Genomic DNA, 144179 nt, shown 5'->3' with positions numbered 1-144179 from the left:
GGAGCAGAGAACATCCACATTAGAAGGTCAATTAAGAGGAGCTGAGAGGTGGATCTATAGCCGTTAAGGTTTCTGAATTGGAGAAATGCATAAGAAATTAGAAAATCTAATAAAAAGTCTCTGCAAAGGAATTAATGAAGGTTGCTGGGAAAGCTCAATCGCAGCTATTGGAATTGGAAACCTTGGGGGTCGATCCGATAAAAATCGTCGCCCGCAAAAGCCGGCGACGCCAATAATTGCGCGGATTTGGTATCCTATATACGGCGTAAGCTAGAAGTTACGCGCGTATATTTCTGCCGTCGCCCGCAGTTTTTTGGGCCATAGGCAGGTATACCAAACCCGCGCAGTTTGGTATCCAATATGCAGCGTAAGGACTTACGTGGCGAAAATGGAGAAAACTTACTCCATTTTCACCTCGCCACAAAAAGCAGCCGTAAGAAGCCTTACGCTGACTATTGGAGCCCCGTAACTCCCTAAACTAACTAGAAAATAAACCTAACACCTAACGCATGCGCAATGTCTATCTCCCTGTCAACCGCGATCTGCTAAAATAAACCTAACACCTAACGCATGCGCAATGTCTATCTTCCTGTCAACCGCGATCCCCCCCCCCCCCCCCGAAATCCCTAATAAAGTTATTACCCCCTAAACCGCCGCTCCCGGACCCCGCCGCCATCTACATAAACTAACCCCCTACTGTGAGCCTCTAAAACCGCCGCCATCTACCTTATCTATCCCCTAATCTGACCCCTTACACCGCCGCCACCTATATAAAAATTATTAACCCCTAATCTAATCCCCCTATACCGCCGCCAGCTATATTAATATTATTAACCCCTAATGTAAGCCCCTTACACCGCCGCCATCTCTATTAAAATGATTAACCCCTAATTTAATCTACCTACCCCGCCGCCAGCTATATTATCTATATTAACCCTAAGTATATTATAGTTAATATAGTTATTACATTATATATATTAACTATATTAACCCTAATTATATTAGGGTTAATATAGTTACTATAGTATTTATATTAACTATATTAACTCTATCTAACACTAACACCCCTAACTATATTTATATTAAATTAATCTAATTAATTTATAAACTAAAATATTCCTATTTAAATCTAAATACTTACCTATAAAATAAACCCTAAGATAGCTACAATATAATTAATAATTACATTGTAGCTATGTTAGGGTTAATATTTATTTTACAGGTAAATTGTTAATTATTTTAACTAGGTATAATAGATATTAAATAGTTATTAACTATTTAATATCTACCTAGTTAAAATAATTACCCAATTACCTGTAAAATAAATCCTAACCTAAGTTATAAATACACCTACACTATCAATAAATTAAATAAAGTACAAACATCTATCTAAAAATACAATTAAATTAACTAAACTAAATTACAAAAAAAAACAAACACTAAATTACAAAAAATAAAAAAAAGATTACAAGATTTTTAAGCTAATTACACCTATTCTAAGCCCCCTAATAAAATAATAAACCCCCAAAATAAAAAAAATTCCCTGCCCTATTCTAAATTAAACATATTTCAAAGCTCTTTACCTTACCAGCCCTTAAAAGGGCCTTTTGTGGGGCATGCCCCAAAGAATACAGCTCTTTTGCATTCAACAAATACAATCCCCCCCCCCATTACAACCCACCACCCACATACCCCTATTCTAAACCCACCCAAACCCCCCTTAAAAAAGCCTAACACTACCCCCCTGAAGATCTCCCTACCTTGTCTTCACCACACCGGGCCGAACTCCTTATCCGATCCGGGCGATGTCGTCCTCCAAGCGGCAAAGAAGAATTCTTCCTCCGGCGATGTCATCCTCCAAGCGGCAAAGAAGAATTCTTCCTCCGGCGACGTCTTCCTCCAAGCGGCAGCAAAGTCTTCATTCTTCCGGCGGCATCTTCAATCTTCTTTCTTCGCTCCGCCGCCGCGGAGCATCCATCCCGGCCGACTGCTAAACTTGGAATGAGGTACCTTTAAATGATGTCATCCAAGATGGCGTCCGCCGAATTCCGATTGGCTGATAGGATTCTATCAGCCAATCGGAATTAAGTTAAAAAAATCTGATTGGCTGATTGAATCAGCCAATTAGATTCAAGTTCAATCCGATTGGCTGATCTAATCAGCCAATCAGATTGAGCTTGCATTCTATTGGCTGATCGGAACAGAGTAATCTTTTTTTTATTTTTTGTAATTTAGTGTTTGTTTTTTTTTGTAATTTAGTTTAGTTAATTTAATTGTATTTTTAGATAGATGTTTGTACTTTATTTAATTTATTGATAGTGTAGGTGTATTTATAACTTAGGTTAGGATTTATTTTACAGGTAATTGGGTAATTATTTTAACTAGGTAGATATTAAATAGTTAATAACTATTTAATATCTATTATACCTAGTTAAAATAATTAACAATTTACCTGTAAAATAAATATTAACCCTAACATAGCTACAATGTAATTATTAATTATATTGTAGCTATCTTAGGGTTTATTTTATAGGTAAGTATTTAGATTTAAATAGGAATATTTTAGTTTATAAATTAATTAGATTAATTTAATATAAATTTAGTTAGGGTTAGATAGAGTTAATATAGTTAATATAAATACTATAGTAACTATATTAACCCTAATATAATTAGGGTTAATATAGTTAATATATATAATGTAATACCTATATTAACTATAATATACTTAGGGTTAATATAGATAATATAGCTGGCGGCGGGGTAGGTAGATTAAATTAGGGGTTAATCATTTTAATAGAGATGGCGGCGGTGTAAGGGGCTTACATTAGGGGTTAATAATTTTAATATAGATGGCGGCGGTGTTAGGGGCTCACTTTAGGGGGTTATAGATATAATATAGCTGGCGGCGGGGTACGGGAGCGGCGGTTTAGGGGTTAATAACTTTATTAGGTTGCGGCGGGGTAAAGGAGCGGCGGTTTAGGGGTTAATAGCTTTTTTATTGTTAGGCTAGTGAGGGGGGATAGCGGATAGAGGGTTAGACTTGTCGGGCTATGTTAGGGAGGCGTGTTAGACAGTGCGGGCTATGTTAGGGAGGCGTGTTAGACTTGTCGGGCTATGTTAGGGAGGCGTGTTAGACAGTGCGGGCTATGTTAGGGAGGCGTGTTAGACAGTGCGGGTGTTTTAGACTTTAGTCAGGTTTTATAGGCGCCGGCAGATTCTAACGTGGCGCAAGTCACTGGCGACGCCAGAAATTTGTACTTACGCAGATTTCTGGACATCGCTGGTTTGTGAGACTTACGGCACGTTAGCATCTGACGGCGACCTATATGGGATGGCTCGAGTTGCGAGCTGAAACTGCGGGCGACGCCGGTTCCCTCGCTTGCGCCGCAAACTGCGATCGATATCGGATCGCGCCCCTTAACTTAATTTTAGAATACATTTTTAAGCAGGTTCAATTGAGAAAAGGAGCAATGGTGTCTTCACGATAGTTATATATGTATCGACCCAGTGTCTGTTGTGCAAATTGTGCAAAAATCTAAATCCAGGTGTAGATGTCAACAGAGTAATTTAAACTGCAGAAAATTATCCCAGCTCTGTTAATGAAAGTTACTCAAGCAAATGTAATTAAAAAGAACAGTAATGTATTTACAGTGCAAGTATATTAGATTTTTAGGCTACTTAAAGTCAGCCATGTGTGATACTTTAATGCAAAATGGGCATATCAGTAACAATAGGGCTGAAGTCGACTTCCAGTGGGCAGGACGACTGGATAGCAGCAACGAAATGGAGCTCTGCATCTCAGAGCCAATTTCAGCTAAAAGGACTGCTGTCCCGGTCGCCCCTGTACTTCCTTCTTGCAGGACAAGGCTGAATAGCGTTATGCAGGACCACACAATCAGTCCTGGTCCATGGAGGGCAAACGGCAGAGGCGTGAAAAGACGCCATCTTGGATGAGACCTTGACAGGCTCCCACACAGCCTGTGTCTTAACCGAAGCTGCAAAGTGACACAGTGCTACTGCTAGGTAAGGGGGAAGGAGGTGCTGCGGGTCCTCTCATACTGCACGGGTTAAAAAAAAAACAAAGAAACGATAAGCCTGCAACATTAGGCAGCTTAAGAAGAGACAGGCATTCTCTGAGAGCATTTTGCTGTGAAGGATAAGTTAGGGGTAAGAGAACTTCATTACTGAATGAATGGACACTGCTCCCACTTGTATTAGTTAACTCTCCCCTTATAACAGAACTCTCATGAACTGGGCATTATTATTATAACGTATGCAAGTGTCTTTATCTAACTAACAGTAATATGCCTGGGTGTATGACAACATCTGCATCTGCATACATAACCTTGCACTGCATTGGAGACAGGCAACTACGGGAGAACACATACAGTTTGCATTAGACATAGATTGAGGCTGTTTAAAGTGAAAAAAAGTGTGTCCAACTTTCCTTTTTTCAAAGCCTGTTAAGTTGCCTGTTCATTCCATGTGCTCCTGCTGAGTTCATTACTATAAACAAGTTTTCAAATGTACTTTCAGCACAACCTAGTGATCTAACAGCAACACAGCAGCCAAAGTGAAAGTTAATAATCTAAAGAGAATCCTTCCCTTCCCTAAAACAGACGCCATGACTCACAGAGCCAGGGCACAAGATAAGAAGGTAAAACTTAATGCTGAAATAAACATTGGAAAATTCCTCACAAATGGAGGATGGAGACAGCTCCTCTGGAGATCACAGTGCTTTACTCAAAGATCTGAAGGCCTTTTTCTAACAAAAGATGGACTCCCTGCAGGCTGGTGTTGACACTTTAACCAGTGAAATAAGATCTTTTTCCACACGTCTCACGGTGGCAGAGCAAAGAATTTCAGGAGTGGAGGATAGACAGCAGGAATTAGATGTCTCTCTAAAAAATCTACTGAAACAAAATCAATACTTGCAGGACAAAGTGGAGGATCTGGAGAATCGTAGCTGACGCAACAAACTATGTATAGTAGGAGTACCTGAGACCGTCAGAGATAAAGACCTTCTAGAATTTGCGGCATCCACCCTCCCCAAACTGCTTGGCATGTCCCAGGAGTATCTGCCGATTGACATAGAGAGATCACACCGTATAGGACCGGATAGATATCTGGGCAACTCTAAGGAAAAGCCACGACAACTCATCTTCAAATGCCTGAACTATCAGGATAAGCTGCCCCTGCTAAGAGCATATAGAGCTGCCAAAGAGATCAAGTATGAGGACCTTCTCCTGTTCCAGGATTTTTCTGTTGAGGTAACCCGATGACGCAAAGACTTTGCTCCTCTTTGTTCTCAACTCCATGAACAGGGTCGCCGGGTCATCCTCCTATATCCAGCCAAGCTAACACTCCAGACTGCTTCAGGTCCTAAAATGTTCCACTCCCCAGCAGCGGTACAGGCTTATTTAGCTTCAGAAAATAAGGACAAGGGGTGATACCCCAACATTGAGTGATGGTAACTGTATCATTTGCCTAAGCTTTGCCATGCAATGTATATTGTTTTTTATTTACAGGTGGTGACTTTACTAATTCCCCTTATACTAAGGGGTGCACAAAATTTGCAGTTTTATGAATAATATTGTGTTCAGGAGTTTTTTATCTGTTTAAGTTATATGTTTATGTTTATGGTTCCTAACTTGTTTAATGGTGCACACACAATGCAGGTATTCCAATACATGGATACTATAGCCTACTGCCCGTCAGGGATAGAGCTTTTTCATGTGCTACTAGTGGCGCTAGGCCTCATAAGATATATAAGTCTCTATTCCTCTACACCTTCATTACCTTATCAAGAAAGTCCCAGGTATTACAGTTGCAGGGCTCCACAACTGTGCAGTTTGCATTATTTTGCGGTCCAATTCTCTATAACATCTAATTTCTACACAAGATGTGGACCAGGGCCCTTGCTGCTTGGAACACTGATCACCCTCTCTGGAAGCAGATTTATATGGATGTTTATTTTATTGTCCTCCTTTAACCTAGATAGGGACTCTCACTACCTGTCCAGCTACATGCTACTAATTCCCCTCTTACTAAGGAGTGCACAGAGTTTGCAGTCTTATGAATATTGCTGTGATCAGGAGATTTTTATCTGTTTGAGTTATATGCTAATGTTTATGGTTATTAATCTGTTTAATGATGCACACAAAATGCGGACAATCCAATATCTAGATAATATAGACCACTGCCTGTCAGGGACAGAGCTTTCTCAGGTGCTACTAGCAGCGCTAGATCTTCACTATCTTCACACCTTCACTATTTTTACAAGAGGGTCCCAGGTATTGCATTTGCAGGGGTCCACAACTATGTAGTTTGCATTATTTTTCGGCCCAACTCTCAACATTGTCTAATTTATACACAAGGGGTGGACTAGGGACTTTGCAATATGAAACACTGATAGACCTCTCTGGAATTAGATTTATATGAATTCTTATTTCACTGTCCTCCTTTAGCCTAGATAGGGGTTCTCTCCTACAGAAGGCAGAAAGAGAGGGGTTGCCATTTTGGCAAGGAAGGGTATCTTTTTCCCGGATGGAGGTGGATCAAAGGGGTAGATTCATCATAGCCCTTTTGAATGTTAATACGCACATATATACTATTTGTAATGTATATGGCCCTAATGAATACTGCCCTACGTTTTGGGCTACACTACTGGCAAAACTACTCACCTACACTGCTCCCATAATTATGGGAGGAAACTGCAACCTAGCACAGGCGTTGCCTTTGGACAGGTTTAAGGACCCGACTGCTTCAGGCACTGGTAAAAAACACATGACTAGATATGCTAGAGGGGTGACTTTAATCCAGTCATTTAAAGAATCGTTGAGCCTGGTAAACGTTTGGAGGGAATTGAAGCCGGTAGCGAGGGACTACAGGTGCCTCTCCAAAACACCCTGACAAGAATTGACTACTTTCTGACCTCCACTGCAGTAACGCTGCAGATACCCCTCCCATCCATAGGGCAAATAACCATCTCAGACCATGCCCCAATTCATCTACTACTTCAACCCTTCCCTTCTAAGGCCTTCGAGAAGACATGGAAATTTCCAACACACCTATACAACAACATAAACTTCCGCCAATCTTTTTTTTTATTTTTTTATTTTTTTATTGAGGTAAAACAAGTCATACATATATACATATTGCATGGTCAAGTTCCATGATACATAGGTATGATTCTTCAGAATAGAACAGGTACTAATTAATTGACCATTATTAATAGCCAAAACCTCATCTTATTTTGACTTTAGAAAGAAAAGAATTAAGAGAAAAAAAAGAGAGAAGAAAAAAGAAAGGTTGTCAACTGTGGCGTGAATCCCGTATTACAAGTTTCATCTAGATACACATCCATGAAAATCACGAAGCTGGGAGGGGATGTTGTCTCATGACAGCAGATCATTTACTGTGTTTGTTGTGTATATAGTCTTCCCAAATAAAGAGTATCTCATGGAAGAAGTATTTGCGTGATGTTTTAATATAGTGGTATTCCTCTAATTGTATAGTCTTATGTATAGTATTAACCCATTGTGCTACAGTAGGAGATTGGGTTTGTTTCCATAATTGAGCAATTAATATTTTAGCACTATTACATGCAATTTGGAGTATGGCTAAGTGTGTTGCTGGGATTTTTTTAGGAGGTTTATTTAAGAGCCAGACTAGCGGATCCTGGGGTATATTGATTCCCAACAGCTTCTCTCTTTGGGATATAACATCCTTCCAAAAAGGGATAAGGTTAGTGCACTTCCACCATATGTGTCCCATGTTTCCCACCTCACTTTTGCAACACCAGCATATATCAGATCTTTGTGGGTATAAGGTCTTTAAGTATGTAGAAGTATAATACCAGCGATGTAATACTTTGAAGTTAATTTCTAGGATCCTGGCTGATGTAGAGGCTTTCATTGTTCTTTTAAATATTTTGTGCCTATCCTCTGGAGTTATATTAATGTTCAATTCTGTTTCCCAATTTTTTATGTATTGGTGTTCTGTACCTATTGGAACCTGCTGTAACATGGTATATATAATAGATAAGGTATGCATAGTTGGCTGATTTGTCATGCACAGTTTTTCAAAGTTAGTTGGGGAATGCAACAGATTGTTTTTCCCTTTGTGATTTTGTAGAAATGAATGGGCTTGCAGATAGAAAAATCATTTATTAAATATATGTAAATCATTTTCTAAGAGTTCCGATCTCGCTTGCATTATTCCTGCTTCTGATAAGACAAATAAGGGAAGATTGCCCCGCCTATCCAATGGGTTTAATTGAACTATTTCCTTTCCCGGTGGGAACTCTGGATTGCGGTGTTAGGGGGGAGGGGTTAAAGGAAAGTATGGGATATTTAACTAGCAGTCTATTCCACATTTTGTACGTTTCGTCAATGATGTAAATATCTGTTAATGTTGTCTGCCTCTTGGAGTCATCTAGCCAGCACAATGAGCCTAGATAATGACACTGACACATTTGGTGTTCTATCTTGACCAAGATCTTTTCAAGGTAGTTAGTGTTCCAATCTACCACTCGCTGTAAGAATAGTGTTTGTCTATATTTTTCTAAGACTGGAACTCCCAATCCCCCTAATATTTTAGGAAGATTCATTAATTTTTTATTAATCCTGGGATGTTTTCTATCCCAGATATAGTCGTTAATTAGTCTCTGTAGGGAAGCTATATATGAGGAGGGGAGGGGAATTGGGATAGTCTGGAAAATATTCAAAAGTCTAGGTAATATATTCATGGTTATTGTCCCCATTCTTCCTAGCCAACTAAGATGTTTAGATCTCCAAGAACTGAGGTCTGCTATTATGTTCTTTTTAAGAGTGTCATAATTAAGAGCTATTAGTTCTGTATGTTTGTGAGTCAGTGAAATCCCTAGATATTTAATAGATTTAGGTTGCCATCTAAAAGGACATATTTGTTTTGTAAGGTGTAATTCTTCTTGGTTTAAGTTAAGGTTCATCATTTCAGATTTTGAGTAATTTATTAAGAAATTGGAGATCCTTCTAAAATCGTGTAATTCTCTCATTAATTCTGGGATTGACAGGCTAGGTTTAGATAAAGTAAGGAGCATATCATCCGCAAAAAGTGAAAGCTTATATATGTGAAAGGAAAAGAAAGAGGGCGACTCCTAGTGCAGACCGGTAAGATGTATGAACCCCCTTAGATGGATCCCAAGTAGGTGGGTACTCACAATATATAGCGCACACGATAGTGCAAGTAACACTTACTGGGAATATTATGTTGTCCCAGTACACATATCAACCAGTCAAAAGGTTCTTTTTCCCCGGTGAATGATGCAGGCAGCAGATCCAAAAGTAGGAGACTCCAGATATGTTTTTTTTTAAAAGGCTTTATATAAAAATAACAATAACATGTAGTAGTAATTACAAGTGTTACAAGTAAAATCAGTAAAAACTCGCTAGTGATGTTGCGAACCTAAAATTTTGCATTCGCGAACGGTGGACGCGAACTTCCACAACTGTTCGCGAACGGGCGAACCGGGCGAACCGCCATAGACTTCAATAGGCAGGCGAATTTTAAAACCCACAGGGACTCTTTCTGGCCACAATAGTGATGGAAAAGTTGTTTCAAGGGGACTAACACCTGGACTGTGGCATGCCGGAGGGGGATCCATGGCAAAACTCCCATGGAAAATTACATAGTTGATGCAGAGTCTGGTTTTAATCCATAAAGGGCATAAATCACCTAACATTCCTAAATTGTTTGGAATAACGTGCTTTAAAACATCAGGTATGTACACTACTGTTACACCAGATATGAGTTGCACTGGGGTGACACTGGGCCCTGGCAGGCAGGCACTGAAACGCACACGTGTGAAGGAAACTGACTGCTATTATTTAACACAGTCAAAAAAGTGTTGTTGTTTTTTAAATCTACACTACTGTTACACCACATATGAGTTGCACTGGGGTGACACTGTGCCCTGGCAGGCACTTAAACGCACACGTGTGAAGGAAACTGACTGCTATTATTTAACACAGTCAAAAAAGTGTTGTTTTTTTTAAATCTACACTACTGTTACACCAGATATGAGTTGCACTGGGGTGACACTGTGCCCTGGCAGGCAGGCACTTAAACGCACACGTGTGAAGGAAACTGACTGCTATTATTTAACACAGTCAAAAAAAAATTTTTTATTTTTTTTTACATCTACACTACTGTTACACCAGATATGAGTTGCACTGGAGTGACACTGTGCCCTGGCAGGCAGGCACTTAAACGCACACGTGTGAAGGAAACTGACTGCTATTATTTAACACAGTCAAAAAAGTGTTGTTTTTTTAAATCTACACTACTGTTACACCACATATGAGTTGCACTGGGGTGACACTGTGCCCTGGCAGGCAGGCACTTAAACGCACACATGTGAAGGAAACTGACTGCTATTATTTAACACAGTCAAAAAAGTGTTGTTTTTTTTAAATCACTACTGTTACAACACATATGAGTTGCACTGGGGTGACACTGTGCCCTGGCAGGCAGGCACTTAAACGCACACATGTGAAGGAAACTGACTGCTATTATTTAACACAGTCAAAAAGTGTTGTTTTTTTTTAAATCTACACTACTGTTACACCAGATATTAGTGGTGGCACTGGGCAAGTGGGCACAGTATACGCTGTGAGCCTGACACACATGCTGGCAGGCAGGCAACTGCAATTAGATTACACAGGGAAAAAAAAAGCAGCCCTAAAAAGGGCTTTTTGGGGTGCTGTCCTTACAGCAGAGATCAGATGAGTCCTTCAGGACTGTAGTGGACACTGAATACACTAGCCTAGCTATAGATTTCCCTACTAAATCAGCAGCAGCTACACTGTCCCTCCTCTCACTAACAATGCAGCTTCTGAATGAATCTAAAATGGATGCTGTCCAGGAGGTAGGAGGGTCTGGGAGGGAGGGTCTGCTGCTGATTGGCTGGAATGTGCCTGCTGACTGTGAGGTACAGGGTCAAAGTATTACTCAATGATGATGAATAGGGGGCGGATCGAACATCGCATATGTTCGCCCGCCGCGGCGAACGCAAACATGCTATGTTCGCCGGCGAACAATTCGCGACATCACTATGCTACGCGTTTCTCAGCGTTAACCACGCCGTTTCCTCAGGCTAGTGATACTGATTACAAGCTGGAGACTCCTTTTTAAACTGCAAACTCACAGACTACCGAATCTACTACTGATTTCAGGAGGAGCTTCCCTCGTTGGTGCACAGTTTACTGGGACACTGCTGAGTTCCCAGACCGCTATCCTTGGCATTACCTTTGCCATTATACTCTGTGAGTATTATTCTATTATTAGTGGATATTAAGTAACACATGTATTGGCTATACTAGGAGGCGCCCTTTCTGTTCTTTTGTTTTTCGAAAGCTTATATATAGCTTATATATATATATAGCTTATAACGCTTTTATGAGCTTCCCAGATAATTCTGTTATCCATTTGTGGTGAGTTATTAAGTTCAAAATATTCAGCTATGGATTTCCCCAGCCTCTCAGCTATCAAAGGGTCCTCTAATAAGTATGGATCAAATTTCCAATTAAAGGTGTTTTTAAGGGCATTAGGCCACTTTAAGTTGCAGCTCATGATAGATTGATCTGACCAAGTACATGGTAGGATCTTGTTTTTAATTACATATGAGAAACTTTGATGTCCATAAATATATGATCTATTCTGGAGAATAATTTGTGTGTGGCGGAGTAATAGGTGTAGTCTTTTATTGAGGGATTAAGTGTTCTCCAAACATCATGTATAGCTAGGTCTCGCATATTCTGCTTAATCGCTATTATCCTCTTTGATGGACTAGACAATGAATCTGTAGAAGAAACAATGGTAGGTTCAAGTGGTACATTAAGGTCTCCCCCTATTATTAAAGAGCCCTTTGTTATCTTGAGCAGTCTATTAGACATTGCTTTGAAATAAAGGTGTTAGTGTGTGTTTGGAGCATACATAAAAACTAATGTTACCAGCTTACCGTATAATTTGCCTATGACCGCTAGGAATCTTCCCTCCTTGTCTTTGTGGATCGCAATCTCCTGAAAAGGTACATTATTTTTAATCAAAATCCGAACTCCATTTGTCTTTGTCAGATTGGAAGAATAAAAACATTGGCCAAATTTAAATTTAAAGGTTTGTGGTTCTCTGCCCCTTTTAAAATGTGTTTCTTGAAGCATAACTATGTCAATTTTGTTCTGCTTAAAATCAAAAAGGGCCAAGTTTCTCTTCAAGGGAGAGTTTAGGCCTTTGGCATTAATAGAGATTATATTAAAGGGACACTGAACCCAAATGTTTTCTTTCGTGATTCAGATAGAGCATGCAATTTTAAGCAACTTTCTAATTTACTGCTATTATCGAATTTTCTTCATTCTCTTGCTATCTTTATTTGAAAAAGAAGGCATCTAAGTTTTTTGGTTCAGTACTCTGGACAGCACTTTTTATTGGTGGATGAATTTATCCACCAATCAGCAAGAACAACCCAGGTTGTTCACCAAAAATGGGCCGGCATCTAAACTTACATTCTTTCATTTCAAATAAAGATACCAAGAGAATGAAGAAAATTTGATAATAGGAGTGAATTAGAAAGTTGCTTAAAATTTCATATTCTGTCTGAATCACGAAAGAAAACATTTGGGTTCAGTGTTCCTTTAACTTGGTTGTTTTGTTTATCTGTCATGAGATGGATGGGTAAGTGGTGATATCTTATTTTTATAAGTGTAGATGAAGTGTTTGGGAGTTTGTTTGGGCTGATGTGATCTGTCAAGAATTGACAATCATAGAAAAAAGAAAAGGTAAAGAATAAAAAAGATTTGACAAAGTGAAAGAAAGAGAACATAAGCAAATTGTAGAGACAGGGGTTGGGTACCAGAGATTCCTCTTTAGGGATGGGAAAAAAGAAAAGGCTTAGGGGAGCTTTGTATAGGCTTAGGCTGGTGTTAAATTAAGGTCACTTATGGTGGGTATCAACAACAATAATTAAGCTATATAAGATTGATTAAACCGTATAAACTAGATGTCTTGGCTCAAAGATTAAAAACTTATGCCTTATTACCTAGAGGGGTAGTTATCAAGCCGTCTACTTTACCTGCCTTCGCCGGTCCAATAGGCCTGCCTAAGCTTGCCTACCATCGCCGCAGCGGACCTGAATACGTTCGCCTAAGTTATCAAAAAAGCTGTCAAAAAGCTGCGCACCAAGTACGGGGCGATGAGCAGTGGACTGTGATAGTTATCACACATCCGATCTCGCTGCTCTTCGGCTTTTTGACAGCTTTATTGACAAGCTGTCACTAAACACCCACACTAACTATACTGTTCTACCCCCAATACCGGCGCCCCCGGAGCCCCCCGCAACTAAATAAAATTATTAACCCCTAAACCACTGCTCCTAGACCCCGCCGCAACTCTTATAAATGTATTAACCCCTAAACTGCCGCTCCTGGACCCCGCCGCCACCTACATTATACCTAGTAACTCCTATCCTGCCCCCCCCTATACCGCCGCCCTCTATAATAAAGTTATTAACCCCTATTCTGCTGATCCCGGACCTCACGGCAACTAAATAAATAGTTTAACCCCTAAACCGCCGCTCTCGGACCCCACTGCAATCTATATTAAACTTATTAACCCCTAATCTGCCCCCCCTACACCGTCGACACCTATAATAAGTTTATTAACCCCTATCCTGCCCCCCCTACACCGTCGCCACCTATAATAAATTTATTAACCCCTATCCTGCCCCCCACTACACCGCCGCCACTGTAATAAAATTATTAACCCCTAAACCTAAGTCTAACACTAACCCTAACACCCCCCTAACTTAAATATTAATTAAATAAATCTAAATAATATTTCTCTTATTAAATAAATTAATCCTATTTAAAACTAAATACTTACCTTTAAAATAAACCCTAAGATAGCTACAATATAATTAATAATTACATTGTAGCTATTTTAGGATTTATATTTATTTTACAGGTAACTTTGTATTTATTTTAGCTAGTTAGAATAGTTATTAAATAGTTATTAACTATTTAATAACTACCTAGCTAAACGAAATACAAAATTACCTGTAAAATAAATCCTAACCTAAGTTACAATTAAACCTAACACTACACTATCATTAAATTAATTAAATAAATTACCTACAAATAACTACAATTAAATAAACTAACTAAAGTACAAAAAATAAAAAAAGCTAAGTTACAAAAAATAAAAAAAATAAGTTACAAACATTTAAAAAATATTACAACAATTTTAAGCTACTTACACCTGATCTAAGCCCCCTAATAAAATAACAAAGCCCCCCAAAATAAAAAAAATTCCCTACCCTATTCTAAATTAAAAAGTTCAAAGCTCTTTTACCTTACCAGGGCCTTTTGCGGGGCATGCCCCAAAGAATTCTGCTCTTTTGCCTGTAAAAGAAAAATACAACCCACCCAACATTAAAACCCACCACCCACATACCCCTAATCTAACCCAAACCCCCCTTAAAAAAAACTAACACTACCCCCCTGAAGATCATCCTACCTTGAGTCGTCTTCAGCCAGCCGACCATCGATGGAACCAAAGAGGAGATCCGGAGCGGCAGAAGTCATCATCCAAGGGGCGCTGAAGAAATCTTCCATCCAATGAAGTCATCATCCAGGCGGCGCTGAAGAAGTCTTCCATCCGGGCGATGTCATCTTCCAAGCGGCGTCTTCAATCTTCATCCATCCGGAGCGGAGTGTAGCCATCTTCAGACGAGCCGACGCGGAGCCATCCTCTTCTTCCCGACGACTACCGACGAATGGATATTCCTTTAAGGGACGTCATCCAAGATCGAAACAGCCAATAGAATGCAAGCTCAATCTGATTGGCTGATTGGATCAGCCAATCGGATTGAACTTCAATCTGATTGGCTGATTGAATCAGCCAATCAGATTTTTCCTACCTTAATTCCGATTGGCTGATAGAATCCTATCAGCCAATCAGAATTGAAGGGACGCCATCTTGGATGACGTCCCTTAAAGGAATATCCATTCGTCGGTAGTCGTCGGGAAGAAGAGGATGGCTCTGCGTCGGCTCGTTTGAAGATGGCTCCGCTCCGGATGGATGAAGATTGAAGATGCCGCTTGGAAGATGACATCGCCCGGATGGAAGACTTCTTCAGCGCCGCCTGGATGATGACTTCATCGGATGGAAGATTTCTTCAGTGCCCCTTGGATGATGACTTCTGCCGCTCCGGATCTCCTCTTCGGTTCCATCGATGGTCGGCTGGCTGAAGACGACTCAAGGTAGGATGATCTTCAGGGGGGTAGTGTTAGTTTTTTTAAGGGGGGTTTGGGTTAGATTAGGGGTATGTGGGTGGTGGGTTTTAATGTTGGGGGGGGTTGTATTTTTCTTTTACAGGCAAAAGAGCAGAATTCTTTGGAGCATGCCCCGCATAAGGCCCTTTTAACCCCTTAATGACCGCAACACTTTTCCATTTTATGTCCGTTTGGGACCAAGGCTATTTTTACCTTTCTGCGGTGTTTGTGTTTAGATGTAATTTTCCTCTTACTCATTTACTGTACCCACACATATTATATACTGTTTTTCTCGCCATTAAATGGACTTTCTAAAGATACCATTATTTTCATCATATCTTATAATTTACTATAAAAATTTTTATAAAATATGAGGAAAAAATTGAAAAAAACACACTTTTTCTAACTTTGACCCTCAAAATCTCCTACACTTCAACAACTACCAAAAAACTCCCATGCTAAATAGTTTCTAAATTTTGTCCTGAGTTTAGAAATACTCAATGTTTACATGTTCTTTGCTTTTTTTGCAAGTTATAGGGCAATAAGTACAAGTAGCACTTTGCTATTTCCAAATTTTTTTTAAAAAAATTAGCGATAGTTACATTGGAACACTGATATCTGTCAGGAATCCCTGATTAACCCTTCACATATATATATTTTTTAAAAGAACACAACCTAAGGTATTAAACATGGGGTATTTTTACTCTTTCCATGCAACTATTTTACCACCAATCTATGCCAAAATTTGAAAAAAAAAAAAAAAAGTGGTGATTTTTTGACAAAATAGCAATTCAAGAATACATTTACTGAGAACGTTAAGGGTTACTGCCAAATAACACCCCAATATGTCTTCAACAGCATCTCCTGAGTACAGTGATACCACCCATGTATAGGTCTGTTGGGTTCTCTGGGGGCTAAAAGGCCTTATTTTTAGGGGGCGCATTCCAGTTTTTTAATTTGGAATTTTCACATCTGTCGTCATGCACCCATGTCCTATTTGGGACATTTCTGAAGCCGGACAATGCAAATTACCCCCATCAAACCATATATTTTTAAAAAGTAGACACCCTAGGGTATTTCAAATGCTGGTATTTTAACACTTTGCATGCACTAATTCAACCACCAGTCTTTGTCAAACTTTTGGGTAGTCATTTTGGTGTGTTATTTTTCACACGCATTGTACTTTAGGCATGGATTCTCAGTTCCTGTTATATGTTACTGACCAAAAACACCTCAATATGTGTTCAACAACAACTTCTGAGTACAGTGATACCCCCCATGTATAGGTGTGTCGGGTTCTCTGGGGGCTAAAAGGCCTTAATTTTAGGGGGCGCATTCCAGTTTTTCAACTTGGAATTTTCACATCTGTCATCATGCACCCATGTCCTATTTGGGACATTTCTGAAGCCGGCCAATGTAAATTACCCCCATCAAACCATATATTTTTGAAAAGTAGACACCCTAGGGTATTTCAAATGCTGGTATTTTAACACTTTCCATGCACTAATTCAACCACTAGTCTTTGTCAAACTTTTAGGTAGTAATTTTTTTTGCATTATTTTTCACACACATTGTACTTTAGGCATATATTCTCAGTCCCTGTTATGTGTTACTGCCAAAAAATACCTCAATATGTATTCAACAACATCTCCTAAGTACAGTGATACCCCCCATGTATAGGTGTGTCGAGTTTTCTGGGGGCTAAAAGGCCTTAATTTTAGGGGGCGCATTCCAGTTTTTCAACTTGAAATTTTCACATCTGTCATCATGCACCCATGTCCTATTTGGGACATTTCTGAAGCCGGCCAATGTAAATTACCCCCATCAAACCATATATTTTTGAAAAGTAGACACCCTAGGGTATTTCAAATGCTGGTATTTTAACACTTTCCATGCACTAATTCAACCACTAGTCTTTGTCAAACTTTTAGGTAGTCATTTTTTTGCATTATTTTTCACACACATTGTACTTTAGGCATATATTCTCAGTCCCTGTTATGTGTTACTGCCAAAAAAAAACTCAATATGTATTCAACAACATCTCCTGAGTACAGTGATACCCCCCATGTATAGGTGTGTCGGGTTCTCTGGGGGCTAAAAGGCCTTAATTTTAGGGGGCGCATTCCAGTTTTTCAACTTGGAATTTTCACATCTGTCATCATGCACCCATGTCCTATTTGGGACATTTCTGAAGCCGGCCAATGTAAATTACCCCCATCAAACCATATATTTTTGAAAAGTAGACACCCTAGGGTATTTCAAATGCTGGTATTTTAACACTTTCCATGCACTAATTCAACCACTAGTCTTTGTCAAACTTTTAGGTAGTCATTTTTTTGCATTATTTTTCACACACATTGTACTTTAGGCATATATTCTCAGTCCCTGTTATGTGTTACTGCCCAAAAAAAACCTCAATATGTATTCAACAACATCTCCTGAGTACAGTGATACCCCCCATGTATAGGTGTGTCGGGTTCTCTGGGGGCTAAAAGGCCTTAATTTTAGGGGGCGCATTCCAGTTTTTCAACTTGGAATTTTCACATCTGTCATCATGCACCCATGTCCTATTTGGGACATTTCTGAAGCCGGCCAATGTAAATTACCCCCATCAAACCATATATTTTTGAAAAGTAGACACCCTAGGGTATTTCAAATGCTGGTATTTTAACACTTTCCATGCACTAATTCAACCACTAGTCTTTGTCAAACTTTTAGGTAGTCATTTTTTTGCATTATTTTTCACACACATTGTACTTTAGGCATATATTCTCAGTCCCTGTTATGTGTTACTGCCAAAAAAAAAACTCAATATGTATTCAACAACATCTCCTGAGTACAGTGATACCCCCCATGTATAGGTGTGTCGGGTTCTCTGGGGGCTAAAAGGCCTTAATTTTAGGGGGCGCATTCCAGTTTTTCAACTTGGAATTTTCACATCTGTCATCATGCACCCATGTCCTATTTGGGACATTTCTGAAGCCGGCCAATGTAAATTACCCCCATCAAACCATATATTTTTGAAAAGTAGACACCCTAGGGTATTTCAAATGCTGGTATTTTAACACTTTCCATGCACTAATTCAACCACTAGTCTTTGTCAAACTTTTAGGTAGTCATTTTTTTGCATTATTTTTCACACACATTGTACTTTAGGCATATATTCTCAGTCCCTGTTATGTGTTACTGCCAAAAAAAACCTCAATATGTATTCAACAACATCTCCTGAGTACAGTGATACCCCCCATGTATAGGTGTGTCGGGTTCTCTGGGGGCTAAAAGGCCTTAATTTTAGGGGGCGCATTCCAGTTTTTCAACTTGGAATTTTCACATCTGTCATCATGCACCCATGTCCTATTTGGGACATTTCTGAAGCCGGCCAATGTAAATTACCCCCATCAAACCATATATTTTTGAAAAGTAGACACCCTAGGGTATTTCAAATGCTGGTATTTTAACACTTTCCATGCACTAATTCAACCACTAGTCTTGGTCAAACTTTTAGGTAGTCATTTTTTTGCATTATTTTTCACACACATTGTACTTTAGGCATATATTCTCAGTCCCTGTTATGTGTTACTGCCAAAAAAAACCTCAATATGTATTCAACAACATCTCCTGAGTACAGTGATACCCCCCATGTATAGGTGTGTCGGGTTCTCTGGGGGCTAAAAGGCCTTAATTTTAGGGGGCGCATTCCAGTTTTTCAACTTGGAATTTTCACATCTGTCATCATGCACCCATGTCCTATTTGGGACATTTCTGAAGCCGGCCAATGTAAATTACCCCCATCAAACCATATATTTTTGAAAAGTAGACACCCTAGGGTATTTCAAATGCTGGTATTTTAACACTTTCCATGCACTAATTCAACCACTAGTCTTTGTCAAACTTTTAGGTAGTCATTTTTTTGCATTATTTTTCACACACATTGTACTTTAGGCATATATTCTCAGTCCCTGTTATGTGTTACTGCCAAAAAAAAACTCAATATGTATTCAACAACATCTCCTGAGTACAGTGATACCCCCCATGTATAGGTGTGTCGGGTTCTCTGGGGGCTAAAAGGCCTTAATTTTAGGGGGCGCATTCCAGTTTTTCAACTTGGAATTTTCACATCTGTCATCATGCACCCATGTCCTATTTGGGACATTTCTGAAGCCAGCCAATGTAAATTACCCCCATCAAACCATATATTTTTGAAAAGTAGACACCCTAGGGTATTTCAAATGCTGGTATTTTAACACTTTCCATGCACTAATTCTTTGTCAAACTATTAGGCAGTCATTTTTTGTGTGTTATTTTTCACACACATTGTACTTTAGACATGAATTCTCAGCTCCTGTTATGTGTTACTGCCAAAGAAGACCCCAATATGTGTTCACCAACATCTCCTGAGTACAGTGATACCACCTATGCATAAGTTTCTTGGCTTGTTCGGGGCGTGTAATGCCAAATGTCCAACATGCGTTTGTGATTTTTTTTTCACATTTAACATATTTTCTTTGCCTATTGTCTTTTTGGGGGTATTTTAACATACCCCAATTTATTTTTTTCCATGAATGTGCATATTTTTGAAATGTTGACACCCCAAGGTATTGTATATGGTGTGCTTTGATGCATTTGAAGTAACTGTTTTAGCTAAAAAAAATTGGAGAAAGTGTATGGTGGCATTTTTTCAATTTTCATTTTTACACACACATTGCATTTTGACTATGATTTAGGAGAGACTGTTGTAAGTTAGTGCAAAAAAATACTTCAGGTTGTTTTCTGCTAGGCACCCTGAGTACACCTATGCCCCCCATGCATAGGTTTGCCAGGATTTTGGGAAGGTTATGTTACAATTTTATGACTTGTGATTTTAGTTATTAAGTGAGAGTATTTCTTCTGATAGGCCTATCTTTAGTTTGGGGCCTATTGTAAACCCCACTTTTATTTATTGCCATGAATGTGCATATTTTTGAAATGTTGACACCCCAAGGTATTGTATATGGTGTGCTTTGATGCATTTGAAGTAACTGTTTTAGCTAAAAAAATTGGAGAAAGTGTATGGTGGCATTTTTTCAATTTTCATTTTTACACACACATTGCTTTTTGACTATGATTTAGGAGAGACTGTTGTAAGTTAGTGCAAAAAAAATACTACAGGTTGTTTTCTGCAAGGCACCTTGAGAACACCTATGTCCCCCATGCATAGGTTTGACAGGGGTTTTTGTAAAAAAAAAAAAAAAGAACAGCCCCATTTTAGAAAAAAAAATATATTAGTGAAATGTAAAAATCTGGCACATTAAAAGTAAAAAAATAACAACAAAAAATTTAACAGTAAACATAACAAAAAAAAAAATAACAGCAAATGTATTTATTTTTTAAAAATTGACCATTGTATGGTACCGCTTGAAGCAGTCCCCAATGCAGAGTCCAGGCTGTCCAGGGCAATCAGGACAGTGATATACAGTGTCCCTTCTCTGCCCCCTCTTGGTACAGACTCTGCATTTTTTTTGTGGTCTCTGCTTTGCGGCTGTTGTCGCTGAAGTGCATGAAATGAAGAATCATTTCATATCTCTGCCTCGACATACTCTGGGAGAAAATGGGGGTAGAGCAGATGGGGCTACTGCTCCAGTAGGAGCGAACGGAGGGTTTCTTTATGATGCCCATCAGCATAGTCAATGCCCAGAATTTTTTAAATTCTGGCACATTGATGGGGGCCCATTGCTGCTTTGCCAAATATGTTTCAGGCTTTGCAGCACGGTACTGATGGGCATATAAATTAGTTTGGGCGACAATGTTCCCCAATACATCATCACCCAGAAACACCTCCAGAAACTGTTGGGGGCTAAAACCTGCCACATCTATATTTATGCCAGCATTTGCTGTGAAGGGTGGGATATCTGGCCTCTGGAGATGAGGCGTTACCCACTCTTCAGCGGCAATGGCAGCAACACGCCTCCTTCTAGCAGGGGGGCTGGCAGGGGGGCTAGCAGGGGGGCTGGCAGGGGGGCTAGCAGCCACAGATACATCACTATCAGTTGAGACTGCATCTAATGATGTATCTGAGCATATGGCAGGGTCAAAATTGGGGTCTGAGTCAGACATAGAGGCATCTGACTCTGACGCAAGGATGGCATACGCCTCCTCAGCACTATATCTTTTCTGTGACCTTTTTGTATCTGTCACAGAAAACCAAAATTAATTAATTAACTAAATGGCCTTTGTTTTTTGTTTTTAAAAAGTACAGCTATGCTAATGCCAGTGATTTATAGCGATCACTGGCAAGCTAGGGGTTAAATACTCTTTAAATTAAATTAAATTAACTAAATGGCCTTTGGGTTTTTTTAAAAAAAAAGTACAGCTATGCTAATGCCAGTGATTTATAGCAATCACTGGCAAGCTAGGGGTTAAATACTCTTTAAATTAAATTAAATTAGCTAAATGGCTCTGAAAGGAGCATTTGGGTTTTTAAAAAATTACAACAACAAAAATGAACCCCTAAAAAAATGCACAGACAGCAAAAAAGTACAGCTATGCTAATGCCAGTGATTTATAGCGATCACTGGCAAGCTAGGGGTTAAATACTCTTTAAATTAAATTAGCTAAATGGCTCTGAAAGGAGCCTTTGGGTTTTTAAAAAATTACAACAACAAAAATTAACCCCTAAAAAAATGCACAGACAGCAAAAAAGTACAGCTATGCTAATGCCAGTGATTTATAGCGATCACTGGCAAGCTAGGGGTTAAATACTCTTTAAATTAAATTAAATTAACTAAATGGCCTTTGGGTTTTTTTTAAAAAAAGTACAGCTATGCTAATGCCAGTGATTTATAGCGATCAATGGCAAGCTAGGGGTTAAATACTCTTTAAATTAAATTAGCTAAATGGCTCTGAAAGGAGCCTTTGGGTTTTTAAAAAATTACAACAACAAAAATTAACCCCTAAAAAAATGCACAGACAGCAAAAAAGTACAGCTATGCTAATGCCAGTGATTTATAGCGATCACTGGCAAGCTAGGGGTTAAATACTCTTTAAATTAAATTAAATTAGCTAAATGGCTCTGAAAGGAGCCTTTGGGTTTTTAAAAAATTACAACAACAAAAATTAACCCCTAAAAAAATGCACAGACAGCAAAAAAGTACAGCTATGCTAATGCCAGTGATTTATAGCGATCACTGGCAAGCTAGGGGTTAAATACTATTTAAATTAAATTAAATTAGCTAAATAGCTCTGAAAGGAGAGTTTAGGTTTTTAAAAAATTACAACAACAAAAATTAACCCCTAAAAAATGCACAGACAGCAAAAAAGTACAGCTATGCTAATGCCAGTGATGTATAGCGATCACTGGCAAGCTAGGGGTTAAATAGTCTTTAAATTAAATTAAATTAGCTAAATGGCTCTGAAAGGAGCCTTTGGGTTTTTAAAAAAAAATACAACAACAAAAATTAACCCCTAAAAAAATGCACAGACAGCAAAAAAAAGTGCAGCTGTGCTACTGCCAGTGATTTATAGTGATCACTGGCAAGCTAGGGGTTAATGGCTCTGAAAAGAGTCTTTGGATTTTAAATTTTTTAACAAATAAAAGAAATAAATCTCTCTCTGCTGAAATACAGGTCTCTCTCTCTCTCCAACAAAATAGCAAGTGAGGAGAGGGAGGGAGATCCACACTGATCAGAGTCAATATTTACAAATATTGACCTGATCAGACAAATGGGAGATTTTATTATTATTTTTTTTTTTTTCTAAGAAGGCTCAGATTGGGTGACCCTAGCTTGCCCCTATGGTGAGAAAGGCTAGGGACACCCCCAGAGGCCCCATGATGCACCGGGCATCGCCATTTTGGAAGCCTCATGGGGGAGGGGGGGGGCTATATGTGGGGGCTTTTTATTTTATTACCGTTTTTTTTAAAAAACATTTTTTATTTAATTTATTTACTAACTAAGTGCCTCGACCCACCGAGGCACTTAGCACACTAGCAGAGCATCGGAAGCGTGTCCGATCGCTTCCGATGCTCTGCTGCACTGCCGGGCTCCACGTGGAGCAAAACCGGAAGTGATCACTCAAGGGGGAGTGATCGCTCCGGTCCCGGCACTCCGTAACAGCACTGCAGGGATGCCCAGACATCGAGGCATCCCTGCAGTACTGTAATAGTGCCTGGAAGCGATCTTGATCGCTTCCAGCACTCACTTTAGCCGAGGACGTGCAGGGTACGTCGTCAGGCGTTAACTGCCTTTTTTTTTCAGACGTACCCTGCACGTCCTCGGTCACTAAGGGGTTAAGGGCTGGTAAGGTAAAAGAGCTTTGAACTTTTTAATTTAGAATAGGGTAGGGATTTTTTTTATTTTGGGGGGCTTTGTTATTTTATTAGGAGGCTTAGATTAGGTGTAAGTAGTTTAAAATTGTTGTAATATTTTTTAAATGTTTGTAACTTATTTTTTTTATATTTTGTAACTTAGCTTTTTTTATTTTTTGTACTTTAGTTAGTTTATTTAATTGTATTTAATTGTAGTTATTTGTAGGTAATTTATTTAATTAATTTAATGATAGCGTAGTGTTAGGTTTAATTGTAACTTAGGTTAGGATTTATTTTACAGGTAATTTTGTATTTCTTTTAGCTAGGTAGTTATTAAATAGTTAATAACTATTTCATAACTATTCTAACTAGCTAAAATAAATACAAAGTTACCTGTAAAATAAATATAAATCCTAAAATAGCTACAATGTAATTATTAATTATATTGTAGCTATCTTAGGGTTTATTTTACAGGTAAGTATTTAGTTTTAAATAGAAATAATTTATTAAAGTATAGTGTAGTGTTAGGTGTAATTGTAACTTAGGTTAGTTTTTATTTTACAGGTAAATTTCTCTTTATTTTAGCTAGGTAGCTATTAAATAGTTAATAAATATTTAATAGCTATTGTACCTAGTTAAAATAAATTGAAAGTTACCTGTAAAATAAATATAAATCCTAAAATAGCTACAATATAATTATTATTTATATTGTAGCTATATTCGGGTTTATTTTAAAGATAAGTATTTAATTTTAAATAGGATTAATTTAGTTAATAAGAGAAATATTATTTAGATGTATTTAATTAATATTTAAGTTAGGGGGGGTGTTAGGGTTAGTGTTAGACTTAGGTTTAGGGGTTAATCATTTTATTACAGTGGCGGCGGTGTAGGGGGGGCAGGATAGGGGTTAATAAATGTATTATAGGTGGCGACGGTGTAGGGGGGGCAGGATAGGGGTTAATAAGTTTAATATAGGTTGCGGCGGGGTCCGGGAGCGGCGGTTTAGGGGTTAAACTATTTATTTAGTTGTGGCGAGGTCCGGGATCGGCAGGATAGGGTTTAATAACTTTATTATAGGTGGTGACGGTATAGGGGGGCAGGATAGGGGTTAATAGGTATCATGTAGGTGGCGGCGGGGTCTGGGAGCGGCGGTTTAGGGGTGAATACATATATTATAGTTGCGGCGGGGACCGAGAGCGGCGGGTTTAGGGGTTAACATATTTATTATAGCTTGCGGTGGGCTCCGGGAGCTGCGGTTTAGGAGTTAATTAGTTTATTAGAGTGGCGGTGGGCTCCGGGAGCGACGGTTTAGGGGGTAATAACTTTATTTAGTTGCGGCGGTGTAGGGGGGGGCAGATTAGGGGTGTTTAGACTCGGGGTACATGTTAGGGTGTTAGGTGCAGACATCTCCCATAGGAATCAATGGGATGTCTGGCAGCAGCGAACATGAACTTTCGCTATGGTCAGACTCCCATTGATTCCTATGGGATCCGCTGCCTCCAGGGTGGCGGCTTGAAAACCAGGTACGCTGGGCCGGAAAAGTGCAGAGCGTACCTGCTAGTTTTTTTATAACTAGCAGAAGTAGTCAGATAGTGCCGCACTTGTGTGTGGAACATCTGGAGTGACGTAAGAATCGATCTGTGTCGGACTGAGTCCGGCGGATCAAAGCTTACGTCACAAAATTCTTCTTTTGCCGGTATCTAGGGCTTGATAACTAAGGCGAATCAGCCTTGCCTCAAATACGCTGCGGAATTCCAGCGTATTTGAGGTAGACACGTTGATAACTACCCCTCCTAGTGTCCATATCAAGTCTGTTTTCATAGAATTTCCAGCCATATAGTACACAAGTACATCTTTTAAGGATAAGAAAAATTAACAAGAGCAACACAACTATTTTGTCCCAATTTATGTAAATAGGCTTCAGGATTAAGATCCTCTCGCACCTCTGCTAACAACTACTTTTGTGATATTCAACATACACCTGAAAGAAAATAAATAACAAACGTAGCAAGGTACAACATATAAAATAAATAAAAATTACAATTCAGCTGAGTTTCAAATAAAGGATATAGGCTGCCCAGTTAAGAGGAGCTAAACTGTGTAAATGCCATCTTTAGTCTCTCTGAAGCTTCATGTGATGGATTCAGTGTTAAAATGTGTTTGATGGTTCACCTGTCTGGGGTTTCTTCACCGGTGTTGCACTGTGGCCCATTCTGGGCATCTCTCTTGCAGTCGAGAAGTTGCCCCATATGTAGCCAATGTGTTGTCTTGGGCTGATGGGATAGGAAATGTTAGGTTGAGACCTTTGGAAAAAGAGTCCAAGTCACTTAAGGTTCTGTATATCCAGGTTTTGCCATCAAGGAATACGATAAGACTGAATAGGTAACCCCATCGGTATTTTATGTTGTTTTTTTGCAAAACAGAAGTGATAAATTTAGCTTCCTTTCTTTTTTGAAGTGTGAGAGGGCTCAGATCCAAGTATGCTTGTAGATTGTGTTCTTGGAATTTAAGATTAGGATTGTCTCTGAAAATGTTGCCATATGTTGTCCTTGTCCTTAAAGTTAAGGAACTTTATGATCACATCACGGGGAGGGGCTTGACTCGAAGGTTTCGTTTTTAGAGCTCTATGAGCTCTCTCTAGTAGAAAAGAGGCTGTAAAATCCGAAGATCCTGAGAGATGTTGGAAGAGTGACTGTAAATAATTTTCCAGATCAGTAGGGCCGATAGTCTCAGGTATCCCTCTAATTATTAAATTATTTCTTCATCCTCTATTGTCTAAATCTTCAATTTTGGTATTTAAGTCCTGTATCTGGAGGGATCGCTGTTCTTGGTGGTCTGTGATGTCTTTCATGTCTTGTATTGTTATGTCTTGTGCGGTTACTAGGGTATCCACTCTATTGCCTATATCTGTTATGTCTTTTCTGAGTTCTGAGATCTCTGTTTTAATCAGGTCTTTTAGAGAATCTATGTTTGTTTTAGAGGGTAATGCACTCATCTTGGATAGGATTTGTGATAGTTGATCCTGTTGCGTTCCTGTCATTGTGGTTTCAGGAGATGATGTCTTGTCCGTGATTTTTGAATGTGGTGATTCTTGATTTAAGCTCTCTTAGTCCTGAGAATGGAAGAAAGCTGAAACTGACATAGGTGCAGCATTTTGTGGTTTTAGAAATGTATCCTGTTTTGTTTGCCTTCTTGAGGACATTATTGTATTTAAAAGGATTAAAACATGCACCTCAGGGGGCGGAGCTAGCCAGCCATGGAGCAAGACGTGTTTAGATGAAGCTCCTGACTCTATATTCTTTCTAACAGAAGTTATCCCTGAAAATCATCACCAAAGCTATGAGATTTAGCGTCTCAGAAGGAATAACAGCAGTTATTAAAATAAAGAAGGGCTGGAAGACATACAGTTTAAGGGGGATCCTACTTTCTTGCCGAGGATCAGCCATGCGACAATGCTTATTACAGAATGGAGAGTTACTGAATAATATGGCTCATCTATTGCAGTATACTTGTCGATAAGAATGTATATGGTTAGATGCGACAACAATACTTGACATTCTAGCCCACAGAGATAACTTTGCAAGGGACCTATTAAGCTATAACAGAGCTGAACCTTTCTCAAGATGGCGATCGTCATTCTCTTATTGCAACAGCTGGAAACAGAGCTGGATTTATACTCCCTCGGGCTGCAAGAAGTACTTACTACAGAAGGGGGTATAAACGGAGAGATAGTCAGACCCCACGCTAGGAAGCTACAATATGTGGCTAACTCATCAGCCGTTTCTTCCTCCCCCCCACCGCAAATGGAAAATGGCGCTTGCCATTCATACATAGCCGATCATCAACCTAATACTTCAGCGGATATTGCACGGTCTCCACAGAGGGCACGGATCCGCACGGTGAACCCGATCTTCAGCATCCACACTGACAGACATTTTTCAGAGAGAGAGAGGGAGACTGCCGACCTGCTGATTCAAGATGGTGACGGGAATGCTTTGACCGTTCCCTCAGCTGTCGGAGATAGAGCCTTAAAGGTCAGGTTGAATTCGGTGGGGAACATTGCTACCGGAGACCATTGGTTCATTAGCCCAACTAAACCACGGAGCAATCTCCAGTCGAGGGGTAAGCTTCTACTCTTACTGATGGTTGTACGGATGGTATTGCAGTCCGAGGGAGATGGCCATGGCTTTATGGAGGACTCAGGTATAGAACCGCTGACAGAGATGCCTCATAGACTGGGAATTGGATAAGTGACTTTTGCGTCCTTAAGGTTGGGGGGCATCTACCTCTCAGAAGACCTAGAGACCCAAGATTTGTCTCCATATAAACTGAATACTGTTTCAGGACCTGGTACATAACTTGTTCCTGCATATTCCCATATATACACAGCCAATTTCTAGATGGAACTATTCCTTACACTGTAATTATGCATGTTATTAGTGTATATGTCATTATTCTAGATGTTGCTTATGACCTAATGCTCTCCTTTATTTTCAGTGTATTCTAGTGACGAGTGTGTTCTGTGCTCAGAGTTGCTACCTAAAAGATGTTTGTTTTCTCTAGGTCAACGTAGTGATGTAAAAGTTATTCTAGTTAATATATTACTCTGCACTGATATGTTTCTGTTATAGGTGAAATATGTCCTTTACTTGTTTACAATTTACTCTAGATCCTGATCAATTATAAAAAGTGGCATTTTGTGATGGGTATTGCAGTGGTACGATTGCTTAGTTTTATTGTTTTAACACTCCAGGGTATTATCGTTATTATGGGAGGAATGGCGATGTTAGAGGGAAGTGAAATATCAGTCACATTGCAATAGCCTGTTTTAGGTTTCCCATAAAACTATCAAATAGCACTAGATTATTTGTACCCTACTAAATCTGTTATAATCAGAAAACCTTAAGGATCAGGGTTATATAGGTACACCTTCATAGTTATTTGTCAGAGTATATGTGTGGTTGCCATCTTTAGTTTCCCTATGCCCACATTTAGCCTATACAGAGGTGCCTCTGTAATCTTCATGCACAGATTTTGCTCCTTTATCTTATATTTTAGGAGATAGAACTTTAATATTTCCCTCCTGGACCCAACTAACAATGCCCAATTCATGGTAATGTTCTTCCTATTTCCCACCTCTTTAGTTTGTCAGAGGTGCTATAATAGTCCAAGATAGTGCTACAATCTGTTTAGAGTTCAACATACCTGATAACCCAGATATGCTGCTTAGACCTATGTTTCATGTCTATATATAAATACTTGTGCAGGGGTATTGAAGACTGAGTTAGTCTTTTATTAAGTTGGGGTTTTTTATGGATTGATTCTTATTTCTATGAAAATGCCGGTGTTGTAGACCCTTGATCATATAACCTATATCTAGATCTTTTCTAAGAACTCCCTAGCTATATAGATGCAATTCTGGTTTATACTTTCAAATCATTCTAAGTTAGAAAGTTCACTATAGACACACTAATTGTATGTCAGGTTGTTACAGTGTATATGGATAATGTATGTTTACTTAGAGGGGTTCTGTATACTAATCTAAGCTTGTCCTGCTGGTTGCGGCCGGGCCAGTGGAATTGGCTTTATACATAAAAAACGCAGAAGGGACTCCTCTCTTCCCTTTCCCGCCGGTACTGGTTGCCTGCGGGTCATATCCCTACTCCCTTTTCCCTTGTCGCCGGTAGATGGCATCTCCCCTGGAGAGGAGCTCCTCTAGAAGCCCTCTATATCTCGTTCTATACCATGTATCATATTATTTATCTTATATCTCATATTACATATATCCTGATACTCTGCTATGAGAATAATTGTTCCAGAATGTAATCTGATCCATATTATACATAAAAGCCCAGGGTCTCCGGCCAGGTTTCTGCTTAAGTATATGTATAGAGTTCAGCTATAATGATGACAGCCTGGAAAGTTTGTAAACTTCAATAGAATCTATAGTTCCATCCCCCGCCCTCATAGCTATTGTCCACTCTTATTTTAGGTGGACAAATAAGCAGTATTAACCCGACACAGATATCGCCTTGTCATAAGTTGCTCTTAGTCTTCTGTTTATCAAGAAAATGAGGCACTTTGCCCCCCGTTCACGTATATCTAATAGTAGCAACTTGTTATGACTCCCTATAATTTGTCAATCTTCAAATAATTAATACACCTATTTTATAATTAATATACCATTCTATAGGAAGTATAATTATCTCGGGATGTTTAAAATCTATCATTTTATTATGTATCTACATAGGAAACAAAAGGAAAAAAGAGGTAATACTTGATTTTATGTATTTGATTTCGTATATGCATACAATGTTTTCTGGGGTTTTTTTTTTATGTTCGATTGGTGAGATACATATATAATACTTGAATTAAGATCTCTTTATTCTCTTATATGTAAAGGTTTCAGTATCCAATGGATAAACAATGTTTGTATGCAAAAATTACCAAAGTAATGCAAAATGTACATTGTGTTCATGTTCTTTCTTTCTCTTGTATTGCCTCAATAAAAATCTTTGATATAAAAAAAACATGCACCTCAGTGTAATATTCATCTAGGAACACTAGATGGAGCCCTTGCAATATGTATGCAATAATTCTGGAAAAAATGTTGTACTGCACAGAGGAGGAAGCAGTATTATTTATTCATATTAGAACATGCTGTAGTATAGTACTTTCTCCAGAGCATATAACTATAATTGAAATCTGAGAGATGTTGATACATTAAGGCATAACCACTGTTTAGTTAGGCTTCACTATTTATGGACAGTTTAGACCGCAAAAAAACTTGCATTTTTAGATCTTTTCCATATTCTATTAAAGATGCAAAATAATTTTCCTATGTAGTTATAGCAGATTCTAGTAGTTTATAAATTGTCTTTTATGTGCTTTAGGGGTTAAAAAGATGAGTCCCCATGAATGAGGTATAAACAGCAACTGTGTATTGTTGTGGACAGGGATTATATGAATCTATATTGCCTGTTATAAGCCTCAATTTGCAGATAAGTGATAGTCTGTAGGATAGGTAGAAATTTAGAGGCTGAAGAGCACAGGTGTAGTGTATTTTCACATTAGAGATACCTGTTCCTGTTGTTATGAATTAATGCGGCGATCCGGTGGCCGCATGGAGCAGGCAAGATGGCGTTGGCTGTCTTATCAATGCGCCACTGTTCTGTGTAATTACGGATGATCAGGGGCAAACTGGAGCTAGGAATTGTAGCGTGCACTTTCCCTAACTATTCCGACACCGGTAGATGCCTTTCCCTTGTTCCCAGCTTTGGCTGATGCTGTGGTAGGAGCTCCGGTCCCTCAGAGCAACCTCACTGAGTGGCCATGTCCCAGTGTGGCCAGACTTCACCCCCAAACTTCCACCAATCTTCAAGATCCTTGTGGATGCAGTTTAAATCAGACAATAACATACACAAAAGCAATCCCGACTTGTTCTGGCATGCCTCAAAAGTGATAATGATAGGGCATATCACGTCCTTTGTAGCACACCATAATAAACAATTAAAAAGGGTTGATAAGGACTTCCTTGCCCGATAGACAGAGGCGTACAATACATATCTCTCTGACCCCACACCAGCAACTAAACAGAGATATTATGATCTCAAACCGACCAGAGACACCTTTCTAGCTCAGCAAGACCATCAATTTAATATACACAGGCAAGGTCATTACTACCGACGTGGCAACAAATCAGGCAAACTATTAGCGAATCTTGTCAGGATGTACAGCCCTAAATCATACATAACAGCCATCAACACTCAGGCCCACATCACCTCTGACACAAGGGAAATTATGGCAGAATTTGTAAAGTATTATACATCACTATTTTCCAGTCAAACTGTTAATCATGAAGAGAAACAACATTTCTGAGAATCCATATGACTCCCTACACTAACAGAGGACCAAACTTCACTTTTTAAATCACAGATTAGCCCACAGGAGGTGATACGGAGTGTTAAATTAGGGAAAGCTGCTGGCCCCGATAGATTACAGACGGAGTATTATAAACTTCTAATTAACAAACTAGCCCCCACTCTATCCTCATTGTACACAGCCTACTTGGAGGGAATCACACAAATGGATAGCAGATTTTCGGAAGCCAATATATGCCTTGTTCTTAAACCCGACAGAGACCCCACTAACACATCCTCATATCGCCCAATCTCTCTACTTACCAGGGATTATAAAATTTTAACCAAAATCTTAGCGGATAGACTAGCGCAGGCTCTGCCTGCCATTGTGCACTCTGAACAGATGGGATTTGTTAGAGGACGATCCTCTGTAGGAAAACATTAGCGATCACCTCACAGTATTGGTATAACACCTCTTCTCCAAATAGTTCTAAACTACAAGATGCTTGTATTTTAGCATTAGATGTGGAAAAGGCATTTGATAGGATAGAATGGGACCATCTTCATTTCTCGTTAAGCAAGTTTGGCATCACGGGGTAATTTCTCTAACTTTCTCTACACACTTTATAATGTTCCCAAAGCATCCTTGATAATCAATGGAGGGCTCTCTCCTTCCTTTGAGATTCAAAGGGGTGCGCGGCAGGGATGTCCCCTTTCTCCTCTACTATTTGATTTGGCCATAGAACCTCTGGCATGTTACATCAGGCAAAATTGTGAAGGCTTGGACCTGCTTGGCACCACACAACATCTGTCACTATATGCGGATGATTTGTTGCTGTTCGTGGGTAACCCTAGTACTCAGCTAAAAAAACCTTTACACATCATTGATAAATTTGGCACATTCTCAGGCTACAAAATTAACATAGGTAAGTCTGAAGTTACCTGGCTACAAAGCTCTCAGAATACTGCACTGACGGACATGGGGCTTAAAGTTCTTGATGGTTCTTTCAAATATTTAGGTATCCGCTTGCACAACAACCCTAACAAATTATATTGTCTTAATATTACAGACACTATTGCCAATATTAAAACGTTACTCTCTAGTTGGGAAAACTTACCTCTTTCCCTCTCTGGCAGAATCCACCTCTTTAAAATGATTGCATTACCCAAACTCTTATACCCTTTACAGATGCTGCCCCTTCTTCTTACCCAACAAGATGCAAACTCACTACAAAGCTCTCTAGGGAATTTCATTTGGAGAGGGAAAAAACATAGGATAGGGAAGACCGCCCTAGCAATGCCAATGTCTAAAGAGGGACTACGCCTCCCGAACATATTATGGTATAATTGGACCACGCTCACCAAATTAGTTATTGACTGGCTGGTGGGCAGCGATCCCTTCACCGTCCTGACCCTAGAAAGAGGGTTTATCAAACCAATTAATCTAGCATTTCTTCCTCACGCTAACTTTGCTTCTCTTTCTCTACATATACGGAATCAATACAGGGCAACTTACAATTCATACCCGGATATACATCAGAAATATTCAGAAACTGGCAACTGCGACAGCTCACTACACTCAATAAACTTATAAATCATTTGACTATGGATATCATTACATTCCAGGAATTACCTAATTCACATATATTTGCATACTTTCAGAGTAGGCACTACATAAATAATCTAAAAGCAGAGGGCCTTCTAACCATAGAACCTACTAACATTCAGCTGGATGACGAGTTTTGCGTTATGAGTGAAAAAGCATTGTTATGCTTCATAACGATGCTTTTTCCCTAACGCCACTATTACACGTCTTGTAGGTATAGGTAGGTATTGGTGTACCACACACCTTTTTGGCCGTCACGCAACGTCAGTACCTATTTTAATGGGACTTTCATAGCGCCAGTATTACAAGTTTGCCTAGGAGGCCAAAAAGTGAGTGGTACACTCTATACCCACAAGATTCGTACCGCCATCTAAACTCAGTAGTTATGAGTTTTATGTTACAAAGCTGTAGCATAAAACCTCATAACTAAAGTGTTAAAAAGTACACTAACACCCATAAACTACCTATTAACCCCTAAACCGAGGCCCTCCCGCATCGTAAACACTAAAAAAAATGATTAACCCCTAATATTCCGCTCCGGACATCGCCGCCACTTAAAAAATGTATTAACCCCTATTCCGAAACTCCCCGACATTGTTGCCACTATAATAAACTTATTAACCCCTAAACCGCCGCCCTCCCACATCGCAAACACTATTTAAATATTATTAACCCCTAATCTGCCGTCTCCCCACACTGCCGCTATAATAAACCTATTAACTCCTAAACCGCCGCCCTCCCGCATCACTACATAAATATATTAACCCCTAAATCTAACCCTAACGTAACCCTAAGCCTAAGTCTAACCCTAACCCAAATGTAACCCTAACACCCCCTAACTTAAATATAATTAAAATAAATCTAAATAAAACTTACAATTATTACCTAAATAACCTATTTAAAAATAAATACATACTTACCTGTAAAATAAAACCTAAGCTAGCTACAATATAACTAATAGTTACATTGTAGCTAGCTTACGTTTTATTTTTATTTCACAGGTAAGTTTGTATTTATTTTAACTAGGTAGACTAGTTAGTAAATAGTTATTAACTATTTACTAACTATCTAGTTAAAATAAATACAAAGTTACCTGTAAAATAAAACCTAACCTGCCTTACAAAAAAACCTAACATTACAATAAAATAAAAAAATGAAATTAATCAAATACAATTATCTAAATTACAAAAAAAATAAACACTAAATTACACAAAATAAAAAATGAAATTATCAAAAATAAAAACAAATTACTCCTAATCTAATAGCCCTATCAAAATAAAAAAAAAAACCTAGCCTACAATAAACTACCAATAGCCCTTAAAAGGGCCTTTTACGTGGGCATTGCCCCAAAGAAATCAGCTCTTTGCCTGTAAACAAAATACAAACAACCCCCCAACAGCAAAACCCACCACCCACACAACCAAACCCCCCAAATAAAATTCTATCTAAATAAACCTAAGCTAAAAATTTCCCTGAAAAGGGGATTTGGATGGGCATTGCTCTTAAAAGGGCATTTAGCTCTTTTACATTGCCCAAAACCCTACTCTAAAAATAAAACCCACCCTATAAACCCTTAAAAAAAACTAACACTAACCCCCGACAGTTTTCGAAGACCGGATATCCATCCTCATCCAGGCGGCAGAAGCCTTCATCCAAGCCAGCAGAAGTATTCATCCAAGCGGGCAGAAGTCTTCATCCAAGCGGGCAGAAGTCTTCATCCAGACGGCATCTTCTATCTTCATCCATCCGGCGTGGAGAGGGTTACATCTTCAAGACATCCAGCGCGGAGCATCCTCTTCTTCCGATGGTCGCTATCAGCCAATAGGAATTAAAGGTGAAAAAATCCTATTAGCTGTTGCAATCAACCAATAGGATTGAGATCACATTCTATTGGCTATTCCAATCAGCCAATAGAATGCGAGCTCAATCCTATTTGCTGATTGGATCAGCCAATAGGATAAAAGCTCAATCCTATTGGCTGATTGCAACAGCCAATAGGATTTTTTCACCTTTAATTCCTATTGGCTGATGTCGGATGTCTTGAAGATAGACACGCTCCGCACCGGATGGATGAAGATATAAGATGCCGTCTGGATGAAGACTTCTGCCTGCTTGGATGAAGACTTCTGCCCGCTTGGTTGAAGACTTCTGCCGGCTTTGATGAGGACTTCTGCCCACTTGGATGAAGAATTCTGCCGCCTGGATGAGGATGGATGTCCGGTCTTCGAAAACTGTAAGTGAATCGTCGGGTGTTAGTTTTTTTTAAGGGTTTATTGGGTGGGTTTTATTTTTAGAGTAGGGTTTTAGGCAATGGCAATGCGCATCCAAATGCCCTTTTCAGGGCTATTGTTAGCTTAGGTTTATTTAGATAGAGTTTTATGTGGGGGTTTGGTTGGGTGGATGCTGGGTTTTACTGTTGGGGGGTTGTTTGTATTTTTCTCTTGTTAAGTGTAGTCAGTCCACGGGTCATCCATTACTTATGGGATTATATCTCTTCCCCAACAGGAAGTTGCAGAGCTGCTATATAACTCCTCCCCTCACATGTCATATCCAGTCATTCTCTTGCAACCTAACTAAAGATAGGTCGTTGTGAGAGGTCTGTGGTGTTTTTAAACTTAGTTTATTTCTTCAATCAAAAGTTTGTTATTTTAAATGTTTGTTTCTCAGGCAGCATTAGAAGAAGAATCTGCCTGCGTTTTCTATGATCTTAGCAGACGTAACTAAGATCCACTGGCTGTTCTCGTACATTCTGAGGAGTGAGGTAACTTCAGAAAAGGGGAATAGCATGCAGGGCCCCCCTGCAAACGAGGTATGTGCAGTAAATTATTTTTCTAAGCAATGGAATTGACTGAGAAATTACTGCTGATACAAATGTAATGTAAGTTCAGCCTTAAATGCAGTGGTAGCGACTGGTATTAGGCTGAGGAGTGTGTGTACACTGAAGTATTTTTCTAGGGAATTGAATTTGACTCAGAAAATACTGTTAATACTGAAGTAATGTGTGAGCCTTAGCTGCAGTAAAAGCGACTGGTAGCAGGCTTATTAATAACACTTCATAACTTTTAAAATGTATGTTCAAAACGTTTACTGGCATGTTAATCGTTTTTTGTGAGGTACTTGGTGATAAAACTTATTGGGGCATGATTTTTACCACATGGCTAACTTTTGTTTCTGCATAGAAACAGTTAACTGAGCTTCCCCACTGTTGTAATATGAGTGGGAGGGGCCTATTTTAGCGCTTTTTTGCGCAGTAAAAATTCAGTCACAATCTTCCTACTTCATCCTCCATGATCCAGGACGTCTCTAGAGAGCTCAGGGGTCTTCAAAATTCATTTTGACAGTGTGTTTGACTGTGATAAAAACGTTAATTATTAAATTGTTATCCGTTTTTGGGTATTAAGGGGTTAATCATCCATTTGCTGGTGGGTGCAATCCTTTGCAAACTTAATACATTTACTGTGAAAATTTGGTTGCTATACCTAATTTGGTTCATTGTTATTTCAACTGTGACAGCTTTTTGTGCTTCTTAAAGGCACAGTAGCGTTTTTTATATTGCTTGTCAATTTATTTGAAAAGTATTTTCCAAGCTTGCTAGTCTCATTGCTAGTCTGTTTAAACATGTCTGAAACAGATGAATCTGTTTGTTCACTATGTATGAAGGCCAATGTGGAGCCCCATAGAAGGTTGTGTACTAAATGCATTGATGTAACTTTAAATAAAAGTCAGTCTTTACATGCAAAGAAATTATCACCAGACAACGAGGGGGAAGTTATGCCGACTAACTCTCCTCACGTGTCAGTACCTTCGCCTCCCGCTCAGGAGGTGCTTGATTTTGTGGCGCCAAGTACATCAGGGATGCCCTTACAAATCACTTTGCAAGACATGGCTACTGTTATGACAGAAGTATTATCTAAATTGCCAGAATTAAGAGGCAAGCGTGATAGCTCTGGGTTAAGGACAGAGCGCGCTGATGATGTGAGAGCCATGTCCGATACTGCGTCATAATTTGCAGAACATGAAGACGGAGAGCTTCATTCTGTGGGTGACGGATCTGATCCAGGGAGACTGGATTCAGAGATTTCTAATTTTAAATTTAAGCTTGAGAACCTCCGAATATTGCTAGGGGAGGTATTAGCGGCTCTGAATGATTGTAACACGGTTGCAATTCCAGAAAAATTATGTAGGTTGGATAGATACTATGCGGTACCGGTGTGTACTGACGTGTTTCCTATACCTAAAAGGCTTACAGAGATTATTAGCAAGGAGTGGGATTGACCCGGTGTGCCTTTTTCCCCTCCTCCCATATTTAGGAAAATGTTTCCTATAGACCCCACCACACGAGACTTATGGCAGACGGTCCCTAAGGTGGAGGGAGCGGTTTCTACTTTAGCTAAGCGTACCACTATCCCGGTGGAGGATAGTTGTGCCTTTTCAGATCCAATGGATAAAAAATTAGAAGGTTACCTTAAGAAAATGTTTGTTCAACAAGGTTTTATCTTACAGCCCCTTGCATGCATTGCGCCTGTCACTGCTGCGGCGGCATTCTGGTTTGAGTCTCTGGAAGAGGCCATTCGCACAGCTCCATTGGATGAAATTATGAACAAGCTTAAAGCACTTTAGCTAGCTAACGCATTTGTTTCTGATGCCGTCGTACATTTAACCAAACTTACGGCTAAGAACTCTGGATTCGCCATTCAAGCGCGCAGAGCGCTATGGCTTAAATCCTGGTCAGCTGACGTGACTTCTAAATCTATATTGCTTAATATTCCTTTCAAAGGGCAGACCTTATTCGGGCCCGGCTTGAAAGAAATTATCGCTGACATTACGGGAGGTAAGGGCCATGCTCTACCTCAGGACAGGGCCAAATCAAAGGCCAAACAGTCTAATTTTTGTGCCTTTCGTAACCTCAAGGCAGGAGCAGCATCAACTTCCTCCGCTCCAAAACAGTAAGGAGCTGTTGCTCGTTACAGACAGGGCTGGAAAACTAACCAGTCCTGGAACAAGGGCAAGCAGGCCAGAAAACCTGCTGCTGCCCCTAAGACAGCATGAAGAGAGGGCCCCCTATCCGGAAACGGATCTAGTGGGGGGCAGACTTTCTCTCTTCGCCCAGGCTTGGGCAAGAGATGTCCAGGATCCCTGGGCATTGGAGATCATATCTCAGGGATATCTTCTGGACTTCAAAGCTTCTCCTCCACAAGGGAGATTTCATCTTTCAAGGTTATCAGCAAACCAAATAAAGAAAGAGGCATTTCTACGCTGTGTACAAGACCTCTTACTAATGGGGGTGATCCACCCAGTTCCGCGGACGGAACACGGGCAGGGATTCTATTCAAATCTGTTTGTGGTTCCCAAGAAAGAGGGAACCTTCAGACCAATCTTGGACTTAAAAATCCTAAACAAATTCCTAAGAGTTCCATCATTCAAAATGGAAACTATTCGAACCATCCTACCCATTATCCAAGAGGGTCAGTACATGACCACTGTGGACTTAAAGGATGCCTACCTTCACATACCGATTCACAAGGATCATTATCGGTACCTAAGATTTGCCTTCCTAGACAGGCATTACCAGTTTGTAGCTCTTCCCTTCGGTTTAGCTATGGCTCCAAGAATCTTTACAAAAGTTCTGGGCTCACTTCTGGCGGTACTAAGACCGCGAGGCATAGCGGTGGCTCCGTACCTAGACGACATTCTGATACAAGCGTCAAGTTTTCAAACTGCCAAGTCTCATACAGAGATAGTTCTGGCATTTCTGAGGTTGCATGGGTGGAAGGTGAACATGGAAAAGAGTTCTCTATTACCACTCACAAGGGTTCCCTTCCTAGGGACTCTTATAGATTCTGTAGAGATGAAAATTTACCTGACAGAGGCCAAGTTATCAAAACTTCTAAATGCTTGCCGTGCCCTTCATTCCATTCCACACCCGTCAGTAGCTCAGTGCATGGAAGTAATCGGCTTAATGGACATAGTACCATCTGCGCGACTGCATCTCAGACCACTGCAATTGTGTATGCTAAGTCAGTGGAATGGAGATTATTCAGATTTGTCCCCTCTACTAAATCTGGACCAAGAGACCAGAGATTCTCTTCTATGGTGGCTTTCTCGGCCCCACCTGTCCAAGGGGATGACCTTTCACAGGCCAGATTGGACGATTGTAACAACAGACGCCAGCCTTCTAGGTTGGGGCGCAGTCTGGAATTCCCTGAAGGCTCAGGGATCATGGACTCAGGAGGAGAAACTCCTCCCAATAAATATTCTGGAATTAAGAGCAATATTCAATGCTCTTCTAGCTTGGCCTCAGTTAGCAACTCTGAGGTTTATCAGATTTCAGTCGGACAACATCACGACTGTGGCTTACATCAATCATCAAGGGGGAACCAGGAGTTCCCTAGCGATGTTGGAAGTCTCAAAGATAATTCACTCTTGCCACCTGTCAGCAATCTACATCCCAGGCATGGAGAACTGGGAGGCGGATTTTCTAAGTCGCCAGACTTTTCATCCGGGGGAGTGGGAACTTCAAAAAAGTTAGGAAGTTTTTCCACAAGTGGGAGGCCTATCTTCTCTACTTACCAGATATGGTTAGGGATAGGGTCATTTACCCGTTTAGACATAGCCCAGGCTCTTTATCCTGGACAAAAATCTTAAAGGTAGCTGGTGCCTTTCTACCTCACAGCTGTAACATTACTGCACTTCATACCTAACTGACTGGGCCTCTCCCCCCCCCACCACCTTTTTTCTTGAGGATGCGGTTCCGTGGAGGGTGAGCTGGAGATACTCGGGGTAAGTAGATATCTACATAATTGTTATAGTTCTTTTTTTTTTATTTTTTTTTATTTTTTATTATTGTTCTAGTTTATTGTCATTCTTCTTTTTTGTTTTTTGTTTTTGGTTTGTGGTTTTCAAAAATATGAAAATAGATCCTGTTTGCTACATGACACTTGCATTAATCTGATCCCATGCATAATATTCTTCTCTTCATCTCTGGCCCGGGATCTCAACAGTACAAAAAGTCTTAAAGAATTGATAACATTGCTTGTATCTCGTATGATGTATATTGATTTTGATTCATGTGAGACTATCGAAGTACTTGTAACCTGGTTCTTGGTTATCTTGGTTATCATGCTTGCAACAGATCTTTTATTAAAAAAAAAACAACAACAATAGGGCTGAAGTCATATTAGACAGGAGGACATAACTGCTGTAGTTTTACAATTAAGAATGGAATAAAGTTATGCAGTAAAGGTTTCTTGCTATACAGTTCATAAGTAAAATACAAAAGTATGACAACTGTTTGAAATGGCTTATGCTATAAATGTTAATTGTGCTAGAAGTCAACTTTTTGCGTGCGTCGGGTTGCGCTCATTTTAAGATTTGAAAGTAAACTGAACTTACAATATCGTGTGCGCGTTCACATATTCCCCCACAGAAGTCAATGGCAAAAAAGTTGGAAAAAAAACAACTTGCGCAAACCTATTCACATATTCTCATGTGCGATAACCCGACATGAAAATTTGATTTTTCATATTCCAATGTCCTTCACATAGAAGAATATGTTTTATTTTTTCATAAAAAAATAAAAAAATATTTCTACATACATCTGATGTTTTTTTTGGTACAATATATATATATATATATATAGTCCAAGAGATGCACTCGCCGTGTTACAAAAGTTTACTCACTTTGAATAAACTTTTGTAACACGGCGAGTGTATCTCTTGGACTTTATTCTAAATATTATCTGGATTGCACCCCGCATTTGATTTATGGAACAATGAGTGCTGATACTTGGGAATTTTATTTTATATATAGATAGATAGATAGATAGATAGATAGATAGATAGATAGATAGATAGATACAGATATATATAAGAATATCTATTTAGAAATAATTAGAACATATTCTGCTATGTGAAGATTATTGGAATGTGAATTATTTACAGTAAATACACACGATTACACTTGATTAAATATAAATATTGCATAAATATGCTTTATTATGTTTTCATCTACTTAACTGCAAAGGACTCCAACGCACTTATATATATGTACATATGTATTAATGTCTTTATATGTGTATATCTATATGTCTGTAAATACATATAAACACATATAAATACATAAATACATATGTATACATAGACATATATTTATGTGTATATATATATATTATTAAAGCTTTAATGAAACAAAGAGAACAATGAGAAAAGTTTACTAAGTTTTGATATTGTCTGAATTATACAATAGGTGTAAACAGCTTATAAACAGGATTATAAAATAGTGTAGCAGCTGAGTTAGTGTATCATCTAAAAGTATTGGTGTGTCTGCCAGTTGATCAGTTAAAAATATAAGGAAAACTGGAATTTAGTCAAGTACTGGTTTTATGATTGCAAAGTAGTGTTCTAGATAGGTCAGTAGGCATTTTGCCAGCAGCTTAAGTGTCAGAGAAACAAAAACATCATATAATTCTGCCACAACAAAAAAGGATATTTATTTAAGAAGTGCTTTAAGAATGCAAAGGTTACACATGCCAGCTCAGGTCAGCATATCAGAATTAGCCATAAGCATGAAGTCTGGAAGGAAATAAAGATACAATTGTTTATGGTTTAAGCATTAAACTGAGTTTATTGGCTGTTTCAAATAAACATTTCATAAAGGAAATACCATGGAAACCAAGGTTGGCATAGAATCTCCATATAATTCAATAAGTTAGATATACATTTAATAATACAAAAGCTTTTTTTAACAAAAGCTTTAATTATTAGGATATTCCCAATAGAACAAAATAACTTTCGGCTAGATTATGAGTTTTGCGTTATGAGAGGTGCGGTGCTAACTTGCACGTTATTGTCACCGCTCACTTACCTACAGCGCTGGTATTACAGGTTTTCATAAACCTGGCGTTAACAGGCAAGAAGTGAGCGTAGAGCAAAATTGTGCTCCATACCACACTCCAATACCAGCGCTGCTTAAGACAGCGGTGAGCTGGTTTTACGTGCTCATGCACGATTTCCCCATAGACATCAATGGGGAGAGCTGGCTGAAAAAAGCCTAACACCTGCAAAAAAGCAGCGTTATGCTCCGTAACGCAGTCCCATTAATTCCTATGGGGAAACTAAATTTATGTTTACACCTAACACCCTAACATGAACCCCGAGTCTAAACACCCCTAATCTTACACTTATTAACCCCTAATCTGCCGCCCCCAACATCACCAACACCTACATTATACTTATTAACCCCTAATCTGCCGCCCCCAACATCACCAACACCTACATTATACTTATTAACAACTAATCTGCCGCCCCCGACATAGCCGAAACCTACATTATACTTATTAACCCCTAATCTCCCACCCCCAATGTCGCCGCAACCTACCTACACTTATTAACCCCTAATCTGCCTCTCCGGACATCGCCGCCACTTTAATAAACATATTAACCCCTAAACCGCCGCACTATCGCCTCACAAAAACTAAATATTATTAGCCCTTAATCTGCCGCCCCTAACATCGCCACCACCTACCTACATTTATTAACCTCTAATCTGCCGCCCCCAACGTCGCCGCCACTATACTAAAGTTATAAACCCCTAAAACCAAGTCTAACCCTAACACCCCCTAACTTAAATATAATTAAAATAAATCTAAATAAAACCTACTATCATTACCTTAATAATTCCTATTTAAAACTAAATACTTACCTGTAAAATAAACCCTAAGCTAGCTACAATATAACTAATAGTTACATATCTAGCTTAGGGTTTATTTTTATTTTACAGGCAAGTTTGTATTTATTTTAACTAGCTAGAATAGTTACTAAATAGTTATAAACTATTTACTAATGACCTAGTTAAAATAAATACAAATTTACCTGTAAAATAAAACCTAACCTGAGTTACACTAACACCTAACCTTACACTACAATTAAATAAATTAAATTAATTAAATACAATTACCTAAATTACACAAAATAAAAAAGAAATTATCAGATATTTAAACTAATTACACCTAATCTAATAACCCTATCAAAATAAAAAACGCCCCCCCAAAATAAAAAAAAAAACCCTAGCCTAAACTAAACTACCAATAGCCCTTAAAAGGGCCTTTTGCGGGGCATTGCCCCAAAGAAATCAGCTCTTTTACCTGTAAAAAAAAATACAAACACCCCCCCAACAGTAAAACCCACCACCCACACAACCAACCCCAAATAAAATCCTAACTAAAAAAAACTAAGCTCCCCATTGCCCTGAAAATTGCATTTGGATGGGCATTGTCCTTAAAATGGCATTTAGCTCTTTTTCAAGTGCCCAAACCCCAAATCTAAAAATAAAACCCAGCCAATAAACACTTAAAAAATCCTATTGGCTGATGCAATCAGCCAATAGGATTGAGCTTCAATCCTATTGACTGACCCGATCAGCCAATAGGATTGAGGTCGCATTCTATTGGCTGATTGGAACAGCCAATAGAATGCGAGCTCAATCCTATTAGCTGATTGGATTTTTTTCACCTTTAATTCCGATTGGCTGATAGAATTCCTTCAGCTAATCAGAATTAAAGGGACGCCATCTTGGATGATGTCATTTAAAGGAACCTTCAATCGTCTTTAGTCGTCGGAAGAAGAGGATGCTCTGCACCAGATGTCTTGAAGATGGAGCCGCTCTGCGCCGGATGGATGAAGATAGAAGATGACGTCTGGATGAAGACTTCTGCCCGTCTGGAGGGCCACGTCTGCTGGCTTGGATGAAGACTTCTCCCGGCTTAGTTGAGGACTTCTTGCTGCTTCACTGAGGACTTCTGCCGGCTTCGTTGAGGATGGATGTCGGGTCTTCAACAACTGTAAGTGGATCTCTGGAGGTTAGTGTTAGGCTTTTTTAAGGGTTTATTGGGTGGGTTTTATTTTTAGATTAGGGGTTTGGGCACTTAAAAAAGAGCTAAATGCCCTTTTCAGGGCAATGGGGAGCTTAGTTTTTTTTAGTTAGGTTTTTATTTGGGGGGTTTGGTTGTGTGAGTGGTGGGTTTTACTGTTAGGGGGGTGTTTGTATTTTTTATACAGGTAAAAGAGCTGATTTCTTTGGGGCAATGCCCTGCAAAAGGCCCTTTTAAGGGCTATTGGTAGTTTATTGTAGGCTGGCGTTTGATTTTTTTTGAGGGGGGCCTTTTTATTTTGATAGGGCTATTCGATTAGGTGTAATTAGTTTAAATATCTGATAATTTCTTTTTTTATTTTGTGTAATTTAGTGGGGGGGGGTTGTAATTTAGGTAATTGTATTTAATTTAGGTAATTTATTTAATTGTAGTGTACGGTTAGGTGTTAGTGTAAGACAGGTTAGGTTTTATTTTACAGGTAAATGTGTATTTATTTTAGCTAGGTCGTTAGTAAATAGTTAATAACTATTTACTAACTAGTCTACCTAGTTAAAATAAATACAAACTTGCCTGTAAAATAAAAGCAAAACCTAAGCTAGATACAATGTAACTATTAGTTATATTGTAGCTAGCTTAGGGTTTATTTTACAGGTAAGTATTTAGTTTTAAAGAGGAATTATTTAGTTATTAATAGTAGGTTTTATTTAGATTTATTTTAATTATATTTAAGTTAGGGGGTGTTAGGGTTAGGGTTAGATTTAGGTTTAGGGGTAAATAACTTTAGTATAGTGGCGGCGACGTTGGGGACGGCAGATTAGGGGTTAATAACTGCAATGTAGGTTGCAGTGATGTTAGGGGCGGCAGATTAGGGGTTAATAATATTTAACAAGTGTTTGCGATGCGGGAGTACAGAGGTTTAGGGGTTAATATGTTTATTATAGTTGTGGCGATGTCGGGAGCGGCAGATTAGGGGTTAACAATTTTATTTTAGTGTTTGCGATGCGGGAGGGCCTCGGTTTAGGGGTTAATAGGTAGTTTATGGGTGTTAGTGTACTTTTTAGCACTTTAGTTATGAGTTTTATGCTACAGTTTTGTAGCGTAAAACTCATAACTACTGACTTTAGATTGCGTTACGAATCTTGCGGGATAGGCTGTACCGCTCACTTTTTGGCCTCCCAGAAAAAGCTTGTAATATCGGCGCTATAGAAGTCCCATTGAAAAAAAACTTTACGCAAATTGCGTAAGTTAATTTGCGTTAAGGCCAAAAAAGTTTGAGGTACAGCTGTACCTACAAGACTCGAAATAGCAGCGGTAGTGAAAAAGCAGCGTTATAACCCATAATGCTGCTTTTTTACTCATAACGCAAAACACGTAATCTAGCCGAAAGTTAATTGTACCTGTTTAGGTTCGTATCGTTAACAGTATAAAGAATGGGAATCACTGACTAATACCCATCACATTTTTGAAGTGTAATGCACAAGTTTAAAGGGATATGAAACCCATTTTTTTTTTCCTGATTCAGACAGAGCATGCAATTTTAAGCAGTTTTCTAAATTTTTTTATTCCTACTATCAATTTTCTTCGTTCTCTTGGTATCTCTATTTGAAAAGCATGTATGTAAGCTTAGGAGCCGGACCATTTTTGGTTCAGCACCTGGGTAGAGCTTGCTGATTGGTGGCACTGGCTAACCACCAATCAGCAAGCACTACCCAGGGTGTCATGTATTTTTGGCAGGAAGAGTCTCCAGGGCGAGCCTTGTTCCTTTTCTCACCCTTACCTTAAAGTGAAGGTTAAGTTTTAGTTATTACACTTCTTTCCCTGTAAATAGTATCCAAATAAATGTGAGTTTAATTCATCAAAATGCTTGTTTCGCTATATTAATGTATTTATTACCTCTTCTTTATCCTATTCATCAGACAGTTTAAACAACCTGTTTTTTGTTTTTTTTTCCCTTATCCTGGTCACGTTTTTTTCAAGCCAATAGAGACACTGGCCGTTAGGCGGCCGTCAAATTACGTCACCGCAAAACTCTAACAAATGCGCATGCGTTGTATTTACTTCCTATGTGTCTTCCTATTAGTCTCAACGCGTGTTCTAGTTTTGCGCATGTGCTTTCCTCGATTCCTCCGGCTACGTCTTGTGTTTTGTCAAAGTTGCAACAGTATCTTGGGCTGCAGTCGTGTTGGATACAAATTCTGATCGTCAAAAAAAAAAAGCTGTTGCATTTATATTCTATTCTAACAACATAGTAATGAATGAATAGCTATTCATTGAATACTATGTTGCAACTGTGAGTCACGCCTGCGCTTTAGCTCTAACAAATGTTTAGGTCACGCAGGCGCAAATACAACTTACGGCGAGTGGTGCGCATGCGCAATTGCTCATGAAAATGTGAACTCGCTTTTGAACAACGTACAGAGCGGGTGGGACTGCTCTGTACGTAATGTAATGAATAATCCGGAAATCAATGGAGGGAGGAGCAACAAACGGCCGGGAGAGTAAATATAATATGTTTATAACACTATAATCTATATACTAATGTTAAAAAAAAAAAAATAGCGATCATGGTATTTAGGACTTAGATAATATATTACAGGCAACAATACCGCTAAACTTAACCTTCACTTTAAGTACATTTTGATAATGATTTGCCATTTTTATATAATTCACATAAAACATTGAAGGCCATATTACCCCCTTTAAAAAAATCTAATGATCTTTCTAGTGAGGGTTTTCATCTCCCTGTTTGTTCATAGGGTCTATCTTTTGCAACCCATGCCAAGTATCAGCCATATGTACACACCACTAGGTACCAACTGCTCATCCCCCCCCCTCCCTTTGAACAACTAAATAAATAATAAGACAGACCAGGCAGTCATATAGCTGTTGTTCTCAAAGCCTTTAGCCAATCTAAACCCTGCTGTGAGAACTCTAATAGGCCACTCATTTGCTTCAATCACTACTGCAGCAACATCCATTTTATTAGTAATAATTTTAGCATAATCCAGAAATATAACTAATTATTTTAAGTCAGCTCAGTATTATTGGTGTTACTTTGGCTCAGTGTATTACAGTAGTTACAACAAAGCATATTGTATACTACACAGTGTTCTAAGAAAAACTGTGAATGCATCATTTTTTGTAACAGGAAAACAGTGCTCTTTATTGAACCCATGCGACTGTGTTATACAATACTTATTTTAACAAGCAGTTCCTGTATATAGTTTTCCACTCTGCATTTGCCTCATGTAAGCCCAATTACTGCAGTCTGCCAAATAGATCCTGTATGTATAATGAGAGAATCACATTATAATTGTACCAACTTCTCAAAATGCCAGTAAATGTTTTTAAAAAAAAAAAAAAAACAGTATTGTGCAATGTGTGCACATTTAATATGTTTTGTTAGAGAAACTCACCTTTTTAAGCACAATGCTTCCCTATATTGTGTCCCCCAAAATAGCCTCTGCTTTACTTTTCAGAGCCTGTCGCATCACAGGGTTGTTGTTAATCAAACCCCTGTTCATCTCAACAGAGGCCATATTTGGGGGAAACATATAGGGAAGCATTTTGTTTAGAAGGTTAAGTGACAAATAAATTAATTGTAAACATAACTGCACAATACTGTTTAAAAAACAAAAAACAAAAAAAAAAACATTGACTGGCCCTTTTAGTAACTGACATTTTTTTTTCTGAAGTGTTTTTTTTTTTTTACCACCAGGTGGTAGCATTGCAAGTTATGATTTAACAGCATGGGTGTGTCTTTTAGTAAGAATGTTGCTCAAACAAGTTTAGATCTGAAAGATTTTTATAATTTGAAGTATGTGAACTTTCAAGATATATAAATATACAAACCAACAGTAGTTTGCAAATCTTTTTTTCAGCTTAAGAACTATTGGAATGTTAACAAAAAAACATTCTACAGTCAATGTAGCAAAGTTTTTGTCATGTTTAAAATGTATTGAGTTCACATATAAAAGCTTCCATGACTATCCAAATGCAAAATTGCTAATTGTGGGTTTAGCCATGGGTTGGGGCTGAGCAATTAAATTTGATAACAATGAAAAAGAAAAAAGTCTGGATGACTTATTTATTTGCAGTTTCTTTTAAATTGGCCGTTTGCATCTTGTGCACTGAACATGCTTTTAAACTTATGTATGCATGAGAACTAAAGGGGCATACAAATCTAAATTAAAAGCAAATCTAAATTAAAAGCATATACTTTCTTGAGCACTGTATGGAAGTATTTGCAACAATGTTTGTAGCAATGCTATACATTTAGGGCGAGATTACATATGCGAGATAAGTTCACCTCTTACATCGGGGTGAATCACATATACAGCGCCAGCAGATCATATACTGCTGTAAGTCGGATAAACTGGAAAGGTCCAAAAATGTGCCTAAGTAAAAAACAAAAAAAGTTAAAATCGCCTGTAAAAATCCAACCCATCTCCCAAAAATTCCCCCACATCGCAATCCACCTAATAAAGTTATGAACCCCTAATCCGCCAACCTCCCACATTGCAATCTACCTAAATAAAGCTATTAACCACTAATCCACTAGACCCCACAATGCAAACTACCTAATTGATCTATTAACCCCTAAACTGACAACCCCACAACGCAAACTAGCAATCTAATTACTAAGCTCCCTAACCTAACACCCACTAAGTTAACCCCAATTAAACTGCAATTGCATAAAATAAAATAATATACCAAACATTTACCAAACTTATAAAAAACTAAATTACCCTATCATTACTGAAAATAAAAAAAACCTTCCCTTACTCAAAATAAAAAAATAAAAAATAAGATTACATTAAAAAAAAACTAAGATTACAAAAAATAACAAAATCTAAGATTACAGAAAATAATAAACTAAATTATCCAAAATAAAAAATTAACCCTAATCTAATACCCCTGTTAGGGGTTAATATTTAATTAGGTACTTTGTGTTGTGGGGGGGTTGGCGGTTTAGGGGTTGATAGTGTTAATAGGTAGTTTGCTATGTGGGGTGTTGGCGGATTTGGGGTTAATCACTTTATTAGGTACTTTGTTATGTGGGGGTTGGCAGATTAGGATTTAATAAATTGTATTAGTTATTGCGGTGGGGTGATGGCGGTTGAGAGGTACATATTGCACATGAGTTAGGTGTTTGTTAAGGCTTCTAAGGAGTTATGGTACTTATATATTCAGCGCAAGGCTTGCTGCGCCTGCCTATGTATGGCGAGGTGAAAATGGAGAAACATTTTTCCATTCTCGCCAAGTAAGTTCTTGCGCTAAATATATGATACCGACTTGCGACGCTGGTTCTATGTTAATTTATGGGAGTAAAAACAGCGGACAATGGGTAAGATATATATGTAGGCGGCGCCGTATATGTCATCGCAAGATATACAAAAATATTGTTGAGGCTGGCATTTGCGCCCGATGCAGCATATGTGATCGGGTCCGGTACACTGAGTATACCAAGGTACTGTCTAAACCAGTGATTGGCATCTTCTAAGCACACAGGGGATGCAGATCAATATTTTGTCACTCCCGTGCCCAGAATTGAACCTGGGTTTCCTGTTTTTTTTTATCTTTGAGCCACTGGAGGGCTCTTGCTGACACTGAGCAACTTTTGTGACTACGTATCTACACTACTGTGCTCTTTTGCTCCACCTACATGCCAGCTGAAGGTAGTTCTCTAATTAGCCTGCTAAAAAAAAGGAAGCTTTACATTTTCTTCCCTGCCCTGACATTGTGGCTCATCCTCTTTGTGCCTCTGACCGGTATCCTGCAATATGCTGTATTGTTGATTTCCTGGTTCCTGAACCTAGCAAGTCTTCTGACCTTTCTTCTGGAATATCCTTGTGTTTTTCATGAAATGGCACTGGTTCCTGGTTTTCTGACTCCTGACTTGAATTTGGACTTTCGTCTTGTATTTAATGACTTTTGCCTGTGTACTCCCGACCTTGTCCTCTCATAGGGGCTGATTTAAGAAAGTGTGAGGGGACTTGATACAATGTAGCATATAATGTCCGCCGCCCATCAATAAATGCCGTCAGCATATGCTGTTGGCATTTATCATTCCACAAGTAGTTCTTGTGGACTGCTTGTGCAATGCCGCCCCCTGCAGATTCAAATTAATCAGGCAGATTGATGTCCGCAGTCTCAGAGCAAGCAGACAAGTTATGGAGCAGCTGTCTTTAGGCGGCTGCTTCATAACTGCTGTTTCCGGCGAGCCTGAAGGCTCGCGCGGAAGCAGGGGCATCAAGCTCCATTCGGATAAATCTTTTGTGTCACAGACTTTTGTGTCACAGACTTTCCAGCCTAAATCAAAGTTTCAATGATCGAAAAAACTTTATGTATCAAAACTAGGCGTTCAACCTCCATGCCAATAAATTTAGAGATTTGAGATACTAATGGAAAAGAGACACTTGAGACAACAGGTCTTGTCTCAGAAATAGAAGCCATGGAGGAGATGAGGACATTTGCACTAGATCCACATAATATGTTCTGCGGGGCCAGGCTAGAGCAATTACTATTACTGAAGCTGACTCCTGTTTTATCTGAGCAATGACTCTTAATGGAAAGGAAACAAAGAAAACATGTATGCTAGATGGAATTCCCATGGACATACCAAGGCATTTATTATGTGAACTCTTGAATCTCTTGATCTTGCAAAATACCTTGGAAGCTTAATTTAAGTGAGAGGCCTCAGATCTATGTCTGGTGAACCCCATTTGCCTGAAAGACTAGCTTGCGTCAACACAAACGCCCTAGATGAGTTAAGGAAGAAATCCCAAGGTTGTATTCACCAAGAGATAGATTGTCTGACCGACAAATCCAGAATAAACTGCTGTTCCGATTGCAGATATCCTTTGACCACTGATTGTGCCTAAACAGATGAAGAGGTCAGAAGTAGAGTTAGTTCAAGTAAACAGTGTCCAAAGCCACAACCATAAAATCCGCTCCCTCCATGCAGTAAGCTACTGATAGAAATGAAGCAGGTTTCAGGGACAGACACACCTTAAATTATATTCTGCATGATTCGGTCAATAATAGATGCATTAGGATAGAATATATGATCTCTCATAGAAAGGACATCCTTTTAGGTGGATATAAAGAATTCTTTGGAACATTGATCCTCCAGCCATGATTTTGGAGGAAAAACAGAAACCTTTGGATGTGAGCAATAGCTTGAGGATGTGAAGAAGCCTGCAAAAAGATATCATCCTGATAAGGGACAAATGAGATCCCCTGAGTTCTGATAACCGCCATAATACTAACCGTCGTAATACTCCTAGCACCTTATTAAGATGTGTGGATTTGCATTCAGACCAAATAGAAAGATGATAATTAATACTATATGTCTAGAAATGCAAACCGTAATAATCAATGGTAATCCCTGTGGATAGAGATGCGCAGGTACGATTCTTAAGGTCTGTGAATTAACCCTGTTACATCAAGGGTAAAAATGTGCTTCCATTTTGAGATTAAGTACCCTTAGAGATTTTTTGGGGGGGTTCTTAAGTATATTACACAATACAGTTACACTCATAATAACAATATCTAAAAAAATGATTTTAAAAAAATTGCACAAAAAAGTTATAAGGGCTCAACAGATATGAGATCTCAGGTGTTAGAAAATAAAGGCAGGCAAAAAGATTTAACATTGACATACATATATATACATGTCAAAAGATGGATATGTATGCATATAAATACGTCTATATATGTATACATATTCATGTATTTATATGTGTGTATATATGTCTGTAAATACATAAATAGACATTTAAATATATAAATACATATATACATATATAAATACATATATACATGTAAAAGCATATTTATGCAATATTCATATTTAACAAAGTGTTATACTATATATATTATATAGCGCCCCAATTAACAGTACATCAGATGTAAACAAAAGGATATGCTACTTATAGTAGATGAGCAGGACCAAATAGTTAGTGTTGCTGCCTCTTACATGTCACGGCACTGGAGACCGGGTAATAAATAAAATAGAAAATGATAAAAAACAAAGCGCAAATCTAAGCGCAGTAGGTCAAATCACACAAGTAATTTATTAACATTCACGAATAAAAACTCACAAATTTCAACCTCAAACAAGTATATAGTACTATATCTAGATATATATTTCAGAAATCTGCTGTTAAATGAACTCTATGCTCGTATAGCTTCTCAGAAAGACTAAGTACTCAAGAAAATCAAACAGGATCTGTTACCAACACAACACTAAACAATTAAAATCATAGGAGTGAAACTAACAGATTGTCTCAGATTAATACTGCGATAGAAACGGAGATTGAAACTATCAGATAGTCACTGACAGAATACCGTAATCACATAAAACATAGTACACCTTTATGTCTGTGTCCCTTAGAATTATTAGAATACAGAAAGACCCTCCCATTGAGAGATTTACACAATTAGCATATGTGAACTATTGATGTTAATCTTTACAAACGGCGCACACAGAATATAGGGACCGTCTCCCTATCAGTACTAACCTAGTTAAGGAATAGTTGCACGGATGTACAACTGATAAACCTGTATACATAAACAGGACAACATTATATGATTGAAGAGTCTAGTAAATGTCCAATCGAATCAACTCTAGGTAATAAAGATAAAAATTCATAACCTGTGTATATAAACAGGAATATACCATTTGATTGGTACAAAACATATACCGCAATTCTGGTAAGGGACGAAATAATTTATTACCAAGTACCATTTATTGAGAAGGTACAATTGATACAAAAATTGTTCAGACTGTCTTTATCATATAACACCAGATATTACAGTAACTTGGCCTGGACACACGTTTGGAGCATAAGATTCACTTCTGACTGAACAGCACAGTCGCTAATATAAGCAATTTTTATTGAAGGTGTCTAATGGCTAGGTATTCATAGACTCCCAGAATTATCAATCATGATTTGTAGCTTATTATAAGAACAAATATCGGTTTCTTTATAAAACCCACTGTGCAAGACAATGTGTACACCATAAACACGAACTGACAGATATATGTAAGGGAAGGAGAATTGAGACTGAGCATTAACTTAATAGACATAGGATTTACGCAATATTAGCAAGTCAACCCTGTCTCCCCACATTACATTTATTTGATTACAGGTGACGAGAATAAATTCCCCAATTTACTAAATCTTATTTATTAAACATATTTCCATAGGTGATGGCCTCCAATACCTCAGGCCTATATTAAAAATATTTAGCCATCACCTTTATTTAGAAATACCCAACAGAGTGGTTATTTTAATATATGTATGTTTGTGTGTGCGTATTTTAATCAATAAACTAATAAAAGTTATGTTTTAATAACACCCGGATCACACGCCTCTTCAGCCTAGGCATAGAGTGCTAGCTGCATTCTGTCAGTGGATCCTCTATCCACTTCTTTCTTGCTATAGTTCTAATCAATGCAGAGCACCAACCCACAGTTTATAAACATAATCCATTCCACTTGTGGCAAAATTTAAATGCAACAAGTAGGACGCTAATTGACTTATTATTTGTGGGGACTGCCACAGTAGTGCCATTGTAAACCTTTGTAGTTTAGAAGTATGAGGTATGATATGGGCACTAGAAACCGTAGTGGTCTCTCACTTGTGGCAAAATTTAAATGCAACAAGTAGGACGCTAATTGACTTATTATTTGTGGGGACTGCCACAGTAGTGCCATTGTAAACCTTTGTAGTTTAGAATAAGTCTAATACTCTGGTGAATCCAGAGTTTCTCTACAATTGAGCACACAGGCGAATTTGACAACATGGAATCCACTTGGGACAGAGACAGGCAGGCACGACATACCAAAAGAGAGGCAGATTTAAATGAAATTTTCGAAGAAGGTCCGAATCAGGGTAATAGTCAAATACCAAATACTCTAGATGGATTACTAAAAGATGCTCATAAAACCATGTTGAAGCAAGATAGAGTTTGGTGGAACAAACATTTTTTCGATAAATATCTAGAAAAGAAACTTATACCAAGAGGGCTACGTATACAGCTCTTTCCAGCATTTGAATTCAGGAATCAAACACATGCACAAGAATGGGAGGAAGCGCTCTCCGAATGTTCAGCCAAATTGATGAAAATTCTGATAAAGCATGATAAGGCAGAATATGATTTATTAGAAACCAAAATCAAAGAATATAATGATGCATTAAAAAAATACGAACTAAATCCTGAGTTTGACAGACTATATAAAACTTATCAAAAAGAACTGGATAAGTATGAAGATGAACTAAAATCCACCAAACAGGGAAAGCTAAATAGAGATATACAAGACTACACTAACAACAGAGTCTATAGATGGAGGAACAGAGGCTTCTTCAGAAATCCAACAAGATATCCGAAAGTAACAATAGTGCAAAGCGATATATCGGATACAGATGGAGATGAAGGCAGCTCGACAGATGGTAGTTCAACCAACATTACTCCTACTACCCTTACATCAAGAGCCTCCAGTCGTAATAAACGGAAAGATTTTTTAGACTCAAATGGAAAAGACGAAGGACCCGCAGAGGGAGGGGCAAAAAACAAAAGACCCGCAAGAAACCGGAATCGGAACCAAATGGAACAGCAGAGCAACTGGAGACAACAAAGGAGGGCTCCGAGCCCCTTCTCCCAAATTCGATTAAATCATTAAATGTAATAAATCTGTCTCAAATACCATTAACCAAAGATCATATATCGGTATTATCGAAGGGCCTGTCATTCTGCCCCACAACTAACATAGACAAATTTGAAACCATTAAGGATGTACAACTGTATATACGTAAACTAGCTCTTAATAAATTCTTCTCTAATACAGAAAGTGAATTGGAATGGAATGCTGATGAACTGGAATGCATCAATAACATGGAAAACTTGCTGGAAGAATCAGATGCCCAGACACCAAATTCATGGAGGAAAAATATCAAAAACAAGTCTACTTTTATGCCAAGAAATGTCAATACCCCTCAGCTAGATGTATTCAACGAGATGGTCTGTAATGACATCACGGCCTTGTCAATAACACCAACATGTAAAAATCTAACATTCAAGGAGAGACAAGCATTACAAGATCTGAAACAAAGAGATGAAATCGTGATACGCAATGCAGATAAAGGAGGAAACATCGTAATCTGGCCCTTAGAAATGTATCTCAAAGAAGTACACAAACAACTTAGAAATCAGAGCTGCTACACGAAATTACTATTGAATCCGACAAACGGATACCAAAAAATATATGATAATATGATCAATCAGGCCTTCCTGAGAGGAACAATCTCTGATAAAGAAAAGAAATTCCTTACGGTACCTAATCCGAAAATAGCAACCTTCTATATAATACCCAAGATCCACAAAGATCAAGAGAATCCGCCAGGAAGACCCATCGTCTCAGGGATAGGCTGCTTGACGGAAAAAGCCAGCCAGTATGTAGATTATAGGTTGCGTAAATTTGTCCATGAGTTACCATCATATATACGAGATACGACACAGATACTCCAAAGACTTGAAGGCATTAATCTAAACAAAGAGACGTGGCTTGTCACAACGGATGTGGAATCCCTTTATACATCAATAGAACACAGGGATGGAATCAAGGCAGTGGAATATTTCCTAGAAAGATGCTCTGAGGAAGACAAGGAACATGATAGTTTTGTAATCCAACTATTAGGATTTATATTAAACTATAATTTCTTTATATTTGACAATAAATTTTATTTGCAAACCAGAGGAACAGCCATGGGGACGGCATGTGCCCCCACCTACGCCAATCTCTTTCTGGGCTGGTGGGAGGCTGAATACGTATTTACAGATGCCAACAGAAAATACACCGACATGGTCCCCATTTGGCTAAGATATATAGACGATATCATCTTCATCTGGGAAGGATCTCATGAGTTGCTACTAGAATTCCTGAACATCCTTAATAATAATAATCTGAACATAAAATTAACTCATGAGGCAAGTAAAAATGCAATTAACTTTCTGGATATAACCATTTACAAGGACGAGCAAGGAGATGTCAAAACTGACCTGTACAGGAAAAAGACAGCCACAAACAGCCTATTATACAGCACCAGTGCTCATGCACCAGGAACAATTAGGGGTTTACCAACAGGTGAATTCCTCAGAATAAGGAGAAACTGCACGGACAAAGAAACATTCAACATCAGAGCCCAAGAACTGGAGGAAAGACTATTGGATCGTGGCTACAGCAAAAGAAAAATAAAAAAAGCAAAATATAAAGCTTCACAAACGAACAGAGATCAATTACTAAGAAAAAAAGTTAAAGTCAATGAAAACATTCCACGACTAATCCTCACACATAATAGCCAAACGCCTGAGGTGATCAATATTATCAAAAAACATTGGAATATACTTATGACGGACCCTGTCTTAAAACGCAAATTAGGAGAGAGACCAACCATAGGGTACAGACGTGTCAAAAATTTAAAAGACATGGTCAGTAGCAGCCATTTCAATGTGAAAAGGACCAAATCGGCTTTCAATCCAGGATCATTTCAATGTGGCAATTGTAGCACATGCCACCATATTGTTAAAACCTCCAATATCAAAGATAGATTTGGAATAATACACCAAATCAAAAGATACATCAGCTGTAACACAGAAGGAGTAATTTACATTTTAAGGTGTAGATGTAAATTATTATATGTTGGTATGACGACACGCAAGCTCAGAACAAGACTGATGGAGCATTTGAGGAATATTCACAATGCAGTCAAAGATCAGGAAAAGGGGAAAACACTGACTAGTGTAGCGCTACACTTCCTCAAAAAACATAACTCCAACAAAGAGGAACTTGAGTGTTGGGGGATTGAAAAAGTCTCCCTAGGTATCAGAGGAGGTGACTTGGAAACAGCTCTCCTCCGGGCAGAGAGCAGGTGGATTTACCTACTAAATACAGTACACCCAAATGGAATGAATGAACAGAACAGTTACCATATCTTCCTCTAATCTTTGCATAAATACCAACTATTAGATACACCAAATAAGAACAAAGGAAGTAAAATCTATACATATTAATACAGACACAGCAAAAGACTTAAGGAATAAGGGGATCTTAATATACCCCATAAGCAGAGCGCTTGATATTGATCAATGAGTAACAATAAAAGGTTATTCAACCAGTTCACTAAAAAATAGGGTCTGAATTTTAATCAAGGTCAACTTACAAAATATTGATTCCGAAAGAAGTCACAAATTTGAATGATAAATAAAGACTAAGTTGTTATTTAACAACTAACATGATTAACTTCACATTATTAAAAGAATTCACAGTTATGTCACTAACACATTATCATGTTTTCCTTCACATATCAGTTGTTTTAAGTTCACATCAAGTTTTGATTGAATTACTTTTCATCACTCATAAATTACTTCAACATTAGGAATATGAGCCAGATTGGCTTACTGACACTTTATCATATTATCAAAATCAACATTCACTTCTAACCATCACTATTAACTAAATTTTGATACACAATAACACATCAGTTAAGACACTTTAGATGTTCACCTACCACACAAGGAGATACTTCCATGGTACTAGTACACTAACCACACAAATCACCACATCTCTATTAGCTATACTCATCCACAGAACACTTATTGTTATTTTAGCGACTATTCTAGCTCACAATTGGTGAATAGGTTTATATTTACACATATATATTGTTCACAGTCTTAAATAATTATGAAACAATGAATTGACAAGCCAGAAATCATATCCACGATTGGACCTAAGGAACAAACCTCTTCCAAAAACGCTTATTAATGTAACTATATCCAAAATAAAAAAAGTAATGGATCCTAACCAAAGAACGAGGATATGTAATCTCTAATAGAATGGTGAATCCCACATAAACAATTGAGGTAGCAATATTGGTTGGAAACACATGATAAGAGGCAGTGGTATTTATATTATGACAAAAATACAGGGATCAATATTTACCATCTGCAGTTCTAACAAAACAATATGCAAAGCTTCTCACAATTATCTCTCATAAACTCATCTGTAAAAAAATTACTTAAAACCCGGTGTTACACATATACAGCAGATCAGTAACCCCTAGATGATTAACAACACCAATAATAAAGTTACAACCTGTAATAATGCTTCAAACTAATCACATATGAATCTACAAAATTATCCAGAACAATAACAGTATAAGAATAGATTAAAAAATCAAAAAAACATTAAAAAAAGAAAAACTTATAGAGAACAATGCATACAAAGCACTATTTGGATTGTATTTAGAGCTCAGTGAATAAGAATACACATAGAATACAAAATATTCACATATTATCGGTGAGAATCCCTCACCGTTATTAATCTGAGTATATACCACCTTAACGAAGGATTCGTTAAGATTGACAAGTGGATAACCAATAGAATGTACGAGGAGGCGGAACTTCCGGTTCACGCCGCCTTAAATAGGGTCATTGTCGGGGGCTCGCTGCCTTTGAAAAAGCCCAGTTATGGGCGAAACGCGTCAGCAGTAAGACGCTCTTTAGCACCACTCTGTTAAAATTTAGTAAACTCAACAAACATTAGAATCTAAAATGTATTAGTTTAAAATTACATTCTGGGGTAATCTCGTCAAGGTACTCGGTCACGATAGCCGGCTAAGCATAACGCTAAATTACATCTAGCTGTTATTACAGCCTGTCACTTATAACGCTGAATCGTAATCAGCAGTGACAAAGTATATAGCTAGGCAGAGATACCTGATAATCTATATACTTAAGTTGATACTCTACACGGTATACGATATGACTAAGAAACAATATTGTTAACAAACGCAGTATACCTAAAAGTATTAGAACTCATCAATAGAGTAATATCAGGATAAAAGAAACATTTTATTTAAGGGGAGAACCTCCATCCTTTAAGTTACATAGACAAAGAAAAGACATTGTTAGTAAACGTAGTATCCCTAACACACTGGAACGTATCACTGTGTTAATATCAGGAGAGAATATTTTACTTATGGGGAGAACTGCTAATTCTATAGGCATATAGAAATAAATTCTACAGCTTACTTAACAGATATAATAGTGATTAATATCAGATATATCCACTTCGATACACCAGCACTCCCTAAAGCGTAAGCACAATATAACATGAAGGTGTAACACTTCAACTATCGCAACTATAGTACTATATCTAGATATATATTTCAGAAATCTGCTGTTAAATGAACTCTATGCTCGTATAGCTTCTCAGAAAGACTAAGTACTCAAGAAAATCAAACAGGATCTGTTACCAACACAACACTAAACAATTAAAATCATAGGAGTGAAACTAACAGATTGTCTCAGATTAATACTGCGATAGAAACGGAGATTGAAACTATCAGATAGTCACTGACAGAATACCGTAATCACATAAAACATAGTACACCTTTATGTCTGTGTCCCTTAGAATTATTAGAATACAGAAAGACCCTCCCATTGAGAGATTTACACAATTAGCATATGTGAACTATTGATGTTAATCTTTACAAACGGCGCACACAGAATATAGGGACCGTCTCCCTATCAGTACTAACCTAGTTAAGGAATAGTTGCACGGATGTACAACTGATAAACCTGTATACATAAACAGGACAACATTATATGATTGAAGAGTCTAGTAAATGTCCAATCGAATCAACTCTAGGTAATAAAGATAAAAATTCATAACCTGTGTATATAAACAGGAATATACCATTTGATTGGTACAAAACATATACCGCAATTCTGGTAAGGGACGAAATAATTTATTACCAAGTACCATTTATTGAGAAGGTACAATTGATACAAAAATTGTTCAGACTGTCTTTATCATATAACACCAGATATTACAGTAACTTGGCCTGGACACACGTTTGGAGCATAAGATTCACTTCTGACTGAACAGCACAGTCGCTAATATAAGCAATTTTTATTGAAGGTGTCTAATGGCTAGGTATTCATAGACTCCCAGAATTATCAATCATGATTTGTAGCTTATTATAAGAACAAATATCGGTTTCTTTATAAAACCCACTGTGCAAGACAATGTGTACACCATAAACACGAACTGACAGATATATGTAAGGGAAGGAGAATTGAGACTGAGCATTAACTTAATAGACATAGGATTTACGCAATATTAGCAAGTCAACCCTGTCTCCCCACATTACATTTATTTGATTACAGGTGACGAGAATAAATTCCCCAATTTACTAAATCTTATTTATTAAACATATTTCCATAGGTGATGGCCTCCAATACCTCAGGCCTATATTAAAAATATTTAGCCATCACCTTTATTTAGAAATACCCAACAGAGTGGTTATTTTAATATATGTATGTTTGTGTGTGCGTATTTTAATCAATAAACTAATAAAAGTTATGTTTTAATAACACCCGGATCACACGCCTCTTCAGCCTAGGCATAGAGTGCTAGCTGCATTCTGTCAGTGGATCCTCTATCCACTTCTTTCTTGCTATAGTTCTAATCAATGCAGAGCACCAACCCACAGTTTATAAACATAATCCATTCCACTTGTGGCAAAATTTAAATGCAACAAGTAGGACGCTAATTGACTTATTATTTGTGGGGACTGCCACAGTAGTGCCATTGTAAACCTTTGTAGTTTAGAAGTATGAGGTATGATATGGGCACTAGAAACCGTAGCGGTCTCTCAAATGATATCCCTCAGAGCACTATCTAACTAACTAAAGCTACTGTAGTGCTCTGAGGGATATTGTTTGAGAGACCTCTACGGTTTTCCAGTGCCCATATCATACCTCATACTTGTTTTAGGTTGAAATTTGTGAGTTTTTATTTGTGAATGTTAATAAATTACTTGTGTGATTTGACCTACTGTGCTTAGAGTTGCACTTTGTTTTTTTATAATTTTCTATAATTTTAATGGTAAGTTTATTTGAACAGGATAACAACAACAAAAATCCAGAAAAATGCATTTCAAAAACGTTATAAATTGATTTGCATTTTAATGAGTGAAATAAGTATTTGTTTGCTTTGCATGACTTAGTACTTGGTGGCAAAACCCTTGTTGGCAATAACGTAGGTCAGACGATTCTTGTAGTTGGCCACCAGGTTTGCACAAATCTCAGTAGGGATTTTGCCCCACTCCTCTTTGCAGATCCTCTCCAAGTCATTAAGGTTTCGAGGCTGACATTTGGCAACTCGAACCTTGAGCTTCCTCCACAGATTTTCTATGTGATTAAGGTCTGGAGACTGGCTAGGCCACTCCAGGACCTTAATGTGCTTCTTTATGAGCCACTCCTTTGTTGCCTTGACCGTGTTTTTTGGGTTATTGTCATGCTGGAATACCCATTTACGACCCATTTTCAATGCCCTGGCTGAGAGAAGGAGGTTCTCACCCAAGATTTGACGGTACATGGCCCCCATCCATCATCCCTTTTATGAAATGAAGTTTTCCTGTCTCCTTAGCAGAAAAACACCCCCAAAGCATAATGTTTCCACCTCCATGTTTGACTGTGCGGATGGTGTTCTTGGCGAGTTGATTTAATGTCAAAGAGCTCAATTTTGGTCTCATCTGACCACAACACTTTCACCCAGTTCTCCTCTGAACCATTCAGATGTTTATTGGCAAACTTCAGACAGTCCTGTACATGTGCTTTCTTGAGCAGGGGGATTTCAGTCCTTCCCGGAGTAGTGTGTTACCAATTGTTTTCTTGATGACTATTGTCCCAGCTGCCTTGAGATAATTGACAAGATCCTCCCGTGTAGTTCTGGGCTGATTCCTCACCGTTGTCATGATCATTGAAACTCCACGAGGTGAGATCTTGCATGGAGCTCCAGACCGAGGGAGATTGACAGTTATTTTGTGTTTCTTCCATTTGCGAATAATTGCACCAAACTGTTGTCACCTTCTCACCAAGCTGCTTGGCAATGGTCTTGTAGCCCATTCCAGCCTTGTGTATGTCTACAATCTTGTCCCTGACATCCTTGGACAGCTTTTTGGTCTTGGCCGTGGTGGAGAGTTTGGAATCTGATTGATTGATTGCTTCTGTGGACAGCTGTCTTTTATATAGGTAACAAGCTAAGATTAGGAGATCAAATACGATCGGGTTGATTGACACCCCCTGCTAGCTGCTGATTGGCCGCAAATCTGCAGGGGGCGGCATTGCACAAGCAGTTCAAAAGAACTGCTTGTGTAATGATAAATGCTGACAGCGTATGCTGTCGGCATTTATCGATGAGCAGCATACATGATATGCTACATTGTATCATGTCCGCTCGCACTATGATAAATCTACCCCAATGTTTGTAGTGTCAATGAGATCCCTAATAGGACTCAATAAAATGACTAAATTTTAGGTACAAGCTATGACAGCGTTGGTTCACCTGGCATACAGGAACAAAGTTGCAAAATACACACAATAATGTAGGGAGAGGGTTATCATTAGCTGATTCCTCTACAGTGTTAATACTGATATCAGTAGGGGCAGAGTCAGTTTGTTCCATAATATGTATAAAGTTAGAATATACAATGACACCAAACATACACTAAAATGAAAACAGGTAGAGAGCCTTCTACACTAAACTCATAACCCCTCTGATGTCTTTATTTTCAATTTAGTGATTGTACACTAAAGCCCTTATAAAGATTAGACCACCTGGCAGCTCAAGCATGAGTTTTCTCACCCTCTTCCTATAACAGGACCAAGGATTGTGTTAGGGCCTATTAAACCAATCCTGGCCAGTAGTCTTGTTATCCCAGCATCAAGTGGAGTGATAAAGAAATATCTTTGGGGCAATAGCATTAGAACACAAAAGATAGATGACTAAAAGATTAATACTAGAAGCTGAATACCAGAAAATCACCGGATTGGTCAAGGCAAAGTTGACAAGCCAGGAGTCAGACCAGACAGAAAACTGGGTAGCAGAATCAATGTCCAAAAACGTAGTCAGGCAGATCCAAGGTCAAAACCAAACAGGCAAAAACAGAGTAGAATCAGCAGACAGAAGAATGGTTGAGGAAGATACGAGTCAAAACCAATAAAGTCATAAAGCACACCCACGAGATAAACCTAATTCTAGGGCAATCATACAAACAGCCCGGAAGGTATTTAAAGGTAAAAGGGCGCCAAAGGTGACACGAGAAATATGCAGCGAAAATTACGTGATGCACAAAAACTCGACTTGAGCCATCAGAGGCGACGCATTGCAGAACGTTTTGCGAGACAGACTGAATCGTCGAAGCAACCTTCTCAAGCAAACTCATCATAGCAACCACATCGTAGCAACCTGGGGTCATAACAGATTGTTTATAATAATCATTGTGAAAACTGCAGGTCACAGGTTACAGAGCTACTATTCAACTCTGTAGCAGCTCTCAAGTGAAGAGGAAATCTCGGGAATCTGAGGGGCGCGGCTACTACCCCATTGTAGTACCGGTGCCTCAGAGAGGCTTCTAATCCTAAAAAAATTAAGTTTTCACCAAGCACTGGTTATACACAAAAAATATGAATTAAAATCACCCCCTGTTACACTGGAGTGTTCTCTACTGAACCGCTAACTTGACAAAGCACTTAACGGTTTTCTTAAAGGGCCAGGCCCCTTTTTCCAATAAAGTGCCCAAAATGATTCCCCAGAGCTGCCAGAGAGCTGTTAATGGCCTCAGTCTTACCTGGCTGTGTCCCTGATAAAAATAGAGCAGACAGGGACCTGAAAAAAGTGTGTCATGAGGAGAGCAGGCTACATCCCCTGGATAAGCTGTACCTACAAATAATCTCTGGGCTGTTTATGTGCTATGGTAAGTCACCTGAAGTAGCACCCCCCTACCAGCTTACCAGGCATATAGCTGCAGTAGTATACAGTAGAGAGCCTGTCTAGTACTGGTATGGGTACTGTAGAGCAGGGGTGTCAAACTGGTGACCCACAACCTAGTTTTGTGTGGCCTACGCCACATCCATAAAAAATAATATGAAAAATAATATTTATGATATGCTTATTACTTAAAGAGTGAGTGTGCTTACTGTTAGTGATGCGCATACGTGCAACCTCCATTCAGCTCGCTATTATAATGGCTGTATCCCTTTGTTCTGGCATTGCGATTCACTTGTTTTATAGTGAGCAGCAGCACTATGGTAACGAGGTCATTAAAACCCCTCAGTCTTTAACGAGTAACATTGTTATTTCAGAGCTCTGCTAAACTACGCGAGACAAAAAAGATGCACAAAACACATAAAAATACACTTAACAGAACAGTTACACTCACATTAACACTGTCTGATAAAATCATATTTTTTAAAAAAAATTGCATTAAAAAGTTATAAGGTCTCAAATATATGAGGGCCTGCAATGGGCTTTAACATAGAGATACATATATACACATGTCTAAATATGTATATATGTGTGTGTACATATGTATTTATGTATTTATATGTGTATATATGTATTTATATGTGTATATATGTATTTATATGTGTATATATGTATTTACAGACATATATACACATATAACACATAAATACACATATATACCTTTATGAACATATAAATAAGTGCATGTAGTTGAAAACAAAGGTGAAACATGTAAAATCATATTTATGAAATATTCATATTTAATAAAGTGCTATAGTGTTTATTTACTGTAAATATTGTACATTCCAATGTTCTTCATATAGGAGAATATGTTCTATGTATTGGTAAATAGATATTCCTATATGTATCTGTATATATCTATACCTATATATAATCATCTACAGGGAGTGCAGAATTATTAGGCAAGTTGTATTTTTGAGGATTAATTTTATTATTGAACAACAACCATGTTCTCAATGAACCCAAAAAACTAATAAATATCAAAGCTGAATATTTTTGGAAGTAGTTTTTAGTTTGTTTTTAGTTTTAGCTATTTTAGGGGGATATCTGTGTGTGCAGGTGACTATTACTGTGCATAATTATTAGGCAACTTAACAAAAAACAAATATATACCCATTTCAATTATTTATTTTTACCAGTGAAACCAATATAACATCTCAACATTCACAAATATACATTTCTGACATTCAAAAACAAAACAAAAACAAATCAGTGACCAATATAGCCCCTTTCTTTGCAAGGACACTCAAAAGCCTGCCATCCATGGATTCTGTCAGTATTTTGATCTGTTCACCATCAACATTGCGTGCAGCAGCAACCACAGCCTCCCAGACACTGTTCAGAGAGGTGTACTGTTTTCCCTCCTTGTAAATCTCACATTTGATGATGGACCACAGGTTCTCAATGGGGTTCAGATCAGGTGAACAAGGAGGCCATGTCATTAGATTTTCTTCTTTTATACCCTTTCTTGCCAGCCACGCTGTGGAGTACATGGACGCGTGTGATGGAGCATTGTCCTGCATGAAAATCATGTTTTTCTTGAAGGATGCAGACTTCTTCCTGTACCACTACTTGAAGAAGGTGTCTTCCAGAAACTGGCAGTAGGACTGGGAGTTGAGCTTGACTTCATCCTCAGCCCGAAAAGGCCCCACAAGCTCATCTTTGATGATACCAGCCCAAACCAGTACTCCACCTCCACCTTGCTGGTGTCTGAGTCAGACTGGAGCTCTCTGCCCTTTACCAATCCAGCCACGGGCCCATCCATCTGGCCCATCAAGACTCACTCTCATTTCATCAGTCCATAAAACCTTAGAAAAATCAGTCTTGAGATATTTCTTGGCCCAGTCTTGACGTTTCAGCTTGTGTGTCTTGTTCAGTGGTGGTCGTCTTTCAGCCTTTCTTACCTTGGCCATGTCTCTGAGTATTGCACACCTTGTGCTTTTGGGCACTCTAGTGATGTTGCAGCTCTGAAATATGGCCAAACTGGTGGCAAGTGGCATCTTAGCAGCTGCACGCTTGACTTTTCTCAGTTCATGGGCAGTTATTTTGCGCCTTGGTTTTTCCACACGCTTCTTGCGACCCTGTTGACTATTTTGAATGAAACGCTTGATTGTTCGATGATCACGCTTCAGTGATGGAATTTCAGGTTAAATATATATTTATACATATATACAAGTAAATATATATATATATATATATATATATATATATATATATATATATATATATATATATATTAAACACAAATAAAGCACTCACTGGACTTCAGTCCACTGTGAAACCAAGTGTATTTATTCAAGTGACGCTACAGGGTTTCTGACCCCTTCTTCGTCACAAGAAGGGGTTCTTTTACCCGTAACGTCACTTGAATAAATACAATTGGTTTCACAGTGGACTGAAGTCCAGTGAGTGCTTTATTTGTGTTTAATATATATATATATATATATATATATATATATATATATATATATATATATATATATATATATATATATATATATATATATATATATATTTACTTGTATATATGTATAAATATATATTTAACCTGAAATTCCATCAGTTATTTATATATATATATATATATATATATATATATATATATATATATATGAATATATATTTAACAAAATATAGAACATTTTCTGCTATGTTCAGAACATAAGAATGTACATTATGCCATATAAGCTTCTGTTTTGTGCTTCAATATAACCCCATTTGGGATTGTGCGACTTATTGGTTGTTAGTTGTTTTTTTTTTTTTAATTCCCGGCTCTATTAAAGTTTATGGGTGAATGTGATTATGTGTTTGCAACCTCATAAGTGCAATATTTTTACTTTGAATCCGTAATATGAGCATGAACCACTGAGTGCAAAAAAACAACGTCTAGAAGATGTAACACTTGAACACAAGCGCAAAATATTTTGCAGCATTTTTAGGGCAATGAGTGGTAATAATATTTGTTTCTATTATAAATCAGTAAAGAAGACCAAGTGGTGTAGAGTTCTGAATTATTTTAAATACGAAGGCAAAAAATCAATTGAACCCAAATGCTATTAACTCCTTAAAGCATTTCTAGATGTGTGCATAAGAAGGTGACCCTTTATGCCGGTCGGTTATTTTCTAAAACAAATGTGTACTTGTGAAACAGTAACACATTAAAATCTGTGCAAATCCAGATTTCAGTGTGTTGCTGTTACCCAAGTATAAATTTGTCTCTGAAAATAGCCAACCGGCATGAAGGGCCGCCTTCTTACACATTCAGAGGTATATGAAATTAATACACGTCTTGCCAGGGGAATTTAAAACACTACAATTTTCAGACTTTAAAGGGACACTGAACCCAATTTTTTTCTTTTGTGATTCAGATAGAGCATGAAATTTTAAGCAACTTTCTAATTTACTCCTATTATCAATTTTTCTTCATTCTCTTGGAATATTTATTTGAAATGCAAGAATGTAAGTTTAGATGCCGGCCCATTTTTGGTGAACAACCTAGGTTGTCCTTGCTGATTGGTGGATAAATTCATCCACCAATCAAAAACTGCTGTCCAGAGTTCTGAACCAAGAAAAAAGCTTAGATGCCTTCTTTTTATATAAAGATAGCAAGAGAACGAAGAAACATTGATAATAGGAGTAAATTAGAAAGTTGCTTAAAATTGCATGCTCTATCTGAATCATGAAAGAAAATTTTTGGGTTCAGTGTCCCTTTAAGAAAAAAAAAGCAAGAATAATAATGATAAAACATTGCTTAATTACGCATTCTGGCCTAGATTATGAGTGGCGTGCTAAATGTTGTGCGCAAGCGATAAGGGGTATACACATCAGAAGTAGTGCATCTATTACAAGCTAAAAATAAACCTGTTCCCTTGAGCACAATTGAATTTAACACGAAAAAATATTGCATTAATAAGTGATAATAGCTCAAAGATATGAGGTCTCAGGTGTTTGAAAAAAAAGGCATTCAAGGGGCTTTAACATAGAGATACATATATGCACATTTAAATATGTATATGTATGTATATATATATATATATATATATATATATATATATATATATATATATATATATATATGTATGTATAGATGTGTGCACAGGTGTATTTATGTGTTTTACTGTATATATACTGTACATATTTAACATTCCAATGTTCTTCACTTATAGGATAATGTCCTTTTTTTACACGTAATAAAGAGTCATATCAAAGGATTGCTTTTATACATCTGAGTTAGGGTGTAATACCCCAAAAATGTTTACAAAGTAAAGGTGATTTTGCAAAGAAATCCCTGAGAGTGCTATCTTTATTATGGATATCTACTTTTCTGTAGCACCCTGGGTCATTAATAATTGTGTTTTGGAGTGCTAACCCTTTTAATATGTATTCCAATAGATTTCTAGGTATAAATATGTATTTTACATGAACAGTATCACATATATATATATATATAAGGAATGTAAAATATGCGTTTTTTTACGCATCAGGCTTCACAATTTAGATTTTAACGTGGTCGAGTTAGCACACTTAAAACCTTAGGCGCATTATTGAAATATTACATATAAAATCTTAAAGAAAAATGTATATAGATTATTAAAAATGATTGAATATACTGTAAAATAAATAGATATATTCTATGTATTATTTTAAATATTTTAACTAACACACATATTACAAGTTGAAAGTGAAAGGTTGCGCTTGAGCACAAATAGAAACTGCGCTAGAAGAATTGGCATGACTGAAGGTCTAGCATAAACTGAAATGCACTTCTGTAAATACCCCACAATTCTCTTGTGCTCTTTGGAACACATGCTCTGTATGCAACAAACTCACATCTATTCATGACATATTAATTTCACAATCACCTAACCTATGATCCTTCACAGAAACTTGCCTCTCGTCCTCTGACACAACTGCTGTAGCCTTTCTGTCCTACAGTGGCCTGCACCTCAGTCACACTCCAAGGCCAGAAGACAGACAAGGAGGGGGAGTAGGCATCCTTCTGTCTCTATGCTGTACCTTCCACTGTATTCCTTCACCTCCATTCCTTTCCCATCTTTTGAAGTTGATGCTATCCGCCACTTTTCCCCTGTTGCTCTCCGTGTTGCTGTTATCTATCGGCCTCCGTGTTGCTGTTATCTATCGGCCTCCTCATCCAGCATCACAATTTTTAGACCACTTTGAAGCCATGCTTCCACACTTCCTCTCTTGTAACCTACCTTATCTCATCTTAAGTGACTTTGACACAGTTGACTATCCTCTCCTCTTATAAATTATATATTTGGCACCCGAGACACAGCTCTTTCCTGTTTTCTCACCTATATCTTAAAACACTTATTTACAGTTTCCATTAACAGCATATCCTCTGATATCCTATCATATCCTTTGCCTTTCACAGTATAGGTTCCACAAATTGCCCCTGCTTTTTTCTATCTATACATCCTCCATTGGAAAATGTATATCCTCCTTTGGCTTCTAGTACCACTTTATGCTGATTATACTCAAATCTATTTTTCCTCTCCAGATATAGTGGGTATTGAAAAGAATCCCCCCCTTTGAAAATAATAAAATGTTGTTGCTTTGCAGCCTGAAATAAATACAGACACAATTTTGTTTATCCAGTTGTAATTACTCAGTGCAACCTATAACATCCAAGTTAAAGATATAACACCAACATGTCAGGCAAAAATAAAGACAATTCAAAAACAGAATCACTGAGTTGGAAAAAGGATCACCCCCTCCTAAAATTACTTGTACACTCAATCAGGTGTAGCTAATCACCTTCTCAATGGCACACACAAAGCCATTTGACATTCAACTGTGATCAGCTGTGGGCATATTTAATAGCTCAGCATGAAAAGAGCTTTCCTTGAGCATCTCAGTCCCTGGTAGTGCAACTGAAGTAAACAATCAACTATGGCTGGCAAGGCACTGTCAAATGATCTCTGGGATACTGTTGAGGACAGGAGATGGATACAAGAAAATAGCAAAGGCTTTATCAATGCCTAGAAGCACAGTGAAGTCTATATTTAGGAAGGGTAAGGTATATGTTTTTCTGAAACAGGAGGGCAAATGGCAGGCACTTCGAAAACTAAATAAGCGCAACTAAATTGTGTAAAAAATGAAAAACTTTAATGAAAAAATATATATAAAATACACAATAAGGCTGAACACAGAGACAGGGGGGGACAAGACAAACTAGTCTGACACGTTTCGTGCCCTCTAGTGGCACTTATTCATAGGCTATATTATTCAGTCTATATTAGCGATTCGAGTTGATTGCAGGCTACGGCACTCTGCCAGCTACTTCTATTGGAGGATTTTACTTATCTTTGCCGGTTCCGGTTCCGGACGCTGCTACACCGCGCCTACCCTCTTTGTAAGGTATATGGTACAACACAGATCCTCTCTGGATCAGGACGTCTTTTCAAACTGGTTAAAGAGCCAGGGGGAAACTGGTCAGAGTGGCTACCAAGAGGCCCACAGCGACTCTGAAGCAGTTGCAGGAATTTATGACAAAGAGTGGTCATTGTGTGCATGTGACAACAATATCACAAACTCTCCACAAATATTGCTTGTATGGGAGGGTTGCAAGAAAAAAGCCCCTCCTCAAGAAAGGCCACATGAGGCCATGACTGAGCTTTCCCATAACACACCTAGGAGATTCTGAGGCCACATGGAAACAGGTGTTATGGTCAGATGAGACTAAAATTGAATTGTTTGGTCTCAACACCAAACAATATGTCTGGAGGAAATCCAATACAGCTCACCATCTAAATAACACCATACCTACAGTAAAGCATGGAAGTGGTAATATCCTGTTATGGGGGTGTTTCTCTGTAGCAGGTACTGGAGCACTTGTCAGGATAGAAGGAATAATGGATGGCGCAAAATACCATCAAATTCTTGAGGAAAATCTGTTGCCCTCTGCCAGGAAGTTGTCAATGGGAAGAAGATTTACCTTCCAACATGACAATGATCCAAAGCACACAGCAAAAATGACCACACAGTGGTTGAAGGGGAAAAAGGTGAATGTCCTTGCATGGCCTAGTCAGAGACCAGACTTAACCCCCATTGAATATCTTTGGCATGACTTGAAGACTGCAGTCCACAAAGGGTCAACATCAAATGTAACGGAACTGGAGCAGTTCTGCAAAGAAGAGTGGGCAAATATTGCACAGTCTAGATGTGCAAAACTAGTAGAGATATATCCCAACAGACTAAAGGCTGCAATTAAAACAAAAGGTGGTTCAACAAAATACTGACAGAAGGGGGTTATACTTTTTCAATTTCAGTGATTCTGTTTTTGAATTGTCTTTATTTTTGCCTGACATGTTGGTGTAGGTGTTATATCTTTCACTGAGCAATTACAACTGGATAAACAAAAACTTTGTCTGTCTTTATTTCAGGCTGCAAAGCAACAAAATGTGATTATTTTCAAAGGGGGTGATTCTTTTCAATACCCACTGTAACTCTCCCTCTTAATTCAACCAGATTACCAACTGTGGGCCATATTACAAGTGGAGCGCAAGGATTTGTGCATGAGCAATAACGGGTTTATTGCGGGGGTTTGTTCTTGTCAGGCTTACCGCTGGTTCTACAAGTTGAAAGTAAATGTGATTGTTTTGCGAAACAAAAAAATGGTACAAAACACGTGAAAATACATTACAAAGTATAGTTACACTCATCATAACACTATCTAATACAAATAATTTTAAAAAAAAGATTGCACACAAAAGTTATAAGTACTCAAAGATATATATCAATTGAAAACAGTTTATTTTCAACTCATAATATGAGCGCAACCAGATGAGCGAAAGTGTTAATTAGTGTTCCACTTGTAATCGGGCCCTGTGTCTCTGCAATTTCCTCTTGGATGTCTTCACACTACCTCCAACTCAATCTGTCTAAAACTGAGCTGTTTCTTCTTCTTCCTTACCAAGACATCCAATGTTTGACAAGTCTCTCTATTCTCAATACCTCAACCCAGGTCCTCTGTCTTGGGGTCACACTTGACTCTGACCTCATTTTCACTCCACATATTCAAGCTCCTACCAAATCCTGCCATGCACACCTATGCATCAGTTCCAAAATTTGACCTTTCCTTACTCAAGAAACTACAAAAAATACTAACTAATTTCCTCATTTTGTCTTAAATTGACTACTGCAATCTATTTCTTATTGACCTTCCAAAACACTAGCTCTCCTCCCTCTCAATCTATCATGAATGCTTCAGCTAGACTCAGCCACCTAAGTTGCCCTCTACATCAGCTGTTCTGCTCTGCAAGTCTTTACACTGGCTCCGCATACACTCTAGGATAGAATTCTAAGTAACCCTAACCTATAAAGGACTCAACAGCCTCACTCCCAACTATATTTCCTCTACCATCTCTAAATACTCCACAAGCTGTCCTTTTCGATCAACCTCTGACCTATGTCTCTCCACTCCTATTATCTCTATGTCCCTCGCTCTCCTCCAAGACTTCCTACATGCTACTCCTGTCTCCACCCCCCCCACCCCTCGTTCGATCAGGCTGTCTTCAACCTTGTATAGCATTATATGCTCTTTGACAACCCGCCTATTCAGAGAGGCTAACCATCTCTACTCTGTTTTTCATCCTACTCAAAGTAAATGTTGAACTGCCTTGACTCACTGCTGTGACTATAATCCATGTGACAAGCTACTTATATCCCTAAACCCTCACCCTGTAGAATGTAAGTCATTTATATCAGGGCCCTCCTCCTACTGCACTAGTTTTGTTTAGGCTTTTAAGTTTATGTATTTTATCACAAATAATTGTCAAAGTATATCCCTAGCTCTGTACCCAGCGCTACGGTATATACAAATAAACAAGGATGATAATAAATAATTATTATTATTATTCTGCTGTTCTAACTTGTGACAATTTTAAACAGATTTTTTGTCTTGTACACATTTTTTGGTCCACACCTTGATGTGGCTTTGTTTGTTATATATAGTCCATGTCCTACTGCCTGCCCATATTATGTTGCTTTTCCAACTTGTTAAATTTTTTAGACAGCACTCTGAAGCGGTATGTGTGGTTTAAGGTCCACACCTTGCTGTGACTTTGTTGAAAAAGCATGTCTTCCATATATCTAGAAAATCAGTGTTTAAGAAACATTAAACCTTTCAGAATACTTTATCATCTTTTTTTATAACTATCTCTAACTGACCTCAGCAGAGGAATTCAGTTAATAGGCTTCTAAACCAAGGAAAACATAAGTTGCAACATGGTGGCATTCATTAAGTTATGTAAACTAAAACTTTATGCTAATTTCCTCAAAGCCTAGGCAACTGATATATTTAAAAAAAAATCTGCATATTATTCTTAACACAGAGGTATTTTAGACAAGGTCAACTAGGCTGTGCCTATGACTGCAGCTTTTGAAAGGGCAGAATTTTTTTTTGCTTTAGGGAGTAGCCATCAGTAATTGTATGGCAACATTCTTCATACTAGGGCAAAGTATTGAGTTCTATCTCCTTACGTAAAACAGAGGTTACTGTGAGCTAAACACTGAAAACTACCATTTTAGGAAACCTTGTCAATTTGTGATTTAATAAACGAGGCCCCATGTGTCCAACTCTGACATACATGACTCGTAGGCAGAGGAATAGGGTAAGATAATTCCTTTATTCTTTGAAATGGTGAAAAATAACATGTTCGAAAAGTGCTTGGCTGAGCATTTGCCTTGAAAATAATAATGGTGATGTTAGTACAAAGGATTCTGCTGTTGATGGTATTGATTTTGGGACCAAGTGGTGAGGCTGCCTAATTAATTGTATGGCAGGGTGAGTGTAAGCTGTGGGAGTTTGGTTGCAGGAAGTGTGGGCAATTTGTGTTGATGTTGGGTAATATGTTTTTACGGGTGTGAATGCTTGGTGAGGTTATTGGATATTTAATCAAAATAAATAAATTAGTTTATTAATTTAAAAAAAAGCTTAACAGACAGTTATGAACACAAACATTAATAAATCAATTGATTAGTAACATTAAAACAATAATACACATCATTTACATTCTTAAATAGCATATTAAATCAATGCAAAAATGGAAATGTTAATTGGGATATCTCCAATAATAATAATAACAACATTTTTTATTAAATAACCGTGCAGTAAATATTAAATGGATAGTTCTGACTCTATGTTCCTCTTTATGTATGACATTTAAGTTGTCTGAAATGTATACAGATGTATCAGATGCATTTGTTATTTTATCCAAAAGTATTTACACGTGCTCTACTATATCTGCTGTGTAAAGTATCTAAACGTTTAAATGTTACAGGAAGTTACAGGAGGTAATTAAATAGTGGATGTTTGAAAGAAAACCTAGGCTTAGCATGGGTGGAATACCTGGGGAGGTCAATAGCTGTGTATAGTGGGAGGTAGGGAGGAGCGCTCTAAGTAAGCCTTAGTCATAATTGCACCAGAAACGTAACTCTTTTGTCCTTTCTAGTGTTATTATGAGTCACAGCAACTTTTGAAGTAGCTTTTAAAGGATTACTGTACTTTTTTTTTTACAGTATAAAGAATATAAAAATGGTCATGTAATGATTAAAGTTATACATTTAACCTACTTTTATTGTCTAACGATGTGTATAATACATTTAAAGTGAATGTAAAGTTTCATCAAGTAGTGCCCGGTTTTTAAAAATACTATTAAAAACAGGGGCAAGACAGCCCGTCTCAAGCTTCTTCCTACGTCAGAAATGACGATTCCAGGCATTCCTCCAATCACAACGTTGCTTTAGGCAATGCTTCCCCCGGGGGCAAGTCGTGATTGGAGGATGCCGGAATCGTCATTGCTGACGTAAGAAGAGGCTTGCGACAGGCTGGAGCAGCTTTCAAGACGAAGAGGTAAGTATTTCTACAAATATGGTGCAATGTAAAGTTTCATCAATGAAAGTGCCCCTGTTTTTAATAGTATTTTTAAAAACCGGGCACTACTTGATGAAACTATACATTCACTTTAAAATGTATTTTAAAATTCTTCAACTGATGTCAGTTAAGACAACCCACTAATATGGGTTGTATAATTGTTGTTTTCATCCTCAAATTGGCTGCCGTATCAATGAATATAATTAATCTCCCTTTTTGTCATTTTGTGCATGTGCCTGGTGATATCGCGCATGTGCAATTCTTAGCGTGAAGTCAATGCCGCCTGAAGCATAATAATGGAATAGATACATAGGCCCCTATTTATCAAGGTCTGGCAGACCTGATCCGACAGTGCAGATCAGGTCCGCCAGACCTCACTGAATACGGCGAGCAATACGCTCTCTGTATTCAGCATTGCACCAGCAGCTCACAAGAGCTGCTGGTACAACTCCACCCCCTGCAGACTCGCAGCCAATTGGCCGCCAGCAGGGGGTGTCAATCAACCCGATCGCACTCGATCGGGTTGATTTCCGGCGATGTCTGTCTGCCTGCTCAGAGCAGGCGGGCAGGTTATGGAGCAGTGGTCTTTGTGACCGCTGCTTCATAACTACTGTTTCTGGCGAGCCTGCAGGCTTGCCAGAAACACAGGGCATCAAGCTCCATTCGGAGCTTGATAGATAGGCCCCATAGAGCGGCTCTGCTGCTTTCAATAGAGAGAAACAGTGAGTGATGTATTCCTTGACGTTGTAGAAGGTTGCACGGTCGCATTGTTGTTAAAGACCGCCATATTCCTACCTGGGTTGTCATCCAGGATAGTACACGGTTAACGGGTACCCCCAGGGAAGTTTGCAAAATATTAAAATTTAGAAAAACGATTGCGGCAAAATGGTAAATATTTAAAACCCATATTACATTAAGAAGTATATTGTTTTTTAACGTTTATTAGATAAGTGCTAAGTTTTTTTCTCAGTTTAGTGTCCCTTTAATGTTGATAATTCCAGTAAAACAGTTACATTCAGGGATGCATACAACCAACACTAACCTTTCCCAACTCCATTGCTTTCCCCTTGAACCCCTTAGAATGTAAGCCTATGGGCCCAGCTGTTTACAGATCGCTTCATAAGAGCCCACTACAACAGTGAAACTCTCGGCAGGGCCCTCTACCCACTTGACCCCTAAAAAAGCTATCGTGTACACCGACTATGCTTACAGCGCTGCAGAATCTGTTGGAGCTCTACAAATACCGGATAATAATAATAATAATAACATGCATAAGAAAAGGTCTTTGCACATTTTATCCAGAAGGTTATTAATAATTACATGTTTTGTTAATTAATGGGTTACATTGAACTACTATGTTTTAAAACGAAAGTCTACTACAAAATTGTTATTGTTTAAAAATATAGATAATCCCTTTATTACCCATTCCCTAGTTTTTGCACAGCGAACATTGTTATAATAAGATACTTTTTACCTCTGTGATTACCTTGTATCTAAGCCTCTTTTGACAGCCCCTGATCACATGGCTATTTATTATCTATTGACTTGCATTTTAGCCAATTACCCATACCAATTACTCATAAATAACTCCACAGGCGTGAGCACACTGTTACCTATATGGCCCACATGAACTAGCAGTCTCCTGTTTTGAGAAGCAAATAAAAAAGCATGTGATAAGAGTCTGTAGTAGTGGCTTAGACAGAGGCAGATATTTAGAGGTTTAAATGTTATAAAGTATATTAATATAACAATGTTGATTGTGCAAAGCTGGGGAAGGAGTAGCAAGGCTATATCTATCTTTTTAAACAATAACAATTTTGGTGTTGACTGTCCCTTTAACACTTTTGCTGCAACTCATTTCAAAACCTAGAATCACACAGTACAGCAGCAACAAGAAGCACAGTATTAGATAAGATCATGTTTGAATAGATACCTTAAGTGAAAGATAAATAACTTATTTTACTTTATTTCAATCTATTTTTTTATATCAGAAGAAATTTACATATACAGTACATTCCCTAGCATTACAGTGCATTTCAATTAATTAAATGTATTATCAAATGAGATCATTCATATGTTATGCATAAATAAAGGAAAAATAGGTATTTTAATCTAAAATATACTATCCAATTAATAATTGTATATTACATATTAACTTCTAAAGAGTCAATTTAATATGATGAGATCTATTAACATATAAATACTACAAGTTCTCTAAAAGTTGCATTGTGCTTTTTTTCCCAAGACAAACTGCTCACTGCACACCCTTTTTCAAAATTCCAAAACAGTGACTCATCTACATTATTCAGTTGGTTGTGCTTTTTTTTTTTTTCCCTAAAAGTATTCCAGTAAACGACTAAAATTGCATATAGAAGAAATACTTAGTTATGTTGTGTAAATCATTTAACAATCCAGACAATAATTCTCCAGACTATGGCAAGCATAAAACAATTATAGCTGTAAATAAGAAAACATAGCTATGCAGATTATTTAGTGTCTAAAACACAGACATATTTACCTGACTCGATGTGGTGATACAATGCGAAACATTTATGCTCAAGCTTCTCATTGTGGTGAGACATTAAGCCTCTGCATGTTTAAAAATTCATAAACCTAACGAGAAAACAAGATATCCTTTCACATGGAAAATGTTACTTTGGTTAATGTTTCCAATTAGAATAGCCATCTGTAATCTGAGGCAAATGGTTGGATATGATGTTTTAAATCAAACGTTTTGTTTTTTTATTATAGACTAAATAAGTGGTGTGAATTGCTGTTTTTTGAGATTTCTGATATGTGGTCGGTGGCTATTGTAAACAAATAGTTTTACAGTAATACAATTAACCTTGGAAAAGTTTCATAAATAGCTTTCATCAAGGGTGTTTTACTGGGTGTAAACATTTTTCTAAACTGCAGGTGGGGGTTAAGGGCAGATGTCAGGTAAAATTTGAAAATCATTCAGTTCTCATGAGAAACAGTCATATTTGGATATTTTAAATATCTCTATTCACAAGTACAGAATATATATATATATGTGATGGCTATAATTATATTTTAAATTAATAACATAGTATAATTGCAATGAAATCCTCAATCTGTATAACATATTTATGTATTTATGTTAGTAAGAATGTTTGTATTTGTTTATTTAATCTGTGCAATCATAAATATCATTTGTAAACTACTACAAATAGTCAAGTTAATGTAAGTCTAGAATGTTATATACTATTAACATAAATCTGTAGATCCAAATTTATAGATTGCAATTTTCCAGCAGTAAACCACTGTACTAACTCTCATACCCTGTAAAGATTTCTCATGATTTCTCATACAGCCACACCCAGTGATATCCTATTTTTTTGATGTACAATACTGCTTTTCCAAGAAAGTCACACTGAAAAACACATATTGTAAAATAAATAGAATACATTTAAAATGTGCAAACCTTCCCAGTAATACAGGCATTCATGTGAATGAAGACACAATTTGAGATTTCAGAATTACATTTTTTAAAGGTGGTTACAATTAAGTCACAAACTCTAGTTTCTTAGGCCTAGATTTAGAGTTCGGCAGTAGCCGTCAAAACCAGCGTTAGAGGCTCCTAACGCTGGTTTTGGCCGCCCGCTGGTATTTGGAGTCAGTGATTAAAGGGTCTAACGCTCACTTTACAGCCGCGACTTTTCCATACCGCAGATCCCCCTACGCCATTTGCGTAGCCTATCTTTTCAATGGGATCTTTCTAACGCTGGTATTTAGAGTCGTTTCTGCAGTGAGCGTTAGAGCTCTAACGACAAGATTCCAGCCGCCTGAAAATAGCAGGAGTTAAGAGCTTTCTGGCTAACGCCGGTTTATAAAGCTCTTAACTACTGTACCCTAAAGTACACTAACACCCATAAACTACCTATGTACCCCTAAACCGAGGTCCCCCCACACCGCCGCCACTCGATTAAAATTTTTAACCCCTAATCTGCCGACCGCCACCTACGTTATATTTATGTACCCCTAATCTGCTGCCCCTAAGCCCGCCGACCCCTATATTATATTTATTAACCCCTAATCTGCCCCCCTCAACGTCGCCTCCACCTGCCTACACTTATTAACCCCTAATCTGCCGAGCGGACCGCACCGCTACTATAATAAAGTTATTAACCCCTAACCCGCCTCACTAACCCTATCATAAATAGTATTAACCCCTAATCTGCCCTCCCTAACATCGCCGACACCTAACTTCAATTATTAACCCCTAATCTTCCGATCGGAGCTCACCGCTATTCTAATAAATGCATTAACCCCTAAAGCTAAGTCTAACCCTAACACTAACACCCCCCTAACTTAAATATAATTTTAATCTAACGAAATAAATTAACTCTTATTAAATAAATTAATCCTATTTAAAGCTAAATACTTACCTGTAAAATAAACCCTAATATAGCTACAATATAAATTATAATTATATTTTAGCTATTTTAGGATTAATATTTATTTTACAGGCAACTTGGTATTTATTTTAACTAGGTACAATAGCTATTAAATAGTTAAGAACTATTTAATAGTTACCTAGTTAAAATAATAACAAAATTACCTGTAAAATAAATCCTAACCTAAGATATAATTAAACCTAACACTACCCTATCAATAAATTAATTAAATAAACTACCTACAATTACCTACAATTAACCTAACACTACACTATCAATAAATTAAATAAACACAATTGCTACAAATAAATACAATTAAATAAACTAGCTAAAGTACAAAAAATAAAAAAGAACTAAGTTACAGAAAATAAAAAAATATTTACAAACATAAGAAAAATATTACAACAATTTTAAACTAATTACACCTACTCTAAGCCCCCTAATAAAATAACAAAGCCCCCCAAAATAAAAAATTCCCTACCCTATTCTAAATTAAAAAAAGTTACAAGCTCTTTTACCTTACCAGCCCTGAACAGGGCCCTTTGCGGGGCATGCCCCAAGAAGTTCAGCTCTTTTGCCTGTAAAAGAAAACATACAATACCCCCCCCCCAACATTACAACCCACCACCCACATACCCCTAATCTAACCCAAACCCCCCTTAAATAAACCTAACACTAATCCCCTGAAGATCTTCCTACCTTGTCTTCACCATACCAGGTTCACCGATCCGTCCTGGCTCCAAGATCTTCATCCAACCCAAGCGGGGGTTGGCGATCCATAATCCGGTGCTGAAGAGGTCCAGAAGAGGCTCCAAAGTCTTCATCCTATCCGGCAAGAAGAGGACATCCGGACCGGCAAACATCTTCTCCAAGCCGCATCTTCTATCTTCTTCCATCCGGTGCGGAGCGGGTCCATCTTGAAGCAGGCGACGCGGATCCATCCTCTTCTTCCGATGTCTCCCGACGAATGACGGTTCCTTTAAGGGACGTCATCCAAGATGGCGTCCCTCGAATTCCGATTGGCTGATAGGATTCTATCAGCCAATCGGAATTAAGGTAGGAATTTTCTGATTGGCTGATGGAATCAGCCAATCAGAATCTAGTTCAATCCGATTGGCCGATCCAATCAGCCAATCAGATTGAGCTCGCATTCTATTTTTATACGGAGACATCCGTTTTTAAATAGTAATATTTGTTTACACTTGATTATTTGATTAAATTTTAGGCAGAGCCTTATTATTAATTTTTTGTTCATTTTCATTATTACTATCACTATTTACACATGAACATAGTGTTTATTTGTGTATCCTACTGGGTTTAGATAACTTGTGTGTTCAATCACTTCTCACATTTTTTAACTCTTTCATTTATTCTCATACTATATTTAAGACATATAGATATTTTCATCTGTAATACTAGCGTGAAACACACCAATAGGTTTTTGTTTTTTCTGGAGCCCCAACAAATAGATTGTTTTCCCCTTACTCACCTTTAGCTATAGCGCTCCTGTAAAACTACACGTATTTCATTTCATTTATACCTATGATAGGGAGCCTTAGGTATTTCAGGAGTTTGGCGATCCATCCAGCGCTTACTATAACCTATCTTTTATTCTACTGGGTCCTTTGAGCCCAAAAAATCAAAGCCATGAGAAGAGGGAGGAGGAAGAATCTGCACAATTACAGCTAAAACTAGTAAAGCTGATATATGCAGACAGTAGACACCATTCGTATTTTGTTAATTAGAGCTCAGATGTACAAGGGTTTTTGTGTGTGTATATATATATATATATATATATATATATATATATATTTATTTATATATATATATATATATATATATATATATATATATATATATATATATATATATATATATGTATAGAGGAGCAGACCACTCACAAAATCCTAAACTCCACAGCAGCCACCAAGTAACAATCTTTCAGGATTTCTTTATGCTGAATATATATATATAAATAGCTATAGCTGACTTCCGGTGGGTGGCGTATCAAGATGGTTGCAAGTCTGAATGGCTCTGCTTAAGACTCAAGATTTTGTTCCTTATCCCAGGACCAATTCCTTGCCATCCTGCTAGCCCTTAACTGTTTCAGCTGTTCGGGCATTTACATGGATCAAGATTAACACCTCTTGACCTCCAGAACGACAGAAAGGTATAAGGAAGGAGAGAGAAGTTGCGATACACGTTGTACACTGCATAGCTGGGGATAGAAACAAGAATGGAGGCCCTACCCGCTGAAACAGAATTTCGAAACAAAGACATTCTAATTACCCTACAGGAATTACTTCTACCAGCGTTGAACATGCTGGAATTTACTCTACAAAACCTACTGGCCGAAACTCGGGTCGAGCATTTCCCGTGTTCTATTTCAAAATGGTGCCACCTCCCAGCAGAGTCATTCTTCGATGACTCCTAAGGCGCATCAAGTAGAGCAAAAGGAGAGACCGTGGAGACGGCCGCTGTGGACGCAGTTACGGAACCCAACTTTCATGGGTCACTGCTCCACAACAAAAATCATAGAAGAATCAATCACAGTCATTGAAGATGTGGTGCTAAATATCATAATACTAAACTGTCTAAACTGCAGCACTACCCTGGCACTTATTTTTACCCCACTAGCCACTGAAGAATGCAATTTCCCATGCTGCATGTCAGTCACACAGCAAAGTACCACACAGAGGACTGCAACTACTGACGACTCCGCTACAGCTCAAACCTAAAACAAAGCCATTTACGGACCCACCAGCTCGCTATTCACTGACTACTCGGATTCTCCTGCCCAACATCCTGGATTGTCTTCATAAATATCTGCATCGACTGATCTGGGGGACGACCACAAGGAAGAGAATGCTGAAGCTTCATACCGCAATGGGAATCGTCTGAGAGGCACACGTATGGAAGCGCCTCTGGATGCCTTGCTCAAAGACATATATGATTAACCTCTCTAATGCAGCCAGGCACATTTTATTTAACTATTTTTTTTATATTTTTAGCACTGTTAATGTTAGTGTGTTTGTTATTTGCTCTCTTGCACCACATCTATATCTGCCAGCACAAGACAGCTAACGACAGGTTAATTTCCTACTCACAATACTGTGGTGTTATAACGCACTGTTGCCCTGTGCTAAGATGGGCCGTTTTGGTGCTGTGGCAGGAGCATCGTCGCCGCAGTGTATATACTTCTGCTTTAATTTAGCATACACCTGCAATCATTCTTAATATAGCGAGTGTGCTTGTCTGTTGATAGGAGATAACTTAGTCTACTGTAAAAGCTATGCATCCAAGATATCGTATTATTTGTCCTAACTTGGGGCCATAAGACCGGAGAAATGGCCCAGAGTTTGGTCTGCTGCATCATGTCATTATTATTGCTATACGCTAGCTCTTGTTCATTGCCCTATTGGCTATCTGTTAAACTTTGTTGGGCTTGCTGCTCTGCCCTGTTACATATGATACGATCCGTGACAATTAAGTATTGCTAATTTCTATGAGATAAAATCTATAACTATTCAAACCATGATATGTGGATTATGGCACCTGTTATTTACATGGTATGCAATCTACATTTTTATTCAACCAACAGTAAGCCTAGCAATAGCGTCCACACCCTGCCTGCATGATAGAACCCTGGGGCAAACAACTGGTTGAGATGTCTCACAAGTCACAATCTCAATTTAACAATCTGTGGAGAAGAAACCTTTTTCTACTCTTTGTTTGGTACTTTTGATGTTTTATAATCTTGACAATTTGTTTTCTAATTTGTATTCTAAGCTACAGGATCCAGTAAACGTAGCAGTACTATTTGGACTACGTTTGGTAAGAAGGGAAATGTTTGTTAAACACTTTTAGTTTAAATTAGTTGAGTTGTTATTTTGATTCTAAATTAGTTTGTCAGGGGCATTATAATTCCTGATATTTCTGTTAAATACTGTGGCAGTTCTATTGTGAATTTAAAGTGAAAGTAAATCCTAGCATTTTACAAACGCTAGGATTTATTATTGAAACAAATAAAGGGCACTTTCGTTCATGAAATATAAGATACTTCATGTAGAAAGCTCCTTTATTTGATTCAATCTATCGTCGTTCTTAGCTGCTATGGCAGCCCACAGCTAAAAAAAATTTTTGCTAAGAGGTGACGTTTTCTTACAAGATCTAGCAGCCACTTCCCTTTTATCTAGTCCAGATTGGAAGGCATAGAATAGCTGCAGACCCGATATTATCTAAAATGCTAACAATGCAAACAACTGTTTGCAGAAAAATGCAAGTATTTTTTTTTTTTTCATTAAACTTAGTTTGATGATACATTTTGTGTTGTGTCATTATTTTATTAGGTTTATAATGCTGGTTAGCAAATGTTTTTGTTCATTAATCTTAGTTTTATTATATATCCTGTGTTGTGTGATTATTTTATTAAGTTTATAATGCTGTTTAGCATTTAAAGTACAGGGAGTGCAGAATTATTAGGCAAGTTGTATTTTTGAGGATTCATTTTATTATTGAACAACAACCATGTTCTCAATGAACCCAAAAAACTCATTAATATCAAAGCTGAATAGTTTTGGAAGTAGTTTTTAGTTTGTTTTTAGTTATAGCTATTTTAGGGGGATATCTGTGTGTGCAGGTGACTATTACTGTGCATAATTATTAGGCAACTTAACAAAAAACAAATATATACCCATTTCAATTATTTATTTTTACCAGTGAAACCAATATAACATCTCAACATTCACAAATATACATTTCTGACATTCAAAAACAAAACAAAAACAAATCAGTGACCAATATAGCCACCTTTCTTTGCAAGGACACTCAAAAGCCTGCCATCCATGGATTCTGTCAGTGTTTTGATCTGTTCACCATCAACATTGCGTGCAGCAGCAACCACAGCCTCCCAGACACTGTTCAGAGAGGTGTACTGTTTTCCCTCCTTGTAAATCTCACATTTGATGATGGACCACAGGTTCTCAATGGGGTTCAGATCAGGTGAACAAGGAGGCCATGTCATTAGATTTTCTTATTTTATACCCTTTCTTGCCAGTCACGCTGTGGAGTACTTGGACGCGTGTGATGGAGCATTGTCCTGCATGAAAATCATGTTTTTCTTGAAGGATGCAGACTTCTTCTTGTACCACTGCTTGAAGAAGGTGTCTTCCAGAAACTGGCAGTAGGACTGGGAGTTGAGCTTGACTCCATCCTCAACCCGAAAAGGCCCCACAAGCTCATCTTTGATGATACCAGCCCAAACCAGTACTCCACCTCCACCTTGCTGGCATCTGAGTCGGACTGGAGCTCTCTGCCCTTTACCAATCCAGCCACGGGCCCATCCATCTGGCCCATCAAGACTCACTCTCATTTCATCAGTCCATAAAACCTTAGAAAAATCAGTCTTGAGATATTTATTGGCCCATTCTTGACGTTTCAGCTTGTGTGTCTTGTTCAGTGGTGGTCGTCTTTCAGCCTTTCTTACCTTGGCCATGTCTCTGAGTATTGCACACCTTGTGCTTTTGGGCACTCCAGTGATGTTGCAGCTCTGAAATATGGCCAAACTGGTGGCAAGTGGCATCTTGGCAGCTGCACGCTTGACTTTTCTCAGTTCATGGGCAGTTATTTTGCGCCTTGGTTTTTCCACACGCTTCTTGCGACCCTGTTGACTATTTTTAATGAAACGCTTGATTGTTCGATGATCACGCTTCAGAAGCTTTGCAATTTTAAGAGTGCTGCATCCCTCTGCAAGATATATCACTATTTTTGACTTTTCTGAGCCTGTCAAGTCCTTCTTTTGACCCATTTTGCCAAAGGAAAGGAAGTTGCCTAATAATTATGCACACCTGATATAGGGTGTTGATGTCATTAGACCACACCCCTTCTCATTACAGAGATGCACATCACCTAATATGCTTAATTGGTAGTAGGCTTTCGAGCCTATACAGCTTGGAGTACGACAACATGCATAAAGAGGATGATGTGGTCAAAATACTCATTTGCCTAATAATTCTGCACTCCCTGTATTCATATAAAAGCTTCAAAAATAATGTATTAGGTGTAACTTATGACAATTTTGAGAGGGGCCTGGAACCTAACTCCCTCACTTCCCATTGACTTACATTATAAACTGGGTTTCAATTTAAAACGGTTTCTATTTACAACCATTACTTCTGGAACCTAACCCCGGTGTAAACTGAGGGCTACCTATATATGTATTGATATACATTTTATATTAAGATTATCAGCTATATCTAGAAATATATATTTAATAATAAAAAAAATTCTATGTGCTTCACTTTAGCTCTAACACGGTATCAGGTTAGCATGTATGAAGAGGGAGCTATCTTAAGGCATGTTATGGAAATATTAAATATAAAATATTGAATAAAATATTAATAATAATTAATAATAATTATGTTACTATGATTTATATATATTCAATATTTTATATAAAATAAATACATAACAACCATGTCGGGATAGTGCACATGAAGAATTAGTGTACTCCAGCCGGATTTGTGCACATAAACCCAAAAGGAATACATTAATTCTTCATGTGCGCTAACCCAACATTAGTTATATAGAGGTGCGTTTTGAATTTATTAAATATAATTGAAAAATATTAATAATTAAAGGGACACTGAACCCATTTTTTTTCTTTCATGATTCAGATAGAGGGGGGTAGTTATCAAGCCGTCTACTTTCCTGCCTTCGCCGGCCCAATACGTCCGCCTAAGCTCGCCTACCTTCGCCGCCGCAGACCTTGAATACGTTCGCCTAAGTTATCAAAAAAAGCTGTCAAAAAGCCGCGGGGCGATGAGCAGCGGACTGTGACAGTTATCACTCATCCGATCTCGCTGCCCTTCGGCTTTTTCCCAGCTTTATTGCTAGCCTGTCACTAAGCACTCACACTAAACTACAATGTTCTACCCCCTATACCGGCGCCCCCGGAGGCCCCCGCAACTAAATAAAGTTACTAACCCCTAAACCGCCGCTCCTAGACCCCGCCGCAAGTCTTATAAATGTATTAACCCCTAAACCGCCGCTCCCGGACACCGCTGCCACCTACATTATACCTAGTAACCCCTATCCTGTCCCCCCTATACCGTCGCCCTCTATTATAAAATTATTAACCCCTATCCTGCTGATCCCGCACCTCTCCGCAACTAAATAAATAGTTTAACCCCTAAACCACCGCTCCATGAACCCGCCGCAACCTATAATAAATTTATTAACCCCTATCCTGCCCCCCACTACGCCGCCGCCACTGTAATAAAATGATTAACCCCTAAACCTAAGTCTAACCCTAACCATAACGCCCCCCTAACTTAAATATTAATTAAATACATCTAAATAAATTAACTCTTATTAACTAAATGAATCCTATTTAAAACTAAATACTTACCTGTAAAATAAACCCTAAGATAGCTACAATGTAATTAATACTTATATTATAGCTATCTTAGGATTTATATTTATTTTACAGGTAACTTTGTATTTATTTTAGCTAGTTAGAATAGTTATTAAATAGTTATTAACTATTTAATAACTACCTAGCTAAAAGAAATACAAAATTACCTGTAAAATAAATCCTAACCTAAGTTACAATTAAACCTAATACTACACTATCATTAAATTAACTAAATAAACTACCTACAAATAACTACAATGAAATACAATTACATAAACTAACTAAAGTACAAAAAATAAAAAAAGCTAAGTTACAAAAAATAAAAAATTAAGTTACAAACATGTAAAAAAATATTACAACAATTTTAAGCTACTTACACCTAATCTAAGCCCCCTAATAAAATAACAAACCCCCCCAAAATAAAAAAAATCCCTACCCTATTCTAAATTACATAAATTTCAAAGCTCTTTTACCTTACCAGCCCTTAAAAGGGCCATTTGTGGGGGCATGCCCCAAAAAGTTCAGCTCTTTTGCCTGTAAAAGAAAAATACAACCCCCCCCCCAACATTAAAACCCACCACCCACATACCCCTAATCTAACCCAAACCCCCCTTACAAAAACCTAACACTAATCCCCTGAAGATCATCCTACCTTGAGTCGTCTTCACTCAGCCGAGCCACCGATGGAACTGAAGAGGACATCCGGAGCGGAAGAAGTTAATCCTCCAAGCGGCGCTGAAGAAATCTTCCATCCGATGAAGTCATCATCCAGGCGGCGCTGAAGAAGTCTTCGATCCGGCCGATGTCATCTTCAAAGAGGCGCTGAAGAGGTCTTCTATCCGGGCGAAGTCATCTTCCAAGCCGGGTCTTGAATCTTCCTTCCGCCGACGCGGAGCCACCTTCTTCACCGACGGACTACGACGAATGATGGCTCCTTTAAGGGACGTCATCCAAGATGGCGTCCCCTCAATTCCGATTGGCTGATAGGATTCTATCAGCCAATCAGAATTAAGGTAGGAAAAATCTGATTGGCTGATGGAATCAGCCAATCAGATTGAGCTCGCATTCTATTGGCTGTTCCGATCAGCCAATAGAATGCGAGCTCAATCTGATTGGCTGATTGGATCAGCCAATCGGATTGAACTTGAATCTGATTGGCTGATTCCATCAGCCAATCAGATTTTCCTACCTTAATTCCGATTGGCTGATAGAATCCTATCAGCCAATCGGAATTGAGGGGACGCCATCTTGGATGACGTCCCTTAAAGGAGCCGTCATTCGTCGTAGTCCGTCGGTGAAGAAGGTGGTTCCGCGTCGGCGGAAGGAAGATTCAAGACCCGGCTTGGAAGATGACTTCGCCCGGATAGAAGACCTCTTCAGCGCCTCTTTGAAGATGACATCGGCCGGATCGAAGACTTCTTCAGCGCCGCCTGGATGATGACTTCATCGGATGGAAGATTTCTTCAGCGCCGTTTGGAGGATTAACTTCTTCCGCTCCGGATGTCCTCTTCAGTTCCATTGGTGGCTCGGCTGAGTGAAGACGACTCAAGTTAGGATGATCTTCAGGGGATTAGTGTTAGGTTTTTGTAAGGGGGGTTTGGGTTAGATTAGGGGTATGTGGGTGGTGGGTTTTAATGTTGGGGGGGGGTTGTATTTTTCTTTTACAGGCAAAAGAGCTGAACTTTTTGGGGCATGCCCCCACAAATGGCCCTTTTAAGGGCTGGTAAGGTAAAAGAGCTTTGAAATTTATGTAATTTAGAATAGGGTAGGGATTTTTTTTATTTTGGGGGGGTTTGTTATTTTATTAGGGGGCTTAGATTAGGTGTAAGTAGCTTAAAATTGTTGTAATATTTTTTACATGTTTGTAACTTAATTTTTTATTTTTTGTAACTTAGCTTTTTTTATTTTTTGTACTTTAGTTAGTTTATGTAATTGTATTTCATTGTAGTTATTTGTAGGTAGTTTATTTAGTTAATTTAATGATAGTGTAGTATTAGGTTTAATTGTAACTTAGGTTAGGATTTATTTTACAGGTAATTTTGTATTTCTTTTAGCTAGATAGTTATTAAATAGTTAATAACTATTTAATAACTATTCTAACTAGCTAAAATAAATACAAAGTTACCTGTAAAATAAATATAAATCCTAAGATAGCTATAATATAATTATTAATTATATTGTAGCTATCGTAGAGTTTATTTTACAGGTAAGTATTTAGTTTTAAATAGGAATAATTTATTAAAGTATAGTGTAGTGTTAGGTGTAATTGTAACTTAGGTTAGGATTTATTTCACAGGTACATTTCTCTTTATTTTAGCTAGGTAAGCTATCAAATAGTTAATAACTATTTAATAGTTATTGTACATGGTTAAAATAAATTGAAATGTACCTGTAAAATAAAAAAAAATCCTAAGATAGCTAGAATATAATTATTATTTATATTGTAGCTATATTAGGGTTTATTTTAAAGGTAAGTATTTAGTTTTAAATAGGATTCATTTAGTTAATAAGAGTTAATTTATTTAGATTTATTTAATTAATATTTAAGTTAGGGGGCGTTAGGGTTAGACTTAGGTTTAGGGGTTAATAATTTTATTACAGTGGCGGCGGCGTAGTGGGGGGCAGGATAGGGGTTAATAAATTTATTATAGGTGGCGACGGTGTAGGGGGGGCAGGATAGGGGTTAATACATTTAATATAGGTTGCGGCGGGTTCAGGGAGCGGCTGTTTAGGGGTTAATATGTATAGAGTAGCTTGCGGTGGGCTCCGGGAGCGGCGGTTTAGGGGGTAATAACTTTATTTAGTTGCGGCGGTGTAGGGGGGGTCAGATTAGTGGTGTTTAGACTCGGGGTACATGTTAGGGTGTTAGGTGTAGACAGCTCCCATAGAAATCAATGGGATGTCTGTCAGCAGCGAACTTGTACTTTCGCTATGGTCAGACTCCCATTGATTCCTATGGGATCCGCCGCCTCCAGGGGTGGCGGATTGAAAACCAGGTACGCTGGGCCGTAAAAGTGCCGAGCGTACCTGCTAGTTTTTTGATAGCTAGCAAAAGTAGTGAGAATGTGCCGCACTTGTGTGCGGAACATCTGGAGTGACGTAAGAATCGATCTGTGTCGGACTGAGTCCGGCGGATCGAAGTTTACGTCACAAAATTCTACTTTTGCCGGTCTCGAGCCTTTGATAACTAAGGCGTATCAGCCTCGCCACAAATACGCTGCGGAATTCCAGCGTATTTGAGGTTGACGGCTTGATAACTACCCCCCAGAGCATGCAATTTTAAACAACTTTCTAATTTACTCCTATTGTCAATTTTCTTCATTCTCTTTGTATTTTTATTTGAAAAAGCATTTTTAATCAATTGCGACTATGATCACAAACTCGTTGGCATGGTTTATTATTTTATGTAATGTTAGACTTTTTTATTTTTGCAGTCTTAGATTAATTTCATTTAATTTAAAAAAAAAAAAATTAAGTAATGTTAGCTTTTTTATTTTAATTGTAACTTAGTGTTTTTTAATCTAGGTAATTGGGGTTAATTTAGGGGGTGTTATGTTAGGGGGCTTAGTAATTAAATTAGTTATTTGCGTTGTGGGGGTTTGGCGGATTAGGGGTTAATGGGTTAATTAGGGTACATGCGTTATGGGGGTTTGGCGATTTAGGGGTTAATAGTTTTATTACGATTATTGTGTTGAGTGGGTTTGGCCGATTAGGGGTTAATAGATTTATAAGGTTTGTTGCAATGTGGGTTAATGGCTGATATGGGGTTGTTAGTTTTAATAGGTACTTTGCGATGTGGGTTAATGGCAGATTAGGGGTTAAAAGTTTTAATAGAGACTTTGCAATGTGGTTAAATGATGCATTAGGGGTTAATACATTTATTAGGTAGTTTGCGATATTTGGGCTGGCGGATTTAGGGGTTAATACTTTTACTAGTTAGATTGCAAGTGGGGTAATGGCTGATTAGGGGTTAATAGTTTAATTAGGCATATTGCGTTGTGGTGGGTTGTTGGTTTAGGGGTTAATACTTTTATTATTAGTTATGATGTGGGTTTGCTGGTGGATATAGGGGTTTTACGTGTCGGGTTTATTTTTGGGAGGCGGGTGAGACTTTTATGGGAGATTTGATATTTTTTTTTATTTTCTTAGGCACCCGCAGTTTCTAAAGTGTTGTAAGTCACTGGCGACTCCAGAAATTTGTATTTACGATCATTTATGGACATCGCTAGTTTATCCAACTTACGGCACTTTATGAACTGCCGGCGCCGTTTATGTGATACCCCGATGTGCAAGGTGAAATTACGGACGGCGCGGATTTCAGCAGTTGTGCTGACGCTTGCGCCGCATATGTAATTTCACCCATCAATGGCTTGGTGATTTCTATAGCACATATAACATATGGACAAACTAAAACTCAATGGGGTCGATTTATAAAGCAGCGGATGCTGCATCGACGCCCCATAATTTCTAGTCCGCCAGAAACGGAAGTTAAGATGCAGCAGTCATATGCTCCTTAACCCCTTAGTGACCTTAGCACTTTTCCATTTGTTGACTTTTGGGACCAGGGCTATTTTTACATTTCTGCTGTGTTTGTGTTTAGCAGTAATTTTCCTCTTACTCATTTACTGTACTCATACATATTATATACTGTTTTTCTTGCCATTAAATGGAATTTCTAAAGATACCATTATTTTTATCATATCTTATAATTTAAAATATGATAAAAAATGGAAAAAAAACACATTTTTGCTAACTTTGACACCCATAATTTGTTACAAATCTACAACCACCAAAAAACACCCATGCTAAATAGTTTCTAATCTTTGTCCTGAGTTTAGAAATACCCAATGTTTACATGTTCTTTGCTTTTTTGCAAGTTATAGGGCAATAAGTACAAGTAGCACTTTCAAAATTAGCAATAGTTACATTGGAACACTGATATCTGTCAGGAATCCCCAAATAACCCTTCACATGTATATGTTTTTTTTAGTAGACAACCCAAAGTATTGATCTAGGCCCATTTTGGTATATTTCATGCCACCATTCACCGCCAAATGTGATCAAATTAAAAAAATCCTTCACTTTTTCACAAACTTTTTCACAAATTTAGGTTTCTCACTGAAATTATTTACAAACAGGTTGTGCAATGATGGCATACATGGTTGTAAATGCTTCTCTGGGATCCCCTTTGTTCAGAAATAGCAGACGTATATGGCTTTGGCTTGTAGGGTTAATTTTAGCTTTATTGTAGTGTAGTAGACAACCCAAACTATTGATCTAGGCCCAATTTGGTATATTTCATGCCACCATTTTTCTGCCAAATGCGATTAAATAAAAAGAAATCACTCACTTTTTGACTAACTTTAGGTTTCTCACTAAAATTATTTACAAACAGCTTGTGCAGTTATCGCACAAATGGTTGTAAATGCTTCTCTGGGATCCCCTTTGTTCAGAAATAGCAGACATATATGGCTTTGGAATTGCTTTTTGTTAATTAGAAGGCCGCTAATTGCCGCTGTGCACCACACTTGTATTAGGCCCAGCAGTTAAGGGGTTAATTAGGTAGTTTGTAGGGTTAATTTTAGCTGTAGAGCTCAGCCTCCCACCTGACACATCCCACCCCTGATCCCTCCCTCCCTGACCCCCCTCCCCGATGCCCCTTAAACTGCTATCTACCCTCCCCCACCTCACAATTGTCACCGCCATCTTAAGTACTGGCAGAAAGTCTGCCAGTACTAAAATAAAAGGCGCTATATATATATATATATATATATATATATATATATATATATATATATATATATATATAAATAAATAGAAATGCAGGACAAGCGCACTCCAAGGGACTTTTCAAAATCACTTTAATCAGTGTTAACGTTTTCGGACGTAATATAGTCCGTCTTCAGACAAAAAAGTGTTTAAATAGTACTTACCCAACACCCATTAAATACACCAAGCAAACTGTGAACTGACTCAGCATCCACGCTCTCCCGGGTAGCTCCGCCCCCTGGGGGTGACGTCATCATCCCGGGCAACGTGGGCCATGCCAGTATCCAACTATAATAAACATAACAAAAGCAAAAGTGAAAAGGCAAGAGATGCTATGACAAGTCAGTGGCATAACATGAGGGTACAATATTTACATTTCAATATCACAGCAGTTATGCTTTGTATGGCAGGAACGGTCCGTGTAAGCCATACAAAGTTAGTTAGTTAGATTGCAAGTGGGGTAATGGCTGATTAGGGGTTAATAGTTTAATTAGGCATATTGCGTTGTGGTGGGTTGTTGGTTTAGGGGTTAATACTTTTATTATTAGTTATGATGTGGGTTTGCTGGTGGATATAGGGGTTTTACGTGTCGGGTTTATTTTTGGGAGGCGGGTGAGACTTTTATGGGAGATATGATATTTTTTTTTATTTTCTTAGGCACCTGCAGTTTCTAAAGTGTTGTAAGTCACTGGCGACTCCAGAAATTTGTATTTACGATCATTTATGGACATCGCTAGTTTATCCAACTTACGGCACTTTATGAACTGCCGGCGCCGTTTATGTGATACCCCGATGTGCAAGGTGAAATTACGGACGGCGCGGATTTCAGCAGTTGTGCTGACGCTTGCGCCGCATATGTAATTTCACCCATCAATGGCTTGGTGATTTCTATAGCACATATAACATATGGACAAACTAAAACTCAATGGGGTCGATTTATAAAGCAGCGGATGCTGCATCGACGCCCCATAATTTCTAGTCCGCCAGAAACGGAAGTTAAGATGCAGCAGTCGTATGCTCCTTAACCCCTTAGTGACCTTAGCACTTTTCCATTTGATGACTTTTAGGACCAGGGCTATTTTTACATTTCTGCTGTGTTTGTGTTTAGCAGTAATTTTCCTCTTACTCATTTACTGTACTCATACATATTATATACTGTTTTTCTTGCCATTAAATGGAATTTCTAAAGATACCATTATTTTTATCATATCTTATAATTTAAAATATGATAAAAAAATGGAAAAAAAACACATTTTTGCTAACTTTGACACCCATAATTTGTTACAAATCTACAACCACCAAAAAACACCCATGCTAAATAGTTTCTAATCTTTGTCCTGAGTTTAGAAATACCCAATGTTTACATGTTCTTTGCTTTTTTGCAAGTTATAGGGCAATAAGTACAAGTAGCACTTTCAAAATTAGCAATAGTTACATTGGAACACTGATATCTGTCAGGAATCCCCAAATAACCCTTCACATGTATATGTTTTTTTTAGTAGACAACCCAAAGTATTGATCTAGGCCCAATTTGGTATATTTCATGCCACCATTTTTCTGCCAAATGCGATTAAATAAAAAGAAATCACTCACTTTTTGACTAACTTTAGGTTTCTCACTAAAATTATTTACAAACAGCTTGTGCAGTTTGTATGGCAGGAACGGTCCGTGTAAGCCATACAAAGCATAACTGCTGTGATATTGAAATGTAAATATTGTACCCTCATGTTATGCCACTGACTTGTCATAGCATCTCTTGCCTTTTCACTTTTGCTTTTGTTATGTTTATTATAGTTGGATACTGGCATGGCCCACGTTGCCCCGGATGATGACGTCACCCCCAGGGGGCGGAGCTACCCGGGAGAGCGTGGATGCTGAGTCAGTTCACAGTTTGCTTGGTGTATTTAATGGGTGTTGGGTAAGTACTGTGTAAACACTTTTTTGTCTGAAGACGGACTATATTACGTCCGAAAACGTTAACACTGATTAAAGTGATTTTGAAAAGTCCCTTGGAGTGCGCTTGTCCTGCATTTCTATCTATTTTGTTTGCTGCACCCATGGCATAAGGACTTTGGTTATTGGGAGTGCAATTTCCTGCTTGTTTATATATATATATATATATATATAGTTATTCTGCTGTGTTGGATCCCCCTTAGCCCCTAACCTCCCTGATTCCCACCCCCAAACAGCTCTCTAATCCTCCCCCCTCTACCTAGTTGCCGCCATATTGGGTACTGGCAGCTGTGTGCCAGTACCCAATTTGTTAAAAAAATGTGCCTTTTTTAAATAAATAAATAAAATCCCAAATTTTCTGTAGTGTAGCTGCCCCCCTCAATACCCTACCCCTTCCCCCTCTCAGATCCCTTGCCCAACATCAGATTTCCCCCTCCCACTCCCTCCTTCTTATGCATTAATATGCATCTAATGGAAATGTGGCGCATGCATGCCCCCCTGTGCTTACTCAGAGCTGACATTGAGAGAAAAGATACCACCAATGGGCTGCCCACCCACCTCCCTGATGCTGTTCTCATCCCCCAACTATCGGCACCATCAATGGCCGATGCAGAGAGAGCCACAGAGTGGCCCTCTCTGCATCGGTGGGTAAAAAACCCATGTCAGGCACGTCCTTGGTCATTAACTGACACGTCCTTGGTTGTTAAGGGGTTAAAGGGACAGTTAAGTTCAAAATAAACTTTCATGATTCAAATAGGGCATGCAATTTTAAACACCTTTCCAATGTACTTTTATCACCAATTTTGCTTTGTTCTCTTGGTATTTTTAGTTGAAAGCTAAAGCTAAGTAGGCTCATATGCTAATTTCTTAGACCTTTTAACAGTTTTCTACCCCTAGAGTGCATTAGTTCATGTGTGTCATATAGATAACATTGAGTTCACGCACAGGAAGTTACCTAGGGGTCAGCACTGATTACCTAAAATGCAAGACTGTCAAAAGAACTGAAATAAGGGGGCAGTTTGCAGAACCATAGATAAAAGGTAATTACAGAGGTAAAACGTGTATTATTATACCTTTGTTGGTTATGCAAAACTGTGGAATGGGTAATAAAGGGATTATCTATCTTTTTAAACAACAAAAATGCTGGTGTTGACTGTCCCTTTTAGGTGGCAGACTGAAATCATCCGGCTCCAATATGATTGGGATGATTGATGGCCCTTGCCCCAGCGAATCATGTCCACTCAATCTTTGGTAAATCTACCTCAATGACTTGACCAATAGTGAACTCTTCCTAAGTGTGATTCAAACCACACCAATGATAAAAGAGGTGGCCATTTGACCCACTGAACTCCTGACTCTATTTTTGTAAAGTCATTTTGGTATGCGTAAAAAGGATGTTCCTATAATCAGATTACTGTACTAGCAATTTGCTTTATCTTTTGCATCCAGTGTTAATACAGATCTCATTTACGATTAGGCAGCTCATAAGAACAGCTTTTTCTGGTTACTGATTTGCATATTTCACCTATTTTTGGCATCAAAAATAGCAATTATTGTTTATGTAACTATTCACATTAGGCCCTAGCACAGAGATCATTTGCATAGTTGGAAGGAAAAGGAGGGGAATGCTAGCATGCAATGCAATGCAATTTATAATGTGTCATTGTGTTTAAATTGTCTTCTTTGTAGCAGTAGTATAGTCAGGGGCGGAACTACAGGGGGTGAAGAGGTCCCAACTGTGACTGAACCCCCGAGGGTGGGGGCCCAGCTTAAAAAAAAATATATATATATATTTTTAATTAAAAACATTGACCTGCCACTGCCTGCACTGATATCATGTGAATGTGATGTGATGCTTCACTAGTGTCTCTGTCTCTGACTACAGAGGTTATGTATGTGACTGTGTATTTATGCATGTATGTGTGTGTGTGTGTGTATGTTTGTGGAACCATAATATTACAGACCTTGTTACTACAGCATTGGGGGCAGGGGGTAAACAGTGTCACTATACAGTACCACTATGTACAGTATGGGGGGCTGGACCATGTCACTGACTACTGTGGTCACTTTATAAAGTACTGTGGCGGGTAGTGTCAGGCCAGTCATCTCAACGGCAGATTACAGACTGTGTCACTAACTCGCTATATACAGTACTGGTGGGTAAAACAGTTTCACTATTTACAGTAATAGGGGGTCAGACCATCTAAAACACTGCCGGCACAGGGTACCTTCTTTTTGTAGACATGTCATCTGATTCACATTTTTTTTTCTGTGTTAAATGTTAAAAAAAAAATTATATGTATCAAATTCACTTTTTGGGGGTGTGGGGTGTGACTCTTGCACCTGGGCCCTGTGGTTTCTAGTTACGCCTCTGAGTATAGTAACAATTATGCCAGTGTATGGCCTGGTATTGAAGATCTAGCCCTTAATATCACAAAATTTGTCTAATTTTAGATAATACATTAGAGAAGTTAAAGGGACAGTAAACATCTTGAGGTTTTTATATAAGATGTTTAGTTATGTGTATTAATAATAAAATAATGATGATAATAATAATAATAATAATAATAAAATAAAATCTGCAATATGCTTTAATAATGTACCCCCCCTTACATTCACAACTTTCATGTCTTTTAGCTCTTACATTTAAATATTTTTACGTTTCAGATCTGGAAATGTACCTGCTTACTTTCAAGGCTAACCCTGCTACATATGTTTTGCTAATTTGCTTTACCAGATAACAACTGCAAAACAAATCACTTTATACTAACTCGATGACAGTGGTTTGTCTTGTTGTCTCCAGCCTCAAACCCAGATTGTCTCCTCTAAATAAGGCAAATGCTGGGTATAGTTGGAACTTTGAAAAACCGTTGTAGTAAACCAGATGTTATCTTGTTTTTAAAATGTTATGGTTTGGAAGATATATTATTCTATAGCAAGACAACAGAAATGTCTAGTAATTACAAGGTGTTCACTGTCCCTTAAAACATCTAGCGGTTTGCAGGCTTTAAACAATAGTTAAACAAATGGTAGGTTACTCAACTGCTGCCAATACTGCTTATCAGTAACAACTCTAATTCTAACACTGGGTTCTATTCTAGTCTATTGAATGGCCATAATAGTCAAAAAATTATCATTTTAAGATTATTGACCCTTTACCACTGTGTGTTTAACCCCTGCAGGGGGGTTAAAATAAGAACACAGTAGAAGTGCTGCTCGGGACACACAGAGCACTACCAGTTGTGAGTGGAAACCAATCAGCAGCACTAGCTGCACAACTCAGATGTATAACTAGTGCTGCTGATTGGCTCAACTGTGGTTTCTGCAGTGCTCTGCAGGTCCCAAGTGTTACTTCTACTTTGTGTTTAACCTTTTGCAGGGGGGTTAAACACACAGCAGTGCAGGGTCACTAGTCATAAAATTACATGCACTAATAACTTAGAGCACATTATTTTTTATATACTTTTTAAAAAAAAAATCTGCACCACTTTTTCAAGATTTTTGAATAATCAAATACAATACCTTTTCCACCTTTTTAAAAACAAACAGCTAGATTATAAGTTGAGCGTTATGACCCAAATAGTAGCGTTATGGCCCATAATGCATCATTTTCCCTAACGCAGCCATTGCAAGTTTCAAAAAACCTTGGTAGCGCCACAAATCCATAACGCTATCCAAAACCAGTAGTTAACCAAAAACATTCATGAATCACTTCAAAAATATTATACAAAGTACACTTACACTCATACAAACACTCTACAATTTTTAATCATTTTTTTTAAATTAAAAAAAAAAAAAATATAACGGATAAAAGATACGAGATCTCGGGTGTTAGAAAAAAATGCACACAAACCCATTTTACATTGACTTACATAGACATACATGAACTTACTCTCATTTAGCTACATCTACGTACAAATATCATTACATACATGTAGAAATCGATACATACAAACAATATACAGCAGATTACGTACACAAAACATTTTTTAAATATGAAATTATCACAATTCCAGGTACTTTTTAATAGAATGACATGAATCACTCACTTTACGCTCAACAGGAGTGTTGGAAGTTTTTTCTTTTAATTTCTAGCCTCCATTGACTTCTATGGGGAATACCTGCTTGTGCTCGTGCATGTGACCGGCCTCTTTCCGTAACGCACATGATATTTATCTTTTTTAAAACTTGTAATGGCAGCAAAATAATTGTTGCGCTAATTAATTAATTTTTGCATAGGTCCGCAATGACAAATAGATTATTTTATTGTGGCTTCAAAACACAAAATAAGAATTCTTATACAAACCGTAACAATTTAATTTCATACATTATATAGTCTGCTGCTGATTAAATAATAAGGAATTGTAAACACATTAAGTGAACCAAATATTAAAGTATACTGTCCCTTTAAGAGTCTGCATTGAATCATTAAAAAGCTCCATCAAAGGATGGAGATAAGTGGCCAGTTTACATACAAGGTCCTCACACAGGTCAAGTGTATATTCATATAACTGGGTCGAGTATGACAAAATGTGGAATGTGTATTAAAGTAATTACTTTTTTGGTTTACTGTCCCTTTAAATGTATATAACCTTTCACGTGGTATACACTCATCTATTTAAATATATTATCATATTTAGACATGACTGCATATTTATTTTAATAAATTAACATTGCATATTTACTATTAGAATAGTGGGTATTACATGCATTCATCAATGAGAAGAGCAATATAGTAAAAGTAAATATGTCAACTATTTAGTTATAGTTAATCACTTATGATGGCTTTTTCATTTGTAGTGATAGGGACATGCAACCCAAAGTTAATCTTCCATGATTTCCGACAAAGCAGATTTGAATCTAAAATAAAATTTTACTTAGATAATCACATATAGTTCATTCTCATGTTATCCCAAGTTTGAAAAAACATATGCATAGGCTTATGAGCAGCAAAGCATTACTGGGATATATCTGCTTATTTGTGGGTTGGCAACAATGCATAGTTGCAATGGTTAGCCAGATGTTTTTAGATACTTCACACTATTGCATATCTGCTCCTTAACAAAAGACACCGTGAAAAAGAAAATATGTGAAAATTTCAGACAAATACATGCTCTATTTGATTTTTATAAATAAGGACCAGAAACGTTTAATTTCCATAAAAATATATGTCCCTTTATTTTCTCATTATAAATACGAATAACACATTTCACCATTATTGAAATATAGCATGGTAAACGTATCTTTCAACACGAGATTCGCATTTATGAAAAGTAAAATATAATTTCACACACTGAACGTATCTTTCAACACGAGATACACATTTATGAAAAGTTGAATATAATTTCACACACTGTCACTTAGCACACAATAAATGTGTATTGTTGGGATTGTAAATACATTTAAAAGAGCACTGTCAATACTTCACTATGAGTCACGATATTTATTTAATAAACAATGAAAACCTACAATATTTACATTTTTGAATCTAAAAATATTTGTAAACTTTTTATAAAATGACTAGAACAATGTTACACATCTATTGATCAATAGTAAACATTGAAATGTGACAAACATTTACTAATGTGACTGGATTATATTTACTATCATGATTAAAAATAAAATCTAGTCAACAAAATATATTAATATTTAATGATTCCGTATATTATATATGCGTCAAATATACGCATTCCAATCTCATAAAGTCTAAAGAAAAGTCTAAATGCCAAATATAGTAACAGCACCCCTAGGAGGTATGTGTATGGAAGTTACAAATATATGAATCCATGATCCATTAAGTAATGGCCAATTAGAGTTCAACACACAAACATGACTTGAATCAGTATAGCCTCACAGACATGCTAACAAAATTACATTATTTTATCCAATCAGATGTCCCATGGTGTATCTCATGTTTACTTACCCATATAAAAGTCCATTACACATTGCTATTTTTGTCAGTTCTCTAATGCCTGTTAGCCAGGATGTCTCCCAGGTTCACAAGAAAGTGCTGCACTGGTGTACGCAGTCGGGGAGTTTTATCCGCAGCTGTTTGGGGCTCAGAAGAGGTTGATGACTGGGGCAGTCAAAAGGGCCGTCTAGGTGTCTGTTGCCCTTTCTGTGAATGTAGTGGCAGACGTCCAGTGGAGCTCTAAGAAAATAATCTGGAGAGTCGTGGATATGAGGTTGCTGCTGCGGAATAAAGTCCGCCTCATGAGGGAGTGGACTAGTACCCATCAGAGAGGTGAGGATCCAGGCCGACCCCCACGGAAACTTGTCCTACAACCTCATGAGGAGACTTTATGCACCATCCTCAATATCCGTTTCCCCCGGAGATTTGCTGCACCCTGGTTCTCAACCTCCTCACAGTCCCCAGCTGCTGGTCCTGAAACTCCCGACCCGGAAGCCAGTGCAGCTCCAATCGGTGACCTGGGAGAAGGCACAACAGAGGCTGAACCAGTTAAAGATCAGACTTTATAGAATATTTTAATATCTGAGTATATATTTAAGCAATGTGTATATAGTCATATATTCAACCTATATAGATCTCACAACAGACGTTACCTATGATGGTAGACATCTGAATTTAGATTCGTCAGACATCAAATAGGAATAATTATTTTTCTTGCACTCTCCTGAATATGCGTCACAGAGCTAAAATGGAATTGCGCATCCGTGAAATACATACCCTCCGCCATTTCATACATTGAATATCTATTCATACAAAACTTAGAAATATGAATTTGTATCATTAAATCTTTATAATGATCCTATTAGAATATCGTGATACACACAATTGTAAATACATTTGAAAGCTTTAAAAATTATACTCATCACACTACTAGATCTGCATCAATTAATAATCACAGATGCGCAATTACGCTTTCAATTATTGCACAATGATCATGAAAGATATAATTGCGCAGATACGTTAATATGTGTTTGCTGTAACAGTGGCATTACTTTAGACATGTTTGTCAAATGTATACATTAATTAGTATAAATGTTAAGAATACAGTATCCAGATTTTCAATATTCTAAATTACAAAAGCTATACTAGCAATATAAAAATAAAAATTGACAGATCAATGTATTACAATTGATGACAATGCAAGAATACATAAAATGACTCAAAGGGACAGTCAACAACATAAAAGCTTTTAAAGAAACATACATTATCTCTTTATTTATAAATACATTTTAAAAAACAACAAACTCGTGAAGAATTAAAATATGTTTAACTTTGTCAAATTGAAAAACAATGTATGATTGTTCGTGTCAAAGTTATGATTTGTATTAATGATATCTAATACTGATTGAATATCTTACAGATATGGATGCTGCTGGACCCTTAAGCTCGGGTTTGTCCCAGTCTGGTATGTCTCATTATACTTCACTTTTTGCTTACAAATTTGGGCATATAATTGCCTAATACATTCACATTGATCTATATTAACATGGATCCTCTAATTAGATTTCAAGTCTATTTAAAAAGAAGAATCACGATTCAGAGATCGAATTCTATTTTAATCAAAATCACAATTTATTAGTATTCGAAGATATTCCTCAGAATATTGCTATATTTATTTAAATGTAATATTCGGGTCTTGCCCATTTTGGATTCAGCACCTGGGTGACATTCTCAAATATTGATATTGAATTTATCTAAAGATACAAAATATCTTTATTAATCATTACACTGTTTTTATGAAACAATACTGTGATTTAAATCACTTTTTTCACTCTCAGATTACCTTTATATATAAGCATATTTTAACAGCACCATGATGACATAGTTTAAAATATATCTCATGTCTTGCATTGTGATCAATATGTGTTGTGTCAGAAACCAGATTACTGTACATTGCACAAATTTATAGATATTTGCCACATGTATTATACTCTAGTTGTCACCAGTTGTTATTCAAAGTGTTAATTCTCTGTCTGTGTTTATTTAGAAACAGGGACCAATGGTTATTTTTAGATATGCAATAGATTAATATGATAAGAATCGTATGTTTAATATTTTAAGAAATAGGACATATGTGAAAGACATCATTTTCTTTCCACTCACCTTGATGAACTAATGCATTTAATTTTCATATTAGTGGTCTAGTCTTCACATTTCAAAAAAGATATTACTTTAAATAGTTTAGAATGATTTGATTTTATAATACAAAATAATATATTTAAAGCTGATGTACACATTGTGTTACCTAATAATTATTTATATCAGTTGAAGTTAATTTGACAAGCCCAGAGGGATCCAGCACCAATGCAGACCTGCCTTTGCAGGATGCTGGTAAGTCCATTTCATTTACTCATTCATATTAAAGGTGTCTTTTGCAAAAATATTCTGATCATGATTAAGATGAAGCATTCCATTTGAATAAAACGTATAATATACTCCTCTAATTATATATATTTATTTTATTATTTTAATATTAAGATCTCAAAGCTTCTTAGTCTGCACCTTGGTGCTTCAGAACATGGATATCACAAGTTGATATGTTGTATAAATGTAGACAACAATCATCAAGCGATACACACATGATAACTAATGAATGTTCTGTGTACTATGCTTTTTTCCGGATTTACAAAATACAGACAATTCCATTTAATTATTAATCATCAATAAGTATATATTTTATTTCAATTGCATGCTCCATCGAAATTATGAAATTCATAACTTTGTTTCAGTATCTATTTAATGCAACATTAATGTGTGTCCTTGAGCACCAGTAACACATGTTATTATATTTGATTTTAACGTGTACACAACATATTATGTTTTACAGATATGGATGTTAAATGTGCTATGGAGGAGAATGTATCTCCCTTGGAGTCTGATGGTATGTCAAATATATATAACAACATGTATATAACGTGTATTGTTTCCAAATCATGCTATTGAATAAAACTAAAGTCTACAGCTTGGTCCCTTTAAATATATTATTCCATTAATTTTCAAATAGACTATTTGTATATCATGCAGCATGAACATAGAAATTATGGATTTATTTGCACATTTATGTATAAATTGTCATGAATGACATCATGAAGTCACATGCATATTACATCCAAACAACCAATAATCATCTTATGATTGTACAGACAGTCATTGCTAATCATCTGAGTGCCTAGATGCAGACCATCTCCTTATGTCATCATTGTTCTGAGCTTCTCAGCTACTTCTAAGTATATATAAAACATAATCATGTTGAAATTTATTGATTTAATTTCATGATATATGATATATAAAGGGATTTGAAAATGATTTATGTGCCGACTGTCCATTTCACTCAGACAAATATTAATATTCCTCTAAGCTAAAAAGTTCAATTCTGATTGTGTCTATTAATATTGGGATGACATACATTTAATCCTAATGTAAAAGATATATTCACAAAACATACTCTGTAAAAGTAATGTCAGATAGATACCATTCTATTTTTAATATTTAATATGAACGTCGTATCTACCGTGTATATATTCTGAATAGTAATTGATTGAACCATCAAGCTTAAAATAATTATATTTAAGATTACAAAGGCAACCATCTTAATCTATATGGTAATCAGTGATTGCCTTGTTTCAAAGTCTATGTGGAGTGGCCATTTAGATTTGATCATATTAAAAACTCCAATATTATCCAATTGGTGGAGTCTCCAAAGTCAATCCACGGGCATGTGTCTAAAATAACTCTATGGCATTTCAATATCAAATGCATACATGCATACTGATATATTATCAAAAAGAGAAATATCATATTGTAAAATCATAAAGATTAGCACATAATGTTGACTTAGAAAAATATGATTTTTAATGTATTGATCAAACGTTCCATGAAAAATACCAGTGAGCAATCAGAGTTTCAAGGATCAATTATATATTATTATAAATTAGACTTGTTTCAAATCAATCAATACCTTTAAACATTATTATATATAATATTGTGACTTTGTATACATATTTTAGGAGAAAATTAATACAGATTTAAAATGATGGTGAATATAAGTTTATTTCAATATAATAATATATTTACATATAATATATGCATTTATAAAATTGTATTATATATTTAAGATGGACCTTCCACTTCTGGGCATCACCCTCCCCCCCTTGCTGCTCTTCCTGTCCTGCCCCTTCCCAAAACCAGCCCCCTGCCCCCCCTCGCTGCACTCCCCGTCTTGCCTGTCCTGCTCCTGCCCCACCTGCACAGGCACCAACTGCCCAGGCTCCAGCCTTACCACCTGTGCAGGCTCTACCGGAGCAGGACCAACATGCCCTACCTCGCCACATCTCTCCCCACCAACACATTTTCCCTGATCCCCACCTTCCATGTCCTGGGTGTCATATTTTCCCTCCCAGCCACCGATGTAAGTATCATTACAAATCAACATTAGAACATACGTACATTCTTAAAGGGACATTAAACTGATCTAATTATACATAAATTGATTTTGAATCGGAAAGTTTATTTATCAAACTTTTTTTATTTTATGAATGTAAATGTTTCATATTTACATTTTATGAAATTATTATCCTCTTTTTTTATTATCTAAATTAAATTGCCTAGATGTTGGATATAAATTATATATACAGTATATGCCAATATTTTGCATTTGTTATCACCACACTTTTCCCAGTGTGTCATAAACCAAAGAAATAATGTTTTGCCAATAGGGTTTTTAGTTTATTTAATATCTTAATGGTTTATCTATAAAGAACATATTTAATGTGTAATTCTTCTCTATAGCATGTTTTATTATAATCCTGATTTGTATTTTAATTAGTACAATGTCTCTTTGCTATATTTTTGTTATGTTCTGTAATTAATAATAATTTTTAATATTTATTTTCTTCTGTTAAGTGTGATCAGTCCACGGGTCATCATTACTTCTGGGATATTACTCCTCCCCAACAGGAAGTGCAAGAGGATTCACCCAGCAGAGCTGCATATAGCTCCTCCCCTCTACGTCACTCCCAGTCATTCTCTTGCACCCAACGACTAGATAGGATGTGTGAGAGGACTATGGTGATTATACTTAGTTTTATATCTTCAATCAAAAGTTTGTTATTTTAAAATAGCACCGGAGTGTGTTATTATCTCTCTGGCAGAGTTTGAAGAAGAATCTACCAGAGTTTTTGTTATGATTTTAGCCGGAGTAGTTAAGATCATATTGCTGTTTCTCGGCCATCTGAGGAGAGGTAAACTTCAGATCAGGGGACAGCGGGCAGATGAATCTGCATAGAGGTATGTAGCAGTTTTTATTTTCTGACAATGGAATTGATGAGAAAATCCTGCCATACCGATATAATGTCATGTATGTATACTTTACACTTCAGTATTCTGGGGAATGGTACTTCACTAGAATTACACTGTAAGAAATACATAAAGCTGTTTAATAACTAGAGATTATGTTTAACGTTTTTGCTGGAATATAAAATCGTTTTCATTTGCTGAGGTACTGAGTGAATAAATGTTTGGGCACTATTTTTCCACTTGGCAGTTGCTTAATCTGTTTTCTGACAGTTTCTGTTCTCCCTCACTGCTGTGTGTGAGGGGGAGGGGCCGTTTTTTGGCGCTTTTACTATGCATCAAATATTTCAGTCAGCAACTCATTGTATTCCCTGCATGATCCGGTTCATCTCTACAGAGCTCAGGGGTCTTCAAAACTTATTTTGAGGGAGGTAATTTCTCTCAGCAGAGCTGTGAGAATTATAGTTTGACTGAGATAAAAAACGTTTATTCTGTAATTTGTTTCCTGCTTTCAGAATTTGTTATCTTTGCTAATGGGATTAAACCTTTGCTAAAGTTGTGTTTTTTACAAGGATTGAGGCTATAACTGTTTCAATTTATTAATTTTCAACTGTCATAGATCTTCTGTGCTTCTTAAAGGCACAGTACGTTTTAATATTATTCTAATTGAATTGTATTTCCAAGTTGCAAGTTTATTTGCTAGTGTGTTAAACATGTCTGATTCAGAGGATGATACCTGTGTCATTTGTTGCAATGCCAAAGTGGAGCCCAATAGAAATTTATGTACTAACTGTATTGATGCTACTTTAAATAAAAATCAATCTGTACAAATTGAACAAATTTCACCAAACAACGAGGGGAGAGTTATGCCGACTAACTCACCTCACGTGTCAGTACCTACATCTCCCGCTCAGAGGGAGGTGCGTGATATTGTAGCGCCGAGTACATCTGGGCGGCCATTACAAATCACATTACAGGATATGGCTACTGTTATGACTGAGGTTTTGGCTAAATTACCAGAACTAAGAGGTAAGCGTGATCACTCTGGGGTGAGAACAGAGTGCGCTGATAATATTAGGGCCATGTCAGACACTGCGTCACAGGTGGCAGAACATGAGGACGGAGAACTTCATTCTGTGGGTGACGGTTCTGATCCAAACAGACTGGATTCAGATATTTCAAATTTTAAATTTAAACTGGAAAACCTCTGTGTATTACTAGGGGAGGTGTTAGCGGCTCTGAATGATTGTAACACAGTTGCAATACCAGAGAAAATGTGTAGGTTGGATAAATATTTTGCGGTACCGACGAGTACTGAGGTTTTTCCTATACCTAAGAGACTTACTGAAATTGTTACTAAGGAGTGGGATAGACCCGGTGTGCCGTTCTCACCCCCTCCGATATTTAGAAAAATGTTTCCAATAGACGCCACCACAAGGGACTTATGGCAAACGGTCCCTAAGGTGGAGGGAGCAGTTTCTACCTTAGCTAAGCGTACCACTATCCCGGTGGAGGATAGCTGTGCTTTTTCAGATCCAATGGATAAAAAGTTAGAGGGTTACCTTAAGAAAATGTTTGTTCAACAAGGTTTTATATTGCAACCCCTTGCATGCATTGCGCCGATCACGGCTGCAGCGGCATTCTGGATTGAGTCTCTGGAAGAGAACATTGGTTCAGCTACTCTGGACGACATTACGGACAGGCTTAGAGTCCTTAAACTAGCTAATTCATTCATTTCGGAGGCCGTAGTACATCTTACTAAACTTACGGCGAAGAATTCAGGATTCGCCATTCAGGCACGCAGGGCGCTGTGGCTAAAATCCTGGTCAGCTGATGTTACTTCTAAGTCTAAATTGCTTAATATACCTTTCAAAGGGCAGACCTTATTCGGGCCCGGGTTGAAAGAGATTATCGCTGACATTACAGGAGGTAAAGGCCATGCCCTGCCTCAGGACAAAGCCAAAGCCAAGACTAGACAGTCTAATTTTCGTTCCTTTCGTAATTTCAAAGCAGGAGCAGCATCAACTTCCTCTGCACCAAAACAGGAAGGAGCTGTTGCTCGCTACAGACAAGGCTGGAAACCTAACCAGTCCTGGAACAAGGGCAAGCAGACTAGGAAACCTGCTGCTGCCCCTAAAACAGCATGAATTGAGGGCCCCCGATCCGGGATCGGATCTAGTGGGGGGCAGACTTTCTCTCTTCGCCCAGGCTTGGGCAAGAGATGTTCAGGATCCCTGGGCGCTAGAGATAATATCTCAGGGATACCTTCTGGACTTCAAATACTCTCCTCCAAGAGAGAGATTTCATCTGTCAAGATTGTCAACAATCCAGACAAAGAAAGAGGCGTTTCTATGCTGCGTACAAGAGCTCTTGTTAATGGGAGTAATCCATCCAGTTCCACGATCAGAACAGGGACAGGGGTTTTACTCAAATCTGTTTGTGGTTCCCAAAAAAGAGGGAACTTTCAGACCAATCCTGGACTTAAAGATCCTAAACAAATTCCTAAGAGTTCCATCGTTCAAGATGGAGACTATTCGGACAATTTTACCTATGATCCAAGAAGGTCAGTACATGACCACTGTAGATTTAAAAGATGCTTACCTTCACATACAGATTCACAAAGATCATTATCGGTACCTAAGGTTTGCCTTCCTAGACAGGCATTACCAGTTTGTGGCTCTTCCATTCGGATTGGCTACAGCTCCAAGAATCTTCACAAAGGTTCTGGGTGCTCTTCTGGCGGTACTAAGACCGCGGGGAATCTCGGTAGCTCCATACCTAGACGACATTCTGATACAAGCTTCAAGCTTTCAAACTGCCAAGTCTCATACAGAGTTAGTGCTGGCATTTCTAAGGTCACATGGATGGAAGGTGAACGAAAAGAAAAGTTCACTCGTTCCACTCACAAGAGTTCCCTTCTTGGGGACTCTTATAGATTCTGTAGAAATGAAGATTTACCTGACAGAGGACAGGCTAACAAGACTTCAAAGTGCTTGCCGCACCCTTCATTCCATTCAACACCCGTCAGTGGCTCAATGCATGGAGGTAATCGGCTTAATGGTAGCGGCAATGGACATAGTACCCTTTGCACGCTTACACCTCAGACCACTGCAACTGTGCATGCTAAGTCAGTGGAATGGGGATTACTCAGACTTATCCCCTTCTCTGAATCTGGATCAAGAGACCAGAAATTCTCTTCTATGGTGGCTTTCTCGGCCACATCTGTCCAGGGGGATGCCATTCAGCAGACCAGACTGGACAATTGTAACAACAGACGCCAGCCTTCTAGGTTGGGGTGCCGTCTGGAATTCTTTGAAGGCTCAGGGACAATGGAGTCAGGAGGAGAGTCTCCTGCCAATAAACATTCTGGAATTGAGAGCAGTTCTCAATGCCCTCCTGGCCTGGCCCCAGTTGACAACTCGGGGGTTCATCAGGTTTCAGTCGGACAACATCACGACTGTAGCTTACATCAACCATCAGGGAGGGACAAGAAGCTCCCTAGCTATGATGGAAGTATCAAAGATAATTCGCTGGGCAGAGTCTCACTCTTGCCACCTGTCAGCAATCCACATCCTGGGAGTGGAGAACTGGGAGGCGGATTTCTTAAGTCGTCAGACTTTTCATCCGGGGGAGTGGGAACTTCATCCGGAGGTCTTTGCCCAAATACTTCGATGTTGGGGCAAACCAGAGATAGATCTCATGGCGTCTCGACAGAACGCCAAGCTTCCTCGTTACGGGTCCAGATCCAGGGATCCAGGAGCAGTCCTGATAGATGCTCTGACAGCACCTTGGGACTTCAGGATGGCTTACGTGTTTCCACCCTTTCCGTTGCTTCCTCGATTGATTGCCAGAATCAAACAAGAGAGAGCATCAGTGATTCTAATAGCACCTGCGTGGCCACGCAGGACTTGGTATGCAGACCTGGTGGACATGTCATCCTGTCCACCTTGGTCTCTACCTCTGAAACAGGACCTTCTGATACAGGGTCCCTTCAAACATCAAAATCTAACTTCTCTGAAGCTGACTGCTTGGAAATTGAACGCTTGATTTTATCAAGACGTGGGTTTTCTGAGTCAGTTATTGATACCTTAATACAGGCTAGGAAACCTGTTACCAGAAAGATTTACCATAAGATATGGCGTAAATACCTATATTGGTGTGAATCCAAAGGTTACTCTTGGAGTAAGGTTAGGATTCCTAGGATATTGTCTTTTCTACAAGAAGGTTTAGAAAAGGGTTTATCTGCTAGTTCTTTAAAGGGACAGATCTCAGCTCTGTCCATTCTGTTACACAAACGTCTGTCAGAAGTTCCTGACGTCCAGGCTTTTTGTCAGGCTTTGGCCAGGATTAAGCCTGTGTTTAAAACTGTTGCTCCACCATGGAGTTTAAACCTTGTTCTTAATGTTTTACAGGGCGTTCCGTTTGAACCCCTTCATTCCATTGATATAAAGTTGTTATCTTGGAAAGTTCTATTTTTAATGGCTATTTCCTCGGCTCGAAGAGTCTCTGAATTATCAGCCTTACATTGTGATTCTCCTTATTTGATTTTTCATTCGGATAAGGTAGTCCTGCGTACTAAACCCGGGTTCTTACCTAAGGTAGTTACTAACAGGAATATCAATCAAGAGATTGTTGTTCCTTCTTTATGCCCAAATCCTTCTTCAAAGAAGGAACGTCTACTGCACAACCTGGATGTAGTCCGTGCTCTAAAATTTTACTTACAGGCAACTAAGGAATTTCGACAAACGTCTTCTCTGTTTGTCATTTACTCTGGGCAGAGGAGAGGTCAAAAAGCTTCCGCTACCTCTCTTTCTTTTTGGCTTCGTAGCATAATTCGTTTAGCTTATGAGACTGCTGGACAGCAGCCTCCTGAAAGAATTACAGCTCATTCTACTAGAGCTGTGGCTTCCACTTGGGCCTTCAAGAATGAGGCCTCTGTTGAACAGATTTGCAAGGCTGCAACTTGGTCTTCGCTTCATACTTTTTCCAAATTTTACAAATTTGACACTTTTGCTTCATCGGAGGCTATTTTTGGGAGAAAGGTTCTTCAGGCAGTGGTTCCTTCTGTATAAAGAGCCTGCCTATCCCTCCCGTCATCCGTGTACTTTTGCTTTGGTATTGGTATCCCAGAAGTAATGATGACCCGTGGACTGATCACACTTAACAGAAGAAAACATAATTTATGCTTACCTGATAAATTCCTTTCTTCTGTAGTGTGATCAGTCCACGGCCCGCCCTGTTTTTAAGGCAGGTAAATATTTTTTAATTTATACTCCAGTCACCACTTCACCCTTGGCTTTTCCTTTCTCGTTGGTCCTTGGTCGAATGACTGGGAGTGACGTAGAGGGGAGGAGCTATATGCAGCTCTGCTGGGTGAATCCTCTTGCACTTCCTGTTGGGGAGGAGTAATATCCCAGAAGTAATGATGACCCGTGGACTGATCACACTACAGAAGAAAGGAATTTATCAGGTAAGCATAAATTATGTTTTTGTTTAGGTTGTGACTCAGCATGGTAGAGGCTCTATCACGTTTGGAGTGAACCATGCTGAGTTCACATCAGTTGCTAGTAAGGATGCATGACTCCATGCTTTTGCATATGTGGTTTAATCACCTCATATTAAGCCACCTCATCCATATGGATGCAAGGCATCAATCTGCAGATGCAGAACCTCAAGCCGAGGAAGGTGAGGATGATGCCCCAGTAAGTCGAGGATCCGAAGATGACCCGAGGGACCACGAAGAACTCCTCCATCCACATGTTATATTTGTTGCCCATTGGCAAAGTTTATTGTTTTATTGTTTGTTATTGTTGTGCCTGTTGCACTATTTCACCTTGTCAGATTTCTACTAAGGGGCTATGTTGGCCATTGTTTACCCTTGTCAACTCCCTGAAAGGACTGTGATGCACTATGTCACCATGTCAGATGGCTCCAAAGGGGCTATGTTGGCCTTTGTTTACCCTTGTCAACTCCCTAAAAGGACTGTGATGCACTATGTCACCTTGTCAGATGGCTCCAAAGGCGCTGTGTTATCATTCTGACTTATTTGTCCTATTATCCTATTTTAAATTGTATATTTCTTCTTTATTTATTAATTAATGTAATTTGTAATAAAAGTTTATTTATGTTGATAATCCTTAAAGGGACACTGTACCCAAAAATTTTCTTTCGTGATTCAGATTGAGCATGAAATTTTAAGCAACTTTCTAATTTACTCCTATTATCAAATTTTCTTCTTTCTCTTGGTATCTGTATTAGAAATGCAAGAATGTAAGTTTAGATGCCGGCCCATTTTTGGTGAACAACCTGGGTTGTCCTTGCTGATTGGTGGATAAATTCATCCACCAATAAAAAAGTGCTGTCCGGAGTACTGAAACCAAAAAAATTAGCTTAGATGCCTTCTTTTTCAAATAATGATAGCAAGAGAACGAATAAAAATTGATAATAGGAGTAAATTAGAAATTTGCTTAAAATTGCATGCTCTTTCTGAATTACAAAAGAAAATGTTTGGGTACAGTGTCCCTTTAAGTGATGCTGACCACAATTCTTAATTTATGGATATGCATTCATAATGTACATTTCATTATTGTTTACTTTGGAAATCAACATACACATATAATATATTTAAAACAGACTATTATCTAAATGTTGGCAGCACATAAATTATGATTTTCCTTACATCTTATTTTACTGTATGTAGTGCACACATTTTAGATGATTAATCTCTTTCTATTATTTTTTATTATATTTAATTATCAAACAATATATTGCTATAGGTAACATATAATATATAAACAATACACATTTTCGTGATGTATATAGTAGCATTATTTCTATGTTAAACCATGCTGCTTCCTAAATATTTCCTATTCTTCCTATTCTAATTAAATATATATTTTTTACCAACAATGGATTATATTTCACATATCACAGTATTATGTTATCTAGCGTTACATTATGTAAAGCTGTGCATTACATAAAACAAACACGCTTGCTAGTTAACAATGTAGAACATGCTAGTTTTTTTAAATAGAAATACATTTGTTATTGAAATGCAAAGGTGTTAAATTCGTCATTTTATTGTATTACGTTGCTCCGCGATATTGGATGCACCATGTTGCGTAAAATGTCACATGCAAAGGTTTTAAATCCGTCATTTGATTGGATTACGTTGCTCCGCAATATTGGATGCGCCATGTTGCGTAAGACATCACATGCAAAGGTGTTAAATCCATCATTTGATAGAATTACGTTGTTCCGCGATATTGGATGCACCATGTTTGTGAATGAGAACACAAGTTTAAAACCATGATTTTTTATGTTTATGGATTGTGTCAATCATGTACATTGTTGTAACATAGATGATAAAGAATAAAGAAATATCTATTGATGGCTGTCTTGTGAAAGAAACAAATTAAGGCAATGTGTTGTTGATCCCGAAAATATTTTGAGGCAAGTGCTAATTCATGAATATTCATAGATGAATATACTCCATCATTTTTAATATGTTTGTCAACAATATTTGCACATTAACAAATAATTAATGTGTCGTATTTAATTGTCTACATTGAAAATTCCTAATTTGTATTTGAAGTCATGTCTCAATTAGTGATGTCGCGAACAGTTCTGCCGCAAATAGTTCGCAGCGAACATAGCATGTTCGCGTTCGCAGCGGACGGCGAACATATGCAATGTTCGATCCGCCCCCTATTCGTCATCATTGAGTAAACTTTGACCCTGTAGCTCACAGTCACAAGACACATTCCAGCCAATCAGCAGCAGACACTCCCTCCCAGACCCTCCCACCTCCTGGACAGCATCCATTTTAGATTCATTCGGAGCCTGCATTATTAGTGAGAGGAGGGACAGTGTAGCTGCTGCTGATTTAATAGGGAAATCGATAGCTAGGCTAGTGTATTCAGTGTCCACTACAGTCCTGAAGGACTCATCTGATCTTTGCTGTAAGGACAGCACCCCAAAAAGCCCTTTCTAGGGCTAGAACATCAGTCTGCTTTTTTCTTTTTTTTCCCTGTGTAATCTAATTGCAGCCTGCCTGCCAGCTCAGGCTCACAGCGTATACTGTGCCCACTTGCCCAGTGCCACCACTCATATCTGGTGTAACAGTAGTGTACATTTAAAAAAAAAAAAAAACTTTTTTTAATTTGAAATAATAGCAGTCATTTTCCTTCACACGTGTGCGTTTGAGGTCCTGCCAGGGCACAGTGTGACACCAGTGCAAGTCATATCTGCTAAAAAAAGTAGTGTACATTTAAAATAAAAATAAAAACTTTTTTTAATTTGAAATAATAGCAGTCATTTTCCTTCACACGTGTGCGTTTGAGGTCCTGCCAGGGCACAGTGTGACACCAGTGCAAGTCATATCTGCTAAAACAGTAGTGTACATTTTAAAAAATAAAAATAACCTTTTTTTAATTTGAAATAATAGCAGTTAGTTTCCTTCACACGTGTGCGTTTCAGGTCCTGCCAGGGCACAGTGTGACACCAGTGCAAGTCATATCTGATAAAACAGTAGTGTACATTTAAAAAAAAAAAAAAACCTTTTTTAATTTGAAATAATAGCAGTCAGTTTCCTTCACACGTGTGCGTTTCAGGTCCTGCCAGGGCACAGTGTGACACCAGTGCAAGTCATATCTGCTAAAACAGTAGTGTACATTTAAAAAAAACAAAAAAACTTTTTTTACTGTGAAATAATAGCAGTCAGTTTCCTTCATACGCGTGCGTTCCAGGTCCTGCCAGGGCACAGTGTCACACCAGTGCAAGTCATATCTGCTAAAACAGTAGTGTACATACTTTTAAAAAAAACAAAAAACTTTTTTATTGTGAAATAATAGCAGTCAGTTTCCCTCACACGTGTGCGCTCCAGGTCCTGCCAGGGCACAGTGTCACACCAGTGCAAGTCATATCTACTAAAACAGTAGTGTACATACATTTTTAAAAAAACAACCTTTTTTTACTGTGAAATAATAGCAGTCAGTTTCCCTCACACGTGTGCGTTCCAGGTCCTGCCAGGGCACAGTGTCACACCAGTGCAAGTCATATCTGCTAAAACAGTAGTGTACATACATTTAAAAAAAAAAACCTTTTTTTATTGTGAAATAAAAGCAGTCAGTTTCCCTCACACGTGTGCGCTGCAGGTCCTGCCAGGGCACAGTGTCACACCAGTGCAAGTCATATCTACTAAAACAGTAGTGTACATACATTTAAAAAAACAAAAAAAACTTTTTTTACTGTGAGATAATAGCAGTCAGTTTCCCTCACACGTGTGCGTTCCAGGTCCTGCCAGGGCACAGTGTGACACCAGTGCAAGTCATATTTGCTAAAACAGTAGTGTACATACATTTAAAAAAAAAAAACTTTTTTATTGTGAAATAATAGCAGTCAGTTTCCCTCACACGTGTGCGCTCCAGGTCCTGCCAGGGCACAGTGTCACACCAGTGCAAGTCATATCTGCTAAAACAGTAATGTACATACATTTAAAAAAAACAAAACCTGGGGGCGGAGTTTAGCCACGCAGGACGATGGCTGTCTTCTGAAATAGCTCCTATCTCCTACTCCGACTAAAAGCAATCAAAAGGGCATGTGACCTATCCTTTTTTTCCCCATAAGCCTTCCTGAGACAGCAGAAATAACCCTTGATCCGGATCAGGGAGTATCCGATCTTGCTGGGGGTTAGCAACGGCACTATCTCCTATACCTGGGCCTTCAGCCAGACAAACCCCACACTCACCTGAAAAATCTGACCACCGGAGCACACCAGTGCTTATCTCCTTACCTCCGGAACCAGCCAGCACTGCTATTGATTTAGCCTGAGAGCGGAGGATTGCGGCAAGCCGTGGAGGCAAAGTCAGAGCTCTGATGTCTCAATAGACACTGCGGTCCTCCCGATCGCCATCTTGGTCCCACGTGGCTGCCCGCATTTACTCTGCAGCAAGTAGATCCCCAGCCTTCGCTACGGAGGTGACAGTTTGAGAAGCAAAACTCAGTGTGAGTAAATACCGGATCACACTGATAACACACGCTCTCACTTGTATATTTAGGCTAAGAGGGGGGTTACAAATAATAAGGATCTGCTATAAATATTACAGACCTGTTGGGCATACTGAGTATTAACAGTCATTAGATACATAACTGCAGCCCTGATTAACACTTTTTATTAAAAGCACCACAAGTATTGCTGCAGAGAGACAAAGTTTTTTCCCTTTCCTCTTTTGCTGGACACGTTGTGGACAGGATCACACATCACCTCTAGAATCCCTTGGCAGTTTCTACAGGCAGAGCTCTAGAAAAACTGGTGTCCCACATTCTCTTGTTATATCCTTGCTGATGCCCACAACTCCTTTCTTTTTTTTTTGCTTTATATGTGATGCCTTGCAAGAGGCAGCCCAAACCTGACAAACTGAACCCTGCTAAAACCCTCAACCATTATCTTAAACCTTCCGAGACTTCTGCTCCCTCTTGCACAAGAGGCGCAATAACCTCTTCATCACCTATGTCAAACCAACAGCAGCCTGCTGAGGCCTCTAGTAGTATGTATGTCACCAAAGACGACATCATGCACCTCTCTTCTAAAGCAGACATTAAGGAAATTATGCAAGAAATGAGAACCCTATTTGGGGACCTGCGCAAAGATATTGGTGCACTTGACCAAAGAGTGATGTCTCTAGAAGAAAAGCAAGTGACCACAGACAGCAGACTCCAGAAAACCTCGGCTCACATCCTAGAACAAGACCACAAAATCAACAGCCTCGCCGACAAGTTAGAGGACCTGGAAAACAGGTGTAGGCGCAATAACTTGCGAATCAGAGGTGTGTCTGAAACAGTTTTTCCTCCTGCTATAGAGGGTTATCTACAAGCCTTATTTAAAGTCATAAAAGCGAACCCCTCTGCAGAAGATATACCCATTGAAAGAGCCCACAGGGCTATAAGACCTAAGCCTCCTTCAAAAGCCCCACCTAGGGATATCATAGTGAAGTTTTTAAGATACAAGGACAAAGAGGAACTTCTTCGTTGCGCAAGATTAAAACATCCTATCTTCCATGCTGGAGAAGAAATTTTACTGTTCACAGACCTCTCACAGACAACACTCCAAAAGCGAAGAGAACTAGCACCTATCACCACAGTGCTTAGGAGACATAAAGTTCAATACAGGTGGGGGTTTCCAGTTTCCCTAATAGTGACCTGCAACAACAAAACGTCTATTTTCAAACCTGGTGATGACTCTGAGTCCTTCAAAGAACTGCCTATACCTTCTTCCTTGACAGCGGACAAAGATCCCGCTCATCACTCATCGAAAATCCAGATGGTTGCACAGACCTCTTCTACAGGTGAAAACCCACTTTAAGGAGCCCCTCCACCCTCTACGATTGCCGTCATGGCCTGCTTTTGACTGTCTGGGAGGGTTTTTCCTGCCCTTAAGGGGATGAGCCTGCACCAATGGAACTGTTTACTCAGGGGAATTCTGGCCCCTCTACACTTTCAGGGATGCTGGTATCTTTCTTCAATACAGAGGGCCCCATGGGCTCTCCCTCAGCATAAGAAATATCCCTCTGGACAGCGTTTACAACAGTTGGTAAACTATACCTTTTGTGTGTGTCTCTTTTTTTTTTGTTGTTTTTTTTTTTGTTTTGTTTTCATTCAAAGTTCCCAATTGTTATTGTATTACTGTTTATGCCTGTTAAACTTGTTTATTGATCAATGATTTCTCAGGGTCACAACCTGGGTCAATATTATAATAGTGGAGGGCTGTATGGTGTCTTCAACATGCCTCACCAGCCTGAAGTAAAAGTTCTTGATTTACTTAAATGATATTAGAGTGTTGGGTATTGTTGCTTCCCAGTAGGGAGATGTTCTTTCCATACTGTTCTGCTTCCCGTACCACATTAAAGAATCCTGTATGTCACCCACAGAGCTAAAACTCTGCTTCTATATAATAGCCTGGGATTTTGGTCCCCTATATTGGAATAGCATTTATGATTAATATTGCACACATATCTTATCTCCAGGTTGACACACTCAAAGACATCATGCTAGTAATCCACTGTGGTATAATTCATCTCACAGAACCTCCCCCCCCCCCACATCTCTTCCTCCTTATATAGCCTCCTCTAATTTGCCTCACCTCCCCCCCTTTTTTCCTTCCCTACATAACTAAACATGTCCCTTTAGAATTAAGAATTAATAAGACTATACTCTCTATAGCCGGAGAGGGAGATACTTCCCTCGAGTACCTTTCTTCCTTCAACTAATCTTGGCACTACAGATAGGAACACTTATTTGGTGTACCTCTATTGTTCCTTTCTCGTACACCTTGAGTGTGCATCCACAACACCTCTAAAGTTGTAAAACTTTAGCTTCTTCTTTTTTCTTTTCTTCTCTCTCTTCTCTCTGTTCTTTACTTTTCTTCTTTCTCCTCTTTCTTTAATCTCCCTCCCCTCTTGGGGTGGTTTTTTTTTTTTTTTTTCTTCCTCCCCTCCCTCCCAATGACACAAGAAATGACGGGTAGATCTAGTAGATTTCACGAACATGCTCTACAGCTTACAACGATAAATGTAAAAGGACTTAACAGTCTGGGCAAGAGATCAATAGCATATAAGGAACTTTCCAAATTGGGGAGTCATATTCTCATGATCCAGGAGACACACTTCCAAAGGGGTAAAGAACCTAGATGGCACACTCCACATTTTTCTACAGCCTGTTTTGCTTCGGGCCCCAAAAAAAAAGGGGGGGTGGGCATCTTGATTCACAAATCCATCCCCTTTCAGACATCACACATTGATAGAGACCCTGAAGGCCGTTACGTTCTCCTATCGGGCCAACTCTTTGGGCAACAGCTTTCGCTGCTGAATATTTATGCGCCAAATCAGGCTCAAAACGCTTTCTTCAAGAAAGTGTCAAACTTGATCCTAGACCGAGTTAAGGGCACCCTTTTTCTTGCTGGGGACTTCAACCTGGCATTTGACCCTGAGCTTGACTCTTCTAAGGGAACCTCATCTGTCCCCAGGACTGTGCTAAAAGCAGTTAGGACCACACTCGCCAATCTTGCCCTCCACGACATCTGGAGAACACTGCACCCAGTAACCAAAGATTACACTTTTTATTCATCCCCACATAATTGCTATACTAGGATAGACCATATACTTACTGACGCTAACGGACTCTCCCTATCCAACCACTGCGAGATTGGCCATATAACTTGGTCGGATCACGCACCAGTGTCTTGCTCCATATTGTGGCCGGACCTCCCTATCACAACCAAGATTTGGAGGCTGGATGACTCCCTTTTGGATGATCCAGTCACATTAACAGAGATAGAAAGAGACATCACTGAATATTTTACAATTAACAACAAAACAACTGCTTCTCTGCAGTGTGAGTGGGAGGCGCACAAAACTGTATTACGTGGCATTTTTATTAAGCGAAAAGCTAGGATTCTCAGACAGGCCAGAGAGAGACACACCTACCTTCTAGATAGAATTCAAACACTTGAGAAAGCCCACAAGCAAAACCTGAACAATAACAGCCTTAGAACCGAACTTTTTAAAACTAGATCGGACCTTAAGGCCCACTTGACAATTATCCACCAGCGCAATGCTCTTTATTTAAGGCAACACTACTTTGAGGGCGGTGACAAACCGGGGAAATTGTTAGCTAGGTGCCTACGGAGGAAACAACTATCTTCCTACATTCACGCTCTCCAAACCCCAGACGGCCACTTAATTAAGAGTAATAAGCAAATTGCGTCCACCTTCAGAAATTATTATAGCTCGCTATATAACATCTTAAATCCCAATGCTAACTTGACAAAGGGCGAATCTCCCCCGGAAGCCAGAGAACACCTTGATGAATATTTCCAAGGGCTAGGTCTACCAACACTAACTAAAGAAGGGAAAGAACACCTTGAATCACCCATCACGTTAGAGGAAATACAACAGGCCATTAAAGATTCCCCAACAGGAAAAAGCCCAGGGCCAGATGGGTACACGATAGGGTACTATAAGAAACTCACAGAGGTATTGTCCCCTCACCTCCTGTCTCTATTTAACAACCTAAGAGATGACCCCTCCCTGTCTAGAAACCTCCTTGAGGCACACATAACTGTAATCCCCAAACAAGGAAAACCAGCTGTACGCCCTGAGAATTTCAGACCCATATTCCTAATCAACACGGATATGAAAATCCTTGCTAAAGTTCTAGCTAACAGACTAAATAAATATCTCCCTAACCTAATATCCTGTGACCAGGTCGGCTTTATACCAGGCCGAGAAGCCCGAGACAATGTTATCAAAACTATCCATCTAATAAACTTCGCTAAGGCCTCGGGGATGCCCTTGGTCCTCTTCTCGTCCGACGCGGAGAAGGCCTTCGACAGGGTTCGTTGGTCTTTTCTGCGGAGGGCTATGGCCGAAATGGGCATTCCAGAATCTTTTTTAAACATGTCCTTCGCTCTATACTCCAACCCTAATGCGAAGATCAGAGTGAATAATGCCCTCTCAGAGCCCTTTTCCATCAATAACGGTACTAGACAGGGGTGCCCTTTATCCCCTCTGCTTTTTGCCATCTCTTTTGAAATTTTAGCTCAAAAAATTAGAAATAATAATAACATCAAGGGACTAAAGATTGGAAATTCAGAACATAAACAAGCGTTGTACGCTGACGACATCCTCTTCTCTCTGACGGAAGCAGAAAGTTCCATCCCAGAAGTACTGTCTGAATTAGATGCCTATGGCAAGGTTTCAAATTTCAAACTGAATATTTCTAAATCAGAAATCTTGAACATCAATACCCCCCCAAACACTACAATATATTAGAGATACATACAATGTCCCCCTGGCTCACCACAAACTAAAATACCTAGGGATACAGCTGACATCTACGACTCTAGACCTATTCAAACATAATTATAGCTCTTTAAAAAATGACATTGCACGAGATTTGTCCTCTTGGAAGAACAAACCCCTCTCCTGGTTGGGTAGGATAGGCGTAGTAAAAATGAATGTTCTCCCCCGGGTTTTATATTTGATGCAAGCTCTACCTATCCCTCTTCCCGACAGTTATATTGCTCAACTACAAAAGATTATAGAACAGTTTATATGGGCGGGCACTAAACCAAGAGTTCCAAAGAAAACACAATACCTACCTAGAGACAATGGGGGACTGGGGATTCCAAACCTTCAGGCTTATAAACACGCAATTGTACTTAGACATATAGTGGAATGGGCACACAACACTGACAATAAAACTTGGATACAACTAGACAGGAATATCTTCAAATTAAATAATGCCGCAACGTTGGCATGGACAGCCCAACAGAAGAGACCTAGAAATATACCGCATTATCTCATCACGGCAAACATCCTTTCTGAGTGGGATAAACTTTTGGCCACCAACACACACATCTCCCCACTCTTGGAGAACGTAGACCTCCCCTATCACAAAATACAAAACAAGAGCCCTATCCCGTATGCTCTTAGAACGGGATCCATCCAGTTTATCTCAGAAGAGGGTAAATTGAAAACGCAAGCAACCCTTGCAGAGACCCACAGGGGAATTTTTTCCTCGTGGTTTCATTATAACCAAGTATTACACTATATTTCACACCACAAACACAGACATGACTTTGGACGTGAACTTACATACTTTGAGAAACTATGCATACAACTGGACTACCCCGGGCATTTGATCTCTAAACTATACAAAATCACTGTTAAAACTTCTGATATTTCTCTGCCTTCATACACGATCTCTTGGCAAAAAGAACTAAACCGAGACATAGATGCGGACATATGGATGAGGGCATTCAAATTAAACAAACGATCCTCGGTTTCGGCTAAAATACAGGAAATTCAGTTAAAACTACTGAGCCGCTGGTACCTGACTCCGACAAGACTACGCAAAATGTTTCCCAAAACGAGCAGTTCCTGCTGGAGGGGGTGTGGGGAGGAGGGCTCCCTCCTCCACATTTGGTGGTCATGCCCACGCTTGACGGACTTCTGGACAGCCATATTTAAAGTAATGACAGAAATTCTAGGCACACCAATTCCCTTTGCTCCAGAGACCCTATTATTTTGTTTCATACCCAGAATGGAGGGTCAGGGTAAGCAAACTTTACTGCTGTTAATGTTGACAGCAGCCAAAAAACTCATACCAAAGCATTGGAGGTCCCATATTGTCCCCACTGAACAAGAGTGGTTAAACCAAGTGAGCGATCTGCTGACGCTGGAAAGATACCATTATTTAAAAAACCATAAACTGGACCAATATGAGCTAATACTAGCATACTGGAATAGAACAATCTAGACTGGGTACTTTTGGTGTACCTCCCATTCACCTATGAAACTAACACTGATCCACTCCGTCCCCTCCCTCTATTCCACTCCCCCCCCCTTTTTTCCTTTTTTTTTTTTTTTTTTCTTTTCCTCTTCTCTCTTCCTTTTTAACTACTTGCTCTCCAGAACCTTCTGGAATAAATACTTATTAAGATGTTTATAGCAATTTGGTAAAACTTATTAAAAAGAAAAAATAAATTGTTAGAAAATATGACAGGATTCATGTTCGTTTACTAAGACGGGACATCAGGGGTCTTCTAATAGTTATTTATCGTTTATACTTTACTATTTACCTGTTGTTTGGCATATCAATAGCACAGACCGAATTCTAGCCCTGTAACCAGATAAAACAATCTTTACTGTTAACTTCTATTTTACACGATTCTGGACGCCTTGTTTGTTTGATTGGTAAGTCTGTGACTTTGTATCTGCTGTATACTGTAAACTGTGATGTACTGTCTTTATTATACATCTGAATAAAGCTCTTTTGAAAAAAAAAAAAAAAAAAACCTTTTTTTACTGTGAAATAATAGCAGTCAGTTTGCCTCACACGTGTGCGTTCCAGGTCCTGCCAGGGCACAGTGTCACACCAGTGCAAGTCATATCTGCTAAAACAGTAGTGTACATTTAAAAAAAAAAAAAAAACCCTTACACTACCTGAACGATACAACATCATACCTGATGTTTTAAAGCACGTTATTCCAAACAATTTAGGAATGTTAGGTGATTTATGCCCTTTATGGATTAAAACCAGACTCTGCATCAACTATGTAATTTTCCATAGGAGTTTTGCCATGGATCCTCCTCCGGCATACCACAGTCTAGGTGTTAGTCCCCTTGAAACAACTTTTCCATCACTTTTGTGCCCAAAAAGAGTCCCTGTGGGTTTTAAAATTCGCCTGCCTATTGAAGTCTATGGCGGTTCGCCCGGTTCGCCAGTTCGCAAACTTTTGCGGAAGTTCGCGTTCGCCGTTCGCGAACACAAAATTTTAGGTTTGCGACATCACTAGTCTCAATATGCATTCACCTATATCATGATATATATATGAGATGTATACTTTTTATAGATGTTATGCCCTGAAATGTTGAATATCGTGTCATGTATCGATTCCACATTGTTGTTATCCAAATATAGTACTGTGAGCATGAATTTGAAATGTAACTCTTAAAGGGACATGACACCCTAAAGGTATCTTTCATTAGTTATGTTGAACATACAATTTTAACCTGGTTTCAAATTCTCTTCTATTCTCAAATGTGTTTCATTCTCTTGGTATAATGTGTTGAAGGAGCACCAATACACTACTAGTTTTTTAGTGAACACATGGGTGAGCCAATAACAATCGGTAGAGCCACCAATCAGCAGATCAAAGCAATGTTCTTTACTGCTACTGAGCTTTTCTAGATAAACATTTCAGCAAAGGATAACAAGATAACGAATCAAAGAATATGAGTAAACGTGAATGTTGTTTAAAATGTTATGCTCTGTCAAAATTATGCAAGCAAATTTTCTGCTTTCATGCACCTTTTAAATAAAATATATTTCCCAAATAAGTAAAACACTAAGCTAGCATGAAAAATATACACTTTATTTAACGCATTCAATGTTGTCAACACATCGAGAGAAATATGGCATACAGGCTTATTATAAACTACCAATATTTGCTTAATTTAACAAGCACATGTAGATATACCAATGCGCTATAAGAATTAATATATGTTAGCATATGTTCTTGTTTAAGCTATGTTGTTTGCATCAACACAGTGATATGCCATCATGTATAATTGTAATGGTCATTGTTTTGTATTGGGTGAACAGGTTTGGACATAACATCACAAAAACCAATCAATCTAATCAACAAGGACAGCATGTGATGATGTTGTCTCAACACACTTGTAAAACACACTCTGCAAACAATCTGCCTCCATGGACCCGGTCCCATAGGAGCAGATTAAATACAGAGTGTGCTCCACAAGTGTAAGAAGACAACATCAGCACATACTTATCCTTTATAAATTAACTTTAAATTAAAAACAATAATATATAAAAAATAATTACTTCTTCCTCCTTCCCTTCTTCCCATGAGACTGAGTCTCTCGGCTGGCAAAAATCACCCTCCGACGTGTCCTCATTGGAGATGGTTGTGGAAGAAGGGGAGGAGGAGTACTGTGAGTGACTGGGGATTGACCAGGCAGAGTAGGAGATGGAGGAGGCACAGGAGCTGATGGTCCAGGAGTTGATGGTTCAGGAGTTGATGGTCCAGGCTCTTGTGGTCTTCCCATTTCCGTATATGATCTGCTTGCCAACTCCCAGAGGACCTACAATATATTATTTTAAACATTTAACATATTCGTTTGTCCTTCTATCAGGCGGTTCACTGCGTTGGTTATAAACTATGTGCGTGTCTGTTGGGCCATCCAGGATTTCTGCATTTCCTCCAGGAAGCCCCTCATTAACTCCACCTCTGGAATTTTGGGGGAGATGTTCTCCTCAGGGGGAGCTGCTGCACGGCGGGCTGCTGCAGGGATATCTTCTGCAGGGGGGGCTGGTGCAGGGGGGGCTGGTGCAGGGATATCTTCTGCAGAGGGGGTTGGTGCAGGGATATCTTCTGCAGGGTTCTCCTCCAGTTCTCCCCGAAGTGGCCTGTCATCTTCTGCACCACTTTCATGCATGGGTGAAGGAGGAGCATATTCCTGCTGTGTTTCCTCCTCACCGGTCTCCGACTCTGCATATTCGGAAATTATTGAAATAAGAGACATTAGCACAGTTCCAAATAAAGATGTAAATGTATTTTTGAAAGTGTATTAATAAGGTTGCCTTCATAATTCAATTGTAACCATAAGCAATCGATACGATTTACGTATTTGCAAACCCATCTTTCGGATATCTATATGGTCAATATGAATGCATTTTTTCATGCATCTTAAATCTGTTTAAATGCACTCCTAATCTGTAGACTAAATACTAATGTGATGGCTTTTCTTCAAATCCAACTTTCTCAAGGTAATTCTGAATGCGTTTCCGTAATAATGTTTAAAAAACGTAATTGCGTTAGTCATATCCCTAAGTTATTTTGCGTGTGAATTGGTTATGAGGTGGATGTAAAGAGATTATTAAATGAGCTTACCATCAGATGAGAAGGGCAGGTTCAAGGTATAGAGTCTTCCTTCGATCCCGACTAGGGCCACTTCGGAGATGTTGGTACGCAACATTTCCTCACAGCGGCTGTAGACAAATGTCTGCTCTGGGCTGCCACTGGTCCCTGCATTGTAGTCCCTCTCCCTCGACATTTTCTTCTTGAGCTCACTTTTGCAGTCCCAGTAGCGGCGCTGTATTGATTTTGTATCCCTCCTGAACTCCCCCACTGCATTGACAGCATCCCTGATCTCCTGCCAGAACTGTTTCTTGACTGAAGGGATGGCCTTCGGTGCCTGCAGCCTTCTAGCCCTCTCCATATAGGCCCCTATAAGGGCCTCCTTCTCCTCTGTGGTATACCTCTCCTCCTTCGGCCTGGGCTTCCCATGTGATGTGAGTCTCTGTTCTCCGGACTGTATTGCACCCTGTCTGACCCCCTGCCCTACACAACTGGACCCAGCCACTTGTTCATCTTCAACAATGTGGCTGGGCCCACCTACCTGGGCCCACCCACCCTGACCTCTCCCCCTTCTTCTCCCCTTTCCTCTCTAGTTCCTCTCCCCCTTCCTCTCCCCCTTCCTGTCCCAATCTCCTGCCTAACCTCCTCCCTAACCTGCTCACTAACCTGTTGCCTAATAAGCTCTAAGAGCTCCTCGCTGATCTTTTGCCTCGGCTAGTCCTCCTTCCCGCCATACCCTTTCAAAAGGTAAGAGTGCCCAAATGAAAGGGGATCAAAATAATGAAATAAAAGTAAAAAGTGCTCAAAGTGTGAATGGGATTTATAAAATAGGTTAAGGGTAGTAATAGACAGACAACCGTATACAAAAAAAAAAAAGGAGTAAATGAGGGTATGTAAACAGTAAGTTGCTGTAAATAAAACAAAGTATAACTATGGGCTGGGTATAGGATTAAAGGGAATGGGGTATGGAGTGTGTGTGTATGTAGTTTTACTGCTATGTATTGAATGTGTTTGCGTGTAAATGAAAGTAAATGTGTTTAACTCACTAACTAACTCTCTCTCACTAACTCTCCCTAACTAACTAACATGGTACTCGTGTTACCTCGATGTGTAACTAGGTTGTTTTCAGACTTGTAAAACCTACGTTATTAAGAGTGCGCAATGAAAATAACGCATGCGCTATTTGCGAAATTGGGAACAGCCATTAAGCAAAACTCATAATCTAGGTGAAAACATTTTAGCCTGCTTTCTACAGAAGATTTTCGCTTTTTCCACCACTTTTTTGTCAGTCTTTTTTGTTCCGTGTTTTGTATATGTCTAAGGTGATCACATAAGCCTGTGCACCCTTCACTTATTCCCAGTTTGTTTGATTGAGAGCTTTCATTGTTTGGTTGGTTTAGGAACCCAGGTTTTGGATGGGACCTTGACGTGGTACCACTACCTAGGCTTGTCCCATTTGGCCAGATGCGGTAACTAACCCTTCCATTTTTTTACTGTTCCAACTTCCTGCTGCATGCTATATAAAGGGTGCATAAGGCTATTTGCAGCATAATCTAAGGTAGGACGCTATGATGACTAAGGTGTAGACTGTCCCTTTAACTCCCCTCTTTATGTTTAGATTCTAAAAAGTTAACTTTTAAAATAACAGCTTGTTCATTCAATGTTGCTTAATCTTGCAGTTCCACTTTAGTCTACAAAACTGTTGCTGTCTTTTTATTTTTCTTTGCTATATTTGCAGGTTTAACTACATATTTTCTTTAAAAACTGTAGTTAATGTAATAAATTTGAAGATTGCACATACCTATGCAAATTTTAATATTTTAATAATTAGTTCTCTGAAAGCTAATATATTCAAATAGCTGTCTCTCTCCATACCTTTACAGATGAAACATATCATCTATGTATCTAAAATAGGTGTAAGGGATTGAAAATGTTTCATAATTCCATGCACAAATAATTAATCACACAGATAATGTATTAGCAGTTCATATTAAAACTTTCCTTTTAGACAACACATCTATAGTACATATACATTTATATTGTATTTCACATATGCCTTTAACACATATATGCCTTTAAGAATATGACTTGTTTGCCTTTAGTAAATAAGTTACTTGTTTTTACTCTGCTTCTCTTGTATATGCTGACGTAGATATTCTTATCTAGAAAGAGGGGGATGTGATATTCTAGTGAAATAGTGCTAGGCACTATCCCGAGGTTGATTATGAGAATATTTGCTTGTTAGGAGAAGCACTCTTATTTTATTTAAAATACTTGCAAAATAAAGTAATACGATTGAAATAACGCTGGAGGCTTTTTGCACGCGTTGGGTTGAGCTTGTATTACAAGTTCAAAGTAAAACATTTGCGCACAAGCAAAAACCCAACGCACACTAAAAAAACATCTCTTATAGACTTTAAAGGAGTGGACTAACGCAGTCGGGTTAGTGACCCTGAGTTCTGGAGATGTAAATAGAATGTTTGAATACCTTCAGTTGATGTGATATTAGAATCATAAATTAATCTTGGACTTCCTTGTTTGTAAAATAATATAAATCAAATCCTTATATGGAGATACATTTGTTAAAAATCCTCATCTACCCCTTATTCTATTGGTATATTGTAAAAAAGGGGACTAACTTGCAAAGTGCTGATGAGTGGCAATGTATCTCTCATAGGATATAATGGGGAGGCCTATGTCATCAAAACATCACTGACATCCGCACTTGTCAGTACTTTCAGATTGCAGGGGCATATTTGATGTATTCCTACACAGGACAGTGCACTTTCTGAAACCAAACATGGTTTCTGTGTCAGAACACTTCAAATAATGAATGTGTAACCTATCTGTAACTACACTTACACTACCTGCCTCAGACTGTAAAGTGGAGAGACAAACATGGCTGATACCCTACTTGTAACCTGTACTTCAGAAATTGGAATATATCTCACTGCTGGCAATGTATCCCAATCTAAGTAGAACAGCCGGCTAACTCCCACAGAATGCTTACACCTACATCATACTTTAGCTATAACCCCCTGAAACGCCATGCTAACTCCCTAATACCACCTACACCTATGTCATGTCTTTGCTACACTCCCCTGGAACACCCGTCTAACTCCTTTACAGAGCATACACCTTTGTCATGTCTTCCCTATACTCCCAGCTAACTCCCACAAAACGCCTACAACTACATAATGTCTGCAAGCTAACTAACTAATAAAGCATATTATTATTTATTTAGAATCATAAAATGAACACACATAATTAATTACGATTTAAATTATATACAATACTTAAAATAATATGCATTATACATGACAATGCATATAACTTTAACATGGCATATAAACGCAATGCTACACTAAAATATTAACCCCTTAAAGGGCCATAATACCCAAATGTTTAAACACTTGAAAGTGATGCAGCATAGCTGTAAAAAGCTGGCTAGAAAATATCACCTAAACATCTCTATGTAAAAAAGAAAGATATTTTACCTCAAAAGTTTCTCAGTAGCCACATCCCATTGTAAAGGACGTCTAAGCAGCAAATTAGTATGTCTGTCCTGGGACAGCAGAAGGAGCGAGCTTATGTGCACTCTTATCTTACTTCCCTATTCAGCTTAAGGATGTTTACAATGAAATCTCATGAGAGTTAAGTGAAATCTCATGAGATCACAGTAAAAGAGTTCATGACCTCAGCACTGTTGATGATGATTGGCTGCTGTTCATTTCTTCATTTTTTTTTTTACCTGCAGCTGAGCAGCAGTTGAGTATAACTTTTTACACAGAACTTATTCTGCTGAGCTGAGGAGATTATGAGGTAAAATATCTTACTTTTTTACATAGAGATACTCCTGTCAGCTTTTTACAGTTATACTGCATCAATTTCAAGTGATTTAGCATATGAGTATTATGTCCCTTTAAGCGACCCTCACCCCCAGTGCAACCTTCACTATTAACCCATAATCTGACCTAATTTAAAGACCTAACCACCCCCTAAATTATTAACCCCTACCAACCACAACACCCCCATCACAATAAGACCCCTAACCTATTAAACCCAAATCCCCCACAACCCCTCAACACAAACTACCCCTAAACTACCTAGCAGCTAACCCCCCAACCCATAACCTAACCCCCCAGTTGCACAAAATAAAAAATACTAAAATTACACAAAATTAAAAAAAAAATACATTATATAAAAAAAAAACACAGTTATGCCTATCCTAATACTAAAGTGCCTTTTAAAAAAAAAATTACACTAACACTAAAAGTTACTATAACAATAGCCCTTAGAAGTCGAGGTGCTAGAGACAAACCCTATGCCCTATCCAATTGGTTGTGCATCTGGTGACCTCACAGAGACACAGACCAATTAGATCATGCATTAACCCCTAAGGGCAGATATGCTCCAGAGAGTTCTGTTCTATTCAGAGCCTCAGGCGCCACAACCTCCTCTGGGAACCTAACCATGGGTCCCCCCCCCCCCCCACAACAGGCTTTTGAAGGTTCTCAGACAGAATGCGTGTGCAATGGATAATATGCTGACAGACAAATGTCAGTTGAATAACAGTCCGGTCTGTCCTAGAACCTTTAATAGCACGTTGTGAGGGGTGGGACCCATGGTTAGGTTCCCAGAGGCAGTTGCGGCGTCAAAGGCTCTGATTGGAACAGAACTCTCTGAAGTGGATCTGCCCTCAGTCATTTATGCATGATCTGATTTATGCGTGTCTCTGTGAGGTCACAACAAATCGGATAAAGCGTAGGGTTTGTCGCTAGCTCCTAGTCTTAGAAGGGATTTTTGCAGGGCATTTCAATTGTACACCTGGAAGGTACAGTGGGTATTGAAAAGAATCACCCCCCCTTGAAAATAATCAGCCTGAAATAGACACAGTTTTTGTTTATCCAGTTGTATTTACTCAGTGCAACTTATAACATCCAAGTGAAAGATATAACACCAACATGTCAGACAACAATAAAGACAATTGAAAAACAAAATAACTGAGTTGAAAAAGGATCACCACCTTGTGTCAGTATTTTGTTGAACCACCTTTTGCTTTATTTAAAGCCTTTAGTCTGTTGTGATATGCGTCTATAAATAATATTTGCCCACTCTTCTTTGCAGAACTGCTCCAGTTCTGTTACATTTGATGGTGACCATTTGTGGACTGCAGTCTTCAAGTTATGCCACAGATATTCAATGGGGTTTAAGTCTAGGCTCTAACTAGGCCATGCAAGGACATTCACCTTTTTCTCCTTCAACCACTGTGTGGTAATTTTTGCTGTGTGCTTTGGGTCATTATCATGTTGGAAGGTAAATTTTCTTCCCATTGATAACTTCTTTGCAGAGGGCATAAGATTTTCCTCAAGAATGTGACGATATTTTGCCCCATCCATTATTCCTTCTATCCTGAAAAGTGTTCCAGTGCCTGCTGCAGAGAAACACTCCCATAACAGGATATTACCACCTCCATGCTTTACTGTAGTTATGGTGTTATTTGGATGGTGAGCTGTATTGGATTTCCTCCAAACATATCACCTTTTTCCATGTGGCCTCAGAATCTCCTAGGTGTGTTATGGCAAAGCTCAGTCGTGACTGCATGTGGCCTGTATTGAGGAGTGGCTTTTTTCTTGCAACCCTCCCATACATGCCACATTGTGGAGAATTTTGTGATATTGTTGTAACATGCAAACAATGACCACCCTTTGTCATAAATTCCTGCAACTGCTTTAGAGTTGCTGTGAGCCTCTTGGTAGCCTCTCTGACCACTTTCCTCCTTGCTCTTTCATCCAGTTTGGAGCGACATCCTAATCCAGAGAGGGTCTGTGTTGTACCAAATACCTTCCACTTCTTAACAATATACATCACTGTGTTTCTAGGCATTGATAAAGCCTTTGATATTTTCTTGTATCCATCTCCTGACTTGTGCCTGTCCACAACTTTATCCCAGGGATCTTTTGACAGTGCCTTGCCACCCTGAGTTGATTGTTTGCTTAAGTTGCACTACCAGGAACTGAGATGCTCCAGAAAAGCTCTTTTCATGCTAAGCTAATCAATATGCCCACAGCTGATCACAGTTGAAGGTCAAATGGCTTTGTGTGTGCCGTTGAGACGGTGATTAGCTACACCTGATTGAGTTTACAAATAATTTTAGGAGGGGGTAATCCTTTTTCAAACTCAGTGATTCTGTTTTTGAATTGTCTTTATTTTTGCCTGACATGATGGTGTTGTATCTTTCCCTTGGATGTTATAAGTTGTCCTGAGTAATTACAACTGGATAAACAAAAACTGTGTATGTCTTTATTTCAGGCTGCAAAGCAACAAAATGTGATTATGGTCAAGGGTGTGATTCTTTTCAATACCCACTGTATAGGATACCTAGGCAGGTCTCTCCATAAGGGAAGTCCCAGATGAGCCCAGGGCCTGCTTAGGGTTCTCTTCTACCTTTTGTATGACTTTGCATTTAACTGGTGAAGGCATGACAGACATTAGTTGTGAAGCTGCAGAATTAATGTACTGGCTTAGAGTAGGAGGCAGATCCCTAGAATGGTCCTAGGCCTAACCCTGTTAGGGGAGGAAATCCCTAAGTACACTGTTGTAACACAACATTGCATGGCCTTGTCTAGCATCAGACTCATCAGATAGATTACAAAGCTGAGTAGGGGTTACACAAACACTTCCTTACATAGCAAACACAGATAAAAAGAGGTTAACTTGTCAGTAGACCACTCATCTAAAGAAGTAAAGAATAGTAAGTGCAGGTGAATATCTAAAATTAGATAGCAGCACAGAAATACAGTATAACAGGCACAAAAAAAGGTTAAAGGGACAGGAAACCTATTTTATCATGATTCATTTACAGTATGCAATTTTAAACAACTTGCTAATTTACTTCTAGTTTTAAATTGTTTTTGTTCTCTTGGTATCTTTATAGGGAAGAGTGTTTGAAGTGTTATTTTTTATTTAATCTATAAAAAGCAAATATAGCAGAGCAATGTTTTATGCATTGGAGTTCTTACCACACAAAGCAATAAGAAACACAGAGCTTAGTATATTTCTTCAAGATAATAGAATTACTATCGGCTAGATTACGAGTTTTGCGTTATGAGGGGTACGTTAGTTACGTGTACTTTATTTTCATTGTGCACTTTTCTTAACGTAGAGAGATTTCGCGAGTTACTGGTATTGTGAGATTTAGTGTTAGTGTGAGAGAGTGAGTTAGTTAGTGTTAGTGTGAGATAGTGAGTTAGTGTTAGTGTGAGAGTTAGTGTTAGTGTGAGATAGTGAGTTAGTGTTAGTGTCAGCTTTGAGATAGTGAGTTAGTGTTAGTGTGAGAGTTAGTTAGTGGTAGTGTGAGATTTAGTGGTAGTGTGAGATAGTGAGTTAGTGGTAGTGTGAGAGTTAGCTAGTGGTAGTGTGAGATAGTGAGTTAGTGAGAGAGCGTTAGTGAGCGAGAGTTTGTTTGGGTGAGTGTGCGAGTGGTTTTTCTGAATACTTATATTAACACATTTACACGCAAACACATTCAATACATACATACACGTATCAATAACACTGCATACACTCCATACCCCATCCACTCTCATACTACACTACATATCCCATTCCCTTTCATTCCATACCCCATTCCCTTTCATCCCATACCCAATTCCCTGTAAGCCCATATCCATCCCATAGTTAGATTTTGTTTACATATCCTCATTTTAGTCTTTTTCTACATTTTTGTCTGTTTAATACCCCTCACCCTCTTTTATTTATATCCCTTTCATACTTTGAGCACTTTTTTAATTTTTGTTCATTATTTTGACCCCCTTTCATTTGGGCACATTCACTTTATGTTTGAGTATGTCGGGAGGGGGGATAGGGGGCAGATTAGCCCGCAGCTATTAGAGCTGATTAGACAGCAGCTTAGAGAAGAGGTTGTAGAGGAGGTCAGGCAGCAGGTCAGGCAGGAGGTTAGTCAGGAGAGAGGGAGGGGGAGAGGGAGAGGAACAGGGCAGGAAGTGGGACAGGAAGGGGGACAGGAAGGGGGGGAGGAAGGGGAGGAGGAAGTGGTGGATGGAACCGGCCACTTTGTTCAAGATGAAGCTCACATCACAGGGGAAAGTCAAGCTGAGTATAGAGGCGAGATATACCATGGATGAGAAGGAGGCCCTCATAGAGGCTTATATGGAGAGGGCTAGAAGGCTGCAGGCTCAGAAGGCCACCCCTAAGGAGAAGAGGAAGCTATGGCTGGAGATCAGGGATGCCGTTAATGCAGTGGGGGTCCATAACAGGGATGTCAAGTCCATACAGCATTGCTACCGGGACTGCAGAATGGAACTCAAAAGAAAGCTCTTGAGGGAGAACCAATATCTAACAGGGACCGGTGGCGGTCCTTAAATGATCGTGGAATATTACCGATGGGAGGAAATGCTGCGCCCCGCATCTCCGAGGTGGCCATAGTCGGTATCGGAGGAGTCGATAACGGAGCCTGCCACTCTCATCTTCCAAAAGCTCATTTAATAATCTCTTTACATCAAAAATAAAGAATGTATTTAAGGATATAATTAACGCAATTACGCTTTTTTAGACATTATTACGTAAATGTATTCACAATTACCTTGCGAAAGTTGTATTTCACGAAAATCCATCACATTAGTATCTAGTCTACAGATTAGGTGTGCATTTAAACAGACTGAAAACAAACACAAAAACACATTCAGATTGACCATATAGATATCAGAAACACGGTTTGGAAATGCGGAAATCGTATTGATTGTTGTATTTGAAAGTGTATTAATGAGGCTGCCTTTGTAATTCTATTGTAAGCAAAATCATTTACATCTTTATTTGGAACTGTGCTAATATCTTGATTTCTTTCTTTTTACAATATACAGAATCTGAGCCCGGGGAGGAGGCAGCACAGCACCCACAGGCTCCTCCTTCACCCAGGTATGAGAGTGGTACAGATGACTCGCCACCTCGGGGAGACATGGAAGATATCCCTCTACCCTCATCCTCTGAAGAAGCCCCCGCTGCAGAAGAGATCCCTGCAGCAGCCCCTCCTGCACCAGCATCCCCTCCTGCACCAGCAGCCCACCATGCACCAGCAGCCCGCCGTGCACCAGCAGCTACTCAGGAGGAGATAGCAGAGCTGCAGATATTAAGAGATTTTCTTGAAGAGATGCGTGCCTCCCAGAGGGAACAGGTGGAAAGCAGAATCCAGCTGATGGAAGCAATTAATGATATTCGGCAAGACCAAAGAGAGCTTCGCCAAGACCAAAGAGAGATCTTGCATACTCTTAAAGATATATTGCAGGTCCTCCGGGAGGCGCATAACGCACCATCTGCTGCTGGACCATCTGCTTCTGGGCCATCTGATCCTGGGCCATCTGCTGCTGGACCATCTGCTCCTGGCCCTCCTCCATCTCATCCTCAATCTCCTCCTCAGCCAGGTGATCCCAGTACTCCTCCATCCCATCTTCCCCAAACATCTCCTATGAGAACTCGTCGGAGGGGGCAGTTGTCCCCCCAGTACCTCAGTCTCGTGGGAAGAGGGGACGGAAGAGGAAGTAATTTTATTTTTATATTTTTAGTTATTTAATGTCTAATGGATAGGTATGTGATGATGTGGTCTTCTTACACTTGTGGAGCACACTCTGTATATAATCTGCTTCTATGGGGCCGGTACATGGAGGCAGATTGTTTGCAGAGTGTGTTTTACAAGTGTGTGGAGACCACATTATCACATACCTATCCTTGTTGATTACATTGATTGGTTTCTGTGATGTGATGTCCAAACTATTTCCCTAATCTCAAACAAAATGACCATTACAATTATACATGATGGCATATCACTGTTTTGATGCCAACAACACAGCTTAAAGGGACAGTCATAACATTAATTATTGTTGGTTACAAAGAAAACACTTTATTACACATTATCAAGTTTAAAAAAAAAAAAAAAAACTTAGAGAAATAAACGTTTTACTTCTGTGATTAACCTTGTATCTATGCCTCTGAAAAATGACAACTTATTTCTGTTCTTTTGACAGACTAGCATTTCAGACAATCACTGATCAATCCAGGGTAACTATAATGCATGAGCTCAATGTTTCTAAATGAAACACAAAAAATAATGCCCTCTAGAGGTCAAAATGCATTCAGATTAGATGCACTCTTTAAGGTCTAAGAAATGAACAGATGAACCTTCTAGGTTTAGCTATCAACTAAGAACACCAAGAGAACTAAGATAAAATGGTGATAAAAGTTTGAGATTTATTTTTAAAAAAATGAATTTTTTGAGATTTAAAACATTACTGTTTTGCTTGACTTGACTGTCCCTTTAAACAAGAACATATGCTAACATATACTAATCCTTAGGGATTGTCGGTATATCTACACGTACTTGTTTAAACAAGAAAATATTTGAATAGGATACTAAGCCTGTATGCCATATTTCTCTCGACGTGTTAAATAAAGTCTATTTTCTTAAAGATACATTATAGTGTTTGAATTATTTAAGAAAGACATTTCATTTAGAAGGAATCTGGTTTCATGTCGTTTTAAGAGTTACATTAGAAATATATGCTCACAGTAATATATTTGGAGATTAACAATGTGGAAGTCATACATGACACAATACTGAGCATTTACATTAAAGGGACAGTATACACTCATTTTCATAGAACTTCATGTAATAGACACTACTATAAAGAACAAGATGCCCAGATACTGGTATAAAAATCAATGATAAAACGGTTTAAAGACTTACTTAGAAACTCTCAGTTTAGCTATGTTGAAAAGTTAGCGGGAAAGCCCATTGTAAGTGGGAAATAAGACACTCCCCACTCCCCCTTCTTTTGCATATGAAAAGACCCTTTACACAAACAGGAGCAAGCTGGAGAAGGTAGCTGATGGTATTCACATCAAACTTTAGGGCTTGGTTAGAGTCAGAAAATCACAGCAATGGTATTTAAAAATAATCAAAACTATACATTTAAAAAAAAAATATGGGCTATATAAATAGATCATCTACAAAAGATATATGCTAAGAAAAGATGAGTGTATATTGTCCCTTTAAGAAAAAAGATCAGGACATAACATCTAGAATAAGTAGGCTTCTCGTATATTTATCATATGATAAAGGTCAATGCATATTGATTACTTGATTCAAATACAAAAGCGCATCTTTAGGAATTATACATGTAGAAAATTCAACACAACACAGTAATTATTTATAAAAAGGAAAATATTGTTGACAAACACATTAAACAAGATGGAGTATATTCATAGATTTGCACTTGCCTCAAATATATTATGCATGAAAAACATATTGCCTTCATTCGTTTCTTCAACGAGACAGCCATCAAATGAGATTTTTGTGTTCTTTATCAGCTATGGTTAAACAATGTACATGATCGACACAATCCATACTCGTCATGGTTTTAAACTTGTCTTCTCAGTCACAAACGTGGGTTATGTGCAAAATCAAATATTGCGGGACAACGTAATCCAATCTGACAGATTTAACACCTTGGCATGTGACGTCTTAAGCAACATGGCGCATCCGAGATTGCATAAAAACGTCATCCAATCAAAGGCGCATCCGAGATCGCATAAAAACGGCATCCAATCCAAGAACTAATTTTACAGCTTGGCATGTGACGTCTTAAGCAACATGGCGCATCCGAGATCACGTAAAAACGTCAGCCAATCAAAGGCGCATCCAAGATTGCGTAAAAACACCATCCAATCCAAGAACTCATTTTACAGATGGCATGTGACGTCTTAAGAAACATTGCACATCAGAGATCACGTAAAAACGTCAGCCAATCAAAGGCGCATCCGAGATCGCGTAAAAACGGCATCCAATCCAAGAACTCATTTTACTACTTGGCATGTCAATAAGAAAAGTATTTATATTTTAATAACTACAGGGATTGCAGAATTATTAGGCAAGTTGTATTTTTGAGGATTAATTTTATTATTGAACAACAACCATGTTCTCAATGAACCCAAAAAACTCATTAATATCAAAGCTGAATAGTTTTGGAAGTAGTTTTTAGTTTGTTTTTAGTTATAGCTATTTTAGGGGGATATCTGTGTGTGCAGGTGACTATTACTGTGCATAATTATTAGGCAACTTAACAAAAAACAAATATATACCCATTTCAATTATTTATTTTTACCAGTGAAACCAATATAACATCTCAACATTCACAAATATACATTTCTGACATTCAAATACAAAACAAAAACAAATCAGTGACCAATATAGCCACCTTTCTTTGCAAGGACACTCAAAAGCCTGCCATCCATGGATTCTGTCAGTGTTTTGATCTGTTCACCATCAACATTGCGTGCAGCAGCAACCACAGCCTCCCAGACACTGTTCAGAGAGGTGTACTGTTTTCCCTCCTTGTAAATCTCACATTTGATGATGGACCACGGGTTCAGATCAGGTGAACAAGGAGGCCATGTCATTATATTTTCTTCTTTTATACCCTTTCTTGCCAGCCACGCTGTGGAGTACTTGGACGCATGTGATGGAGCATTGTCCTGCATGAAAATCATGTTTTTCTTGAAGGATGCAGACTTCTTCCTGTACCACTGCTTGAAGAAGGTGTCTTCCAGAAACTGGCAGTAGGACTGGGAGTTGAGCTTGACTCCATCCTCAACCCGAAAAGGCCCCACAAGCTCATCTTTGATGATACCAGCCCAAACCAGTACTCCACCTCCACCTTGCTGGCGTCTGAGTCGGACTGGAGCTCTCTGCCCTTTACCAATCCAGCCACGGCCCATCCATCTAGCCCATCAAGACTCACTCTCATTTCATCAGTCCATAAAACCTTAGAAAAATCAGTCTTGAGATATTTCTTGGCCCAGTCTTGACGTTTCAGCTTGTGTGTCTTGTTCAGTGGTGGTCGTCTTTCAGCCTTTCTTACCTTGGCCATGTCTCTGAGTATTGCACACCTTGTGCTTTTGGGCACTCCAGTGATGTTGCAGCTCTGAAATATGGCCAAACTGGTGGCAAGTGGCATCTTGGCAGCTGCACGCTTGACTTTTCTCAGTTCATGGGCAGTTATTTTGCGCCTTGGTTTTTCCACACGCTTCTTGCGACCCTGTTGACTATTTTGAATGAAACGCTTGATTGTTCGATGATCACGCTTCCGAAGCTTTGCAATTTTAAGAGTGCTGCATCCCTCTGCAAGATATCTCACTATTTTTTACTTTTCTGAGCCTGTCAAGTCCTTCTTTTGACCCATTTTGCCAAAGGAAAGGAAGTTGCCTAATAATTAGGCACACCTGATATAGGGTGTTGATGTCATTAGACCACACCCCTTCTCATTACAGAGATGCACATCACCTAATATGCTTAATTGGTAGTAGGCTTTCGAGCCTATACAGCTTGGAGTAAGACAACATGCATAAAGAGGATGATGTGGTCAAAATACTCATTTGCCTAATAATTCTGCACTCCCTGTAGTATGTGCTACATTGTTATCTATGAATGTCACGCTAGATAACGTAATACTGTGATATATGAAATATAATCCATTGTTGGTAAAAAGGATATATTTCATTAGAATTGGAGGATTATTAACTATTTAGCAAGCATTTTATGTTACACGATTATGTATGACATTGCAATTTGAACTTCATTTTCAAATTTAATTTAAATCTTTTGATGAAATGTGTTTAGAGGTAATCTCAAGAGCAGAAAAATACGATGTTCTAACTGCTGATTGGTGGCTACATATATATACCGATTGTCATTGGTTCACCTATGTGTTTATTTCGAAACCAGCAGTGCCCTGCTGCTCCTTAAACAAATGATACAAAGAGACTGAAGCAAAATTGAGAATTTATGGAAAGAAAATTATTTAAAAATCGTATGTTATACATAAATGAGAAAATAGATTATTGTGTTTCATGTCCCTTTAAATGAGAAATAATGCTACTAGATACATTATGAAAATGTGAATTGGTTATACATTATATGTTACCTATAGCTATGGTGTCCATCTTTACGCTTTAAAAAGGGACACATGAGAAATACATATGTCAGGGATGTTTTCAGATATGTTTAAAGATTTATTTGGAATAAGAATAATAACACATGTATTTATCAGATGTGTCACTTATTCAAGTTGAAATATGGTCAGCCTACATATAGCAATATATCGTTGGATCATTAAAGAGAAACAATATTAAGAGAAAGATATTAATCAGCTAAAATATACGCATTACACACAGTGATTGCTTTTGTTAGACTACTACAATAAGATATAAGTGAAATTGGAATACATGTGCTGTCAACATTCAAATAATAGTCTGTTTTAAAAATATTATATGTCTATGTTGATGTAAAAAGGACAAAAATACATTAGAAATGAATATCCATTCCTTAAGAATTGTGGTCAACATCACTTAAAAGGACATGAAATACAAACAATTAAATTCAGGATTCACAGAGAGGATACTATTTCCATCAAATTCATAATTTACATTGATTATCTCAGTTTAATAATCTTGGGATCATATGTTAAAGATGCATCAATTCACGAATAGTTCAGAAATGAACACATGGATGAGCCATCAACAACCAATATATATATATTATATATATATATATATATACAAACAACAATCAACATCTAGAACCTCAGTTCTCTGCTACTCATGATCTTGCAAAGATAAACCTTTCTGTAAAGTATATCAAGAAAATGAAGCAAATTAAATAAGATATGTAAATATTAAATTTATTGACAATTGTATTATATATCTGTCAGGGTTTATATAACTCTGTATTTCCCTGTAAGTCAAAATGGGTAATGTTAGCGTAAGGACCACAACTGCAGCCTAGTGGTTTTGTTTTAAGTGTATATGGCAAACTGCAACCTGTAAATGGACGCAACAAGGTTACAGTGAGCCAATGCACTTAAGTTTTGATGTTAGGTTCTACAGTACAAATGGCTGAGATAACTGAACATTCTGCCCAACTCAGTATTTGTCCTGTTCACCTGGTTAGGTATGATATCATTTCCAATCTGTATACAAGTTTGGCGTAGAGACACTGTACTTAAATAGCTATAGTACAGGATAGCTTCTAGTTAAAGTAATTCACAGTAAACTATTTACAAGTTTAGGTCTGTCTGAATAATTAGTAGAGGAAATAAGAGGAATAACTATTCTTTAGACTTCATTGCAAAGAGAGAGTGATTAGTAAACATCGTGGTTGTTGTTTAGAGACGATTGTACAAAAACATGTATTCGTTATTGAAGGTAAAGGTATCTTTAACTTACGATAGTTGGTAAGGTGTTGGTCCGGTATTGGATTCCGGTGTATACTTCTAAAGAGAAGTTTAGGCGAGAGGTGCTGCTTGTGTTTGCTGAGCAGTGAGGAGACTGTGTCGGCGCGGCCGCGTATGTTGGCGTGTGACGTCACCGCTACCTCCGGGAGAGCAAGGAGCTGCAATAGTAGTGCAGCAGAGTTGTAAGCTTGTAGCGAAGTGAGGCTGTCAAAGATACAGCGTGAGTAGCAATTTCCAAGCAGTGAATGCTTGATGTAGAGCTCTTTTATAGATTTATCAAAAGGAGGTGTCAGAGCCATAAGTGAAGAGGGCTGTAGTTGAATTGCTTAGTTAAGAGAAGTAGGCAGACACAATAAATATGACAGGATCCCCCCCCAAAGATCAACACCGAGGATCAGGAGAGGGACGATCAGGATGCCTACTGTGGAAACGGGTCACCAATCTCTGGGCAGAGAGGTTGGCAGCCGGTTCCCAAGAGTCCTCAGAGGATGGGTAACCCTTCCAGTGTACCAGATACTGCAGCTGACCAAGCACTCGGCGTGAATCGAGGACTTCCTGAACCTCATACTCCAAGGAAGGATCCGGCAGCTGGGGGATGATCGGGTGTAAAGGAGAATGCTGCCGTAGCTGCCTATAGGGCTTCAAGAGGGAGACATGGAATGTGGGGTGAGATTTCATGGATGGAGGCAGTCCAAGAGTGACTGCATTTGCATTAATAACCTTAACAACAGGGAATGGACCAACAAATGTAGAAGTCAATTTCCTGGAGGGTACTGGTAGACGCAAGTTTCTGGTTGATAACCAAACATAATCCCCGATAGCATAGGTTGGAGATGGAATCCTCCTTTTATCATATTGAAGTTTATATCGGGATTTTGCTATGTTGATATTCCGTTTCACCAAAGAAAATGTGTCAGATATGGTATTAAGTAGGTCGTTTACTACAGGGGACATAGTAATGGATGAGGAATCCCATTCGAAGGTAGGATGAAATCCGTAATTGGTGAAGAATGGGGTTGACCTTGTGGAGGCATGAACAGAGTTATTAAAAGCGAATTCGGCATAGGGCAGGAGAGTAACCCAATTATCCTGTCTCGCAGAGATAAAACATCTCAAGTATTGTTCCAACCATTGATTTGTCCTCTCTGTTTGTCCATTTGTTTGGGGATGGAATGAGGTGCTGAGACGTCTGGTAATATTGAGTGATTGGCAAAGCTGTTTCCAAAATTTACTGGTGAACTGTGTACCCCTATCGGATGTTATAGTATGTGGAAGTCCATGTAATTTGAAGATATGATTGAACATAAGGGTTACAGTCTCTGCAGTAGTAGGTAGTTTATGGTAAGGAAGGAAATGAGCCATCTTGCTGAATAGATCGACTACAACAAGTATGGTATTACATTTCTGTGATTCAGGGAGATCAACAATGAAATCTATAGCTATATCAGTCCATGGCCGGTGTGGAGTTGGTAATGGAATTAATTGTCCGAATGGGGAGGATTTCCCAGTCTTAGTTGTAGTACAAGTTTTACAGGTTTGGACATACTCAGCTGTGTCCGGGAGGAGACTAGGCCACCAGAAAAACCTCTGTACCAGTTCCTGTGTCTTATTGATACCTAGATGTCCCGCCAGTTGTGAATCATGTAAGGTCTTAAGTACAGTTGTTCTGAGTGAAGGGGGTACGTAGACACGTTCTTGGTGATAGTAGAGTCCATCATCATGCAAGGTGAGATTGTGAAGAGGTTTTTGGACGTCGGAGAGTTGTTCGGACTTGAAATGAGCAGTCTGTTCTGTGGTCAGGCCTAAAATCCTATCCGCTGGTATAAGAGGTGCTTCAGTGAGAGGTATCATGGGGTCTATAAATTGTCTGGATAAGGCATCAGCCTTTTTATTTTTTTGAGCAGGTCTGTATGTAATAAGATAGTTAAATCTGGAGAGAAATAGGTTCCACCGTACTTGTCGTGAGCTGAGTGTCTGGTTTGTTTTTAAATATTCCAAATTTTTATGGTCTGTGTAGATCAGTATTGGGAGTGTGGTTCCTTCTAATAAGTGTCTCCATTGTTCCAGGGAGCTTTTGATGGCTAACAACTCCTTATCTCCAATCGGATAGTTGATTTCTGCGGTAGTGAGGATGCGGGAGTAGTATGCCACTGGGTGCAAGGGCTGAGTAAGCGCAATTCTCTGGGAGAGGATAGCGCCAAGTGCGAAGTTTGAGGCATCTACTTCCAATACGTATTGTAGGGAAGGGTCAGGATAACGGAGGATGGGAGCTGTTGTGAAAGCCTTTTTTAGATACTCGAAGATTCTTTGTGACTCCTCATTCCAGACGAATCGTAGAGTTGATTTAGTTAAGTTAGTTAGTGGTCTGGATAGCTCAGCGAAGTTCTTAATGAACTTCCTATAGAAGTTCGCGAAACCCATAAACCTCTGGATGTCCCTCTTGTTTTTTGGTACGGGCCAATTCAGAATAGCTGAGACCTTGTCATCCTCCATCTGTATGCCGGTAGGTGATATACGGTTTCCTAAGAACTTTATTTCTTGTGTATGGAAAGTACACTTTTCCAGCTTTACATATAAGGAGTTATCTCTTAATCTTTTTAGAACTAAAGTCACATGTTTGATGTGTTCGTGGAGATTTGTGGAGTATATGAGGATGTCATCCAGATAGATGACCAAAAAAATATCTAAGTAATCCTTGAAAATATCGTTAATGAAATATTGAAAAGTGGCTGGTGCATTACATAAGCCAAAAGGCATGACTGTGTACTCGAATAAGCCGTATCTAGTACGAAAAGCGGTTAGCCACTCATGTCCTTGCTTAATACGTACCAAGTTGTAGGCACCTCTAAGATCAAGTTTAGTATAAATGGAGGCGCCACGGAGTCTATCAATTAGCTGTGGAATTAAGGGTAAAGGATAACGGTTCTTTATAGTACGTTTATTCAATTCCCTATAATCTATTATGGGTCTTAGGGATCTGATCTTTATTTTTAACGAAGAAGATGCCTGCCCCTGCAGGCGAGGTGGAAGGGCGGATAAAGCCCTTCTGTAAATTCTCATTGATATAGCTTTTAAGGTGTTCTAGTTCTGGGTCTGATAAAGGGAATATATGACCGTAGGGAATATCAACCCCGGGTAGTAAATCAATAGGGCAGTCATATACCCTATGGGGAGGTAAGTTGGAAGATTCTTTTTTGTCAAAAACATCAGAGAATGATGAATATTCATGAGGGTATGGAGTAGCTGTATCAAAAAGAATCTGTTCCTGATGGAGACAAGTATCAGCACAGTAGGTGGAGTTAAATACTACCTGTGCCGAGGACCAGGTTATATTTGGATCATGCTGTTTGAACCAGGTGATACCTAAAATGATTGGGAACATAGGGGAAGGTATGACATCAAAACTCAAAAATTCAGTATGTTGATTGTGAGTTGTAACCCGTAATGGGATAGTATGGTACCTAATAGGCCCTGAGGCAATCTCCTTCCCATCAACAAAACGAAGGACACTGGGGATGTTTTTTGTGACAAGTGGTATTTTATTTTTAACAACAAACTGGTGATCTATATAGTTGTGACTTGCTCCGGAGTCTAGGATTGCCTCAGAGTGGAGTCTGTGATGTTCCCACTGTAATAGAACAGGAAGAGTACAATGATTATGGTGAGCTTGTTTAGCAGAAAAACAAAACTGTGTGGGTAGTTGCTTACCCTTCCTTCGTTGGAGCTGAAGGCAATCCTTTACAGAATGGTCTAAACCCCCGCAGTACATACAGAGGTCCAGGGTCTTCCTCCTTAGTTTCTCCTGAGGTGTGAGGGGTCCTCTAATAAAACCCAGGTCCATTGGAGTCTCGGCAGCCCTAGTTGGAGGCCTATGTGAGGGAGTAATACTTGCGCTTTGTGT

General features: G+C 38.4%; 1 protein-coding gene across 1 annotated transcript; it reads left to right on the top strand.

Annotated features, from left to right (window-relative positions):
• The first annotated feature begins 46035 nt into the window (after nt 1–46035).
• On the top strand, nt 46036–135461 carry LOC128649301 (fibrous sheath CABYR-binding protein-like). Its single transcript, XM_053702500.1, has 5 exons — nt 46036–46419; nt 101604–101648; nt 102509–102574; nt 103071–103124; nt 133859–135461. The coding sequence occupies exons 1-5, from the start codon at nt 46389–46391 to the stop codon at nt 134563–134565; spliced, it is 903 nt and encodes a 300-aa protein (XP_053558475.1). The 5' UTR covers nt 46036–46388; the 3' UTR covers nt 134566–135461.
• Nucleotides 135462–144179: the final 8718 nt, after the last annotated feature.

The sequence above is a fragment of the Bombina bombina genome, chromosome 2, assembly GCF_027579735.1.
Source record: "Bombina bombina isolate aBomBom1 chromosome 2, aBomBom1.pri, whole genome shotgun sequence".
Classification (NCBI taxonomy): domain Eukaryota; kingdom Metazoa; phylum Chordata; class Amphibia; order Anura; family Bombinatoridae; genus Bombina; species Bombina bombina.
Note: the sequence above shows the minus strand (reverse complement) of the source record. Positions and strands in the feature narration are given on the sequence as shown.

Excerpts from the sequence above, each read along its gene's own strand:
- LOC128649301 (XM_053702500.1), top strand. The coding sequence starts at position 46,389 with ATGGAGGGAGGAGCAACAAACGGCCGGGAGA. Across the intron at positions 102,575-103,070 it reads CCTGCCTTTGCAGGATGCTG|ATATGGATGTTAAATGTGCT; the intron begins GTAAGTCCATTT and ends TATGTTTTACAG. Across the intron at positions 103,125-133,858 it reads ATCTCCCTTGGAGTCTGATG|AATCTGAGCCCGGGGAGGAG; the intron begins GTATGTCAAATA and ends TACAATATACAG.